The sequence below is a fragment of the Oryzias latipes genome, chromosome 1, assembly GCF_002234675.1.
Source record: "Oryzias latipes chromosome 1, ASM223467v1".
NCBI lineage: Eukaryota > Metazoa > Chordata > Actinopteri > Beloniformes > Adrianichthyidae > Oryzias > Oryzias latipes.
In genome coordinates this window covers 3278014-3417636 of record NC_019859.2, presented here as the reverse complement: position 1 = coordinate 3417636, position 139623 = coordinate 3278014, and the positions used below count along the sequence as shown (strand labels likewise).

Below are 139623 nucleotides of genomic sequence, written 5' to 3'. Positions count from 1 at the left end.
AAAAAAAAAGGTTAAAAAAATGTTTATTAATAATTCCATCCATTTTCTGAACCCATTTCACTGAGTCACGGGGCCGCCGGAGCCGGTCTGTCGCAGGGCCACAATAACGCACACATGCACACACACATTCACACCTAGGGACAAGTCAGAGTTATCAATTCACCTATGAAGCATGTTTTTGGACCGTGGGAGAAAACCCACACATGCACGAGGAGAACACGCAAACTCCTTTTTCTTCAGTTTATCAGTAACATATAATCGTAACAATGCTCCTCCATGAAATGAAATGTTACATGCCTGTTAATCATTTTTTAACATTATGCCACGCTGGTAAGTGACGCACATTTATATTTCATGTGTCCATGAAATTTTAGCAAATTGAACCATTGACTCTTTGGTTGAATAAATTAAGTTTGCAGGAATAAGGTTTTCATTCATTCCTTTATTAATGAGAAACAGGACGTGTTCTTAAAGGTTTATTCACTTGTATGGCCTTTTTTTTTTTAATAATACGGCAACGACAATCTGACTGGATAGTAATAATCTACACTGTTTAAAATTAAAATTAAAAGCTTAATTTGTGGCTTTTTGTGTGTGTGTGTTGTATACCCTGAAGTAACTTTGAATTGATTCTTTTTAAATGAACCAAATGCAATCCAATTAGCCATTTGAAAAATAATTATTTTGACAAATTGAATCTTCTGCAGCGTGTGGAGGAATCGGACGAATTCACAGCAGCCTGGCGTCTCCTTCTCATCTTCATCACCAGCTTGGTCACGCACTGCAGTGGGACGGCATCACATTTTTCAACCATCATTGGTCGCAAAAACACCCAATGTGGCTGTGCTGAACACTCTGGCATAATTGTCACAAGTTTCAAATATTTTAGTTCAGGACTGCTGCTGACGGGTCATTTAAACTTCTCCAGACCCAAATTCTGAAGCTAGTCTCTGGGAAACCTGCTCTGTTGGAGACGCATTGTCTTCCTTCCAGACAGTGGAGGCATGAACTTTCACTGGGTTAGATCTTGAAATCTCTCTAAGTGTAGTAAATGAATTTAAAAATCAAACCAAAATGGCACTTAATTGAAACCCCCCAAAGATGATCGGGTTCATCAAACCCCAAACGCACTTTGTTTAAACAGAATCATTCTGTCTACACACAAAAAATAATACAGAAACTAAAAAAAAGAGTCTTTTATGTTTATGTGTATGGATCTGACAAATGCAAAGAGTGGAGGAATGAAAGGAGGTGTTCATGGGAGGAAGGGGGAGGTGACTGAGGTGGTGGATGTTGCTCCATGGAGGACAGAACAAAGGTAGCCTCCTCTTTATTCTCAAATTAGAGCAGCTGGGATCTTTTCCCTGGAGGAGCCCAATGAATAGATTATTGGACTGCTGTCAGTGAAAGAGACAAAACCCTCCCAAACACAGACCCTACATCCCTCCCCACCCTTCATCCCACCACAACAATGAAGGTACCAACCCCCTCTGCTGCTGTGCTAATGAGACAGATTCCACAACCAACGAATCCTCAAGCTTTTGGGGGATATACACATTCCTTTATATTATATTATTGTTTTTGAATTCCCTTAAATTGCAAAAGTGGCTTTACAGGTTAGATGGAGAATTTTCTCAGTCGCAAAGCAAGAACTAGCATTTGAAAAAGCAAACAAACTCCACAGTCTGATGAAAAGAACTGTTTCGTGGAAACAAAACTAAAAATACATCTCTCCGTATAAAAGAAAAAATATATATATCTACTAATGAACAGACAAGAAAAACTGTGTGGTGCCACAAAATGTTTATCACATTAGATTTACTGGACCTCCTGTCAAAAAAATGACTCTTCAAAATTCACTGTCCAGTGATGTTTAAGGACAGAAAAGGCTTGCATGTTCAAGAACTCTTATTCATCCATCCGTTTTTTCTTCCATTTGTTCTTTCTTCCATCCATCATTTCATGTATTAATCTCTTTATCTGACCATCAATTGATACATCCATCCATCCATCCATTTTTGTGTATTTATCCATTGATTTATTTGTAATCCATGTAGAAGTATATCTATTCATTCATCCATCCATTTATCGATTCCTGTAGTTATTCACCCATCTATTCATGTATAAATCCAACCATCTGTCCATCCATCAATTTTTTCATCCATCCATCCATTTAAGTATTTATCTATACATCCATCCGTTTGTCCGTCCATCCATCCAATTAGAATTCATCCATTCATGAACCGGTATCTTACGTATCTCAGTCTGTTTTTGATCTTATAACCTGCTGCGCTGCTTTCTTCCAGTAATTTATTGAAATTTGGTTGGTTGATCCATCCATTATTCTTTTCTATGTCTATATAGTCTATTTTTCTATTAACACAAAATAGTGTAAAGAAGACAGATACTAGAATACGTTGTTAAAAACGGAATGCCTTGAGGGCTAAATTGTGTAAACAAAAGTAAACCTCTTTTTTTTTTCGATTAACACATTCAGATGTGATGTAAAAAAATAAATGTATCAAATGTATCTAATATCTAATTTTATCTAAAAAAGTTAATAAAATGACAAAGTAACAAAGCAATTATTTTTGAAGAATGTGTTAAAAAACACAGCTGTGTCTGAACAGAAAAGCACACATCCAAAGTTATAGAAATTCTTTTAGAAGCAACTTTTTTCTCTTTGGTACCAGTAAAGTAGCTTCTTATTTTACTGTGGAGGAATTTTGATGAACTCTTTCTAAACTAAACAGTCATTGAGATTTTCTACTGTGGAGGTTTTTACAGCATTTCAATAAATATGTCTGGATAAGTACCACAGAACAAGCACATATTACTGTCACACACTAGATTTGTCAATAATAACTTTAATACGGTAATAATTAAAGGTTTTAATTAACTACTTTTTGTAGACATCTACAGCAAACTGAAAACTCTTCCTGGTGTCAGATTTGGATGAAGTACTTCCTCTTTATTCCGAACTGAAGCATCTTTTCTTCTGGCAGTTATTTACGGACAGACGCCTTACTGTCCTGAGTTTGTTTGAGGGAAATGTAATTAGACAAAGCTGCTCTTTGCCCTGCCAAATGAAAGGCTCCGTAAGCAGCGGCAACCCTTGCATGATTTACCCATGTCAATGTGACGCGAGTTAAAGCTCCAATTGAAACTTCAAATTAAGTGTTTTCGACACAGCTTCAGAGCAGCAGAGACATTTGCACAGGAAGAATCCGACAGCTTCTACCACCAAAAACTATCAGCGTAGGAGTTGATGCCTCTTTAATCGCTCATACCTATTATGATAAATAGCTTCAATCAAATGTTTAAAAACAGTTGCAAGTAATTCACCATGTTCTTGTTGGCCTTCTAAGCTCCTTGAAAGTCCTCAGCAACTCTTTAGGCCCTATTGTAACTGTAACTAACTCCAATTACATTTCAATTCACTTTGCCAAAAATGGACATAATTTCTTTAAAAAAATAAAAAAGATGGTCCCCAGAGAAGTAATTGGCCCATGAAACTATTGTAATATTATTATTCAGCTGAAAACAATAAATATTCCTTGTAATTTGCTCAAACCCCTTTTTATTCTTATTGCAACCACTGCATTGGCCCCGCCCACATTGATTGCTGTTTGTATTTGACACATTTGCAAAATGTTTTGCAAGCTTTCTGTGTTAACACGAGCATTTAATAGAGGTAGTACCTAAGATTGCCCGATTAAGCATATTACTGTAAAAAAATTAGATAAATTAATTCACTTGCTGATAACAAAAGTCTTTCAGTCACTCAAAAGAGCCTCTTTTTGAAAGAAGAGCAATAAAAATCTTTGAAAAGGAGGTAGTCAGAAGCTTATTTAAGCCTACTCCCTTATACCCTGATCAAATTAGAAATGAACTGATCGATTAATCATGATTTATTACTGACTCTGCCATCAGTGCACCAGATTCTGCAGTTGCTCTGAGGTCAACAACAACAATATGGGCTTCTTTAAATGCACAGTATTTTTTTCCAGTCAATTTATAGCTTAATATCTCACCATATTAATTTAATATTATTATTATTATACATAGGAATAGTTTTTTTTTTTTTTTTTTGCTTGAAAAGACCAATGAACCCAACCAAACCAAACAATTGCAGAAGAGTGGTGTATAACTTGTAATCAAGAAGGTTTAATTTCTGTTTTATAAGATTCTTATACTACTTTTAATATTTTGGGTCTCACGTTTCCTCAGAAGCTCACTCTGTCTCAATCAGATGGACATTAAACAATGAAACCTATTTTCCAATCTGTCTAAACATAAAAAAAGAAGAAGAAAAAGGACAGATTGTCAAGTTTTAGCTTTGCTGTTTTAAGCTCCCTGTGTGCCTTTTTTGGAAGAAACAATATTTTTAAGACACAGACATATCAAGAGGACAAGCCCAAAGGTCCCAACAGGACTGTGGAAAACATTACAACAGCTGGAATCAACTGAACCTGCAGCTACACCGAGTTTTCAAGTCACACCAGCTGTTATCAGCCCAAAAAACGTTCAGTGTGGAAACAAAACAACGTCTTCAAGGAGCTTCTTCTTTAAATGCATCAGGAGTTTTGCATGAACGCATTCCTGCTCTGCGATTCAGGTGCTGATGCTGAAAGAAGCACCAGATCTTTGAATAAGCTGCACTGATAACCTTTAGCAGGCAGTCAAAATATGACATTAAAAAATGAATGACTTACAGTAAGTGAGACTGAACTGTGTGCCTCAAAAATGACTCCAAATTCATTTTAAGTAGACTTAAAATCACATTTCTGAGTGTTTCTTTATTCAAATTGGTGTGAATCAGGAGCACATGAAAAAAATGACATTTAAAAAATATTATTTTTGTGATATTTATTATTGACTTATCGTGTCAGTTGGTTTGTGTTTATTTGCATAAATGATTAATGGAAACAGTGTAATTATACACTTTGCAAAGTAAAACTTGCCATATCTAACAAGGTAGATGAGAAGATTTGCTTCGTTTTCCACAAAATCTGGGCTAGCCAGAATAGAGACTGCCCGACAAGTTTACTTCTGGTTCACGCGAGAAATAAAAGTCAGCTTTTAGTAATTTTCTTCATTTTAAACACTTCTTCGTTCGAACTAATTCATATTTCGTGGGAACAATTAAATTTTTCCATGGGAACAAATTATTATTTCCTGGTAATGATTGAATTATTTTTTTACCCATGGCAGGTCACGGGGTCCATAGGATAGCTCCATCATTGCTCGCCATTTTTGTTGCTCTGATATTATTATGTTGGGGGTGTGAGGGGCTGTAAGCTAGAAGGGGGGGGGGGGGGGCAAAGGGATGATGGGAAATCAGGGTAGGCTCACTCCTGCACCAACAGTTCCGCCGACAACATAGAGGTGAATTTTCTGCCACTCTGCAGAAACTGTCTTAGAAATTGACACAGTTTCTTTTGGCTAAAAAAGACATTAATAATTCATCATATAGTAAGTTGGAACCACAGTAAATCTTCTTTATGTGTATTTTCTTTTCCATTCACACTCTCAAAGTTCTCCTGTGCATTGACTGTCAATGGGAATTGGAATGAGCGAGAATGACGTCACTAATTTAAAATGGTTTACTAAAATCAATTCAGTCGTTTTGTTTTTGTTTGTTTTTTTCCAGTATGGACTCCGCCATGTTCGAACCAGAAATCAACAAAAACCTGAATCAACGTTTCTATGGCAACCACTCTTGCCAATCAGGAATTTTCTTGTTGTAATTCCACACCCCAGCCTCTTGAAAGCTGACTCGGGGAAACCGTAAAACGTTTTTTGATGACCGAGGTGGGGGCCAGTGGGAACGACCTACTTTTATTGAGGCATCTGATTGGTCTGTTCATAACTTGAAAAACTTTCACACACAAAAAATCATGAATAATAACTGTTTATTCTGTGGGATTTTGGCTTCATGAAGCCCACAGGCTTTGGAACGCCAGGGGGGAGGAGTCACTCAGTCCAGTTTCATTTACAGTCAATAGTGATATACTTCCACTGCTGTGCAACATGCTCAAAATCCCTCTTTCGCTTCACCAAAAGCACAGTTTTATTGTTTCACTGTACCATAAATAGTCTTGATATATTCGCTGTGAAAAGAAAACAAGAAAGACGCTTTTGTTCTTCAATTGTGCTGTCAGTGTGCAGGCACAGTTCTACCTCCCAGTCTTGACAAATATGATGAATTTAGAAAACTGGAAAGATGTCCAGAGGGATCCCAACTTCCATTCCTTACCTTAACCATCTTTGACAGGCGTAAATGGATTTATGAAGCATGTCCTGAAGGAGATTCAGGTGTGAACGTGCAGGAAGGATTCGTTCCCTCAGATAACCCATATTATAAACACAAAGCAGAATTTGTAGATTATCAGGGCTTTGTCTAGTGTTGGCATGTTTTTGATAGCAATGGTCCATAGATAATAGAGAAGCATCAGTCTTTTAAAGAAAATAAATCAGAGAAAAGTCATGTTTATTGGTGTAAAAGTCTCACAGATCCTGGAGATAAAGTTCCCAATTTGTCATCAGCTGATTCTGGCATTCCCCTTTCCTCCTGAATCTGATCCATGACGGTTTTTGTGGTTCCCACAGACGGCACACACCTTCCTGACTTCTCCAGTATGCTTCAGATGAATAAAAGGATTTAAATCTTAACTTAATAAAAGAGGAGAATTAACCTTCTGTCCTCCCCCAGGATGTGTGTGCTTCCCAGAATTCACTGTGGCTGCAGACACAAGAGCTCCCTCTGTGTCAGCATTCCCAAAATCTGTAATCACATGATGGATGACTGCGTGGGAACTGAGAGCTGCAGACACACCAACGCTTAAATAACCTAAACACAAGACTGTCTAGCTCCGGCTTTCAAAGGCAGCATCGTCAGAATTGTGTAGCCCTCAGCAATTAATGACTTCCTGCATTTTCAGTCAGATATCTAAAAACTTCTCTCAGCTTGTTGGTTTGTTGTTGTTGTTTTTAGATCTCATTATGATGTAATTGAAACCACCATTTGAAGTCTTTAGATTCTACAGATTTGACACGCTTGGAGGTTATTTGAGTTTAGTGAAGTTCATGCAAAAGAGCAAGATCACTGCTATTCGCGTCTTACCTTTTCTGTGGTTTCATGGTAAGTTTACACTTGGATCAGGGTAACAGCACACATCTGTTTGGTTCTTTTGTTTCTCTGGCTGGGCTCCTATTGTTTGTATGAGAATCCTTGTGCAGTTTACTGAAAGTAAACATTATGCAGCATCAACACGGTCCGGCTTTTCCACTAGGTGGCGTACCGCGCTGCAGCATCACTGGTGCTAGCCTCTGTTCTGCCTCGTTGACTCCCACATGGAGTTGGTGGAACTCAATTGTGATGGAAAAATGAGACAGTCGAGGCCGAACCGTGCCCGAGCCCAAGTGGATTAAACCCTACCGGCTCGTGGAAAGACGGCAACACAGTGTGGACGCATATGAACTATCCAGAGAGAGGAAGTGCGATCAAGGACGTGCATTTTAACACTTTAAAGCCTACTACATCTAAGAATTGAAGAAAAATAATCATAATTTTTGGGGGGAATTCAGATGTTCTCTGAACTAGTTAATGAAATCCACAGATGTATCGATCAAAGGGCCAATGTTATGCTTTTCTTAAGCCTTTCAGAGTAAAATCCATCCATGTAAATGATCATTTGTGCTTTTCAAGCACACTGTCTTGTTTCATCTGTCTATTTTAAATTCTTGTGTTTATTTTCATTCGTGTTTGAAATAAAATTGAAAATTGAAATAATAATTGTTTGAATAATGATCAACTTTGACACACTAAAGAACACTTTATTATTAAATATGAGTTATTTTCGCGAGCTCAATTCTACCCGGAAGTAAAACGACTCGATCTCTTAAGCCCCGCCTTTCCCTTTGTGTGGGTGCCGCCCATTTCATGACGTCAACCTAGAGTCGGCCACGGCAGTGTGTCTGCATTTCACCGACGAAAACAAACAACATCCAAACTTTTGCAAAGATGGTTGAGTCATTGTGAATATAAAAACGGTGCTGGCAGTGCAGAACTGATGTAGCAAACACCACTTCCTCCTCCACCATCTCCTCTGGTACTATTAGAATGTATATATTCTCCTTTTAGCAGGAAACTCGTTTGAAGTTCTCCAGAGGCAAACGAGGCTTTGGATCATCTGAAGTGAATTCTACTAATTACCACCAGATGGCTGGCTTCTGATCTGTCTGCATGCATGCATTACAAAACTGTAGGGATGGGAATAGAAGCCCCATGAAGCTTTCCTTGGGGTTCATGTAATTGTGCTGGAAAAATGAACCAACCACTCAGGGCTTTGAAACAACACAGAACAGCGGCATCTGGTGGCGGACTGGACGTGTATCATCTGCTTCAACTAAGCTCCTTGTAACACTTCATTGTGAAAATAATGAAAAAACGTACAACAAAATAATGTTGTTGATGATGATTAAAAAAAAACGTTACACAATAAAACTTGTCGGGAAACGTTTGGGATTCATTTCGTATTTCTAGAGAATAGCGCGCCCAACTGTTCAAACACAAGTGACATCTGAACCGTGGGGTTCGACCAAACGATGCATTTGGCGCTTCATACGTCATCAACCACGTGATCTGCGCTAGTTGACACACGCCCCGAAACATTGTGTCGAACCACTCTGCTTCATGAAGGTGAAACAAGCGGTGAAGCCTCCGTGTCAAACGGGCCATCCCTACAAGACTGTAGGGATCACACAGATATTATAGTGAGTATCACAGGGAGTCTCTTAGAGTGTTCACTTGATCCCTTGTGCTATCTTAGATGACCCCACCCTTACATTGACGTGTTCTCCCTACCATGACAAAGGTGGATAAAGGTGGAAAGATTTCATGTAATCCATGGACACCAGTGAAGATCACAAATCATTGAAGAAAAAAGGTTCAGAGCACTGTCTAGTGGGTCTAGATGACCCAACTCCCAATGTTAAAGTGCCTAGGATAGCACAAGGGTTACGCATGAAAAAAGAGAAATTAGGTTTTAGAATTGCAAGAGATCTACAGCTTTTTGGACCTAAAGTTGGATTTTGACTGAGATCAACTGGTTCAATAAACCAAAACATCTTTGATTTGTGAAAACCTAAACCAGAGGAGGTGGATTTCTAGATAGATAGATAGATAGATAGACAACTTTATTTATCCATTTGGGAGGTTCCCGCATGGAAATTGACAATTCTGCAACACAAGGTGAGATTCATTACTTTGTTGGGACATTTGACTCCGTGCCATACAGTAAAAAATAATTTGCATTAATAAAAAGATTCACGCTTGTCGGTGTTTGTCCATTTCAAAACTCCTCATGGAGTTCAGGATCAAGGAGAAGTTCAGGTGGACATCAGAGCGGTAGTGTTTCCGATGAACTTTCTTTGTTCAAACTGTTTGGTAATTTGGTGTTCTATCAAATCAAGTCATTCTGAAGAACAGGTTGCCCATTTACTCATCAGGTGTTTTCTGTCATTCATTCATCTTCTTCTGTTTGTTCCCTTTCAGAGTCATGGGGCTGCTGGAGCCTATCCTGGCCACTTATGGGCAAAGGCAGTGGACACCCTGAGCAGGTCACCAGTCTGTTTTAGGATCACATTCATACCTATGGACAATTTAGAGTTGCCAATTAACCTATGAAGCATGTTGTTGGACGATGGGAGGAAGCTGGAGAACCCAGAGAGAACCTACGCATACATGTGGAGAACATGCAAACTCCACACAGAAAGGTCCCCCATTTATGTTCTGGTTCAGGTCAGGACTTGAACCAGGGGCCTTCTCGCTGTGAGGCAAGAGCGCTAACCACTGCGCCACCCGGTGTTTACTTTGATTGTCCAAAATAAGAGTTTTGACTCCTTTTCTCTGTGGCATGATCTTCATCAAAACATGTGTCTTGAAACATTTTGGACAAGACGGTAGTCAGTTAACTGGCGGGAATTTGGACGAAGTTTATGATATCATTTGTATTTTTTAAACTTTTTGGATCAGTCCATATTTATCGGTTGATAAAACAAACTCCTGAGTGGGAGGATCAGATTCCAGACCTGATATCAGCTTCTGCCGTCCACACCTGCCAGGAAAGTCATGGCTCCAGTTTCATTTAGTTTTGCCGCCCTTCTCACTCATATCTACTCAACGGTAATCCTAACCAGTTATGCAGCCCTTAAGGACAAACCTGGAAAGATCATGTGAAGCAGAGAAGGATTTTAGAACTCTGTGTGCATAAAAGAGCAAAGAGAGTGCAGCTCAAGTGTTAATTTAGCTCTTTAGTCGACACCATAAAACCCGAGAGGAGTCCACAGCTGTTTCCCACTGCTGGAGCAGCCAGTGGGTTTATTCACACGTGACGTGGGACTCTCTGTTTACATTTTCATTCAAAGTTTACACCCGAAAACTTCAGAGAAAATGTTGACCTTTTGTTCCTCAGTCGGGGCAGAATGAAAAACAAAATGTTGTGTCATCTTCCCATTTTTGGCAATTGCTCATGGGAAAAATGACTCATTCCACCCTGGAATTTGTTTAGAAAAGCAATATTGAAGAACATACAATGGATTTTCTTCTCAAAAATGAACATTAAGTCTTTAAACGCTCCTTTATGTTAACAGAGAGGGACCTTGTCTCAAAAGCACGCCCCAAATTCTGTTCTCCATGTCAGACTGCAACTTTTTATCAATGTTTTTATTTGTGCTTTCAGTCAACATGGTTTGTTTTCTCAATCATCACAGTCTGCAGTCATTCTTAAAACATGGATTGCAGCTGTCAGAAGGTTGGGGGAACCCCACAGTGTACAACAGCTTTAATTGCATGAGATTGCTGCAGGACTTTGGAGCATTCCTGCATGATGGAAACGTGTTAGAAGGCTGGGACAGAGCCCAGCAGTGCAGCCAGATGTTTCGGGCGGGGTGGTGGCGACGGGGAGGGCTGCTGGCTCCAAGCCCAGCAAAACCATTCTTTTTTTTATTTTATTTAATTTAAACATGTCAAATCAACTCAACACTAGTTTCTGAGCCATTTCCACACACAACTTCACACAGCTGCTTTAAGACCAGCTTGAAGGAGCGCCGTCGCTGGTTTATTCAACGTGGTCTTCAGAAAGAGATTTTGAAACTCCGATTCACTTGTGTAGAAAACAGGGAACACAGTGTCAGGTTTGAGCAGTTTTCAAACAACAGGAGGCTGGAAAAGCTTAGACAGAGAACATTATCATAACACTGATCCCTAGAGAAAAGAAAAAGAGACGTTATTGTCTGAGAAAGCTTTTAATTATTCATCAGACTGATCCAAGTCGCTACAAAGGCCCCCTTCTCTGTTCTGTCTCACAGAAGTTTAAAGGCTCCTTTGTGACATCTCTTAATAAAGTTGGGATTGTTGGTTTAAAGTCTGTGCTGGAATATGAAAATTTTCAGATGATAATTCAGAGAAAACTGCAATTATTACTCAAAACAGAAAACTACATCGATCCTGATGGCTTTGCTACTTTGTTTTGTTTTGCCAACGAACTGCGCAGCCTGTTGTCGTTGACCTTCAGGGGTTGCCATGGTGAATCAGCTTTTACTGATTCACACAGGTGGTTTGGCAGAGGGTTTTATGCCAGATATCCGTGCTGGGGACCGGCACAGGCGGACCCAGACTCTGCCCCCTTGTGCTTACATTAGTAGGCAGAAGTGTGAGGATCCACCCTGGATGAAGCTGCCCCCATGAAACAAACCCTGGTGTCCCACCCGCCTGTCCTACACCCGGCAAACCGAGCCATCCAGCCGCGTTCCCGTTAAACAACAATACCCTCTACTTTTTACCTGGACTTGGGACCTGCACCAAAAAGCACCGGCTTGTGCCTCTTTGTGGTTCCAGTCCTCTTAACGTGTTGCCTTACAGTATGAATCCTTTAAATCAGCAGTCTAGAACCTTTTTTTTTTCAATCACGGACAGATCGAATGTCAGACAATATTTTCTAAAACCAGTCTGAAGCAGACTTTCAATTGGGTTTTGTAGCTTCCAGTTTCTCTTAACTTTCGAGGGTAAAGTTTATCTTTAAAGTCCGTAAGAGATCTTCAGCTGCTTTAAACTTTATTTGTACACTAGATTTTGTGTAGTGGGATTAAAGCCGTCACCATATATAAACAGAAAAACAAGAATTACAAAATGGAAACATACAGTATAGGTTATGTGGACACAGGATGCTGAACATGGCAATCAGGTAAAAAAGGCATAGCAGATAAAACTAACTATTCATCCATCCATCTTCATTAAGCTTCAGCTTACTGTTTATCATTTTGTAAGATGTTTAAAATAAATAAACCAATTCATACAGATATATTTATAAATTTAAAAAACAAATATCGTTCAGTCGTTTTCGGAAAAGTCCCGCCCCTTTAACTGTCTCCACCAATCATTCTTGGAGGCTCAATCACACGTCATCAGTCTGACCAATCAGAAGTGGTTAAAGTCTTCACTTCCTTGTTCCGATTCTGCTCATGAAGTCGCTCATTTCCAACAAAAATACCAGCTAAAGCTCGTCTTTGGCGGTGTAGCTAAAGACAAGTGAACAAAATAATGAAGCTCAGAGACGCTAGTCTGTCTGCGTTCGGCGGCTGTTTGCACTACATCTCCCATGATGCATTGGGTTAAAGTGACAGCGTCTCAGCGCACAATGAATCTTCGTCGTTAAACGTCTTGAAACAACAACGAACACCCATCAAACAGTTTTTAAATCTTTTAACTTAACTTTCATTACGTCTTTTAGAAATAACAGCTGCAGATTCCAGCTTTTTCTGCCACAATTATCAAAAAAAGCACGTGAGATTGCAGAGGGACTGCAGGTCAACAAAGACTATGAGTTTCTCCTTTTTTTTAATTTTTGGATGCTGGTGTGCCGCGGGATTTTTGACAAGGTTAAAGTGGGCCGTGGCTCAAAAAAGGTGGAAAACACTGTATTAGAATAATATGAACCTTTCCATGTTTTTCTTTTCTAATATTTGTGTCATGAATGACTGCCTGCTCCACTGGAGTCTTTGCTGCAGAATAGAAAATGTCACCAATCCATCTGGGATCTTCATGTCACGAAAGCAAATCCCTGTTTGGAGAAAGGCCTCACCTTGGAAACCCAGAGATAAGCAGATTACCAGCAACAGACCCCATGAACTGTACAGAAGGACTGGAGTGAGTGAGCGTGACGATAGGAAGTCACTTCAGTCGGCATTTTTTTATGATGCGAACTCCGCCATGTTGAAGCTAGAGATTGTAAGTAAGCAGTGATTGGTCCGAGTCGGTCTCACTGAACATTTTTGTGACTCTCGCCAATCAGGAGTGATACTGTTGGAGGGCGACACCCCCTTCCACTTGAAAGCGGGCTACACAAAATCTGTCAAACGTTTTGAACGATGGAGGCCAGCAGGCTCCACCCACTTTCACAGACGCCTCTGATTGGTCAGTTTATAACTTCAATAACTCAAACTACGGGAAAAAACGTCATGGAGAAAAATAAGGCGGTGGCGCAGCGGTTAGCGCTCTTGCCTCACAGCAAGAAGGTTCAAGTCCCAGCAGGATGTCCGCTGCCGTCACCTTCAAGTGGCCGGGATAGGCTCCAGCAGCCCTGTGACGCCGAAAAAAACAAACAAATTAGAAGATGAATGAATGAATGAATGAATGAATGAATGAATGAATGAATGAATGAATGAATGAATGAAAGAACATGTTAGGAAAAGGTTGCAGAGCAAGAATGGTTATTCTGACAAATTTAATAGGTTGTCCGTTGTAACTCCTTCCAGCTGCCTCCTGCCTGGACGTCTCTGTCACGTCAGAGCAAAACAACCCATTAACAGTGTGCTGCTGAATTTTACAGTCCACTCATAGTGCCCTGAAGCCAACCAGAATGATCACAGCAGACCAGAGGCTTCAAAGAGCTGCCAGGACAACTAGCAATGTAATTATAAAGCTGTGCCGCCTTTAAAGCCTGTTTGATCGCTGCAGAAACCTGATGGCAAAATGAAGGGAAAGATCAGACTGCTGACCTGGCAGTTCTTCAGGACACCTCCGGTATGCAGAGATCTTTCCTGCAACCCCAAGACCTGGAGGACTCTCATTTTATTCAAAAGCAACTTGATGATGTTGGACTCACTTCTATTTCTTTCAATGCAAGTAACTCAGAAAAGGAACCATAACTTTTACTAACCTCAAACCAATGAAGGTTGACATTATTAATTAAATTCTACCAGAAGATTTTTCATTTGTTCTTTCATTTGGAACAAACAAAATAAGGATAATGTGCAGGATTTGGTATTAAGATTAGCACTTCTGATCTGTTTTGGGGTTGAAAATATTCTTCTTCCATTTTGATTTCTGGAAGTTACTTTTATTTTACGATAGGATTTTTTAAAATTTTATTTTTTTTACGGAAAACTGTCGTTGTGACCTTTAACGTGTTTTTTTATTGAGTTATTTGTTGGTGTGATCTGCACGTAACCCTTGTGCTATCCTAGGCACTTTAACATTGGGAATCGGGTCATCTAGACCCACTAGACAGTGCTCTGAACCTTTTTTCTTCAAATATTGTGATCTTCACTGGTGTCCATGGATTACATGAAATCTTTCCACCTTTATCCACCTTTGTCATGGTAGGGAGAACACGTCAATTTAAGGGTGGGGTCATCTAAGATAGCACAAGGGTTAAATGCTGACTAAACTGCTTTTGTTCCCTGCTTAACTAACTAGAAGTCTGGTTGGCAGATGGGGTCATTTGATCAACACTGAAGACTCTCCAGTGCTCACACATCCCAATGGGCAGCAAATGAAAAGCGGCACAAGCAGGTTATTGATCCACGAGGGTCAAATCAACCCTCTAATCCATCAATTATTAATTAAATGAGCCTGTGATCTGATAGCCGCCTGACTCCTTGATCTTTGTTTAGGCTGTGATGCTGTTTGTCGTGGAGCTGCTTCTTCCCGTGTTTTCAGAGCTGCTCTGACTCACTCGCGCCTCCGTTCAGGTGTCTGCAGATAACTGCGGGATGGTGGGAGGACACTCCTCTCCAAGGGAGAACTCTGAGGCAGACGGGTGACTCAGTAGAAGAAAAGCTGCTTCCTGGACTCATAAAGACCTCTAATGAATGTGTAGACCACACCTCCTGCTGTTCTGCTCTCCGTGGTTCTGTCCCATCAGCTCGGCATTTGAAGTTGGGACATTAAATAGTTTGTTTTTTTTATTCATGACAACTAAGGGGGGGAAAAACAACATAATCATTTAAGGAAAATAGGGGTGGGGTTATCTATCAAATAACTATCTATATAGATATACATCTCTTTGCTTGTGTTCTTTAATATTTTTTTCCAAATCCAATTATTTTCCCCCTTTTAGTCCACATCAACTGAGAAGAAACCACAAACTGAATGCAACCCTGGTCCTCTAGAGCCACATCCATCCCTGTTTATCAGTCCTCCAGGACCAGCTTGCTGCTGATTAGCTGACTCAAGTAATTCCACATCCTGATTGACTGAACACATCTGATTTAGGTTTTCAGAACTGGAAAGCAGGGTTGAGGCTCTGGAGGACCAGGGCTGGCTGCAGGAATAGATGCAAGGTAAGTCGGGTGACGTTCTCCTATCCACAATTTACAGCTTATGCCGTAGGATTTTAGTGGCAGTTAACTGCAGAAACTGCTCAGGGCGCCTATTTGAACACATTTCATTTGGATCTGTTACCAGGTTAGTGACGACTCCCCTTAACGGGTTGCACAAAATTGGTTTTGAGGTTTTGCTGAGGAGCAAACAAAGCAGAAGCGCTTCCAAGGTATATTTTTTTTCTGCCCTTAGGTTTCCTGATCCAGCATGAATCATGTCAACCTAGATGCCAAAAAGAAGGCCAGATCTGATACCAAAGAGACAAGAAGATTATCCTTCCTGCCTTTAGGTTTGTGTGACCTTAATCAAATAACAAGCTGCTGTGTTTCAGCTAATTCATTTAGTCTGAGACTCAGGCTGGAAATATTGAGCAGAAACCAGAGATGGGAGAAGAAACGCTTGACTCATTCTCACGAAAATTGTGTTTTTGAGGTTATTAACCTGTTCCTGTAGCCTTTTTCTGATGGAAGAAATGTACATTACCAAAATTAAGCTTAAAGCTGCATTTCTGAGTATTTCTGTATTCAAATTGTGGTGAATCAGGAGCAGACGGTATTTGAAAAAGAGCTTATTTGTTCTCCCTGTTCCGAGCTTTCAGCAACAGCAAGGGGAAAGGGGGCGGGGTTGCTCCACGCCAACAGTCCCGCCCACAACTCAGAGGCAAATGTCATTTCTACTGATCAAATGTTGATCGAAGTTGGATTTTAAACTTCAGGCTACTAATTTATCAAAACAGAAAGATCACAGTTTTGAATCTAAGCACCTTGTGATTTTGTTGTTTTGGATCCACTTTCTCTAAAATCTTAAACATAGAATTAAACTCAACAAAAAAACTATAAACAAACAGTCATATAATTCAGTTTAAAAACTGGGAAAGCTCTCGAGCGTTTCCAAAAAATATGCAGCTTTAAAGTAAATCCAGGATGACAAATGTAGAGCACGACTGACTCAAACCCAAATAATGTCCTCATCCTAAAGGAAATGCCAAATGCGTGAAAAGATAAAAATGCTCTTTTAGATTAAGAATAAACAGTATAGTTAGAAGCAGAGCATCGGCTTAAGGCAGCTAGGTAGATGACAAACTCTGATCCCTTTAAACACCGATGTGTGTGTACTGTTCTACAGGATTATCGCCGTGGTAACCAGCCAGGCTGGTGTGACTGACAGGTGGGAAATGAGCTGTGTTTGTTATCTCGCCCTTTACCATAGAGGTAACGCTTTTTTTCTGAGTGATAGCAGGAAGCAATTTTGCCCGGATTATTGAATGCTTTGGTGCAACGTTAAAAACTTAATTTAGTCGTTCAAAGATCCAAGGTGTGAAATATTTCTGCAGCTGTCGGTTGGGCTTCAGGACAGGTCTCTGCCTCTGTCTAAACCGCTTTAACCAGTCAACCCGAAGGGAGAAGTGTACCGTTTTGATGAGCAGTTCTTCCTGTCACAGCTCATCAGGTTAGAAATTATTTCCAGTTTCTGCTCAATTTCACCCAAAAAGATGAACTGCTTTTCAATTCAATTCATGTTTTTGTTTCCTCATTCTTTCATTTTTGTTCTCTTTTTTTTTATAGATAAACAAATCAGTCTTTAAGACCTTTTTTGAGGAAATAATTCTACTATAAAATAAGCCAAATATAACCTGTTATTTCATGATTGTGCTGATATTTAATTGTAAACTGTATTTTGATATATCAGGAGATTTAGTTGCTTTCTTCCCTGTAAACTGTAAAAAATGGTTTTAAAGGCCTAAGAAGTTTATTTTTTTAGCTTTTATAATCACTTTAAATACAATTTTCTGGGGAAATTTTTTTTATCTTCAAATATTGACATAAAAATGTTTGATGACTGAATTTACTTAAACAAAATATTGTAAAATAAAATTTTAACAAAGAAATAGAGTACACTTCAAAAAACATTTGAACTTTTGCCAACCACAAGTCATTTCCCTGATTCATTTTATTTATTATATTTATCAACTTGAAGGCTAAAAAGCAATCCAACAAAAATAAATAATGAAGGATTTATTTTCTGTTCTTTTTTAAACTTAACTCTATTCATTGTTATTATTAACGTTTATACTTAGATACCTGCCAGTTCTCACTTTATAAATACTTTGTTGCAGTTTAAAAAAATCATAATTAAAATCCATTCAAAATTGTTTTACTTTAGCGCGCTTCTTTTGCTCAGCATGACAGATGCCTTCATGGCTATACTGAGTTTTTCTGCACCAAAAATCTGCTAATTGGTCTGCTTGTCCACTGCACATGTGGATGGCAAAGGCAATGCCAATGTAGGGAGATTGGGTTGTTTTATCTTATTCTTTATTAGTTTGTGACTGATAAGAAGTCAGTTGAACACCCAAATGAAATCTGGGAAGTATTCTTGGCTTAAAAAGGTGGAGGGTTGAAACGTTTACTGCTGCACAAAAAATACTAATGAAATAAAATCTGTTTTACTGCTAATATTAACAACTCCTTAAAAACCACATACGCCTTCTCCACTTTCTATTTCGTTTTTATAATAGTGTAGCGACCTGGGGGTTAGCCCCGCCTTCAGCCCCTAAGGCTCATGGGAAGTGGGGAGCTTAGGTGAAACCTTGAGTCAGAGGGCTGGAAGCTGAAGTGACGCTCCATGCTGTTTGGGCTGTATGTGTGTTGGAATAAATGAGCTAGATGCTCAAAAGGAGACTTTGCCTCTCTTCCTGTTTATTTCTGCTTGAGACTGACCAGGGTCGTGCGGTGTATGGGGTACGGTTAGCTCTCCAACGAAGCCATCTAAATTAGCAGTTGGCTTTAGCTTCCCCGCTTAAGTGACGGTCCGGCTGGATCGTTACATTGGTGTCAGAAGTGGGATGCTTAGCCGCTGCTACACCATGGAGAGCATCGCCATGGAGGGTGAGACAGAGCAGTTGATCCTGGTGGCAGTCTGGGACAAGGGAGGAGTAAGGGCGATAACACCACCCTGATGGATTGAGCACCCACCGTCATCCGCAGCCGGGCCCTGCCCGGCACAAACGTTAGATCATCCGGACCAGACTGTGATGACGGTGCGCAGCCCAGCTGAACCTTCACAACGCAATGGCTCAACAACACTGGAACCACACCTGGCTCAGGTCAACCTGGCGACTGGCCATGGAGGGCTGGACGCCAAAGGGGACTTCTCACACACCCAGGCCTGGCGTTAGAGGGCGCTACACTGCTGGACCTCCCACCTGCGGAGCTGCGAGACCTGTCAGTGCGGACAGCAGAGCTCTGCTTTGGGGAGGAGGGTTCGACGAAACTGATCCGTCAGCAGCTGGAGTCTCGTCGCCGCAGCGATGACCACAAAAGCCTGGGATGCTTGGGGACCGTTTCTGCTGATGTGCAGCTCTTCGCTTGAAGAGAGTCTGCTCCCCCATGGTGATGTGCACCTTGATGGCGGTGACTGATTCTCCTGGCTGGGCACATACTGGCATGGGACTGTGTCAGTAACGGATGTGCTAACCCAGCCAGTTAAGAGGAGGACTGTACACGGTGGAGGACGAAACCCAGGATTGTGCGAAGGAGTCTTCAGCCAGTGTGTTCCTGTGTTTTGCTGTTGTGTTGTGTTGTTCAGTTCTGCAGTTATGTGAGGGTTGTGGGGACACTAATCCTCTTAGGTGGGGGCAGTGTAGCGACCTGGGGGTTAGCCCCGCCTTCAGCCCCTAAGGCTCATGGGAAGTGGGGAGCTTAGGTGAAACCTTGAGTCAGAGGGCTGGAAGCTGAAGTGACCGTCCATGCTGTTTGGGCTGTATGTGTGTTGGAATAAATGGGCTAGATGCTCAAAAGGAGACTTTGCCTCTCTTCCTGTTTATTTCTGCTTGAGACTGACCAGGGTCGTGCGGTGTATGGGGCACGGTTAGCTCTCCAACGAAGCCATCTAAATTAGCAGTTGGCTTTAGCTTCCCTGCTTAAATGATGGTCCGGCTGGATCGTTACAATATTTTCAAAGAAATACAATGGAAAATGAAGAGTTTAAAAACTAAAATGATCGGATTTATGTCACTGACATGAAAATTAAATAAATGTCTCAGTCACACGCACCTGTACAGGTGCTGTGAGTGTTTGGAGTTGTCTGCGCTCGTGGAGGTTCATAGAGAGGAGCCGCTACATTTTAAGGGGATCAAAAGTAGTTCCCTTGTACGGCCACCTCACGGGACGCCATGAACGTGGATGGGATGGAACGTACCAGTGCATGTGGTAAGTGTATCGTGAAGTATGTGTAAGGATAATGGAAGTTAGACGCACTTATGACGTGCAGGTGATGCTGCGGTACGGTTTCCGTACGCACTCTACTCATTAGTAAGGTGCGAGGACGGGCTTCCTATGCTGCATACATGGGGGTTTGCACGTGATACACAAGCCTGTCGGACGCCAATGGATATAATATATTTATATAAGGATACAACAATAGTCGTCTCAATGGCCTTTAAACCAGTATCAAGTATCAGTTGTATCAAAGTATCATGAAGTCATAGAATTCAATGGGTGATGGCTAAACTAAACTAAACTGGGCATTCCTGCCTTTAGACCCTCCTTCTTGTCAAGGAAAAACTTCATTAAAAAACAAAAAAAAACTAGGATCCGGAGAAAAAAAGAACCTCAGGGGTGTACAAGTTTGTCTATTTTTAGCCCAAAGCCACCAGTTGATGGATGGACGGACGGACGGACGGACGGACGGACGGACGGACGGGTGGATGGATGGATGGATGGATGGATGGATGGACAGATGGATAGATGGATAAATGGATGGACGGATGGATGGATGGATGGATGGATGGATGGATGGATGGATGGATGGATGGATGGGTGGACGGACCATTTCACTATCCATTGGAAAATAAAATTGAAGCCATCACCATTTGCAGTGCAAAGACAAAAACTAATGAAATATAATACAAAAAAATATATCAATACATACAAAAGGTACAAAGTGTACAACGGAAGTGTCCAAATATGCAAAATATGAACTGCGCACATACAAAAATGTCCGTATTTGTGTGCAGTTATATGTACACATCAGATGTGCAAAAAAAAGCAGGGAGGTTACTGAGGCAAAAGAAAGTTCCACGCAATCAGGTGACTGTTTAGTTGTGTATTACAGTGTTCATGTTGACCGAGAAGGAATCTGATGGTAACATTTTTGCAGGTCTAAAAACAGAGAGAGGACAGAGAGAGCCATAAACCAGCAGAACCGGGATTGGACAGACTTGTTGTGAACGTAAATGTTTTCAGGTCAAATGTTGGGGGAATGTTGTCAACCTCTGAGAACTAAGAATTAAATTTATTACAGAGAAGACAGGAAAACCTGGGCTTTCCCATGACTGTAAATTTTTAACAACTGCTTATAATGAATACTGACAAAACGGAGCACTCACTTTGTAAGTAACGAAGACACACCCGATTTCCAGGAGGAGCGGCTCTCCTATTAGAACTTTGTTAGGTACTGGAAGTTTCTGCAGAGGAGACGGCCGAAGGGAGGATTTGTGTCATTTGTGTTTGGGCGCAATGGCATGAAAGCGGTCTCCAAGCAGTTAGTGTGGCACAAACACAGCCACATGTGACGAGGTCCAGTCCCACTGGAACCAATCATCCTAAACATCGCAGCTGCGTAAGGAAACGCGTAGGAAGCGCTCCAGTTGAAGGATTCATCTTTGGGCCAGTTTGTTGCTGCACTTGAAGGGTTTACAGTGTGTTTAATGAACTGGGGGAAGAGTCAACTGTTCTCAGAGCTCATAACTCAGAGGTCCCCCCTTTTATTTTCATGCCATCATATAAAAAATAGAAATAGAAATAAAAATACAAACGTGTTTCACTTTGGAGTCCCCTGAGAGGATTTTCCTAAAGAGCGTGTGACTGAGCCATGAAAAGGAAGGAAGTCAGGACATGAGGATCCTGTGAAGTGGAAACATTTCAGTAAAACATTCAGTTTTACTGATTCTGCTGAATCAGCATTTTGTTTTTCAGTTTAAAATAAACTAAAGCCACGAATGTGTTGTATGGCCTCCAGGCGCTACCTGTTCTCGCCATCCCCCTTTTGACCTCACCACTCTGCCCCTGCCACCCTGGCCCGTCCACAGCCTGAATACGACGCCGACGTCTCCTTTGATTGATGATGATGAGCGCTAGTGCCGTGGCAGATAATTGAAAGTATCTGCTGTCAATCAAAAATCCAGTTTTGCGAAATCCAGTTTTCTTTTAACATCTTTAGAATTTCAATAAAGTTATGCGCATATGTGTAATGCTATTGACTGTATCTGAGAACTGCAGTGAGTGAGCGTGACATCACTCATTTGAATTGTTTTATTTTTAGCTTCAGCCAAATGAAGTCAATCCCGTCGCCATTCTCTCTCAATATGAAGGTCGCCATCTTGGAGCTAGATGTTGTTAGTAAAAACTGATTGGTCCGAATGTTGAAATTGTAGAACATGAGGGTCAGCAGGCCCATCCTACTTTTAATTGAATCATCTGATTGGTCAGTTTCTAACTTGAACTACAGAAAAAATACCATTTAAAAAATAAGGATCATCAACCAGATGTTTAAAAAAAGTATCAGAGCAAGAATGCTTATTTTGACCAACAGAAAGGCTCAGTAACAGCTGTTTATTTCTCTTAAGAAGTCTATGGAATTCTGGTTTCCTGGAGCCAGCGTGCACTTCCTGTTTGGAATGCCAAAGGGGAGGGGTCGCTCAGTCCAGTTTTCATCTACAGTCAATATTTAGGACACAGCGGTAAATTACAATTTGATTGGTTTGTTGGTCTGTGGCTGTTCTAAAAATAATCCCTGCATTCATATGCATTATGGGATAAAGTTCAGTCAAGATGAATGTGTTTAAAAATGCTGGACCAATTGACAAATGGTTGATCCAACGAACAAACATAACAACAGAATGCTGAGAAAGTTATTTTCTTTGTGGGCACATGTGTTATGTATTCTTCACTTTTCTTAGAGAAGTCTAACAGATTCTCGCCTTGTTTTACGTGCTGTTTCGTGCTCTAATGAACGGCCTTCCTTGTTTATAGAGTTATGAACAATTATGGCTATAAGAGGAGCTCCATAAAAACAATTATGGTGCTTAAATACATTGTTAAAGTCTTTTCCCAGAGTGCTGAGTTTATTTATGCGTGTCCAGCCTTTTGCTGATTCAACATAAAACAAACGAATCCCCTCTCACAAGAAGACACAGGCTTTTCCTGCAAATACTTTACAAATGTTTTAATTAGGCTGCAGAAATCTGTAATAAACTGTTTTTTTTGTGTGTGTGTAAAGTTATGGGGTGATGGATCAAAGCCACATCAAACCAAGGATCTAACTATGAAACTGTACTTCAAACTGGGATTATTTGAGTTCAACTTTAAAATATGAAAGTTTACTAATGTCTTCTACGTGTGTTTTGCAGTAAATTATTTCCTGACCAGTGACCTTACAGTAACTTGTTCTCCCTACCATGACAAAGGTGGATAAAGGTGGAAAGATTTCATGTAATCCATGGACACCAGTGAAGATCACAAATCATTGAAGAAAAAAGGTTCATAGCTCTGTCTAGTGGGTCTAGATGACCCAACTCCCAATGTTAAAGTGCCTAAGATAGCACAAGGGTTACGTGAAGCACAGATGTGTCTTGCAGTTCCATTAAAGGTTCTTACGGTCACCTAAGGAACATTATGGTAAATGGTAAATGGCGCATACTTATATAGCGCCTTTCTACCTTCTTCGATGGCCCAAAGCGCTTTACAGCCACAGACCCATTCACCCAGTCACACACTGGTGCCAACCTTCCACCTTGGAAGGTCATTCTAAAAAAAAGGAATGTACCATTGTCCCACCTATTTCACCCTTACTCACCCTTACATGTTGTATAAGCATTCGCTAGGACTTGTCCTCTTCAACATGCCCGTAGCAAAAATGTGAATTAACAGTTTTGCTCTATGGGTTCACTGAGCGGTCTACGATCTCAGAATTCAATGCAGACCACCAGCGTGACGGGTTTTCCCATTTATTACCCGTAGACAACCCGCATCCACCTGTAATGGCAGTTGGGGCTAAGGCCTAAAGGCAGTGCCCTGCCTGTTTTCCAGCTCTCCCTGCACTGCTTGATGCTGACAACCCAAATCAGGTGTGTTCAGTCAATCAGGATGTGGCTGGTCAGAGAGGATGGAAAACAGGTGGGGCTGTGGCTCTTGAGGACCAGGGTCAGCCAGCACTGCCTTAGGGGTTTTAGTCCCACATAAGAAAAATGTTTCTGGTCATGTACTGTCCCTCTAATGCTCCTACACTTGGCTGTGGATCCTGTCTCCTGCTTGTCTCGCGCCCCCAGCCGTCCCCCAACTTCATCTGAATGAAGATCATTTGCTGGACTTTAAATATGTAGTTGTAGAGTTAGATGAGCTAATCCTCTCTAAGAGTTCTGGTAAATCGCCTGTCTGTCCTCGGGGAGAATCCCTCCTTCTTGTGGACACCCCTGAGTTTTCTTCGTTTTTTTCCGAATTCCGTTTATTTTTACCGCAAAGTAAGGTCTAAGGACAGGGATGCCAGTTTAGTTTAGTCAGTTTAGTTAAATTTTAGTATTATCCTATTGAATTCTATGCATTTATGATCCTTTTTGATTGTATGTTTACCGTACAAGTACCAATACGAAGCCCATTGAGACGACTGTTGTTGTGAATTTGGGCTATACAAATAAAATTGAATTGAATTGAATTGAACTACTTTTCCAGCAGGCCTTTTATTTTAATATTTTTTTCTTGTGAAGCTGTGGCGCAAATTCAATAAGGAAGATTGACCTCATCTTCAGGTATTCACCACTCCACACATCACTCATCAATTAGTCTTCACTCTGAGCCAATAGCTAAAGAGCTCATTTTCCTAACAGCCAATCACAATCAAATTTCTGCCTTTAAATTCATTTTTATTTATTTTTTAACTCGTCCTGTCCAACAGCTAGGCAGACAGATGAGAGCTGAGGGCCTCTTGTGTTGGACATAGTTTACTTTAACAAGAGGGGTTATTAATCTTCAGACAAACCAAAGGTATGTCTGAATAAACCCCTTTTGTAATTGAGGCCAAACTTTATTAATTTCAATCATGTTTGAAAATCTTTGGTGTTGGACCGGACGGAAAAGGAAAGAGGGGAAGAAGAGAGAGGGACGTCAGAGAGAGGGGGGGTAGGAGGGTGATAATAGGAGGGGAAGGGGGGTAAGACCATGAAGCAGCATAAAGCAACAAGTTTACTGGTTGTTAATCATTATGGTAAGGTTCAAATGCAGTACAAAAAGGGCGGGGCCTATCCACACACACACTCAAATGTTATAAACACACCTGCTAGCTGCAAAAATGTCCACCTGTCGACATGTACACAAAACAGATAGTGTTCACACGCATACTTATGCCTTAAAACCAACTAGTGTGAAATATTTCAGTCATTCAATCATGCAAACTGATAGTGCAAAGGTGAGCTAACACCTGTGCTCAGGTGAGTGTTTATGTTCTTCTAAAATGGATGGTGGAACGTGACAAGAAGGAGGGAGAGTGCCCAGCCATCCCCACCCCAAGACCCCCACCGCAGCAGCAGCGGCAGCCGGAATCCCCCCAACGCCACACGGGAATCGGCAGGGAACAACCGCCGCCCGGGCGACCAAGCCCGCCACCCAGGCCAGGGCCAGCAGGACCGCCGCAAGGCCCCCAGAGCCAGAGAGCAGGGAGGCACGGAGGGAAAGAGAGCGCCGCCCCAGCCCAACCAGGAGAGCAGCCCCCCCGCCGCGCCGGGAGCGCCCAACGCAGGGCCCCACCGGAGAAGGACGCCCACAGCCCCAGACGAGCACCCCACCACCACCCAGGAGTTCCGGGCATCTCCCCGCCCCTACCCCAGGTACGAGCCAGGACCCCCCAAGGGAGACCCGCTCCGCACTCCAGGCAGCCATCCGCCCGGCCCACGGTTGGTCCAGGGAGGAGCAAGGCAGGGGCCCGCCGCCCCCGCCCAGGAGGGGGAACCCCGGGGAAAAAAGAGGGCCCACAAGGGGTGTTGTAAATATGGCCCGACCAGGCTCGGCCACAGTTGGAAATTTGGCGGGGCCCAGCGCTCAAGAGCAGGGACCAGAACCCACCCCCCAGGTAATTGGGATGTATATATTGAGGGGGGAGGGGTGTGTGTACTAAGGGCGGTGCAGTTAAAATTGGCGGGTAGGGCACTAAGGGGACATCTCCTGATTACTCACAGTGACGTCCCCTCACCCTCCCCACCAAGGGGCCCTAAATGTCTAAGGTGCGGTTAAAATTGGCGGGTAGGGTGCTAGGAGGACATCTGCTGCTTGCTGGCAGTGATGTCCAAGCACCCCCCCCTACCAAGGGCCCTACAAGGGCAGTTCTCAATTCATTGAAGTTTGTCGTTCCAGACATTTTGCCGGCCTGTTCTTCTCCTGGCTCTTTGATTCGACGTGGTCTGGCCTTAACCGCCATCGGCGTCTGGGCTCTTCACTCGGTCCGAGGTCATCACAAACGATGTCTACGGCCCAGAGCCCAACCGCCAAAGACCGCTGACTGTCCATGCATCAATATTTTTTTTTTTTTTTTTTTTTTTTTTTTTTTTTTTTTTTTTAACTTGTCCTGTCCAACAGCTAGGCAAACAGATGAGAGCTGAGGGCCTCTTGTGTTGGACATATTTTATTTTAACAAGAGGGGTTATTCATCTTCAGACAAACCAAAGGTATGTCTGAATTAACCCCTTTTGTAATTGAGGCCAAACTTTATTAATTTCAATCATGTTTGAAAATCTTTGGTGTTGGACCGGACGGAAAAGGAAAGAGGGGAAGAAGAGAGAGGGACGTTAGAGAGAGGGGGGGGTAGGAGGGTGATAATAGGAGGGGAAGGGGGGTAAGACCATGAAGCAGCATAGAGCAGGCAGGTTTACTGGTTGTTTATCGTTACGGTACGGTTCAAAATGTAGTACAAAAAGGGCGGGGCCTGTTCACACACACTCAAATATTATCAACACACCTGCTAGCCGCAAAAATGTCCACATGTCAACATGCACACAAAACAGATAGTGTTCACGAACGCATACCTATGCCTTTAAACCAACTAGTGTGAAATCTTTCATTCAATCATGCAAACTATTAGTGCAAAGGTGAGCTAACACCTGTGCTCAGGTGAGTGTTTATGTTCTTCTAAAATGGATGGTGGAATGTGAAAAGAAGGAGGAGGAGCGCCCAGCCACCCCCACACCCATACCCCCGCCGCAGCAGCAGCGGCAGCCGGAGCCCCCCCAACGCCACACGGGAACAGGCAGGGAACAACCGCCACCCGGGCGACCAAGACCGCCACCCAGGCCAGGGCCAGCCGGACCGCCGCGAGGCCCCCAGAGCCAGAGAGCAGGGAGGCGCAGAGGGAAAGAGAGCGCCGCCCCAGCCCAGCCAGGAAAGCAGCCCCCCGCCGCGCCGGAAGAGCCCAACGCAGGGCCCCACCGGAGAGGGACGCCCACAGCCCCAGACGAGCACCCCACCACCACCCAGGAGTTCCGGGCATCCCCCCGCCCCGACCCCAGGTACGAGCCAGGACCCCCCAAGGGAGACCCGCTCCGCACTCCAGGCAGCCACCCACCCGGCCCACGGTTGGTCCAGGTAGGAGCAAGGCAGGGGCCCGCCGCCCCCGCCCAGGAGGGGGGAACCCCGGGGAAAAAAGGGCGGCCCACAAGGGATGTTATAAATATGGCCCGACCAGGCTCGGCCATGTTGGAAGTTTGGCGGGGCCCAGCGTCCAGGGGCAAGGACCAGGACCCACCCCCCAGGGACACGAACACCCCCGGCTCAGGTGTAATATGAACCCCCCCACCGTGCGGAGAGAGCACCGCCGGGCCCAGGGAGCCGGCACCCAAGGGACACGGCCGCCATCGCCAAGAGGCCCGCACCCCCCACCAGGGAAGGGGTAGGGGACAGATGGACCCAGGTCCCACCTTCCTTGTAAAATGTGTGTGCGTGTATGGGTGTTTGAGAGGGTGTTTGTGTGCATGTGTGTGTGTTTATGTTTGAATGTATATATTGAAGGGGGAGGGGTGTGTGTACTAAGGGGGGTGCAGTTAAAATTGGCGAGTAGGGCACTAAGGGGACATCTCCTGATTACTCACAGTGATGTCCCCTCACCCTCCACACCAAGGGGCCCTAAATGTCTAAGGTGCGGTTAAAATTGGCGGGTAGGGTGCCAGGAGGACATCTGCTGCTTGCTTGCAGTGATGTCCAAGCACCCCCCCTACCAAGGACCCTACATGTCTAAGGTGCAAATAAAACCGAAAGAGGGGGGGCCCACTCCATACGGCAACCATAGGAGGGGGGCCACTCCCAAGTAGCCCCCCCCCCAAGGCGCATCGCAGGCTAGACCCCCCACCCCCTCACCCTAATATGAGGTTATATAAGGAAGGGGGTAAGTTGGGGACAGCTGGTAGACTGTCCCCCGGTGGTCAAACAGCCGTCCCCCAGCCCACCCCCAGCAAAGGGGCCAGGGCCACCCAGCCCAGGGGCCCACCCCCGGAGGCGCCGACACCCCAGGCCCGGCACCACCCACCCCACACAGAGAGAGAGGAGCCAGAAAGCGTCGCCCCCCCCCGGAGCAAGCCCAGGCCCCCACCCCCAGACGCCGGCCCTAGAAGAGCTCTGGTCAGGCCTCGACGGGACCGAGGAGGCCAACCGGCCGAGGCAACCACTGATTGCCTCAGCGGAGACCCCGACCCGCTAGCCCCCCCCGACCCGTACTAATAATGGGCCCCCCCTCCCCCCCAGAACGCCCCCCCACAGGACAGGGCCGACAAGCCCCCCACCCCACCCCACCCCAGACCCCGCAGCCGAAGCGGGTGACACCCAGAGCGACCGGGGGCCCCGAGAGGGTTGTCCCGTCCCGTCCCAGAGCCAGGGAAGGGCTGATCCCAGCCCCAGGTGCAGATGGGCAGCCCATCCGGCGCCGCTGGGCCCCCCCCACCCGAGCAGGGCCCCCCGCCAACCCCCCCCAGCACAGGCAAAGGGACCACCCCCCCAAGCCAAGCCAGACCACCACCCCCCCACCACGCACCCCCACACCCAAGCCCAGAGGACCACGCAGCGCCCCAGCCCGCCCCACCCAGGCACCGGACCCGACCCCCCGACCAACGGAGCCCCCCACCGCCCCCGCCAGGCACCGGAAGCCCCGACCCCCACCCCAAACCACGGCAGAAGGGCAAGGAGCAGCGACGACCAAACCCTCCACCCCCTAAGTCATGGAGTCAACCACAGGAGACCAGAGAGACTGAATTCTTTCAAAGTTACTTGAGCTTTGGGCTGACATTTTTTCCAAGCTGATATGATCAAACAGCAGATTTCTGTGTTGACTTATGTTTATATTTTTCTTGTTTTTCCAATTTATTAAAATAGTTTTTTTGGCAATACAAAGAGTTATGAAAATGATAGATGCTAATCCTTCTTCTATATCGATGGCACTCATGTCACCAAGCACACAAAGTGACGGTGAGGCAGTGATTGAAACCTTAAGCCAGACTGATAAATCGGCACATACCTGCTGCCAGAGAGCCTGGACAGGCGTGCAGAACCACAGTGCGTGCATGTAGCTGTCGGGTAGATTATTATCACAGTGCTCGCAAATGTCTGAGTTACTGAGACCCATCTTGAACATCCTCTGTCCAGTGTAGTAAATTCTGTGAAGAGTTTTGAGATGGATTAGCTGCAGATTTGGACTTTTTGTCAGTTTAAAGGTGTTTAGACAAAGTTCTGACCAGAAGCTTTCATCTGTGCTGATGCTCAAGTCTGCATCCCATTTTTTTGTTGGAAGGGCAATATTGTTATCTAAATTACATAAAAGTTTGTAAATTTTGGAGAGAGTTCTATTCATTGAAAAATTAATCAGAGTGGTAACTACATCTGGTAGCTTTAAATCGTCGTCTTTAATTTTATACTTTTTAGTAATACTTGATTTAAGTTGCTGATATTCCAAGAAGTTATTTATTCCATGTTTGTCTTGAAGTTCCTGGGGGGTTATGAATCTTCTATCAATAATTACGTGCTCTAGTTGTTTTATGCCCCCTGCTTGCCAAGCTGGGAAGTGAATCATTTTTTTGTTAATAAGGATGTCCGGGTTGTTCCAGATGGGTGTCATTTTGCACGGTTGAATTGATGATTTTGATATTTTGAGAAATTCCCACCAGGCTGTTAAGGTGGCATTTATATTAATGCTTTTGAAACAATCCTGTTTTTTAACTGTTTGGCTAATAAATGGTAGCTGTGACAGGTTGATCTTTCCACATAACACCTGTTCCAAGTCTAACCATGAGTTGGTTTCTGGATTATTTTTTAACCATTTTAAGATATATTGTAATCTATTTGCAAGAAAGTATTTGTGGAAATTAGGTAGTTCTAATCCTCCACAGCTTTTTGCAGATTTTAAAGTTTTTAGACTAATTCTTGCAGGTTTGTTGTTCCATAAAAAGCTTGATATGGATGAGTCTAATGTTTTGAACCATTTTAATGGCGGTTGTGTGGGAATCATTGAGAAGAGATAATTAACTTTGGGTAAGATTTTCATTTTAACCGTGGCTACCTTGCCCATAAGTGACAAAGGCAGGTTGGTCCAGCGTGTTAGATCGTCCTGTATGCTTTTCAGTAATGGGGTGTGGTTTAGCTGCACCAGTTCTGATAGTTTGGGGGAAAAGTAGATACCCAGATATTTGATATTTCCTGTTTTAACTGGAATTGTGAGTCTTTGTTCCATATTCCTGTTGAGTGGTAATAAAACAGACTTATTCCAATTAATGGAATAGTCTGATATAGAGGAGAATTCATTTATGATCATTGCTGTTTCATTTACAGAATGTAAATTCCTTAAAAACAGTAATATGTCATCCGCATAAAGACTAATTTTATGATGGCTGTGTTTGGTTTTTATTCCTATAATGCTCTCATTCTGTCTTATTGCTGCAGCTAAAGGCTCAATGAATATAGCAAAAAGAGAAGGAGAGAGTGGGCAGCCCTGTCTGGTTCCTCTTCCAAGAAAAAAACTGTTTGAAGTCTGTTTATTAGTTCTAACTGATGCATTGGGGTTGTGATATAATATTTTGATCCAATTGATGAATGCTTCTCCAAAACCAAACTTATGGAGGGCAGCAATAAGGAACTTCCAATTAACTCTGTCAAAGGCTTTTTCAGCATCCAGCGATAGTACCGTCATTTCCTGGTTTTTAATGGTGGCAAAGTCTATTATATTAACTAGTCTACGGACATTATCATCCGAGTGTCTGCCTTTGATGAATCCAGTCTGGTCGAAGTGAATTATGTGAGGAGTGATTTTTTCTATTCTCTGTGCTAGTGCTTTGCAGATAATTTTTACATCTGCATTGATTAGAGAAATAGGGCGATAGCTTGAAGGACTAGTGGGATCTTTGTCTGGTTTTAGAAGAAGAATTATGTTGGCTGAGTTCATGTTAGGTGGCATTGATTGGCTCTCATTAATAGATGTGACAGTTTTATAAAATGTTGGTGCCAGTTGTTCCCAGAATTCTTTATAAAACTCAGCAGGAAAGCCGTCAGGCCCTGGTGCTTTACCATTAGGCATAAGTAACAGAGCTTCATGAAGTTCAGACGGCGAGAGCGGAGAATCTAAGTTTGTGATTTGATCCTCATTTAGCCTGGGTAGGTTTACATTATTAAGAAATGAGTCAATACTTTGCTCTGACGGATTGATCTGCGGTGTGTACAGGTTTTTATAAAAGTTTTCAAATGCGTTATTAATTTCGACCGGGTCATGGGTGACATTTCCTGTTTGGTCCATAATAGAGGTGATTGATGATTTTTCTCTGTTAATTTTAAGCTGATTAGCCAGAAATTTGCCAGATTTATTAGAGTTTTCAAATCTTTCAAGTCGTAGCCTTTGTATTTGAAATTGTGTTTGTTTATTAATGATGTCATTTAACCGCAGCTTTAAATTTTTCAGATCTCCCAGAATGTGTTCCTGTGCAGAAGCAGCATAAGCAGTCTCCAGGGTTTTGATTTTATTTTCTAATTCTAATAAATCTGCTTTCTCTTTGCGTTTTTTGTGCGTTGAATAAGAAATGATTTTCCCTCTCATGACTGCCTTTGCTGTTTCCCAAAGAACGCACGGTGGGATGTCTGGAGTATTGTTGAAGTCTAAGAAGGTTGCCCACTCTTTTTTAAAGAATTCAAGAAATTCCTGGTCCTTTAACAGAGACGTATTAAACCTCCAGGTTGTACCAGAGGGTGTGGATTTTTCCCTAGAAATGTTTACAGAGACTGGTGCATGATCACTGATAATGATTGGATGGATATTGGAGCTTTGAATATTTTTTAAAAGAGAGTTACTGATTAATAAATAGTCTAAACGGGAGTGTGAATAGTGAACTGGAGAAAAAAAGGTGAACCCTTTAGTGTTTGGATGACATGAGCGCCACGCGTCGCAGAGACCCAGATCATTCATGTACTGCTTTAGAATACTTGCAGATCGCCATGTACGCTGGTTTGCTGCTGTGCTGAGTCTGTCAAGTTCAGGGTCCAAAACAAGGTTGAAGTCTCCTCCTATAATGATTGTGGAGTCAGAGTGAACTGAGAGTGAGGTGAAGAATCTGTGAAAGAAGGAAGAGTCGTCAACATTAGGACCATAAATACTCACTATACAATAGTCCTTATTCTGAATGGATATATTAATGATTACAAATCTGCCTTCTGGGTCAGTAACTGTATCCTTATGAGTAAAATTAAGATTTTTATTAATTAAAACAGCAACTCCTCGTTGTTTGGAGTTGTAACTGGCAGAGTATATAACTGGAAATTGTAAGCAGCACATAAGGTGATTCAAAGAATTTGATAAATGGGTCTCCTGCAGTAGAGCTATATCTGCTTTTAGACCATCCAGGTGATTTAACACTTTCAGTCTCTTTGGCTCAGAGCCAAGTCCACGCACATTCCAGCTAACGATGTTAAGACTGTTCATAACTGCTCTGACTGAAAAGGTGTAAAGCTAAGTAGTGCTTGTGTACCGTTCCGTGTGCGCGTGCCCGCATTGAGAAGCGCTGTGCGCGTGAACGTTTTCTGGCTATGTGAGCTGCGTGTCGCGTGCGTCCTATGAGAGCCTGTGTGAGGTGATTGCAGTATGTCGGCGTGTGTGTGCGGGATCGCATGTGCACGCCCCTGTGTGCGCTTGTGTGTGCGCGCGCCCGTTCCGTGCATAAATAAATACTTACCGAGGATGAGTTGCTTCCAGGTGATTTACATATAATGAGGGGGGAGAGGGGGGGGGGAGAGTAAAGGAAAGAAAAAAAGAGATAGAAGGGAAAACGAAAACAACAACAAAACAACAATAGAAACATCAGTGGGACTGAGGTGACGAAGAAGAAAAAAAAGACTGTTTTCCTGCGATCGAGGTGTGGATTATTGATGATCCGGTTTTCCATTCATTGAGGTAAGTTTAGCGGGTTTCTTCTGGGCAGCGCAGATGTTCTCAGCGCGGATCTGAAAGCCTTCAGCACAGCCAGGGGGTGATCTCCGGGTCCCGGAACAGCCGGCCGTCCACGTAAAGTTTGTCAACGGCCACAATCGCTCTCGAACCAGCAGCAAGATGCTTCCTCCTCAGCGGGAACAGGATCTTCCTTCTACGGAGGATTTCTGCCGGGAACTGATCATTAACGCGGTAATGCGTGCCTCTCAGTTCCCGTCCGCGGCCCTTCACCAACTCCTTCTGTTTGAAATGTTCGAATTTAGCCACAATAGGACGCGGGCGCTGGTGGTCGGACCTTCTTCCTCCGAGGCGGTGAACCCTGTGGAAAGAGATCTTCTGCACCTCCTCCTGGGGGAGCTTCAGGTGGACCTGTAAAAAGGATCTCACGGTGGCTTCGGGGTCTTCTCCTGCTTCCTCTGGAACCCCCGCGACCACTAGATTGTCCCTCATGCTCCTCGACTGAAGATCCAGGAGGGTTTCCTTGATGGATCGGTTCTCCTCGGAGAGACGGGCGGTGTCATTGCTCAGGGTCTTCACGGTCTCTCTGAGGGCCTGGTTCTCCGCTGCGAGCTCCCGCACCTGCTGCTGGCTGAATTCCAGAGACTCCCGCAGACCTTGAAATTCTCTATGGAGGATCTCCAGCAGATTGAGGCGGCCATCAAAGCTGGAGAGCTTTTTGTCAATCGAATCCAGGATATCGCTCATTCCGCTGCATCATGCATCAATATTTGATCTTTCAATCACACTTTTAAGATTTGCACACAAAGCTCTCATTTTTCAGCAAATTCTCTGTTTAAGGTTAATTTTATTGAACAAAAAGTTCAAATTGTTGCTTCACTTGGTTGGATGATTTAACTGATTGAATTTAGTAAAAGTTAAACAGAAGATTTTGGTTTGATGACTGAAAGAAAACTAAATGACTGCATTTTTTTCCCATTGTGTGGTTGATCAAACTCTTCCATTTTTTCCTGCCCCTTTAGAAAGAAGTGCTCTGAACCGCCATCTTGGCTCCAGCATTGCTTCCTGCTTCCATTCGGTCGGTTTTCACAGCTCCTGGTCACACAGATCCTCTCCTGCCGCATGTGCCGGACTGACTGCCACTTCATTCATTCCTCTCCTTAATCCCTGCACTCTCGTGAAAAGCCAGTTCATTATTTCAAGAACAATGGCTGACAAACACACCAAGGAGCTCGTGCTCACTGCCAGCTGCAGTTGGACTCAGCTATTTAGCCATCCGCTTTTCTTCCAAAGTGTTGAAGGACTCTCACTGCCGTCTCTCCGCATTGTTTCCTCTCCATCTTCCAAATAAAAACAGTCACTAAAGTCTCATTTGTTGCTCCTTCTTGATGGCAGGCGTGGCGCTGGATGAAGCCCTTGTGTGTGTAGATAAAAGGATTATGAGGGCTTAATTGAGTGTGGTAATTGATGGTAGTGTGAAAGGAGCTGAGGGGCAGATGTGGTGTGAAACCCCTGGTTCTTTGTAAAGAATACAAATTAGCAGCGGAGGGATCTGTTCTCCTCTCTGCATAACACTCAATTATCCCTCTCACATTGTAGGCAGGGGTCCGAGCGAACAGATGGTTGTATGGAAGCCATCATCACTACTCCCAGATCTTTTCTTCACATTAGATCCACCGTGCCGCAACAAGCTATTGTCTGACTATTCAGGGTTCTGGAGGGAACAACTCAAGTAGCCATGAATCGAAATGAGAACAGAAATTTGGGTTTGATGCCGACAAGAAATTCGTTATTAAAAGAAGAAACAGGGGGAAGGAAAACCGCGGAGGGTGTGTTCACCTGGGGAGGAACAGGAGTGGGAGGGCAGTTTGTCAAAGTTCATTAAGGCAAGAACAATGAGGTTCTTGATTCCAGGCTCCCTCAGTGACCCATCCTGTGTGAAGTCTCAAAGCCTGACCCAGGAGAAAAGTTTGTGCCTGAAATTTCCATTTCTACATCTCATTCTCTCACAGAGATGTAATCGGAATCCCTTCCAGAAGAAAACAGACGGCTTTAGAGTCGACTACGATGAGATAAAGCATTGGTTCAGCGCACTGTCTAGTGGGTCTAGATGACCCAACTCCCAATGTTAAAGTGCCTAGGATAGCACAAGGGTTAAAGCGACCGCTTAGTGCTTAAATGCCCGTTTTGGGCTTCCACCTTCAAAACTCTTACATTATTGCTACAAACGTTTCTCTAACTGTTTTGATCTCTACGTACAAAAACACGCCCATTGAGCGTGTGCTGAAAGATAAACCAGGTCAAACTTTGACCAAGCAGGGACTCAGATTTGGTAGTGACAAAGTCTTCCAATCCCACACAAACCTGATCCAGTCTACGAGCTGATTGGAAGTATTTCCGACCAATCAGCATCGACCTTCATGTCTGTGATTGGCTGGCTTTAGGGACACATTTGCTCTGTTTTGAGCACAGGGGAGGGAGAATTTCTCTCGAGTGAAAAATTGTTTAAATTTTAAGTTTCAAGAGTACTATTCTTTTGTTTGTACGCATTGTATGTAAGTTTCTGCTTTTGAGCACACTTTTTTTTTTTTTTACAATTTTACACTCAAAACAGTGAGTTTTGCGCTTGGAATACTGGCACAAAAATTACTCCATACGCCATATTCTAAAGAACTCACATTATGTAGCATTACAGTTTTGTCATATTTAAAGTCGTTTTTTGCTTTTTTTTAAATAAAAAAAAATTATTTCAAAGTGAACTACCATAAATAAACCAAGCTTCAAAACAAAAACGTGAAAAAAAAGTTCTAGTTTAAAAAAAGTAACTAACAGTACAACAAACGTAAAGATTTCTAATAATAATGATGTTGGTAGTAAATTTAACAAACTGTTAAAGCATGGAGGTCTGGTCTCAGGCATTCAGAAATACAGGAAAAATAAAACTCATTTTTAGCGTCTTATTTTAGATTAATTCAAAAAGCCTCATCCAGAAGACCTGAGGATTCTGGGGGGTGGGCTCATAGGGGTTGAAAATGGGGAAAAGGGCTTGACCAAGACCTTGGAGAGGTTTACAAACCAATAAAAACGACTTAAACTCAATTCAAAGGAAAACACGGAACAGCCACTCCGATGCAAAATGAAATCCCATTCTGATCCGGTCAAACGTTGGTGCAGCTCAGCTTTGAGGCTTTTCTGGTTCTGACCTGCTTTTTACCACAAGCTCCATTATTGCAACACGGCCTGCAATGAGGGGAAGGAGGCATGAAGGCTGTGAAAAGCTGCAGCACGGACGACATGAGTGACAGCGGCGTGGTGGTTTTGTAGATGATTAAACCTTTTCTGCTCAAAAATGGATGTTTTAATATCAGATTCTGATCAAAAATGACTCTGGTGGTTCTATCTGAAGAGGCTAGCTGCACACAAGCCTGCATCCACACACACACACACACACACACACACACACACACACACACACACACACACACACACCCACACACACACACACACACACACACACCAAGTCCTTTCAAACGTCCACAACAACTAGACCACAATAAAGAAAAGATGGGGGCTGATGGGAGGTTTGGGGAGTGATGTGGGGCTATAGAGGGTGTATTAGATCATGAATATAAGGCCTGTATTATTGCATCCACCCCCTCACCCCGTGCTGCAATTGTTGGAGGGCCCCCAGCTCTGTCACGGGTTTTTTTTTGTTTTGTTTGTGCTGCAGGGGCTTTGGGGCAAGCTGCACTCTGATGGGATGAATGCCACCTGTCAAAGAGCAGTGGAACGGGATTCAGCCAGCGGAGAGAGAAGTATTTGCCCCCATGTTCTTATTAAATACTGCTAATTGACTTTTAAGGACCTCGGGGGGGGGGGGGGGGGGGGGCAGATGGAAAGAGAGCTTGGATGCTTTGTGGCAGCAAATCTAATCACAGCATAAGTTTTGTCCAGGAATACTAAGTTTTATCCTCACGTCTCACTAGATTGCAACCACATTTATCTTCATTTTACAGACTTTAATTTATTTTATTGGAATTCACATCAAGTTAAAATTTAAGAATTTGAGAAAACTGAACAATGCTTGGAAGATGCTGAGATTTTGCATGTAGTTTTTTTTTCCCCTGGTAATTTCCATGTTATTTTTGGTCACTTTTTAAGTTCTGTTTGTGAATTTCATGATTGATTTCTGTTGATTCAGTCACCTGTCGCCTGGAAAAATAGGTTTGGATAAAATTGGTTTTAAATAAACACAAACATCACCCAATCAGTGATGCGTTTAGTACCTTCCTTTTCAATGTGTTTCAAATTTTAACATTCCATTTTGAGTTGTGGGAATTACTCGTTTCCGAAAATGGTTCATTTTCATTTAATTTTTTTTTAAATTTGTGTGATTTTTTAAAATCAGAATCAGAAATACTTTATTGATCCCACACGTGGGAAATTTGTTTGTCACCATAGCAACTGACAGCAGATGGAAAAAAAGACTTAGAATGAAATTAAAAAAAAAAAAAACAAGAACAAAGAAAATGTAGCATAAATGCAAACATCAAAGTAGTAGTATAATTTAAAAAGCTATTTACAGAACAGTGCAGGTAAAAGGATGTGCAATAGAAATGTGCAAAATAGAAAAAAACGAAATAAATAGATAATAAAAATGTGCAAAGGTTTAATGTAACTATTTAAAAAAAATACTTTTAAGTGTCGTAATCTTTAATGTTTTTTGCTTTGAGTCATTTGTCGGTGTGATTGGCACTCCAGGGCCACCGTATCCAGGTGACGTCTTGAATTGAATCCTGACTTCTTCTTATTAAGTTCGTTTAAATTCTCTTCACTTATTTGGTCCAAACTTTTCCAAAAAACATCTCTGGGGGTTCAGGGAATGGGTGGGATTTTTAAATCTCTCTTGGTCAAGAGTCTCACCTGTAACATCAGATGTGTTATAGGGGGATATGACTAAATAGGTGGTGTGTAACTACAAAACAAAATTATTTATCATTAAAACATTCAATTTCATTGTCATTTCAGAAAGGTTTTTAAGGGGGCATTTCACTGTATTTACAAAACTGTTGTCAATCAGCCACTATGCCATGTTGCACAGATGAAAATTGGTCTTTTGTGAACATATGTGGAAAAAGTGAGAAAAGTTGTTTCTTTACGTGAAATTTTCACAGATTTATCAGAAATGAACCAAGTTAAAACCACTGAAGAAGTCCGATCAAACCACGCAAAGAAAACTCAAATCAACGCAGATCGAAGAATGCCAGATGAATTACATAAATCACGCATGAAAGACTGAAATTACATACAGGGGAAATGGGCAAATTGTAGGCAGTGGCTGAGTGGCATTGCATTACATTAACCCTTGTGCTATCTTAGATGACCCGCCACCCTTACATTGCCGTGTTCTCCCTGTCATGACAAAGGTGGATAAAGGTGGAAAGATTTCATGTAATCCATGGACACCAGTGAAGATCACAAATCATTGTCTAGTGGGTCTAGATGACCCAACTCCCAATGGTAAAGTGCCTAGGATAGCACAAGGGTTAAAGCTAACCCTCCACACACGGTCACAGTACTGTGGTAACAACCCAAAATGTGAGTTTGAGGACCAGTTCTTTCAAATGCACCTTGGGAAAGCAGCCTGTTCAACTTCCATTGAAGGACTCTTCTAGTAAAGATGGTTAAAGAGATTGATTTATAACTATATCACTTCACCTGCTCCAGACATTGATACATGACTTTTTTTTTCTACTGAAACATAATTTACATATATTTTTAACTTTTAATACTTGATTATGCATTTGCTATAAAGATTTCAGAAATGGTGTTATGTCTATTTTTTCTGATATAGTGTTTATTTTAATCATAGTCAAGATTTTTCTAATCCAAATAATCAGCATATATTTTAGATAACTGATCTGCTATGTTGATTACTAAAATAGTTATGTCTATTTTTACATAATTAAGTAATTCATCTTTGTCATGTGCTTTTTTGATACTTCAGGAATCTTAATGAAGTGGATGATAAATTATGTAATAAAATGGTTACAGTAGAACAGGGGTTGGATTTTATAAGTTCACTTCCTTCCACTGATTTTATGTCTAATTATCCAAAGTTTGATACGTCTTTGCATGAATGTAGAACTGCTGATTTTTTTTACATTATTCTTGCTTTGATTAATTGAAATAAAACATTTCAAATGAAAAATCAAATCAAAAGATCAACAATCCATTCATCTGATTTTGTTCTTTTTCTAACATTTTTTGAGGAAATCACCTGGATTTTGTTGATTTCTTCTGCCATCTAGAAAAAACTAAATCCTGATAACTATAATTTAAATTAACCAAACTAACGTTCTGCTCTATTTGAGTAGTAGCAGCAATACAATTCTTGAAACGTGATTTTAAAAAAAAAAAAGCATTTTTGCTAGTTTGGTTTATTTTAAAACTATTTTTGTATACAAAGTCTGTTCACCAGACTCAAACCCTTTTGTCCATAATCTTAATTTGTTGGCTTCCTGTTTTATAATTGCAGATTTTTTATTAAAACCAACATTATTTGGAGCGAAAAGAGAGGTTTTTCACTAAAATTTAAAAGCAAGTAAGAAAAAAATAAGTAACGTAAAGAAGTTTTTAGTCACTGAAATTCTTTGTCTTTATTGTCACACAGCTTTCCTGGTTGTTAGTTTGTGCAAAAAACACGACAAACAAACTAAACGGGAAATAAACGCAATCTGATCAACAATCCATGTTCAATATTTACAACTTTTACACCGTTTAAAGTTTTCAAACTCTGTTTAAAAAGAGAAATTATTAGTTTTGAACATTTAAAAAAATGAAGAATTGAAGTTTGCTATGAAAGGAAATGCACCAAACCGATTATTTGGAGGCAAACTCCAGCTGTGCTGTAAAACACGTCCAACAGCTCCACCAGCAGGCCGAGGTGTTGAGGTGCCGTCTGCTGTGACAGAGGAAAAGGATGCTCCTCTTCCTCCGCTGCCCTGAAACTTCCTGCTCCGCTTTTGCTGAGTGGGGGCTTCAGGAAGCCTTCTTGCCCTGCAGCTCTTTGGGCAGCTTTTTGCGGTCTTTCCCGGCGTTCCTCTTCCTCTTTTTGCTCAAAAACTTGTCAAGTTTGCCGCTCTTCTTCAAATCCTGGTATTTTTCTGCCAGTTCAAGTTTCTTCTTGTCCGCTGAAGATAAAAGAAAGTTACAATTAGTGGCTTCAATTCCTTCCTGATCTCACCAGAACAGGATCCGATAAATTACAGGTGGAAAGCGTGAAACGGGGGGTCAAACGAGTCTAAACAAATTGATATCAGTTAAATGTTTGTGTCAAAATGTTGTTAATGTGCACAATTAGAGTTGGAAAGCCACTTCATCTTACATTTCTTGAGGAAGAACGGGCGGGCTCCCTGGTCGGCTCGCTCCCTCTGCTCCCTCTTGAACTGCAGCTCCCTCTCTCTCTGCTTCTCTCGGTTCTGTCTCGCTCGCTCCTGGTTCTCCTACGGAGGGTCAGAGGGGACACATTTCATGACCGCTCCTGGGCATCCGTGCACGGCAACGTCAGAGTCGGAGAACGTCAAGGGAAACGCAGCGTTCAAGAGGCAGAGGCGTGGAAAAAAGGTGGGGACTCACAATATGCTCAATGCTGTTTGGCGACAGCCATTGCCACGGATACGAAGACTCAGAGCAACTTGGACCAATTACTGTCGACTGGTTTCAACATGGCGGCGCCCATTCAGGAAGCAATGGGGAGGGATTTGGCCTCATTTGGTGAGAGCCGGGGGTAAAGGGGTGACGTCACACCTCCATTCCTCCATTGTTTTTACAGGTCTGTGATGCAAACACGCTTAGACCTGGATTTTAGGGCTTGTGTGTGCGGAGTGTTCGTTATCGTGCGTCCGGTTCAAGTTTTAAGTTTGGTCGCGGGCTCCAATGGTGGCAACTGTGACCAATCAGGGACCCGGATTTGACAGTGACGTGTTGGTCGCGTCCTTATCAAAAACACGGATTTACAAACCATTGCAGACATGGAGACAAGGAGAAATACATAACTGCGGCTTGTGCCAGGCCGGATTAATATGACACCAGGACCGAAATTTAAAGGAACAGAGCTGTGAAAATAAAAATGTGCGAGATTTACACCACTTTGACTTTTCACATCAAGTTTTATCCCACCATCGGTGGCGGGAAAAGCACTAGTAAACAGTAAAAAACCAAAAGAAGAACAATCCAAGAGTCCACTGTGAACAGCGCCGGCTGAATCCACGTTCATGACGCGGGGTGTAGCGCATTCTTGAACGCACCACACTCAGGAGAACAGCTAAACGGCGCCGGACTCCACCCACACTCACCAGCCTCTTGAGCAGGAACTGCAGCTTCTCCTTCTGGTTGTTCTTCTTCGTCTTCTTCAGCTTCTTCTGGATGATCTGCACACAAACATCTTCAAACTCCTCTTTGTGCTCCGGGCGGCACAGACGCTCGCATCTGTACGTTCAGCCGGCAGACGGCGGCCTCACCTCCTTTTCTCTGTGTTTGATGTCGTTGATGAACTTGTACGTTTGCTCATAAATCTCTGGTTTATATTCTCCTGACAGGTCATCGAATCGAGGGTCTCTGACCACCTAAAGCAGAGACAAACCTCACTTCAAACTGGTGAAGATCATGAAGTGACCTCCACAAGTTCTCCTGACTTACTGGTTTTTTGATCGGGACGACCTGCCGCAGGAAAGGTGCCGGCTTCTTGGCCGAGATCTCCATGGGCCTGAAATCACACGGACTCACTGTAACCAAAACACCATAAGAAGCTGAAACAGTCCACAAAATGCTTCACATTAAAGAATATCCTTTTGGTAGGTTGGTTCTCATCTCCACCCTTGAATGCGTCTCCATGGAAACACAGAAACTCCTTCACCTGTTCTTGTTCAGACGCTTCTTCTTGCTGCTCTTCTGACTCTTGCCGCCGCCGCCATCGTAGGCGACCTCGTTGTAAACTTTGGTTCCCACCTTGTTCTGAAGCTTCAGGATTTCCTCAAAAGACATGGTGGACAGTTCTGGTGGGAGAACGAAGAAGGTGGGTTTTAGTTGAGAGGAAAACGATAATATTAAAGCACAAAATACTTAGAACAATTATTCTGACAGCTTACCAAAGCACCAAGTTATTTATTTAATTATAAAACGACAAGAAAGAAGGGCCACATCATTGTCAACCGAAATGATGTTAAAATTGTGTTATGTGTGTTTTCTCTTTTCTTTGTCCAGTAAGACTTAAAAGATTTTTATAAAGTGCTTTGTCATGTTTTCCCTTCATAAATGCTGTTTTCTGCATTTACAAATTGTATACACGCTATAAAAAAAATCAGTGAAAAAGTTTGCATGGATGTTCAACACACAAGATGTAATTCTTAAAATCCTCAAAATAACTTTTTAGGGTAATTTTCTATTATATTTCTCATGTTTTTTTTTTCCTGAGTTCCAACTTTGTTAACCAGCAATGAAATTTTTAAAAGTAGACTTGCCGCTGAAATAAACAGAATTTAAAAGTGATGCCCAGCTAAACATGCAATCATTAAGCCCAAAGCTTTTAATATTAAAACTTAAAACATGGATTTAAAATGATTCATTTAAAACCTTTATGAACACATAGAGCAAAGCAAAAAAAAAAACGTCCCGCTTCTCCAAAAATCACAAACGTCAAGATTTTAAAAAGCCAACGCAGCAAAAAAGACAGAGACAATGGTTGTTTCTGATCCATGACGTAATGTTCCAACTCTATTCTAAACCGGAATGTGTGCGATTTGAAACTGATTTACCAAATGTGACATAAAAAAATCCTTTTGCCATTTTTACGACACTTCCCTAAATACAAGAAAATAAAAATACGGGTGAAATAAAGAAGATTCCAGACTTTCAATTTAGCAAATAACAGTGACATCTGGTGGCCAACTGACGCAACAGCAACCATCAAATTTCCTTATTTGTCAGCAATAAAAGCTCAGACAAAAAGCCGCTGCATCTCCATCTGTTCATGCTGTTCATTAATGTTATGCTTTCATCAACTTTATCATACACTATTGCAAAAAAAAGGCTTCTTCTAAGATAACATTAAGCACCAGAGATTCATTTTTTGTTGAAAAGAGTAAATAAACCTAAACCTACTTTACAAACTCACCAAAAAATGACAGATTATCCATTACAGCATTTTGTAAATTTATATTTACAGTAAATTTACAGTTTTAAGAGAAGACAAATAGCTTGATCACGAGATCTTCTTTGCTGCAGCTTTGAAACAGGTGAGGTTTAAATAAAAACACAGAAATCTACGCCTTAAAAAAATAAAAATAAAGAACATTGTCAAAGAAAAAAGTAAGTCTTGGTCACAGCTTTATCAGCTTAGTACAACACACACACACACACACTCTTTATCGCCACACTGAGCTTGGTTTTGTTAAAACACCAATTCAGCAGAGTGGAAATATGTAAAGCTCAGCTCCAAACGTGATGTCTGCAAAACATTTTTTTCAACAGATCTCAGAAGCTGGAGTTCTGTTCCTGTCTGCATCAGAGAAGTAAAAACACAAAAAGAAAGCCTCTGGTTTTTCTAGGCAGCAACTAAAAAAAAAAGAAAACAAAATGAAACGGCAGAAATGAAGCGACTATTCGCACAGAATTTTCCACATTCGTGTGGCCACACGGACGCTTGGAGCTGCGTTCACGCCCAACGCGATTCACGAGGCAGAGCCGGACAGTTTCTATGTTAAGTCGATGTTTAAGACGGCGTCTGAGGTCCAGCGGTGAAATTTAAGGGACGGGTGTGGCACCAAGGTCTGGCAGCAGCGTCACGCAATTTGGTACCCGTCTGAACCAAACTGTCCAACAGTAGTCGTCCCGCTACACCCTGGACCGTCTGTGGCAGGGCGGATGGAGCTGGAGCGACCCGATCACTGTGCCGGCTCCCGGGAGGCGAGCTGGCGGCCAGACGGAGAGCCGCTGCGTGACGGGGAGCCAGCCTGAACTTATTTTCATGGAGGCAATAATGATTTTACTGATTTTATTCTTGTTTTTATTTTTACCCTCTGTGCTTAATGTGGGACAGCAAGCCTTCAAACTCGGTCAGAGAGACGACACACATGCGGAGGACACAACAACAAAGTCCGGCCTTGGACGCTCTTAAAACACGTGCAGGCCGCGCGGCGATGTGCCATCTGCTCTTCTGCTGCGCCTGAGATGATGTGCACGCTGGACGGGGAAGATCAGGGAGCACGTGCAATGCTGGGCCGCTGTGACATCAGCGATTTAAAATGAAAAATACTTAGAAATGCAAAAATGAAATTATTTTTTTATTACCGTACATTTGTTCTCTTTCGTAAGAAAAAAGACCACAAGTACACGTCTAAGGCCCCCTCCCTCATCGGAGGGGGACTTTAAGCAAAGTCCCCCTCCATCTTCCAAGCTAATGGTGAAAAAAAAACCTGAAGTCAGTCGTTCTGTGAACAAAGTTTCTCTTAGAATTTCAACACCAAGTCTTTCTAAACTTCAATGACCTCAATCATAAACTGAGGCGCCGTAAAGCAGACAAACCAGAGGCAAAGACTTATATTTTTACTTTGTTTAAAAAAAGGTTTACATGTATCACCATCTCATCAACGACTGGGAAAAATGATGAAAATCTACATTCATATTGATCGTTTTTTCTCGCTGTTGTGAGCCAGCGGCGCCACAAGCTGAAACTGTAAATGACCTCACCCTTTCTGACGTCTTCTTTTGTCCGGATCTCACTGCTGCCACCCCCATCACGATCGTCATCATCATCTTCATCATCATCATCATCACTGCCATCTGGACTGTCATCGTCGTCACTCAGGTCCTCCTCAAAGGATTTACCGATTCTACTTTTGTCGACTCCATCGTCCTCCTCTTCTTCACTTTCTGATTCCTTCGCGTCTCCAACTTCTTCTGCACCGTCTTCCTCCTCTTCCTCGGCACGATGGTCACCCTCCTCAATCCCTCCTTGCCCTCCTTGTCTGCGTGTCAGGAGGGCAAAGTTCTTCTCCACGTCAGAGTCTTCATCCTCGCTGCTCGCCACAATCGTCTTCTTTTTCACTTTGTCTCCCATTTTCTGTTAAGTCGTTTTAAAGAATCCTGACAAAACTGCAGAACATAAAAAACAAAGTTTTAATCTGTGTTTTATTTCTGACAGTATTCAGTCAAATTAGTTCCACTAGGATCCTCTTTTGATCCGCTTTCAAAGCGTTCCCACTGGTCTTTTCAGTATGACTGTACAGACTTTAGCCTAAATTTAAAAAAAAGAAAACACGGGGTCGTTTTCTAGGACATAGTTTCTGCAGAGCAGCAGGACTTCAGTGGAAATTCACCTCCGAGTCGAGGGTGGGATTGCTGCAGTGGAGTAAGCCCACTCCCACTTCCCATCATCCACCTGTTTACACTCTCTCCTGCTAGCTTACATCCCTTCACAACCCTAACCTAACAAAAATGGCGAGCAATAACAGAGCCATCCAGCCGTACAGTTTAGGTCCAGGATGCAGCTCAGACGAGGAAAACAGGGACGTTCACGGATCAATTTGTCTAAAAGATGAAGCACCAGAATGGAGCGGAGCAGGAAGCTTGTGGGTCGCCGACTTTAGCTTCTAGGTCAAAATTACGAGCTTTTGAGGGTGGATTATGTTTATGATCATAATAAATATGTTTGAAATTGCCTATAATATTAATAATAATAATAATAACAAAAAAAATAGTAATTTTTTTCTCCATTAATGTTCTCGACCGTTTTGGGGTAACAGGGCTGCTGGAGCCTATCCCAGCCCCTTGTGGGCGAAAGCAGGAGAAAGGTTGCCAGTCTGTCAGAGTGACACAATCACACACCCATGCACACCTTTGGACAATTAATAATAATGATAATAATAATAATAATGATAATAATAATAATAATAATAATAATAATAATAATAGTCCAGTGATAGTTTGGTAACCAGGCGGCAGTTTTAAGCCTGTTTACAAGATTTTAAAAAACAACTAATAATTTAATTTATTTAAAATACATGAATAAAATCTTGATTTTACTCGTGTTTTTTGTTTCTTAACAACATTTAAAACAGGACGTGCTAGAAAAAATAAGTAATGTAGAAATTAACTGATGCATTGGTTATAGCAGTGTTTTTCAACCTTTTCTGAGCCACGGCACACTTTAACCTTAAAAAAAAATCCCGCGGCACACCAGCATCCAAAAATTAAAAAAAGGAGAAACTCATAGTCTGTATTGATCTACAGCCCCTGCACAATCTCACATGCATTTTTGAGATAATTGTTACCGAAAAAGCTGGAAACTGCAGCTGTTTTTTTCTAAAAGATGCAATAAAAGTTAAGTTAGAAGATTTAAAAACAGTTTGATGTGTGTTCGTTAGTTTCAAGACGTTTAACAACAGATCTCCTTTTGCGCTGTCACTCTCACAACCCAATGCATCATGGGAAATATAGTGCATAAAACGGCCGAAGATCGGTTTTCGGAGCTTCGTTGTTTTGTTCACTTGTTCCACGGTCTGATACCGGATTCTGTGGAAAGCTACACCGCTAATACCAGCTTTAGCTGGTATTTCTGTTAGAACTGAGCGACTTTACGAGCTAAATCGGGACAAGGAAGTGAAGACTTTAACCACTTCTGATTGGTCAGACCGATGACATGTGATTAACCCCCCCAACACGGGACTTTTCCAAAATACAGCCGAAGGTGCAGCTGAATCGCGGTACGTCATTCTTATCAAAATGTCTTTAATAAAATAAAATAAACGCAAAGAAAAGGTATTTTACGATCTTTTATATTCCTAACTCCTCAGTGTTTTATCAGGGCCTGTTTGGATGAACAGAGAGCTAAAATCCTGGAGATGGGAAATGTTTTTAGATCAGTTAATGAGGGCAATTTCCCACGGCACACTAGTGTGCCGCGGCACACTGGTTGAAAAACACTGGGTTGTAGAACCTGGTGGTGCTTACTGTTGGTCTATTTGAGCAGAGCAATCAATGGGGTTTTAAACTACATGCAGGCCTTTCAAACCTCCTCAGGATTAGAATTAAGGCATCACCTGCATCCAGCCAGGAGGAGCTCCTTATATTATTTCAATATCTGAGTCCCATATAAACACAAATTCATCCATGATATAATAAGATCGAAGGAACTAGGAAACTCACCGACATATATACATGAATTGCTATTGATTGGGACGGTAAACTTCAAAGGAAACAAACTACGTAAGACTTTCAACACAAGGAAGAAAAAACCTATGCCTATATCCCCAACTCTCCCCAACGTTTAATTTTGTCGATTCCACCATGAAGCTAGCTAACCATATACCACCGGCGATGCTAGCTTGTTTAAGCCCTTTAAAATGACACAGAGCACAAACGTCTTTATTATTATTATTTTTAACACATTAAACTGTAGCATTCTGTGAGAGACATTACGTTAATCCTACCTGACGTGGAACAGTGCTTAAAGTCGAAGTCGGAGCTTCATTTTCCACGTGTGTTTATTTCGCCCCTCAGCGTCACTTTCAGGAAGTCAAACATAGTACTTCCGATTTCAAAATAAAGGCACAAAGTTGTTTTGTTTTTAAGAGAAAAAAAGGCAAAACTTATAGACAACAAGCAAGAGATTTTTTAAGCTTCAATCTGAAATTGGGGGTGGGAATAAGTACGTTTTCTACTACCCACTCCTTTTCCATGCGCTTTATTGTTGTCTTTATGTTTGTTATGTCGAACTATTTTATTTGTTGTTTGTGAAAATCAAATAATTTTAAATCAGGCTAAAAGGTGAATAGATTTGTCATTAATTCATATTAATTTATGTGTTTGAACACATATTCAATTTGATTATTTTGCAAGAAATACAAGGAATCTGGAAAATGTCTCTGGCAATGTTTAGTTCCAGGTATTTAGTCACACTGGTTGAAGTTTAGGCTAAAGATGTCTTCGATCGATTTTAGGTCAGTGAATTGGATTGTTAAAAAATGAACCAACAACAACTTTGAATCGTATTGTCAAACACAAATTATGACATGAATCAAATTATTTATAACATGACATGTAACAGCACTAGAGTATGAGCTATTACGCATAAGGAAAATAAATCAACAAAAAATATCAAAAACAGTAAAACGAGTGTTAATATGATTTGTTACAGTCAGGCAGGTAAAACTTGGAACATTCAAAAAATAAAAAAATATATACTTTCGGAATTGTCGTTGACAACGACTCTTGTTTTCATGCTCTTGTTTTGAAGTAATGCACCGGATGTTGTGCAGCCTCTCTCGAGCGCGGTCTTGTAACGGTCCGGGCACGCGCTCACTCCGCTGGCGGATGCTGTACGGGATTACAGCACAGCGGGGAGCAGCTCCCTCTTTGTGTTTCTGCTCTGTTTATCTATAGAATCATAATTTCAGTGTCTCTGCTCCACTCGGAGCTTCCGTCCGGGACGCTCTGCGGGTTTTACCCCCCCTCCAGTACCGGGCAGCGGAGCGGCGAAGGGCCGCCGGCTGTATGTATCTCTGCAACAGGTCGGTCAGGAGGTGAAATAATCTACGGAGGGAAAAAAAAATCCCTCAAGGCTCTGAGGCGGACATCTAACGGCGGAGGCTGTTGATGACTTTAGCTGCAGTCTGGATGCGGCAGGGAGGAGGCAACATGATGCCGGTGAGTGAACAGCGCTTCATGGATGGATGGGTCTGAAACTGTTGGAGTTTCAGGAGATCCAGCAGAAAGAAGCTGCAGGTTGGAGGATCTCCACGGATCTGACCTTCCTGACTTCATAAAAATGCTGATCTGAAACTCCATCAACATTGTCTGATGGATACATGTGAGCTTTATAGAGAAAACAGAGCTCAGGATTTTTTATTAATAATGAATCATTTAGGTTTATTAAATATTCTAATAAAAACACACTTAAAACATTTTTTATTTAATATTTTATTTTTTAATAATATGACTTTTTGAGCAGGAAACAAGCACACAAGTACACATATGATGAAATTTAGGAAATACAATAAAAGTTCTTCATCTTAGGACTTTTGAGTAAACGCACAGAACAGCAAAACAAACAAAAAAAGCAACTATTTTAATTTAAGTCAATGAGTGATCCTCCTATATTTAGGAGATAAAGAGCCAAATGTCACTCTCAGGTGTGACGGTTTCACAGATAAAGTCACAGCCCCACTTTATTAGGTGTAATAAACAGGCTACCTGCCTAAAATCATTTTCATGTCCTTACAGTTCAAACTCAACTCACAGTGAAATTGGAGCAGCTTTCCCGTTTCTACAAAAGGCTCAGGTCTCCAGAGGAAGTCTTTATGGTTTACGCTGACATTTAAAACAACAGCTGTTCATCATTTTTACTCCAGCGGCAGTCAATGCCATTTACAGGATTCTATTCAGACATTAATACAAATATTAAACTCTGAGAATAAACAGAAAAGGTTTTGGTTATTTTTAAACTCAGCTGATTGACTTTAACTCTGGACAGAAGACATTTAACCAGAAAACAGAAAATACAAACTGTTGTTCACAGCAGCAGGAGGCAATGCTTTAATGCTATGTAATGGATCTTTAATCTGCAAAAGAAAAAGGTGAAAAGATGCCGTATACGATCTGTTTTACAATACGATTTATCTCGAAACTGTTACAGAGACAATATATCACAGTTTCATAAAGAGTGTGACTCTGAAAAAATGTCGTCTGTATTCTAATACACTTTTCAAACGGATAAAATAAAACGCATTTTATTTCATCATCAAAGTATCAACAACGGCAACCGTCTCTCACTTACCCAAGCAAACGCCAAGTGCTTTTATTTTGGTAAACGAAGAAGCAGTTTTTTAAACACTTAGTGTTGTTGGGTTTCCACAAAAAAATATTTTTAAGTGTAATGAAACAATGAAGCTTAAATATGCTTTACCCATAAGGTTCTATTAGTATTTAAGTGGCATTTATTTCTAACACTACTTCAATGCACTTTATGAATTTAGCAAACGGCTAATAGATGAAACGAAGAACAATCTGCTTATTTAAGTTAAAATTAGGGATGGTTGTCATTTGGATTTTTATTCAGGTGCTTAAAAAAAGTTAGTTTTGAATCAGTAAGTAAAGTTAACATTTCTGTCACGTGAGTCGATATTTTAATCATCTTTGGATCCATTTTCAAAGTCTTCCTTTAATTACGATGTTGCCATTTTAAAGCCCAAATGAAACACTTGTGTCGTTTTCTAGGACATCGTTTCTGCAGAGCAGCAGGAGTTCTTTAGAGATTTTCCTGTGAGCTCTGGACAGGACGAGTTTCTAAATCACGATGAATTAGGAGCAGATGAAAAAGTACCGTTTGAGAAAGCTCTCCATTGTGACGTAGAAAGTGAAATGGGCGGAGCTAGAGTCTTCCTGCTCCGCTCCATTCTGATGCATCCTCTGGCGGATACACAAATCCATGAACGTCTTTGTTTTGTGACCTGAACTGCTCGGCCGGATAGCTCCAATTCTGTTGCACCGCTAATGTTAGCTTGAAGGGATGTCCGATTTGAGGGGATGTAAGCTAGCGGGAGAGACTGTAAACAAAGGGATGATGGGATATCAACGGAGGCAACACGAACTCCTGCCGCTCTGCAGAAACTATGTTCTAGAAAAGGTTTTTTGATTTTGCCTGAAAATGGCAAAATCCTAAATAAAAGTCCACTGGGACCACTTTTAAACGACGATGGGAGTGGGACTGAAAAAAATGAAGTACAACAACAAACACTTTAGTACATCAAGGTATATCTAGTTGATAGAAAATCGCAAATTCCTCCTCCAAGTTTAAAAGAAAGGTATAATCTTGATATTGTTATTATTACACCTTTTTTTAACAGTGCAAAGTTATAAAAATGAATCTCAGGGGTCTTAGAAATGGACCTTTTTGACACTTAAGTTCCACTATTGTCAATATTTCAATACAAAAACAGGTTTGAATAGGTTGACCTAAAAGCTGTTTACCTTTTCTATATTTGCACGTTAAAAAGTGGAACTTGATCAAATCACTTTGAGGAAGTTGGGAGTCATTTTAGAGGAATTAGTGACCTTAACTTCCTTTCCCATAATCCCTATTTTAAAGACCTTTTATAGTGTTTCTCAACGACTACTTTGTGTTTTGTACATCCTGATGTGTCTGCTAGGAGGAACTGTTTTGCAGGTCTTCAAAAAAATAGAAATAAACTTGTGTTTTAGGGAGCGAACAAAAATGATAGACTTTTCATTTCTTCCCATCTGGCTGCGTCAGAAGGCAGCACGCCATGATCACTGCGCCACATCGTCAGCACGCGCGGCACGGGGCTCAGTGGAGCTCGCCGTGCTGCTTGGTAACTGTTGCCACAGTGACCACAAAAACACATGCATGCACGCACAGGCACAGCTCAAGGTCACAAGGAAAGACTGACGTTTTGGTAATTCTCAGGTGATGAGGGACTGACCGTCCTTTTAACTTACCTGCTGCTGCTGCTGAAATGCTCATAAACTGTTGTCTTGCTGCAGTGCAACAGAGATGGTTTGATTTCTAGCTGTGGTGCACGTGAAATCGGACGTCCTGTGATGTCAGGATGTCACGGACGCTGTTTGTTTGGGAGATGGAGGTCATTCTGAAGTTTTTTGAACAGGAAAACGGGTCATGTTGGAGCGGAGGAAGACTTTCCTTTATGATGACAACATTTAAAGCATTTACTAAATTTCACACATAGCAAATTCCCCGTGGTTTATGTGAGAAAGAAAACGTGGTGATACATATTTAAAGAATTGTGAAAACGTTCCTGTTTTAACGACACAAACACAGTCTGGCCTCCTAAGCTGGTTTCTATTATAAACATCAGTTATTATTGATTTCTATTTAGTTTAGTTTAGCCCTAAAGTTTGAGTTTTTTTTGGGGGGGGGGGGGGGGACGTTTATGATGTATCGTTGATTTCTAATGCCAAATTGAAAGTGATTGAAGAAAACAGGAATAATTTGACCTAAAAAAATATGCGTTTTTTGTTTTTTGGACTGTAGTTTAGGAGCTGCAGCGCAGTGAAAAACTCAGCTGTGTCACAACAAGCAAAGTAGTTTGGAACGTTAATCCTGAGCCCAGACGGCATTTATCTCATGTTTTTGTCATGGCCACTGAGTGGGATGTGATGGACTCTTCATTATGACGACCTTCCCTCAGTCTAACCCGAAGCTTTTTGTCATTTGAGGAGGGTCAATAAAGTTTATTCAACACCTCAAGCAACATGACCTGTGATGAACAGTCCAAGGCTGTGTCTATGGTTCCTCACCATTTCCCAACCCCTAAAAGACTAGATTGTCTGGGCCCCTTGATTTAATGCAATTCAGACTCATGCTCACATTTTGTTTTTTTTCTTAAATGGCAATTAAGATGTCTCCCAATTGCTAACGTAAATGAATCTAACGAGCATCGATGCTCCCTGTTTTTTTTTTTGTTGTTGCAGATTTTAGACAAAAAAAGGCTCCTTGGACTGATAAACCAAATGTTAGCATTTTTGAAGAGGCGTTTCCCATCACACCTGCTGTGAAGGCATCCCAGCATTCCCCGAAAAAGAACAGTCAGATATTGTGGCGGTAGTTTGATAGTTGTTGCTCTAAAATTTCCCCAGAGAGCCGTGAAAGTTTCAGTGCCACTAACAGCAGATTAGAGTTGTTGCTAAATGTGGCCCAGCCGGGTTTTACTCTCAGGGCCAAACAGATTCTGAGATTTTCTCCGACAGTTACAGACACTTTCTTCTAAATCAATCATTTGTCTTAACATGTGTGAGTATATTTGTTTGACCTGAAGCACTTCCTCACAAAACCATCCCAACTTGATACTGACAGGAGTAAAAAAAAAAATCAGAATTTAAACAATCTATTTAATTCATTGTTTTGTTATCTATATTTCAATGTGGAGAGATTTTAGGAATGTGATTTATTTGTGTCACAGAAAAGCCAATAATGTTTTTGCGTGTTTGGGATGAACTTAGGCCACAGATGGATAAACTCTAGACACTGATGGCGGTTGGAGACCAGACCAGACACCGCAACCCGTTTAAAGGCAAAACATGAGTGTGATTGGCTGAGAAGAAGGCGGGCTATTTAGCTCTTGGTTCACAGTAAAGGTCCAACTATAATAGTTTGTAGGGTCACGTAAAAACCCAGCATACCTGTAAGGGAGGTAGAGCTTTATTAAAATTGCACCAAAGCTTTGCAATAATTTAAATACGCACAGGTCATTTAAAAATAACTCTAAATTAGACGGATAACTTTGAAGGTTTTTTGTGCATAGAAAAGATGTGGATTAGATCAGATCTTTTTGAGAATTCGTCTTTCTAGTACACAGATAATGGGGAAAAAAACACTTGTACCTGAAAATGAGTCTCATGGTTGAACATACAGGCTGCCGGGTTTGGGGGATTAGTCTGGCAGCTTTGGACATAACTCATTGTAGACGGACAGACGAGGCGGCAGCACAGACTTCACCCTAACAAGCTGGACTGATCCAAGCAGAGACTTCCAGCTACCTGACCGTTTAGAACGAATCAGAAGGGTTGAGCAGAAATCTAAATAACCCAATCAGAGAACTGCTCTCAGCAGCCAAGCCTGGCGCGTTTGTGTGAAGCTTTGCTGTAGTTATTTTGAACAGCAGACAGGCTTTAGAGCCGGGAGTTTATCTGTGTGTGTGGCTAATCCAACAGTGGCGTGTCACGTGATGCTCTGGGCCATATGGCTCCAGTCGTCCACGCCGCCTACAAAACGTTTGGGATGTGACCTGCAGCCGTGCCAGCTGCCACCACGTTTCCCCAAAGCAGAAATGAAACCGAGTCGAGCAGCGAAGGAAAACAGAAACCATTTAGTGTGGAGACGTCCTTATTTTTGGAGCTAATATGAAAAAAATACAACAACATACTTCTGTTTTTTGTCAATCTTGGCGTATTTGTGATTTTTCACACATATTTTTGCACTCTCTTTTGAGTTTCAGTGGGGAAAAGTGCGCTCATTTCCTCTTCTTTTCAGGGCAGGAAAGAAACTGATGATTTTCTGATAAGAACTGGAGCTTAAAATGGTGACAAAAGCTGTGTTTTCTATGTCATATCTGGATCTTTGAACTATTCATAAAAGTACTAGCTGTCATGCAGTCCACACAAAAAATTACTGTGACAAAACACTGATTTGGTTACATGTTGCAGCAGGTTTTTTTTATCAGTACTTCCTTAACTTTAGTCACGACTGCCCTTACTGGTGGGGGCTGGCCTCCTTATGTGCTGCCTGACTGTTAGAAATGAGGAAACTAGACAATGTAGTTTGTGTTCCTTGTGTATCCTGTGTACACCTCATGTGTGCAGCATTTGCGAGTGCTAAGTAGGGAGCCAGTACTCGCACCTTACTGACGACTAGAGTGCGGCCTAAGGACACCGTCATCACATGTACATCAGAAGTGCGTGCAACTTCCATGAGCCTAATGAATATTTCCCAATACATTTGCCACAACTACAACAATGGTGCGTTCCATTTTTGTGACGTCCCTCGACGTGGCTGTACGAACCTCAAGAGAACCGCAAAACCCACCTGCGCTCACCTTAAGATGCGGTCGCTCCACTGAGCCGGATAACCCCAAAAGACCTGCAGCCTATGTACGGGCTCATGTGACTAAGGCTTTAATTCTTAGTGAGATTGATTTAAGGCAACAATATGTTCCCCGGCCCTGCGACAGACTGGCGACCTGTCCAGGATGTCCCCTGCCTTCGCCTGCAAGTGGCCGGGATAGGCTCCAGCAACGCCATGACCCAGAAAGGGAACAAACGGATCAGAAGATGAATGAATACTTGGATATATTCCCCCTTACATTGTGTTTTATATAAACATGAAAGCATCAATTAGTGTTGTCTGTTCCTTGATGCAGATCTGCTCTTTTAGCAACTGCATCTCCACGTTTAACCCTTTAATGCCGTAATTCACAATGTATCATTTAATCAAGGATGCCAATCGATTTAGCATCGCCTTGAATGGAAAAAACATTGAAGAAAATATATTTTTTTAATATCATTGCTAGTAAAGCCAGGCGTGAAGAGGTTCATGTCTTCTTCTTTTGATGTTCAGGTGAACTTCAGCAGGTCGTTTTCCACACATCTAAGACACTTCTGAGGGTTTCAGACCTGATACTCATTCAGAAAAGCCTCTCCGCTCCCTGCACAGGGACACAGAGCCTCACCTCCCCAGCCTCTGATTGGCTGATCCATTTCCTGCTTGACCTTGGTGGTGTAGCTGACAAAGTGACCCACTTCTCCTCCACGAACCTAAAGGAGGATGCTCCATTTCTGGGTATGTGGGACAGCTCGCCTGCTGGAGACTCATTTGTCTTTGTCGCAGACTTTCACCGCTCATTTGCAGCCTCTGTCGGATGTTTTGAAAATAAAGGCTTGGAGAATGTGTGCGACTGTTCTGTTGACTGCGACGTTTGTTGCTGACAGTAGCATAAATAAGCCCCCTTGAGACGCCACTTGAAATCTAATTGGCCGGATTTTGCCATTATAGAAACATCTCCTTAAGAGCTGTGGGTCCACTTTGGCAGGCTGCTAACCTTTTAGTTTTGCTGAACTGAGGATATCAAAAATAAACAAACTCCCAGAGTAATTAGGACTTAAAAATGACAGTCTGCTTAACCTGCAGCATCCTCCTCTGGGACCTCAAGGATCTCTGAAAAAAACGCCAGCATGGAGATTTGAATGATTCTATTTAAAGCCTGACAGGCTGTCACTATCTGTCACATTCACTCTTTCACCGCTACCTTCACGCGGTGGAACCACATCAGCTGTTTGTCAGAGCGCTCTAAGGTGTGGAGCAGATGGAGGTCTGTCACTTTTGACTGGATGTGGCAGAAAGAAAGAAATTATCTGTGTAATCTTTCTTTTGGTTGGATTTCAAACGGATTTGTTGTTTTATAGTGGACCTTTTACCTTCTTGTGTGATGCCAACTATTGGTTTTGTTGAATATAGATGTCATACGTCTGTGATTGCAAAGCACAGATTCTGGTGTGATGACCCGGCGAGTGTCAATTCACCTTTACTCGTCTCGTCTGTGTAGAAGTTTCAGCAGTGATTTGTAGAAGCTTAGATCTGTTAAATTCAGTTTAGGAGAATCTCAAAAGGAAGGAACTTCTAAAAATGAAAGATTAGTACTAAATAAAATAAAAGTGACTGGAACCAGATGAGTTCACCAAGTAACCACTGGTTTTCCACGTAGGCAAGTTAGTCAAATTAGTCAGGTGGTTGAGCAGGTCGGCCAATGATCGAAGGATTGGCGGTTCAATCCTCACTGTCCCCAGTCGTTGTGTCCTTGGGCAAGACTCAATGACAGTTCCCTGCCTCCGGCGTGGCCCCACCGCCATGCAAATGCACATGAGCACCCCTGCGATGGTCAGAGGAGGCCACGCCCCTGTCAGTCTGCCCCAGGGCAGCTGTGGCTACATAAGCCCTCAATCACCAAGTGGGAATGAATAATGGCCAGCACTTTAAGCATCTGGAAAACCACAGAAATTATTATTATTAGTTCAATTCAATATGAAACAGTTAAACTTGACAAAAATAATACAAGCACTCAAACTCTGGATTTAAAACATGTTTTTTTGCACAGGAAAGTTACTGGCACAAGTAAACTGGGGGGAATTTTAATAAAGTGTTTTTTGAAAACATTTAAAATGAGATTTGCTTTACACTCTGACACATTTTGATGACATTTCTGTCAAATAATCCACTCTTAAAAAAAAACATACTGGATGCTTAACAACATTATGCCCTTTTGCCCATCTTTCAGAAAGTTAAGGGTTTGATGAGACATTTGGCTAAAATAATGACAACTGGTTTCAAATGGGTTTTGACTGGATCAGACAACTGGACCAACGTTTCTACGGTTTGGACTTATTGGTTGTCCGCATCCCTACCACTACTTGAAATCTGTTATGAACGTTGGACGTGGGGACCAGCAGGCTCCACCTACTTTTATGAAGACATCTGATTGGCCAGTCTATAACTTAAATAACTCTCACTACAGAAAAAATAATATGAAAAACAATGACTATTATCAAGAAAGTGTAAAAAATGTATCAGAGCAAGAATGACAAAGTCATAGCTGTTTATTTCTCTAGAAGTCTATGGGATTTTGGTTTTTTGGAACCAGCTGGTACTTCCTGTTTGGAACGCCATGGGGGAGGAGTCACTAAGTTCAATTCTTATACACTCAGTGATAGAAACACTTGGGTTATTTGACGTCAGGGTCTGTCTACCTCTTTAATATGTCGTTTTTTTGTTAGTAAATACATCTTCATTTTTAGATATTTACAGCCTTCATTCAAATATTCGCAACTTCCTATAAATAAATACTTTTAATGCAGACTTAAATGGTTCGTTGGTCTCTGTAGAGCCAATTTAAAGTCATTTTTTAGCTCTGTGGTCCTAAATATCTTGGGGGGATATGGTCATATCCTACACATATGTTAGAACACACCCAATAAGATCATTGTAGGGCTGAAGATTTAAGGTCATGTGTCAATCAAAAGGCCACACCCCCAGACATGAAACATAAGAATGTTTTGAAAGATGTTGCTCCAGTTTATTTTGTTTTTGAGCAAGCGTTAATATAAAAGACACGTGAAATTCCCCTTAGTCTAAAATACATTTCCATAAATGATTTGCATGTTAGCACATTTCAGTTGGACATTAACTTGATAAAACATCAGACATGCAAATGTCTAATACCCGTACAGCACAATTGACTTTAAAAATATACAAAAACAACTTATAATACAAGTATGTGATTCTAATTTTATTACTCCATTTACTGCATTAAAAAAGAGCATCAGAGAGGCTGACTCTATACTTTAGGATGGAACAAACAGAGCAAAGATGGAGAGAAGAGGGAAAAAAAAACAGCACATCAGGTCAACGTTTGAAATCTTCAGCTCCGAAGAAACTCAGCAGCAAAGCTTGAACCTGTGAGCAAAGTGAATTAGTTCACTGAACAAATAAGGTTGAGAAATGCTGAGTGCTGCTCCGTGCGGGATGACCGTGTGTGGGAGGATGTCTGGCTCTCAGCCTATCAGCAGATACCCTGCTGGCGTAACAGATGGCCAGGTGCATCTTGGGAGTGAAATCCACAAATATCTGTTATTGTTGTAAATAGCCCAGGAAGCTACCAATAGAAAAATAAATGATTTTTGTCGTTTTTAGTTAATTACTTCACAAATCTGTTTATGAATGCAGTTTTTTAAAGAATAATTACAAAAATCTTTGTTTCAACTCCATCCAGTAGACCGCAGAACTGGCTGTTTTTAAAGCTTACTGTCTGATTATTACACCAAAAGTCTAAAGGAGATTGTTTGGGTCAGTTTGATTTATTATTAAATGATTTAGTTTGTTAAAAAAGTGTTTACAAGCTTTAAGTTATTACATTTTACACCAAAAGTGTTTTCTGCCGTGAGTTTATGTTCATATGATCATAAACTGCTGCTTCTTATTTCCATGAAGGTTTGCAGTTTTGGTCATTACAGCTTCTACTCTTTAAAAGAACATCTCTGATTAAGTTTACACATTTCTAGTTTGCATCTGACAAAAAAACTCACATAAGGTTGTGGATGGGTGATGGTTTGGAAGAACCTCGGGGCTTCGGACATAAAACCCCCTCCTGACTCCTGGTTAAAAAAAAACTGGAATTCATTTTTCCCACAGGAAACGGATCCTTGGCACAGCAGTAGATCGCACTTAAAGAGAAAAGAAAGATTTCTGGAATCTAAACATCAACCTTTGACTGAAATGTTGTGAACAACTTTGAGTTGGTCGTTAATAAATGCTGTAAACTTCAATAAACTGATACAGTATAAAAAAAAGATGATGTTTTTTCGCAAACACTGCTTCAATTTAATTATTTTAATCCCACAACGTGCTCCATTTTTCCAATCATTTTTCCAAGTTTTAATAAATTACCTTGATGTTTTTATTTATTTTTACTTTTTTTTAAATCCAGGTAAAGCCTGGAGAGGGGGCATTTTCTTTTATGTCCTCCTACTGCATGAACCTGAAGCATCACGGCTTCATCGTCTCTGTGTGCAGACGTTCCTCACTGTGTTCCTGAGCAACAGCGACCAACACTACAACGAGGTTCCCATCATGCCGGACACCCTGTGCAGAGATGTGGTGGAGCTTTGCAAGGAGCCTGGTGAGGCTGACTGCTACCTGGCTGAGATATGGAGAGGCTCAGGTGAGTTTCTACGGAAGCCTGGAAGGAGCAAAGCTCACCAAATGATCCTCAGAAGAGAATTACCTAGTTTTTTGTTTTTTTTTGGTGATAAAAACTTTCATCTGGTGAGACCAAATGGATGAAAGAGGGTAGACTTGCGGAGTAAGAAAACAAAAATAGAAAATATTCTGTTTTCAACCTATCAGAGCGTATTGTTGGAGAAGGTGAGCGGATGCTGGAAGTGCTGCAGCGATGGGGGCAGCAGGGAGCGGAGATGCGGTACGTCCTGCGTCACCAGAGAGCTCCCGGACGAGAGTCAGGTGGGAAACATTGTTCTTCCTCACAGATTTGTCACATCAGTGCCAGAAATCTTTTCAGGAGACTTGTTTGAGCAATACGTCGTTTTTTTTAAAACATATTTGGGTTTAACTGTTTGCATAAATACCCCACTAATTTTATAAATAAAGACAAAGAAAATAGGTAAATAATTATTAGAACAAACATAAAAATACCTCGTTGTAAGTCAATGTACAGACGCCATCAGATGTCCTGCGGCGAAGGTTGAGCATCAGGTGCGGCGGTCTGACAGCAGCATGTTTCAAAGTGAAAATTCTTAAATGCGGCGCAATGTTTCCAGGGTTCAGATATCTCAAATTTGCATTGCGTCAACCATTCACGTGATGTGACGTGTTGATGATGTGATCAGTGGGTGGAGTCCAAAACCAACATGGAGGACAATATGATCGTTTTCGTCCTGAACTTTAGGATATTTTTCTTATTTTTCTGGAGACAATATTAAAAAAGTTCTCTAATTTTATTCTTAATTTATTTATTTTTGCCTCCTCGGACTAATGCGAGACAGCAAGTCATGGAAATGGGTCACAGAGAGAGTTTCTCCCTCCCACAACGGGATCGTCAGGCTTATGAGCACATTATTATACAAGCATCCAGCAGTAAATTTGGTCCTCCAACTTGCTTAACTCCCCCTTAGTTTTTCTCTCCCCTTTCTCTTCTGTCCTTTTCCCCCACTCTGTTTTTTCTGCTTTTTTTTCTGTCTAGTCGAGCAAACAAATGTTTACAAATTTGATAAATTTGTAAACAAGTTCAGCCTGAAATACAAAAGGAGTTTATACAAATATACACCTCGTGTGTCTGAAGATTCATAACCCCCTTTTAGAACATAGATAGAAGCTTTATTGTCACTTGCATTCATAAAGTGTAATGCAGACTAAGTGAAATAGCATTTCCTGGGACCATGAGAGTAAAGATTAAAAAGAATAATATAAAAGACTCAAACAGAAGATAAGAGACCAAAATACTAGTATAATGCCAATAAATAAGAGAATAAAAGAGCAATAAAAGGTGCCAAAACACATCTGTTCAGCACAAGAGGCCTTCAGCTTGTATCAGTATACTCAGCAACTGGAAAGGACTAGTTCAAAAATAAATAAATAACTAGAAATAAAAACTGCTGTGCATGAAAACAGAGGCGGCAGACGCAAATTGGCTGTTGGTTCGCAGCATCACAGTTAAATGTCTCAGATTGTTATGTTACTCAAAGCTGTCTGTTTGTGAAAAATGCACTTTTTAAATAAAATTATTGTTAATTGAGGGAGAAATAAATTCTCTAACTTGCCTTTTTGTGTAAAAAAAGTACCCCCACTTCTAAATGAATAATAAATCTTTTCAAACAGGAAATAACAGGACCTGTTTGGTGTTTTCATTTCATTTAAAGTGTTTTCCTGCTCGCTTCTTCTTCTCCTGCATGTGATACTGACAGCTAGCTGCAGATCTGAGCTGCACAGTTTAACTACAGTAGATCACGGAGTCTAATCAGCTTATGGCTGAAGGCAATCAAGTGTGGAGCTGCATGAGCGTTTGTCCGGCGTGTGCGCGTTTTCTGAGCTGATAAGCAGTCCAGTTTATCCTGTCTGGATCCTGAGATCATTTTATTCTCCCGAACGGCTGATAGAAAACAAAAAGACAAGGAATACCATGAGAAAAACAACAATGTTTATAAATCTTCATGCTTTCATGTCTTTCTAGCCAACTTCTGACCTTATTTCCATCTCTGGGTTGTAGACAAAACTGTCTTTAACCCTTAAGAACTGATGGTTTTGCTGGGATAAAATCTGCAAAAGTGATTGACATTCGTCCTCCCATCACTGAGTCAGGGCTTCCACACAGATTAGTTAGTCGGATCTTTATTGAATTGTGGCCGTCATACGTTGGAATTCTCTGAGACGAATGAGTGTCTGTTTGTGTCCAGATGCATCCAGAGGTGCAGATCTAACGAAGAAGAAGAAGAAGACTCAGGAGAATGCTTTTGGAGACAGATGTCTGGAGAACGGGGTGAGATCCATCAGTTCTGGACGTAACACGGATTGATGGCTACACTTTGCAACAGAAGAGGAGGAACTGAGTGATGCACCTCTGACGGTGCGAGGTCGTGTGGAGGTGAACTCTGTGTTTGTGTCATGCAGCTGTCGGCTCCTCGTCTGGACGCCACGCTGAATGAGCTGCAGGATCTGGCCTTTCGGCAGCAGCAGCAGATTGACGCCCAGCAGCAGCTCCTGGTCTCAAAGGTATGACCTCCACCCCGCTTGACGCATACTGATTCTGTGCTGCCATTTCACCAACCGCTGGACGCTTTCCTAATGTTTTTCTGCAAACATTTCTTCTGCTTTTCTGCCTAAACAGCAGAGCAGCAGTTGATTCACGGCACGTCTGTGTTTTCTTACAGGAGGAGCAGCTTCGAAACCTGAAGCTGCAGGATCAGCGGCTGCAACATCAGGAGCTTTCTGAACAGGAGCGACTGCAGCAGCTCCGAGAAAACGCTCGCAACCAGGAGGCCAAGCTGCGGCGGGTGCGGGCCCTCAGGGGCCAGGTGGAGCAGAAACGCCTCAGCAACAGCAAACTAGGTCAGGAGGTCATGCAACTTGTTAGTTTTTAAGACTTTTAATGCTGTACAGGATGCAGGAAAACCCATCCATGAGGGTCATCTTTTGAGAGCGTTCCCATGGGTTTTCTAATCATGATTATGCCCTTTTTAGCCAAAATCTAAAAACCTGTGTTGTCTTCTAGAACATAGTTTCTGCAGAGCGGCAGGAGTTTGTTAGAAATCGACCTCTGAGTTGTGGGCATGAAGCAACCCCGCCCCCTTTCCCCTCGCCATTGTTGAGAGCTTGGAGCAAAGAGCTTGTGACCAATTTGAATAAAAATATCCTCAGAAATAGATAGATAGGTACATGACTTTATTAATCCCACAATGGGGAAATTTCATTTATCTGTGGCAGCAACACGACATTCAGAAATAATCTATATAATATAACATCAATAAAGGACATCACAAATGACATTAATTTTAAATAATTAAAAATATTACTAAAATTATTATGAAAAATTATTATCAAAAATGAGATTCTTATTAAATAAAGAAATAAATATTAAATATTAAATAAATACAGCTGCAAAAGCGTAAAAAACATGCAGTCTGCAAAACATGTAAACTGTAAAAAAACATTACAAATATTTTTTCAAAATACAGAAATAACTAATGAAGTTCACACCAAAAACAAAAACAAACAACTGTTCAGGAATAAAAAACAATTTAAAATTGAAAAACAACAACTACAACAAAAGAAAATAAATAAATGACTAAACAGAAAAACACCCCTGGGACCGTGGAGTGTCACTGTAACATGGTGTTGTACAGTCTGATGGCTGTGGGGAGGAATGACCTGCGCTAGCGCTCCTTCTTACACTGAGGGTGCAACAGTCTTGTGCTGAAGGAGCTGGTCAGCGCCTCTACAGTTTGGTGCAGGGGGTGGGAGGGGTTATCCATGATGGATGTCAGCTTAGCTAACATCCTCCTGTCCGCCACCTCCTCGATGGACTCAAGTGTGCAGCCCAGGACAGAGCCGGCCTTCCTAACCAGTTTGTTAAGCCTCTTCATGTCTCTGCCTGCACTGCCCCCCGCCCAGCACACAACTCCATAAAGGACCACTGAGGCCACCACAGTGTCGTAAAAGGTCCTGAGCAGCTGTCTGCACACGCCGAACGACCTCAGTCTCCTCAGCAGGTGAAGGCGACTCTGACCCCTCCTGTACAGAGCATCCGTGTTGTTGGACCAGTCAAGTCTGTTGTTCAGGTGAACACCCAGGTATTTAAATGTGTCCACGACCTCAATGTCTGAACCCTGGATGTTCACCGGTGACTGTGGTGGTGAGGACCTCCTGAAGTCCAGGACCAGCTCCTTAGTCTTGCTGGTGTTAAGCAGCAGGTGGTTAACTTCACACCAGCTAACAAAGTCAGTGATGACCCCCCTGTACTCCTGCTCATCCCCCCCTGATACACAGCCCACAATGGCACTGTCATCTGAGAACTTCTGCAGATGAAGGTGGTGGGAGTCGTAGGTGAAGTCTGATGTGTACAGGGTAAACAGGAATGGGGAGAGCACAGTCCCTTGAGGTGCCCCCGTGCTGCAGACCACCACATCAGACACACAGTCACGCAGCCTCACAAACTGTGGCCTGTCTGTGAGGTAGTTGATGGTCCAAGCAGCCAGATGTTGGTCCACACCTGCAACCTCCAGCTTCCTCTTCAGCAGTGATGGCTGAATTGTGTTGAAAGCACTGGAGAAATCCAAAAACATGACTCTCACAGTGCTCCCAGGGGCCTCCAGGTGAGACAGGGCCCGATGCTGCAGGTAGATGATGGCGTCATCCACCCCGATGCCTGGTCGATATGCAAACTGCAGCGGGTCCAGTGCTGAGCTCACCTGAGTGCGGAGATGGCTGAGGATGATCCTCTCCATAGCCTTCATCAGGTGGGAAGTCAAGGCGACAGGTCTGAAGTGGTTCGGTTCCGTAGGACGAGGTACTTTGGAACCGGAACCAGGCAGGAAGTCCTCCAGAGGACTGGTACCTTCTCCAGTCTGAGGCTCATATTAAATCTGAACAGCATCACCACACAGAGCTGGTCTGCACACTCCCTGAGGAGCCTGGAGGTGATGCTGTCAGGGCCTGTTGCCTTCCTGGCCTTTGTTCTCCTTAACTCCATCCTAACCTGATTCAGGGTGAGGCAGAGGGGGGTTGGAGGGTGGGTGGGCGGTGGCTGGTCTGGTGCTGTGAGTCGTTGGGGGGGTCCTTTTGCTTCTGTTGGAAGAAGGGGGGAGTGGACTGCTTGGTGCTGAGGTGGTAACAGCTGGAGCTGGGAGGAGACGCCTGAGCTGAAAAGGTGTGAAGAGGGGGCCGTGTGGGTGGAGACTGGGGGCTGGGCAGAATCAAATCTGTTAAAGAACAGGTTCAGTTCATTTGCCCAGGCTTGGTCACCTGTGACCTGGCGACCATTTCCAGCCTTTCAGACCTCTCCACACATCACGGATGTTGTTCTGTTCCAGGCGCTGCTCCAGCTTCTTCCTGTAGCAGTCCTTGCACTTCCTGATGTTGTATTTCAGGTCCCTCTGTACTCTGCGTAGCTCCTCCTTGTCCCCAGAGAGAAAAGCCAAATACAATTATGAGCTTCATTTTCTTAAATGATGTCCTTCATTATCAGAAAAATGCTACAAGAACATGTTAAAAACGCCATTTTTGCCTTCCTCTGTCTCTTCTGGTGTCCCCCAAGGTTCTGTCCTTGGTCCCCTTCTTTTCATTACTTATCTCCTACCCCTTGGCAATATCTTCTGCAAATTTAATGTTAATTGTCATTGTTTTGCAGATGACACCCAACTCTATGTATCAAGCAAACCTGACTCCTCTCTTCCACCCTCCTCCCTCCACTCCTGTCTATCTGAAATCAAAAACTGGTTCACCTTAAACTTTCTCAAACTCAATAGTGATACAATCGAGCTACTCCTCATCGGTTCCAAATCCACCCTCTCCAAAGCCACAAGTCCCTCACTGTCCCCTCTGCTTCTATTCTGGTTCACAGTCTGGTCACTTCCTGTCTAGACCACTGTAATTCCCTCCTCTTTGGTCTCCCCCCAAAAACCCTCAATAAGCTTCAACTGAACTCAGCTCCCCGCATCATCTCCAGAACCCCCTCCTTCAGTCATATCACCCCGGTTCTCCGCCAGCTGCACTGGCTCCCCATAAACTCCAGAATCACATTCAAACTCCTACTGTTCACCTTTAAGGCCCTCCATAACCTGGCCCCTCCTTATCTCTCCGACCTCTTCCATATCAAAACCTCCTCTCATTCTCTTCGGTCCTCCTCCTCTGTTCAGCTCTCTGTTCCTCCGGTCCGACTCGTCATCATGGGAAGCAGAGCCTTCAGCTGCTCTGCTCCCAAACTTTGGAATTCCCTCCCTCCTGACCTCCGTAACGTAGACTCTTCCAACTTTCAGATCAAAACTGATCTGTTTATTTCTGCCTTCCCATCCTGATTCACTTTTGATTTTTGTCTTTTATATTTATTGTGCTTTTAATGTCTATTTTTAACCTTTGCTTCTACAGTCTCCTTGGGTTTCATGAAAGGCACTTTACATAAAATGGATTATAATTGTTATTGTTTTTTATCAGAATTGATCTTAAACATAACTGTTGTTGACTGTTGTTCTTAAATCACCACTTTTGAATAAATTATAAAAACACTTAGGTGGCGCCGCTGAGGGTTCTGTTTGTTACAGAACCCTGTAGAGAAATTCTGTGCAAATCAGAGGAACTCCAGTTGAATGGTGAGGTTACAGGGAGCAGAGGTGGAGAGGGTGGAGGACTTTAAGTATTTAGAGGTGAAGAGGTGTGTGTGAGCAGGTTGGAGGAGGTGGAGGAAGGTTGCAGGTGTGGCGTGTGTCATCGAGAATGAAAGGAAAGGTGTAGAAGACTGGTGAGAGCAGCCATGTTGAAGGTTTAGAGACTCTGACGCAGAGCTGGAGGTAGCAGAGATGAAGGTGCTGAGGTTCTCTTTGGACGTGACCAGGATGGATCAGAAATGAATCCATCTGAGGAACAGATCCTGGTAGATGTTCTGGAGATCAATGCAGAGAAGCAGGAGAGGGTTTGGACCCTTTGAGAGGAGGAGCAATGATGATGTTGCTAAAAGGATCCAGAGGTTAGTTTAGAGGAGAGTCAAACAGAAGCAGATGATTCTCAAAAAAGAGAAGAAGCGTAGCTCCTAACTGTAAACCTCAGAGCGTCATCATCCTACCAATTTTTGTTTTTCAGTGGAGGAGATCGAGCAGATGACGGGTCTGTTCCACCAGAAGCAGCGGGAGCTGCTAATGGCTGCAGCCCGGGTGGAAGAGCTGAGCGACCAGCTGGAGGCACTGAGGAGCTACAGGCTTGATCCTCATCTTCCTCCTCACCATCCCAACTCCTCTTCAGCGGCTGAGCTGGAGCGCCTCTATAGAGAGCTGCAGGTGAGACTCAGTCATAACAGTTGTCCGCTGGAGCTTTCCTGTCAGAAAGACCCAGATGATTACATGAAACAGAAAATCACATTTAAGACAGATTTGGAAAAAAGTTGGAATGACTTTGAGCGCTGTTGGTGCCTAAAAAACTCCAAAGTAAATTGAGTGTTCATGGTTTTGAAGCATCCATGTGTTTCTTATTAGTTTGAGGGTCAAAAGCTTAAATTATTTGTCATTATCACCACATTTCCTCCGAGTCAAACTACAGTTCTTTTAAATCTGAAATGAGCTGGAAAGTCGTGGGTTTCACAGGACGAGTCTTGCACAGATGATGTTGTCACCTCCGTCCTCCTAACAGCTGAGGAACAAGCTGAACCAGGACCAGAGCGGCCGGCTGCTGCAGCAGAGAGAGAGCCTGAGCAAGAGGAACCTGGAGGTGGCCGCCATGGACCGGCGGCTGGCCGAGCTCAGACAGAGACTCTGGAAAAAGAAGGCCGCTCTGCAGCAACAAGAGAACCAGCCGGTGAGTTTTCAGAGTAAAAATAAAAAGCTTTCAAAAAGACGTTTTTAACAACGGATCCGGAAGGTTTGGGTTAAACTGTTCTTTTCCCGTTCTTTTAGGTGGCTTCAGAGGGCGTGGCCTCTCAGATCTGTGCAAACTCCAGGGTGGCCGCGGTGGGGCCGTACATCCAGTCATCCTCTACTTCAAGCCCCCAGGGCACCTCAGCCCCCCCCCGACAGGAGGCTCTGGTGAAGCCAGCGTACCCAGACGGCACCGCCACCTTACCCATGCCTGAATCGTCCATGAAGCCCCCACCCCGACCAGCTAAACCTGCCTCTGGTATGAAGTTAACCAGTTCTTTGGTTTGGACGGAAAACTCGTCCCTTCAGGCGAAACACTCATCTAATACCTGCAAATGTATCCAATCACGGCAACTTTAAATGATTTCTCCCATTTTAAAAAAAATGTCAGTAACAACAAACATAAATGTCATCAGTCAAACCAATCATATGTCTGATTTTAACCCCTCCACTTCCTCGTGACGGGAATGCTGACATGGGTGATAACGTCTCTCAATTAGACTGTGCTCAACAGTTTTTAAATATTCTTGATGAAAACAAAAGTGGTGAGTTGATCAGTTGTGGTTGTAGACCTAGAAGTTATGTGAGGATCGCTCAAACTAAAGTTTTTTTCCCCCTTAAGTTGTGCGAAAATGCAAAATTCACACTTGAGTCAAAATGGCTGCCGAACCGTGGGTCCTGGGGCCATCCCATAATACTACTACAACTTCCTTTGGAGACACGTGTGTTTTGCTTCCGTTAGTGGATTTTGAAATATCTTTTTTGAGCCACTTAAAAAGTTTTGGCCCCATTCAATTTTTCTTTTTACGGGTTTTCTCGCTGTGATGTCATCTTTTTTCTTCTGGGGGGGGGGGGATTCACTATGTCCAATATTCATTTTCATCGGGTACTAGGTGCGTGTAAATTTTGGTGAGTTGTTGAGTTTGAAAACAGACCTTTTGTGTCCCTCGCTGTATGTGGACATGTGCAGGTTTTCATGTCAAATGTTATCCTCACAGGATTCAGCACGATGAAAGTGAATCAGAACTCCGACTGGAGCAGCTCGTATTCTGAATCCAGCGGGGGCCACGCCCACGGCCACGCCTCCACCCTACCCCGAGCGTTCAGCCGCAGCTCAGGTCAGTTGGGAGTTTTTTTAGATGTTGTTTGAGGACGATCTCAGCCCTACAACTGTGAGTTTTTAGAAGAAAAAGCCAAGCGTCTTGGTGTTGGATTGTCTTTAGCAGGTGGGGAGACTCTGATGGAGCAGCAGGGACCAGCAGAATCTGACACCCCCCTCTCTGCCCCGGCACGATCCAGTCACACCAAGGAAAACCAGCTCAGGGATACTCAGGTCTGTCATAACTGCATCGAACACCGTGTGTACGATGAGTCAGTTTACAGCGTTGCAGAAACCCCAATAGCATTAAACCGTGAAGAAAATCTGCAGGAGAACAACCTGTTAGCTCACAGGGAAACTGGTTCTGTTCCGTTTCTGTGCAGCATAAAGGCGGCCTCACTCCTTTGGGTTCTTCTACCAGCTGAGCGATTCAGAACCATGGTTAGTTTGTATCCTGTGATAAGATGACAGATTGAAAAACCCAGCAGCAGGACGTTCAGATCAATTCTATATTTAACACCGGAGATGTCGCCGGTTCCAGCTGAATAAATGACGCTCTTTGACAGACCAGCAGTGTCAATCAGCTGATTCTGATGCAAAGGAAAGCTGCTTTTCACAGACACAATCAGCTGATTCAAGATGATTTCTCAGGCTCTTCCCTGTTGTGTAGTGATGCATATCATAGCAAGGCTGCTTTTCTCCCCTTTGGAATCCACCACAATCACGTTAATCGAGAAGGTGGAAGAATTACAGCAGCCGAAAGAACGTAAACGCTGTGGCTGAGAGAACAGCAGTGATGTTTTGGGTCCTCTTGGTTCTGAACGAGCTGCAGCTCGGTGAAGAGGCACGAATCAGCTTCTCTGAATCCTGTCTGCATGTGATCCTTGTGATTCATCCAGAATATGATCCCAGATGGGGGAAAAAACTGCCTCCATCTTCACTCTGATGCATCAGATCGCATCACAGCTGCCCTTCAGTAGAACTCACTCTATTCTTAATCCACATTTTTTAACAGTTTTGATTTGATTTGAAATGGTTTATTTCAAGCAATCAAGTAAGAAGAATACATAAAACATATCAAACTTAGGATAATTAGACTTAAAATAAATATTGCTTGACAGGAAGGAAGGGAATTTATATAATCCCACCCCTGTTATACCGTAACCATTTTATACATGATTTATCATCATCCAGTTCATAACTTTTATCAGACAGAATTAAGAATCGTTAGGTATCAATAAATCACATGACAAAGATGAATTACTTAATTATTATGTAAAAATAGACATAACTATTTTAGAAATCAATATAGCAAATGCAGATCAGTGAACTAAAATATATGCAGATTATGTTCATTAGAAAAATCATGTACATTATTAAAAATATTTCTATATCAGAAAAAAAGACATAACACTGTTTCAAAAATCTACATAGAAAATAGTTATCAAGTTTCAAACGTTAAAAAAAAGTTTGATTTCACTTTACTGCTCAGACTCTTTATTTTCATGGTATCTTCATGCAGGAGTTTTACTCAGGCATAAGAAAACTAGAAAGTGAAGAATCACATTCCAGTGGATCATTTTCTATGCTGTCTGCTGTTAAAAAGACGGAACATCCTGCAGTTTTATATAACAGTAGATACACTGTTTATCCGCGCTTCTAAAATTACACTGAGTTTAGGAGCTTTTGGAACCCATTTTTGCAGTAATTCTTTGAATGTGTTCATTTGTAAATCTTGAGGAAACTTGACAGGCAATTTAATAAAAACTGAAACCAAAAACCAACAGTAGAAATTGTGTTTTACTGTAGTTCAGTCCAACTTCTTTATCATCTAAAAAAGTCTGCTTTAGTCCAGGTTCTGTGGTTTTTTTGTGCAAAGAAAATCAACAAACCAATTTTTATATGAGCTCATTTCCAATCCTGAACACGCATGAAACTGGTTGATAATATTCTTCACGTAGATCACGTAGACTCAGAGAAATATGGAGTCCTATACTGTTCATAAATAAATAAATAAATAAATATTTAAATAAATAAATAGATATGGCCTCATGCAAATACACAATAAACCAATAAATCTCTCATAAATATATAAAAAGATCATGAAATTGTGAAAAACCTGCACACTGATTTTATATAAGCCATTATATTATTCAATATATTTCATTTTGCTTTAAAAATCTGTTCATTATTTTAAAACAGCATTTTAAAATATTCATTTTTAATCATGTGGAATATTATTATAATTCTGTCTTTTTTCAGAAGCTTGGATTTCAAAATCAATCTTTTCCAAAGTAGCTTTGTTTTTATTTCATGTTGCTGTTTTTCACAATGGCTGATTTATTTCATGAAGAGCTTTTTCAGGAGAATGAGTCTGTCAATCAGTGAAAGTGGGCGGGATCTAAACGCTCATTGGCTCATCCATGGAAATCGACTCATATTCCTCGATACCCGCTCAGCGGTGTGCCAGTCAGAGAGATGACATATTTCAGCGATATCTGCACGGCTTTGCTGACATTAGAGGTCAAATAGAGTCAAAAAATCTGTCTGCTGCAGAAGAAGCAAACATGGACGACTCTGTTTTTGTAGTTTGAGGGTTTGTGTGGACCAAACCACAGAGGAGCTCCGGTCATCCACATCTTGACTGCAGGACCTGAAGCAGAGACTCTCTGGGATAATGTCATGAACTCAAACATGGAAACATTGTTATCATGTGAAACTATTCAAAATAAATAAACCTGATCTTTTAACACTCCATGTGCATTGCGCATCCATGCATTGTTACTGAGATAAGCAAAGGCAACCGCTCCATGTGGCTATATCAGGCTAAAAACATTAGCTGGTAGCCCATCCCACATGCGGCATGTTGCGTTCATGGAACTCCAGTTCATAGAAGTTTTGTGGAACTCTAAAAACCACCCAGCCTAACTTAGACCACTACTAGATGTTAATGAGAATATGAAAATTGCCGAACCGACCACAAAACCACCTGAATTATGCACACTCGCCCAAAGCCACTTTTATCCGCAAATTTAGAACAAAAACTGCCCAATTTCGTGTAACACTGTGGATGTGTTGAGGTGCATACTCCCCCTAGTGTGTAGGGGTGTGCATTGCGCCGTCACGTTTGGTGAAGCATCTTCGATCGATGTAGTCAGGGTGCTGCTGCTCATGTCTGAGTAAAGGAAAAGCCAATCACAAAAGTGTCTCCGCCTTGTCTAGTTTGATTGACAGACAGAGACATTCTCCTGAAAAAGCTCTTCATGAAATAAATACGCCATTGTGAAAAACAGACGTAGAATTATAATAATATTCCACATGATTAAAATGAATATTTTAAAGTGCTGTTTTAAAATAATGAACAGGTTTTTAAAGCAAAATTAAATATATTGAATAATATAATGGCTAATTTAAAAGGTTTTTCACAATTTCATCATCTTTTTATATATCTATAAGAGATTTATTGGTTGATTGTGTATTTGCATGAGTTCATATTTATTTATTTAATTAAATATTTATTTATTTAATTATGAACAGTATAGGACTCCATAGAGAAGGTGACCCTTTTCCCTCCCAGCGGAGGATGAAAGTACGAGTAAAAACAGTAAGAAAACACAAAAAACCTTCCTGTGGGAATGAACATTTAATAAATTACAATTCCCTATTTCTTACATTTCCATGTGTCTAAGAACTGCCCTCATGGGGTGGGTACAGGCCCACCTGCAGGGGGAAAAATGGGCAAACCTGTACGGGACCCACAGATTGGCTGCAGGAAAAATCGAGGTCAATGTCTAATCGGAAATGAGCAAATTTGTTCATGTGCCTTTTTTTTCTCCTATGGCCATACAGGTTGTAGCGAACACTGTAACCCTTGTGCTATCCTAGGTACTTTAACGTTTGGAGTGGGGTCATCTGGACCTACCGTACAGGTGGGACTATACCTTTAACAGTTTAAACCTCTCTGTATTTCACATACAGGCTTCAGCTAAAGGACCGTCCAAGATGGCAGGACCACCTCCAGTTCCAACTAAACCTAAACCATCCTTCTCAGCTGGACCGCCAACCTTCTCCAAGCCCAGCTACAGCACCGGGACCTTCCCCGGTAAGGTCAGGCCAGTTGGAGGCAACCTGAAAGCTCAGAGAGTCCCCTCCAGCCACAGCAACACCCTCCCGCTGCCCAATAAGCAGGAGAATCCACCAGCTGTAGCTGTTCGACCCTACACGCCTGAGCTCTCAGATGGTCCACCATCTGTGCTGCAGAAGCCTCAGACTCTGGCGGCTTCTTCCATCTTCTCCATGTACACCCAACAGGCAACTCCCGGGAAGAGCTACCAGAGCAGCAATTATGGAACCCTACCACGCAGCCGACCTCGAGGTGAAGCTCCAGCGATTACGGTTAACTTGGTGACAACTTTGTAGTAAAGCTGTCTTTTTAGAACAAAAAAAAACCTTATCATAACCATAACTGATGGATATTTGAAGGTCTCTTTTGTTGAGCGTTTCTTTACTTTTGGTCTTTATTGTCACGTTTTCCTCAGTTTATGGACCAAAGCCAGCCCTCCAATCCAGCGGGGGGCAGAAGTCTCTCGGCTCAGACAAAGCACCCCCGCATTCTGGCGATTGTGGACCTGACAGAAGCGATGCTGGGAAAAATGTCCCAAGTGTTTGTGAGGGTGTTGAAGGAGAAACTACTGATAATGCTACGCCCCGTCCACTCAGCCCCACCAAGCTCCTCCCCTTCCAGTCAAACCCACACAGGAACCCCAGTGACACCGACCTGGAGGCCCTCCGCCGCCGGCTGCACAACGCCCCCCGGCCCCTCAAGAAGCGCAACTCTATTACAGAACCTGAAGGTCCCGGTGGACCCAACATTCAGAAACTTCTCTACCAAAAGACCACTCTGGCTGCCATGGAAACCATCCCCATGGAGACGGTCAGTTCATCAGGGTCATACGCGGAGCCTTCTGGTCCTGAGGGCAGGACGTGCGGGGATGCACCTCCCAAATCTGACAGAGTCAGGGAAATTGGCACAAACCAAAAATCTGGCCAAAGCTCCAAGAAGAACCCGACTCCGCCCCCTCTGCCTCCCCGCTCCCCCATCATTGATCCCATCTCCCCACATTCCCTGCCCCCCCCACTGGAGGAGAAAGAAGAGGAGGAATGTTCACGCACCTCAGCACATCAAGACCGTGTCCTGGATGAGTTCCCGCCATACCCACCGCCGCCGTACCCCAGCAGCGGGGAGGCGGAGCACGGCGAAGACAACCTGAGCTTTCAGCCTCCAGAGATCACAGGGCAGGCCTCTCTGCCCCCCGTGAGTGACACTCGATTACAATCAAAAACCAACCACAGGAGTCTTTCACAGCCGTCATCCTCCTCTGTCTGTCAGGGTAAGAAGCCGATCCTCCGCAAGGCCGGATCAGACCGGATTGACCACAAGGTGCGGGTCAAGTTCAACGCTCTGGCCCTGCTGCTGGACGCATCTCTAGAGGGGGAGTACGACCTCGTCCAGAGGGTCATCTACGACGTGAGTCACTCTGGTCCTTATCTTGTGTAGATGTGAAATTTGGTCAAAATCTGTTGGAAACTTTGTGTTTGGAACACAAAAATGAAACATAGAGGAGCAGGAACCTTTGCTGTAACCTAAATCAACAATGTTCTAAAAAGTGAGAAAGTGGGCGTGGCATTGTAAAGATGGAGGCTTTTTAAAGAAGTTTTAACATGTTCTTGAAGCTTTTTCTTCTGTTGGTGGAGGACAAATCTTAAGAAACTGAAGGTCAAAACTGCATGTTTGAGTATTTATTTATTCAAATAGTTGTGAATCAGGAGCAGAAGGAAAAATGCTGTTTGAAAAAGATTGCATTTGTTAGGGAGAAAACCTGCGGGCACGGCCACAAGCTCCATTCTGATGCAACAACTTTTAGGGGGTGGCGTAGCCCTGCGCCAACTCAGTGGTAAATTTCTGATGAACTCCTGCTGCTCTGCAGAAACTATGTCCTTAAAAACAACACCGTTTTTTTTTTTTACTTTGGCAAAAAAAACAACTGCATAACAATTATAATATAATAATATAATATAATTATAATTATTAAAAGACCACTGGAAACACTTTAAAACTAGAAGGAGCTGCATTTCCAGGAGAAAATGCAGGGTTGAACGCTATACTGCTGAATGAAAATTAAACTTGAATGGTAATAATTGGCAAAACAATAAAGAAAGAAATGATCAAAGTTGACCACGAATAAAGTGAAAACAGCACAATAACAAAAATACATTTTTGTAAAAAAGGCCAGAGCCGGGTATCGAACCAGCGAGCTTCTGCACCAAGGATTCCCCATGGATTTCAATGGAGGCAGAAATCCTGGCAAATCTTGAAAAGTTCAAGGATTTGTCATAGCTGGAAAGAGCTGAACGTTTTAATAGTTGAACGGTTAAAATAAATGAAAAATTGTAGAAGGGATTAGGCGGCAAAAAATGGCGGAAGATGCTAGAAGAAAGAAAGAAAAAGAGAAACAGGAAAACGATGGGTTGAAGGCTTTATAGCGTTCAACCAAGTGGATCAAAACATGATGATAGTAGGTCTTTCCGTCCACCGGTTGGAACTGCAACGTTTGTACTTAAGGGTTTCCTTCAAGCATGGAACGGCTTGGCTCGGCCTGTCCTACTGTTCCCTTTCCTATTGAAACAACGAAAAACTTGAGGGCAGAAGCGAGTTTCTCCTGATGTGACAGCTCTGATGTTTACTCTGAAGGTGGAAGACCCCAGCATGCCCAACGACGAGGGCATCACGGCGCTGCACAACGCCGTCTGCGCCGGCCACACGGAGATCGTGAAGTTCTTGGTTCAGTTTGGCGTGAATGTTAACGCTGCCGACAGCGACGGCTGGTGAGTTCAGTTCAACCGGCTCCACGGCGGCGACTCACAAACCTCTGACCCCGACGCGCGGCGTGTCCGTCTGCAGGACTCCCCTTCACTGCGCCGCCTCCTGCAACAACGTTCAGGTCTGCAAGTTCCTGGTGGAGTCGGGCGCCGCCGTGTTCGCCACCACGTACAGCGACATGCAGACCGCTGCTGACAAGTGTGAGGAGATGGAGGAAGGTTACGCTCAATGCTCCCAGTTCCTCTACGGTGAGGCGTCACTCACAGCAGATTCTACTGACTGCAGGTTCACTGTCATGATTTTTACGGAATGGAAAGATTGACACAAGTTTGTTTGATTTTGAAATTGGAAAGAAGAAGAAAAAAGTTTTTCCTAGTCCTGTCCAGCAGTTTTGAAAACAGTTTTTAACTCAAAAGTACTCATTGTAAACTTGAAAGCATTATTAAAAATTTGAAAATAGATTAAATTGGATTAAAAAAACTTTCAATGTGTCACCCTTGTGCTATCCTAGGCACTTTAACATTGGGAGTTGGGTCACATAGACCCACTAGTCAGTGCTCTGAACCTTTTTTCTTCAATGATTTGTGATCTTCACTGGTGTCCATGGATTACATGAAATCTTTCCACCTTTATCCACCTTTGTCATGGTAGAACACACCAATGTAAGGGGGGGGTCATCTAAGATAGCATAATGTGAAGAAATGCTGAAAACTTTAGTTAAAAAAAGAAAGAAAACTGTTGCTGTGTTGTATTTACTTTTAGTCCTCAATTTACAGTTTAATTAGGAATTTTTAATTTTTGCAGTTGAGCCTAATTTTACATGGGGGCGGGGCTTTCACCCAATGATTGACATTGGGTGACAGACTACTGCACACCAACCACATCAGAGGAGAGAGCGAAAATAACATCATCAAATGTCAATCATGTCCCAGTAGCCAATGGGCTATAGGCTTGCATCATCACTGTAAATTATCACTCTTTTTATTCCAGCAGCCAATCAGAATCGAGTATTTACCTGGACCATGTTATAAATGTTGTTATTGTCACCTTAGTAATCGATTACATTTAGGTTACGGTAATACCCAAAGGTGAAACCGACGCTTTGATCTCCGTGGAGTTAAGGTTTCGTTTCTGCGTCTTCAGGCGTCCAGGAGAAGATGGGCGTGATGAACCGGGGCGTGGTTTACGCCCTGTGGGACTACGACTCCCAGAACCAAGACGAGCTGGCCTTCAGTGAGGGAGACTGCATGACGGTGCTGAGGCGGGAGGACGAGGTGGAGACGGAGTGGTGGTGGGCGCGATGCGGCGACTACGAGGGCTACATTCCCCGCAATCTACTGGGGGTGAGAATGACCACATTTCTGAAAAAAAAATGTTTTTTTACTCGGCCAGTGTCCGTCATTTTAGTCATTTGTCCTCAAATGGAATTTGTTGGAAGGCGTCTTGCATAAAAAGTGATATTTCATGTTATCTTAATGAGGTTTTAATGAGAACCCTTCTTCTCTTTGGGTCTCAGCTCTATCTGAGGATCAAACAGCGGCAGAGGAGCCTGGCTTAGCCTTCAGCAGACCTGCAACAACAAGAGAATTAATGCGAGCCCGCAAGCAGCAGAACAAACCAGAAATTCCTTTTTTTTCTTATTATTTGGATTGATTTTACCGCAGGATTTTGTTCTCTCCCACCTAATCAGGTTGTGGAACGTGAGAGACGTCAAAGACAGTATGCTTTCCATTTCCCCCTGATTGGACTTTTTACATTTATATCATTTTAGTTCTTTCTGTCTTTCTGTCTTTTCAACTAATTCGGCACCAAGATTGTGGTTTTATTTTGAAAAGATGAGCAAAAAAGTCAAACTTGAGTTCAGGATTTAAGGATAAAAACATTTGTTCTAACAGAATTTAAAGTATTAAAGTTCATTTGTTTTATGTTCTGCGTTAACACTTCCTGTGCCAAAAACAAACAGCTGTGCTGAATTTTGATTTTTTATTTCTTTTGGTTTATCACTTTTTCCCTTTGAAGGATCTTCATTTTTTTTTCTTTTTGGTTTTAAGTGAAGAATCAGATTTTTGGGACTTTTACCCCCCGTCTTGGTTTCATTGTTTAATACACTCAATCAGTTTTATTTTCGTGAACCGATAAATTATTAAAGCGTAAATGTCATCAACTTCATGAATCTGTGGTGTGATTAGAAAATGATCTTTCCTTAAACTCCATCATGTTACTCATCACTACACTGCTAAATGTCACCTTTAAACTGATTTTTAAAGTTTGCTATGCTTAATTACGATTTCATATCCCTTCTTTTAGCTTAAAAAACAAAATGTTAAAGTTTTCCAAACAAATTGCTATTCAGAATCCACTAGAGAAGATCAGAGATTCTCCGTTCAGTGGGAATAAATCTACAGGTTAACTAAAAATGGAAAGACTCAGAAAAAAAAGACATTAAATGTGCTTTTTTCTTTCATTTCATTAGTTTATTTAAGACGTGAAAGGACGCACAGGAAAAGCAAACTTGCGCTTCAGCTGCAGGATTTTCTGGAGGTTGTCTGACGCTGACCTCTTTTATTTTTTCTGCACACATCAGAGACCACAGCTCTCCAACAAACATGCAGACGCAGAGAACAAAGTGCAAAGAAACTCCGTTTGATCGGTAATCTGCACGGGATCAAGGAAGATACATTCAAGATTTTCTTTTACTATTGCACAGAAAGAAAGAAAAATAAAGATCCTATCGCTTCAGAGCGTTGCAGTGGGACGGTCAAAGAGCATGCAGGTCAGGTTGTGCCGCACAAAAAAAAAACGTTTTATTTTTTAAAAAAATCTTAGGAAACGTGAAAGAAAAACTGGAAGAAATTCATTTACTAAATACAGGTATGATTTTTTTTTAAGCTGCATTATCATTTCACTGAACTGAATGTAAGGCTGTAGAGAGAAAACACTATATGTTCAACACAGTACAAGTTTACAGGATGATTCGTTAACCAGAGGCTGCTTCATGCAAAGATTAGGACCAGAAGAAAACTATCATTCATTATGTATAGATAAATATAAATAAAACCACCTAAATTATCATCTAAATCTGTAGAACATTGTTTTGTCTCAGAAAAATCTGACTTTAAACACAATAAGAAAAGAGTTTGGTTGAAAACGTGCAGGATTCACCACTGAAGCTCACAGAAATGTCGTCACAGAGGAGCAGCACTGCAATCCATCCAAAAATAGTCTTTAAGATGTTTTCTGTGCTTCTACGAAACAACGTCTGAAACATCTGCACGCTCTGGAACGGGTACGTCTCAAATTGCCGTGAACAGTCTCTTACTTCTAAAAGATAAAAAAAAAAAGATTTGTCCAAACTATTCCACAAATGGATCTTAAAAAAAACATCGTGAAGCTGCTGATGTGTCCAACGTAACAAAAAAGGATGGAAATGAAGAGCTGCGGTTAAAAAAATCAACAACTAAACGTCGAAAATTCCATGAATATTCAAGATATTAGGACTGTAAAAAATGTAGCATGAAGCTTCTGGGACTTTGGCTCCTTGGAGCCGGCGGGTACTTCCTGTTTGGAACGTGAAGGGGGGAGGAGTCACTCAGTCCAGTTCTTGTATACAGTTGACACTTTTCAGACAGAACCATGAGACAGCAAAACTTGGGGTCAAACAGCATGTGACCTTCAAGTTAACTCTCTGGCAGAAATCTGCAGCTGAGACGTCCCTAAAGCACAAACCCTGAAAGCGAAAACGTCCTGCAGATGCTCGGCTAACGCTGGACTCCTCAGTGACTTTTTCTGTTTGTGCAAAATAAGGTGAGACATCCTCTGTTAAAACCTGTGCTTAGAGGATGACGAGGAACTGTGTGACTCTCTGAAGTTTAGCACATATTAATCTACCAAAATAAAAGCATAAATGATTTTAAAAGTGCGGGAAGTGTTTTGAAAACACCTTCAGAGTTTCTCCGTGGAAAATATTCATGAACGGGAAGCTGGAGGGCGAACACATTTAAAAAGACTGGTCTGCAAATTTGACAGCAAAAGATCAACCACGAGAGCAATCTACCTCAGATTAAGAAGCAGAAGCATCATCGAAGCATCATCTCCCTCTGAAGATAATCTGCAAACTGTTTCCACTCCTCGGCAGAAGACAAGCCGGCGCTGTGCTGCCTCGAAGTCTTTAATCCCTTAAAGTGATCCAGCTGTCTTCTCACGACAGCTGCAGCCATAAACAAGAAGCTTCTTCCATCAGTCTGTGGCACAACATCAGATTAAGCCTCGCAGTTCAGCTCCAGCAGGTCATCCAGCTTTGACTTGAGACACAAGCGCCTGTTGGGGGGGGAGGAGGATGATGATGATGATGATGGACTTACTGGACCCTGCAGGCATGAATGTGGATGGAAGCAAAGATCCAGGAAAGGCGGATTAGGACGCTGGCAGGATGCAGGAAGATAAACCCAATCAGATCGACGTCCTCCTGAAGATCTGCTTCAGCCGGGAAGCTTCTTCAGTACTCCTGCAGGTTCTGGTCGCGGTTCTGGTTCTGGTCGTGGTTCTGGGAGGGGGGCAGCAGGCGCGCGACGTGGCCGATGCCTTTGGTGACGCCCTCCCGGAACAGCAGCTTGGCTCCGAGCCGCAGGTACTCGGGGTGCTTGATGAAGCGGAACTGGACGACGGCCCTCTCGCCCGTCCGCAGCTCCTCCTGCGGCCGCACACGCCAGGTCACGCTCGGCGCTCGCGCCACAAACCCAAGAGGAATCTGACCGCTACACCCACCTTTCCGTGGAGCCGCTCCACGATGGCCGTCTGTCTGACGTTCCCGACGTGCACCGTGACCTGCGACCCCCGCCGGAAGGTCTTAGCGTGGAAGAGCAGGACGATGGCGGCTTCGAACTGACAGCAGATGGTTGGGTTCATCTTGGGGCTGACCATGACCATGCCCTGCAACCACCAAAAACAAAACCTTCAACCTGATGGGAGAGCTTCATGTTTCCAGAATTTTGTAAAAGAAAGTCGTAAAAACGCCATCAAGCTGCCAAAATGTCAGTTTTTACAACATAAGAAAACTTTTTTAGCGCTTTTTTTAAGATAAGGACAACAATTGTGATTCTATTTTAAGGTTTAGTGTCAGACAACTTTCTTTATGGACCGGTCTGTACGAGGCTGAGTTTGGTCGGCCTTAACTTTTCAGGGTAAAGTTTATTTCCCTCCTCTGTAAAATATCTGCAGCCGCTTTAAGCTCCGGTTGCATGGAGTGATATTTATGCCACCACCATGACGGCAGCTTTGTCACGCTAAACTGAAACTTATGTGAGCAAAATCAAGGATGGGAAAAAAGCAAACCATGCCAAAACATTTGTTTTGCAAACGAAAAAATTGTTTTTTAAAGAAAAAAAACATTCAAAACAATAAAACATGCTGCTTTAAATCATCCAGAAGAGAGGTGGCCAGACCTCTTCAGCATGCATACTACAAACTAGTTATCTATACATGCACTGTAGATACAGTATCCTTGTTTATTACAGGAGTTTGGTTCTAAAAATAACCTGCGATGGGATTACGGAACCGCTCAATCCAAACTTTACACACTTTTAAACCTTCATAGAAAAATTTGTCCAGTTTTATAGTAAAAAAGGAAAAATCTGAAGCAGCGTCTGTAGGAGACGCAGGACAGACTGATTGACTTAATCGACAGCCAATCCGGACGCAGAACACAGAGTGCTGTTTAAAAGAATAAAAGCATGCAAAGTTGGGCTGAAAACGATCTGTGGAACGGAAAGAATGTGAAAGGTGAACCGTAATATAATGAGGGAACACTTTATACGATCTTTTTGGTTATTCATTAGATGGCCCACGATCGACCCATCGATCGCAATCGATATATTAGGCACCCCTGATCTCGACGCTTTTCTTTCTTTGAATAGCGTTCCACGTGTTTGGTCAGGTGACCTCTGACCTTACGCAGCAGTGAGCGGTCAAAGTTCCCCAGAGCCAGAGTGGCAGCCTGTCCCGCCCTCAGGAGCCTGCAGGCCGAGCGGTTCCTCTGGATGCTGCCCACCTTCAGACGCAGGAAACGGCCCTCGTCCGTTGGACCCACCACCAGGCGCTCGCCCTCCCGACACACGCCACTGAAACACACAACACGCATGTGTTCCCGAGCGGGCAAATCATGTGTAGAGACCAGACTTTTACCTGTCGGGGCAAATGTGCACGGAATTATCCGGCATCCGTGTTTGGACCACCACTTAAATCTGTTTAAATCTGGATTTGACTTTGATTTGAACAGAAAATGTCGATGCTTTTGTTATCCACACATCTCTGCCGTACCTTCTGTGCCTTTTCCAAAGACAAACAAAGGTTTTTCTCACCTGTACAGAGTTCCTCCAACCACGGTCCCGACATCAGGAACCGAGTAGATCTCATCCACCTCCAAACACACAAACAGTGGAGAACTCAACAACTCAACTAAGTACTAGTTATTCTGTCCCGCAGCAGTGCCAGACTGAAGGAGCAGGTTGTTGTTTTCACCAATCGTCTTTCTTACGGTGGCTTTGAGCGAAATTCCATCCCACCACATCCTCAAAAACTCACCAGTATTTGCTAGAATACACGGAAAACGATGACATCACAGCAGGAAAAAAAGGAATGGGGCCACAATCTCTTATGCATCTCAAAAGGTATTTCAAAGCCATCTAGCAAAACAAATGTGTTGGGGATACATTTAAATACATTGTTAGGGCAAAAAAATGTTCCGATGAAATGCATTGTGGTCTATATTCGCCAATCTAGTGAGCATCTGTGTACACTGGTTTTTAGCAAAGACTTCTGGGAAATTTCTAGGGCACTGGATTTTGTAATTGCAGATTCAGACAGCACTACAAAATGGAGAACGCACAATATAGTGCACTATGTCGTGAGTAGGGAAGAAAATCAGACACAACCGTCATTTTGGGCTATTTTCGCATTTTAATTAAATAGGGGGGAGGAAATAGGAAACTTTTGTTCAAGTCTACAACCACAACTGAAGTTTTGTTGACCTTTGACCTCGGCATGAAGACGCCATCTTGAATTTTAAAAAATAAAAATTTCCCTTTGATCTACGGCCTTCTAACTCCTCGAGCATCATTAAGAAGCTTTTAGGGAACAAGTGTTGATTTAAAAGTTTGTCAATTTTGAACCGCCATTACCGTGGCGAGCTCGCAAATGTGGCGTTTCCCTGTTGTTCACAAATTTCTTACTAGAATTCTGTGAAAATTTAAGACGCCAATCTTTGGCTGAAGCTGAACAAGACCATGTGACCATGTGGTTAATAAAAATCCCCTGTTGCCAAGGAAATCCTGAAGTTTATGTTTGCCGATTCTTCTAAAAATGACACAGACCTGTTCGTCACCGCTAGGTGACCAAAACATAAAATAGTTGCTATAGAGATAAAACTAACAGAAAAGCTACCACTTTGAAAAAAAAGTTGTTTTCTTTTAGATAATTTTGTCACCTGCAGCTCTGACCAGCGTGACGGGCAGAGGGGGAGAGTGAGCAGCAGCCGTTAAGCCAGCGAGGTCGGATTAGCAACCGTGGGGCAAAAATATACCATAATTAACATAACTGTGAGCTGCCAGTTCAAGTCCAGGTTTTGTTCCGGTCCGCCTGCCTCGAGGAAGGACTTTTATGTTACCCAGTTTAGTTTTCCTTTAAAACCTTTATCACAGGAAGAAACTTTAGGCTCTTCCATTAAATTACATTATTTATGAAATATATTACCCTAAACATTTTCTGAAGAAATAAAAAAAATCCCTTTTGGCACCAAACACCGAAGAAGGCGTTTTCTGTTTCATACCTTTGGGCCTACTCTTCCTTATGTTTTTCCGTGGCGCGGCGCAGGACAACGGGACTTTGTGTGAGTGTTTCTGGTGTACCTGGAACTCCGTGAGCTGCTGCATCAGCTCCTCTTGCTCCTTGCTGTTGCTGAGTGGAGGGAGGATGTTCAGGAAAACCTTCAGAAGGTCCAGGTTTTCTCCAGAAACGCTGGACAGGGTGAAGATGGGCGTGACGCTGCTCAGACACAAACAAGGGAAGTTTACGTAGAACCGAGTGTTGAAAACGTGTTTTTGAAACGGCGGAGAGCTCCTTCTGAGCGCCCTCACCACGTGGACTGGGTGAACTGCTGAGCTGCAGTCACAGCGTCGTCGGGGTTCGACACCACCATCGGGACCTTGTTGCAGCCGGGCTGCTTCAGAACCCGCTCCAGCTGCCGGACCGCTCGCTCCACCGTGCCGTGAGAACAAAGGTCCACTTTGCTGACCACGATAAAGATGGGAAGTTTCAGCGCCATGGCTAGACCAAGGTGCTCCCGAGTGGTACCGGCTGGAGAGGAAAGACGAGGAACTTTAACATCAGACGCTGAAATCCACACAAGACTCAACATTTAACTCAGCTGTCTTTTGTTTGATTTAACAAATAATCGTGGATTGAATACTTTTGATATCTGACGTTTCCACTGAGGCCTTTGTAGTTAACTGCTATAATATAAATAAACTGAAGATACGGTCAATTTCCTACTTGAATTTAAAGCTTCTCTGTTAGGTTTTCTTTGTGCATCACAACAATTGTTGCTAAAACATTTTCAAACAAAAAAAAAATCACCTTCACAAATTGAAAAAAACTATAAATTATTTTTCAGATCTGCTTTTCAAATCAGATCCAATGAATAAACAAACACAGAACTGTTCTGTGTTACTTTACAAACTACAGCAGGTCAAACAGACAGGACCAATAACTTACTTACAGACACATACGAGTCAGACTAATATGCACATTTGGATAGAAAACACTAAAAAATTCAATTTTAGATATGTTTACTATGGAACAGGCAAAATAAAATACGTTTAGAGGAAACAAAAGCATTAAAAAAAATCAATGCTATCCAAAACATGGAAATAAAATAGGCAGGTTACGTCTGCCCCCTAGTGGTCGCTTTGAGTCTTTTTTTTAGTCAAACTTCCCAGAAAAATTGTTTACCGTACATCAAAATAAAACATAAAAGAAACTAAATATACTTAAGCTTTAATGCTAAATGTGAAAAATGTTTTTCTTTATTATTAGTTTCAGGATAGAAGGATTCAATAACTGCAGCTGCAGTGTTCACTAAATAAAAGCTCTTTGTTTGGGAGACATTTTTATTACAACACAATTTCCATCATATAAATAACTTTAAAAAAATAAAAAACAGAAATACACATTTCCTCCTCAGTTGGTGCAGACGATGTGTGGGTGGGCGGGTGCAGCTCACCGACGCCGGTATTGGCGCTCACTACCAGCATGGCGAAGTCCGGGCAGTAGCTGGTGAGTCCAAAAATGGTGGTCTTCAGGTATTTGTGGTGTCCCGCCAGGTCGATGAAAGTGATCATCTTGGAGGAGCTCTCGCAGATCTCCTCGGCGGTGCGTGACTCGCTGTAGTTCACCACCTGGATGTGGATGGAAAAGGCGTCTTAAAAAGACGCCGTAAACACAGAGAACGGACGACCTGACCTCATCTCCCCTTTTAGATCAAAATATCTCTTTGACTTAAAGACAATCAAAGTGGTTTGGAGTTTATCAGCGGCTGTGCTCTAAGCAGTGCACACAGTGTTCAAACAGCTGATTCTAATGCAGCTGCAGGTCTCTGTAGAATCAGTGGAAACCTTCTTATGGGGCTTTATCGATTTTATTTAACCTTTATTTACCCAGGAAATGTCCCATTGAGATTAAGAATCTCCTTTTCAAGAGAGTCCTGGCTAGGAGGAAACAATAAATTACTTTGACACTAAAAATGTAAACGTTTAAAACATAAAATAAATAAAAATGAGAGCTTGTGCAAAACAGGTACAGTTCAAAGTGACTTTCTCCTCCATCTTCAGTGTGAGGAAACTGTTCATTCCAAATAGGACTGTAAATAGGAATATTTAGGTTTGTACCCACAGCTTCCTGCACACAAAAATGAATTAATAATGACTCAGAGACAATACTTATCTTTTTGGAAGTTTTACTCCGTACAAGCTGCACAAATGAGGTTGTACGAAGGGTTACAGACCAAGTGAACAGAATGCATTCAAAGTCTGAACACCGAGGCTCAGGACGATGGGCTTGGTATAAGAACCCTGCATTTGCATATTCAGAAGATCACACACTGAACAATGGTGTGAAAATCACACCCAAAGGTTATTACTGGAGAGGCACTTCAAGGCTAAAATAGCGACTCGTCACATTTCGGGCAGACACTCAGCAGAATTACAGGTTACACCCCTTGGGCGGGTCAGTTAATTAACCCACCTGTTTAGTGTCCTATTTAAGTCAGGTGTAGTCAGGTGTTCATTCTCTCTTCCCTTCAGCGCTCATTCTTTGCCCCTCCCTCCTCCCCAGCTTCCACCTGTGGGCTCCGTTACGGGGGTTGTTACCCGAAAGTGTATGGAAAAAAATAATTGTCTCAAGGAATTGAACGGAGCCTTGTGCCAAAACGAAGTTGTGAATCAAAAATTGAATGTCAACTTAAGATGTTGTGAAATAAATATTCTTCTGCAAGAGTTGTTTGACTGAAATGAAGATAACTCTGAGGCCCTCATGGATGCTTAGCAGATCACACATGCACAGAAAAAAGGGAGTGTGGGAAGAGAAAATAGTTTACTATGCCGTCTTCAAATGTGATATAATTTTGAGATGATGATACGTGCTTAATGAATTAAGTTTGAACTATTAGTGTAACAAAAAAGTTAAAGGCAGTTTCTAACTATTCTTATCACTCCGCCTGTATTTAAACATATTCAGATAAATGGTGTTTCCATGTGGAGGGGGCAGAAAAGACAAAAGCTTTTTTTTCTCAGCTCTGAACGGGCAAATGGAACAGCGAGCAACGACGATGACTGGAACGCGATGATTCTACCGACAGGGGACGATTGCACCACTCAGAGTCCAAACGGCTAAGGTGCAACCCACCCACCCACCCAAAAAGACACAGCCCACATGCCCCAAACTCTCATAAAAATCAGACACTTCCCACCCTCTGTGGATGCCTCATCACATGAGCGTACCTCTCCTTTGCTGTTGAAGCCCAGGATCTCAAAGCTGATGCTGGAGGTGCGCCCCGTCTGGATTTCATGCAGGTGTCTGAACAGGTTGAGCCGCGCACGGCCTCGCCCGTTATCCAGCTCGCCCTGCGTCAGGACGCCCAGCAGGGTGGACTTCCCAGAGTCCACGTTCCCCAGGACCGCCACCCGCAGGTCCAGGAACTGTTGATGAACACAAACAGCTCGGCTCAGGACCGAGGAAGACTCTCCACCAGATTGAGGTTCTGCTGCTTTTTTTTTTGTCAACCATGGAGAAAAATCTGTTTATGTTCTATTGGGTCTTTGGCTGCCAAGTACTTTATTGTATTTTAGGAGATCTAAAAGCAGCTATTCTGGCATCAGAGAAGCCAAAATGTAAAAGAACTAAAGCCCCGACTTTTCGTAGACATAAAGAACCCATTTCCAAACCCAAAGATCTCCTGACTCTCCAGTTTCTCACCTGCTGATCATCTGGAACTTTCCGGACCAGCACTTCGGCGATTCTTCTAGTATTCCTGTCCAGGTCGTAGTCCACCTCCCGCTCTCGCAGGAGAGTGATGTCGGCCCCAACCCTGAAGAAAAAGGGAAGAAAATCCCAAAACATTTGCACCACAAATTAAGTTAGCTGTCATTATTTGGGATTGCCTCTGTTGCCATTTAACTCAAACATATTTAAGTTGGAAGCAACTAACCTGCTGAGTCTTAAGGTTGCTTTGAGTCGGCAGCCTTTTGCCTGTGTTTAACTTGCAGAGCAGCAGACAAATAAAACATAAAACCTTTCTGAACGTCTGCTTTTAAAGGATTATGCTTCAAAAACTAAGCTAATCCACAAAAATGGATGTAAACTGAAAGGTTGGGATGAAATGTTGAGATCTCTTTACAAGAAATGGCTGAATATCCGCATAAAGCTTTAGGTTTGTCCCAGTTTCTTTGTTTTTTTATGATTTACTCTTCCAAGTTCAGGGACAAAGCAAAGAAAACTGTGAATGTAACCCTGTTCCAGTCACACAACAACAGCTGCACAACTGTTTGTTAGCCCTCAACCATTGAGATTATTGGTCCTTTCTTTCTCTAAACCTCATGTTGCCACCATATCTGCACCTTAAAAACTGCTGACCCTTTCCCTGTTAGGAATCACTTTGTAGTTCATTCTAGACATAAAATTACACCAAAAAAGAAAAAAAAGAAAATCCAAGTAGCAATTTTTCTATCTTTTTATACTATGAAAATCAAAAAATGTTTAGATGTTTTTGTTAAAAAAAAAACTATGTATATAAATGCAACCTTTTACATTAATTGGAGCAAATGTCTTGGTTGTTTTGTACTTCAGTTCCTAAAATAAAAAACCTTTGTGCCGACCCCAAAAAAAAACTTTTTTTAGCCGAACACACGTGACGACATCACAAGCCTGTTCAAATTCTGCCCAACAACAAGGCTGCTCACAGCTTTAATTATAACGATGCAGGAATGTTTTAGTTGTTTCATTTTTTTTTTTTATTATTATTTATATTCACTACGCGGATGCTTGGAAAAGCTATTGCTAGTATTTCCTGAAACAAATCAGATCTGTGGCAGCAAACGCGCAGAAAAACTGGTGAAACAAAAACAGTAACACCACATCTGTGTAAACTGTTTTAAAGCATTTTTCTGATGATGGAGGACTTATAGATAAGGAAAATTAAGATGAACAAGAAGGAGCTGCATTTCCGGAAGAAAGTGCAGGGTTGAATGCTAAAATGCTGAATGAAAATGAAACTTAAAGGGTAAGAATTGGAAAAAATAATAATACTAATAATAAAGAAATGATCAAAGTTGACCTTAAAAAAACCACAATAACAGGAAAGATGTTTTTGTTAAAAATGCCAGCGCCGGGTATCGAACCAGCGATTTCTGCACCATTGATTGTGTATTTCAATGGAGGCAAAAATCCTTGAAATCCTGGAATATCTGGAAAAGTTCAGGGATTTGAAGGACCAAAAGTCACAGCTGGAAAAAGCTGAAAGAGATGAACGTTTTAATAGTTGAATGGTTACAATAAATTCAACCAATTCAGATTTTGGTGTACTTCTTAATTGAAATCGTTGTGAATCAGGAGCAAACGAAAAAAAAAGCAGTTTGAAAAGGCCTGCAGTAGTGATGTAGGTGCTACAGACCACAGGGAACGCTTTCAAAATGGCGTTCAGAGTGAGACTGGAAAAGTCTGTAGAACTTTTTAGAAAAGTTTGACCTACTTCTCTGCCATCCTCCTTAAGGTCTTGAGGGAGGCCTTCATGTCAGCCTCGGTCAGGCCGACCAGCAGGCCGTTGTCTTCCACTCCGATCTGGTAGACGGCCTCGCCGCGACCTTCCTGCAGACGCCATTTCAGCTGAGTGGCCAGATGCTCAAAGCGGTACTGAGTGGGGTTGACCAACTTCAACTGAGGATGACGGCAGAAACACGAGGAAAGCAGATGGTCAAGACTTCAGCTTTACCAATTTGATGAGTTTATTTCAATTATTTTATAAACCAACAATTATTTATAATCCAGATTTAGTTACTGTCTACCCTCCCCACTGTTTTCTCTAAATCAATGTCAGTAAATACAAAAAAAAGATATATTTATCTAAGTTTGTTTATTTAAAAGTTATTTTTGCAAAGTAAACAACATATAAGTGATTTAAACTTGATTTTTTTTAATATAATTTTAGTTTATTGGACAGAAAGGAATTATCTACAGCTCTATAGAAATTCTCATTTACAGTCATTCTTCACGGTTATCTTTGGTTGTAATCTGAAGCTTTATTAGAAAAAAATGAACAGAATTGCAGAAACTGTGTAAAAAAATGTAAATGTGCTTCAGGAAGAAGCTTAAGCAGCTGCTCTCCATGATTGTTTTTGACCTTTTATAGGAAAGTCTGTTAAATATTGTTGTTTTTTTTCTATTTGTGTAAACATGGAAGGAAAAGGTGAAATGATTTGATTGGCAGTGACCTCCTCTGACAACCTTTCTCTATTTTAAAGTTTGATTTCAGTGTAGAAGATTCAAATAATTAAAAAATGAAGAGTTACCTTATATTCAATGTTTCCTTCTTCAGCCTGGAAGCAAAAGGATGAAAGACAACATTTATTAGAAGCAAAGAGATTTTCAAAGAAGTCTCAGCTGACCTTAAGACAAACAAAAATTAATGTTTTGCTTTTTAATAAGAAACTAACCAATCCTTTAGGAAGAACCGGAGCAAAGAGAGTGAAGAAAACCACGAACGCATCATCATTACTGCTGTTGATATTATTAGGCAGGTAATAGTATTTAAAAAACTACTACAGTACTAAAAATAAAAGGTTCTCTGTAGGAAACTACTCAGATACTGAATAACACTTTCAATAAATCTGAAACTAAAACTTATAGAATCATGGAAACATATCGAAATACATCTAAGTTGAATTAAATGTTTGCCGTCTTTTACCTATGACCTTTGAACTGATGTATAATGTCAGACTTTTACCGTCACCACAGCAACTATTAATTAAACTTTTCAATACAGCAGCTGTGCAGACGCATTATTGTGGTTTATGGTCAAAACTAAAATAAGACATTAGCAGAAACCTTTAAAGTGGATGGAAATGACCATTTTTATTCATTTCTCTGCCAACAATGACACTGGTCTTATGCTGAAAATAAATGGTAGCAGCATTGCAGAGAAAAAAAAGGGGAACAAGAATAAAATAAAAAGTCATAAGTAGATTCATTTTAAATGTAAATATAATGTAGTTAGGTAACATTTACCATGCAGCTACCTACTTTCTAAAGTAATCAACAAGCTATTCATCATTGTTATTGATAGTTTAATACAAATGGATGTGTTAAATGATCTGAAGTTGGACTAGTAAAGTATAAATAACCTTAAAAAGAATTTAGCAATTATGAAAACTATGTAAATAAAATAGACAAATACAAAAAAGGTGGGATTATATCCATTTTCTTAATCGAACTAATTTAAGAAAGTAATTAAACTTTTTTTAAGAAACATTTACATTTAGTGGATTCAATGTCTTATCCACTTTATGATGTTTAAATACGGATGTGGATGTGTACATAGAAGTGTATCTTCTTTTACTTTTTATTTGCTTCTTTAGACCATATTATTCTGTTTGATCAAGTTTAATTTTGTTTTTTTTAGTAAATAATAAACCAAGTCCTCTAGCATTTATGCTGCTTAGAGTTGTAGACGTCAGAAAATCTCACATATGTGCAAATAAAGTGGTGGGAATTTAAAATTAACATGTATTAAAGCCAGAACTCAAATTTATTTTTATTTACGCCCTTTGTGTCGCATTATAAAGACGTCATTAAGCTAATTATAGAGACACCAAGCACCTATACTTTGAATGCAAAGGAGCGAATACTATTTACAGTTATAAAGATAAATATTTACCTTATTTTAGGTACAAATCGGACACAAAGTGTGTCAACAAACGGAGCCTAACCTAGCATAGCCGGCTAGCTTAGTCAGATTTCGCGGTTAATCCTCAAGCTAACACGGGATAGCTACCTCCGGCGGTAAAAACGGCGGCGGGGTTTTGTTGTTTCGGTTCTTTTTACTCCGCCGTCTTCTGCCTCGTTTGCCTCGTTTCGTTCGTGACTTTTTGGACGTTTTCCTTCCGTTGTTGCTCGAGCCGGAGTGTCTGCTGCGTCCCGGCGAGACGACAGTCCCTTCGGACAAATCCACCATATTCTGGGCTCAGCGTGTCATAAGTACCGCAGGAACCGGAGGATTTGCGGAGATAGAATAAGAGCTATTTCAAAATATGGTGGGATGTGTTTGTTTCCTCTAGCATTCTACCAAAACACACGGCCTGTGCGCGGAGGAGGATGCTCTCTCCTCAGCATCACAGGAGATGTTGGGGTTTCCACTCCACTTCCGCCTCAACCCTTCAAAATAAAAGGTATCGAAACAAAAACAAAAAGTGAAGACGTGATGCAATAAGAGTATAGAGTTTTTACTTTCTCATACCTGGACTTTAAAGACTCACTCCAATGAAAATTGTGTTTTTGGTGTTTATAACATGTTTTTGTAGCATTATTCTGGTGATGGAGGACAAAAAAATAAAAGCTTTATTCAAATATTTGTGAATCACAAGCAGACAAAAAAAATGCTGTTTGAAAAAGCTTGTAGTTGTGACGTAGAAGCTACATTTAGAGGGCCACAGGCTTCTTCCCAGCTAGCTTACAGCCGTCACACTTCCACAGGCTTGGAAGTGTGACGGCTGTAAGCTAGCAGGAAAGAGAATAAACAGCTCTCAGCAATGGAGAGGGGAAGGTGGGTGGGGTTGGTGGTCCTGCCCACAACTCAGAGGAGAATTTATAATGAACTCTACACTCTACAGAAACTATGTTCTAGAAAACCACTAGTTTTCGATTTTGTGTAAAAAAAAAAAACCCTGCACATTCGTATATAAAAGACCATTGAGAATGTTTATACAAAAGATCTGACAATATTCAAAGCTGGTCTTTTAAAGTGAAACACGCCAAAGAACTGGCCCAAGCTTGATTTTCACTTTTGATTTTCACCCCGTTATCATTCTGTGATCCAGGTCTGGTTCATCTCTTCCAGTTAAAAGACAGATCAATTATTTTATCTTAAAGTAAAGCCTGCCTCATTAGTTTGTTTGTCCAGTAACTCCAATCATGATTAAAAACTTCTCAATTTATTTTTCAACTTCCAAATAGGACATTTGTTAACCATCATCTCACTTCACAAGTGCAGAGTTAGCATGTCTGCATCCAGACTGATGCCTACAGACAAACTGCTGCAGCTTTCTCTGATCTGCCTCAAATTGCCTTTCATCCTCTCACTTAATCCATCTTCAAGAGGAGAAAGTAATGCTGGAAAAGCTCTACCAAGGACTTGTGTGTTGGAACAAATGGGAAATATTCTAGGAGGTACAGATGGACTGAGCTGTCCCATCTACTGCCCATCAAATTTCAGGGAACCTCTTCAAGTTATTGAACCCGAGGAGGTTCCTGCACAGAAACTTTTGGTCTTGATGTTGCGCCATTAGGACTTAGAGCATCTCATTTACTTAATGTTGACATCTAACAGAGGTGTTCTAGGCATGTCACACTGGGTGGGGGCCCCGGGGAAGACCCAGGACACGCTGGAGAGACTACATCTCTCAGTTAGCCTGGGAACACCTCGGGGTCCCGGAGACTGCTGTCCCCGCGACCCGGATCAACGCAAGGAGGATGGATGGATCTTACGTAAGAAGTCATACAATTCACATAAAAATATACTGGAGTGCAAAAAAGAAAAATTAGTAGGAAACATGAATATAAGTTTAAAGCAATCTGGTTCATGTATCAATAAGAAAATACAAAAAAAACAATTCACAATAAAATGTTCAATGAGCGGATCAGGAGTTCTGCAGATGTTTTGTTGGATCTTAAAAGAGCCATTGTGTTGCTTTTCTTTGAAAAAACTGTTCAAACACAATGCATTGTGGTCCATATTCACCAGTCTAGTTTGCATCACTGTTTTTTTCGCAGGGACTCTCGATTTTGGAATTATAGATTCGGACAGCACCACAAAAAGGCGAACACACTACGTATACACACAGTGCGCTACGTAGTGAGTTACAGTAGTGAAGGATCTTGGACACAACTATGGTGTATTTACACTTTAAAGCCCTCCCTCCGAACCAGAACAACTTTTGGGCAGACAATTTGGAAGTTCAAGACTCAAAGTGTTTATTGGCATAATAAAGAAGCAACGTTCTCAGTGCATTCAAATTCTTACTTTGTAATCAGATAGAACACAACACATGGAAAAAATACCTACAATAAAACAGCAAGTAACCAGCCTGAAAGCAAAACATGTTTAGAGCAGAAATTTTATAAATTAAGTCATCTGGTTCAAGTATTAAAACATATTTAAATACAGGTGAAGTTAATGCAAAATGGATATCTATAGAACAATGAATGAAACAAGAGCTACCCAGAGTTCATCATACAATAAATTAGCTTGTGCATCCAATTGAGAAATTCAAGATTCAAAGTGTTTGTCATATGAAACAGGGAAGTCATGGCATCAGAGCAATATAATTCTCTATGCTGTTATAAAAAAACAAATAAAAGCATTAAACATGATGCAATATAAGATTAAAGCAAAACTGCAACTCGTAATCTAGTTCATGTGAAAAACAAAGATATTAATATGTTGTGTGAGTGGATCAGGAACTCTGCAGATGTTTTGTTGGCTCTTAAAAGAGCCGTTGTGTTGCTTTGAGTTAGGGGGTGTTTAAGCTCTCTCCCCACGGATGCGGCGGGCCAGCTGGATGTCTTTGGGCATGATGGTGACCCTCTTGGCGTGGATGGCGCACAGGTTGGTGTCCTCGAAGAGCCCCACCAGGTAAGCCTCGCTTGCCTCCTGCAGAGCCATGACAGCAGAGCTCTGGAAGCGCAGGTCGGTCTTGAAGTCCTGAGCGATTTCTCTCACCAGCCGCTGGAAGGGCAGCTTGCGGATCAGCAGCTCGGTGGATTTCTGGTAACGACGGATCTCACGGAGAGCCACGGTACCGGGACGGTAACGGTGAGGCTTCTTCACTCCTCCGGTGGCCGGGGCGCTCTTACGGGCAGCCTTGGTGGCCAGCTGCTTCCTCGGAGCTTTGCCTCCAGTAGATTTACGGGCGGTCTGCTTTGTTCTGGCCATTTTACTGACTCGTCTGTCTTTACAGAATTATCTGCTACAGCAGCGGAGTCTCGCTGCTCTTAAAGCCGCCGAGAAACTGACGCAGCTTCCCAGCTCCGGGTCCTGATTGGACAGCGGCTCTTCCTGCAGCTCAACGAGACGCCTCGCGCCCGAATGAAAGCCGCTGATTGGACCCAGATCTGTTCGAAAAGACCGCTTATTTTCAGAGCGGACTCCTCCCGCTGCTCTGCTGGAAGCCTGTCCTCTGATTGGTCTGGCAGGAAACCGACCTACGCTCGCGACCATTTAAAGGAGGCAGAGCGACTCTGCAGCTCACTTTCTCTTCTGTGTAGAACCTGAAAAGAACTTAAAACATGTCTGGACGTGGAAAGACCGGCGGAAAAGCCCGTGCTAAGGCAAAGACTCGCTCCTCCCGCGCTGGGCTGCAGTTCCCCGTGGGTCGTGTCCACAGACTGTTGCGCAAAGGCAACTATGCGGAGCGTGTGGGAGCCGGAGCCCCCGTGTACCTGGCCGCCGTGCTGGAGTATCTGACCGCTGAGATCCTGGAGCTGGCCGGAAACGCCGCCCGCGACAACAAGAAGACCAGGATCATCCCCCGTCACCTGCAGCTGGCTGTCCGCAACGACGAGGAGCTCAACAAGCTGCTGGGCGGAGTCACCATCGCTCAGGGCGGCGTGCTGCCCAACATCCAGGCGGTGCTGCTGCCCAAGAAGACCGAGAAGCCCGCCAAGACCAAGTAGATCCTTAATGATCCACCAACAACACAACGGCTCTTTTAAGAGCCACACACGTCTCTCAAAGCATCATCCTCTACATCAAACGTTCATGTCACTGGAAATATAAGTATTGAATACTAGTTCTTTCATGTATTCCAAATCGGATAAAACCACATTCTGTACATTGTTATCTCTTTAGCCTGTGGGTATTCAGAATGCACCTTTTGAAGGGTGGAAACAGGATGAACCAACGCAAGGAGTTGGGATGTCAGATAAAAGAGCAGCTATGATCACATCGGTTGGGGTGGACGGTACTGAGAAAACGGCCATCAATCAAGTCGGTTGCGACAATAGTTTTTAGTGAAAATGGTGAAAGTGTCAACTCCACAGCTTTAATACATCAATGCGAGATTTAATCAATGCTTATAGTTAAACATCATGCAAGAATCTCACAAAAATCGTTACTTAAAGTAGTTTATTACACACAAAAGGCCCCGTGTGACTGTCAGTTCTTTGACAAGCATTAAACTAAAGACGTGGGCTGTGTCCGAATTACCGCCCTAAACCCTATATAGTGCACTATATAGTGCGGTCGCCATTTTGTAGTGCTGTCCGAATCTACAGTTCAAAAATCATGTGCACTAGAAATTTCCCAGAATTCTCTACGAAAAACCAGTGTGGATCGATGCTCACTCGATCGGTGAATATTGCCCAGAATGCACTGCGTTCATACCAGAATGCATTGCGTGTGACCCACAATACACTGCGTTTGAATTATTCAAAGATGGCGGACGGTTGCGCTAGAAAGAGGACTTAAAAATGTAAGTATATTTAAAAGTATCTTGTATATGTTGTAAAATATATTTGTAAATACGTGAGATGACTTGTTTAATATGTTGTATTCCTCAATCGACTATCTACATTGTTTTGAAGCTCATCAATTTCGGTAATGCTAAAGCTAACGCTAGCGCGAATTAGCATTGAAGGCTAAAAACAAACGCTGTTGATATTACATCAAAAAGCAGTGAGTTCTAACCGTAGTTATTAACACATTTTTAAAATGTGTTTATATATGTAGGGACAGACGAGGATGAGGAAAATCTGATCCATCTGTGGTGGAGAAAGATAGCCTGTTTGTTATCAGGCAAGCTCGTGCCGGATGGGAGTAGAGAGACACTTGATCAGATTTGTATTTATTTATCATTAAACTGTAATCGTTGTCATGTTGGGGTAAAGGTTGTTGTTGAAAGAGGAGAGGAGGAAAGAGCACGAAGGGACAAAGAGTGACAGGAGAGTCTGTTAAGCTTACCTGAGTTTAAGTATTGTTCGCAAAATGTAACGTCGTCGTTGTTTTGCAATTTGTTTAATAAATGCATGAACAAAAATGAATTATTTACATGTATTATTTAAATCTGAGCCATTTTTAACAATCTCAAAAGGATTTTCATATAAATATCAAATGTACATATTTACATTTTCGTTTTATATGTTAACATTTATTTTTATACATCTTAACAATAATCCTGGTCTTCTAGAGTCATGTGTGTCACAGTTGGAGCTAAAAGGAAAGCAGAGATCTGTCCTCGCAGACGGACGCCACTTTACCCGTCCTACTGGTTCCTGGTGTGGCTCAACATCTGTGGCTCCCAGCAGTCCCCTTTGCTGATGCACAGATTGTGCAGAACTGAACTGCAGGCAATGATTTTCATTGCAAAGGTTGGTTTTACTTCCAGTGCCCCCAGAAGTATTGCTCTCCTCCTCATCTTCATAATGCCAAATCCTCTCTCCACCACAGAGCATGTCTTGGCGTGGTGCTGGTTGTAACGGGCCTGAACCACATTCCTCATGGGTTCCCTGTAGGGTGTCAGCAGCATGATGGGATGTGCAATGAGGGATACCCACCATCACCCAAAAGGATCCTTCAGGTGGGTAATGTTTGATTTACATAAATTGGGCTTTTACGTAGAACCTGTGAACTGTGGACTGATCCTTGATTCCCAACAAAAATATCTCTAAATTTGGCATTAGTCACATACAGCCTGCAGTTGAATGGAATAAAAAAGCTTCCTGTTAAAATAACAAGCTGCATTTTCTTTTAGGGCCTTTATTCTTATGTGGCAGCCATCGATGCTCCCCACGACCTTTTGGAAGGTGGAAGACCAAGCAAGCTGCTATAAAACCAGAGGCGACTTATGGTAGTTCATTCCCACTGGATGCTGGGTGACCCTGCTCATCAGCTGGAGGATGCGGTCTGTGGACAACGTCACTTACAGTGGACCGTGGCATGTCAAAAGCTCTGGTTACCACACTGTATGATGTGCCACACGCCAGCCAGAAAAGAAACACCAGGACCTCAGTCTCCTGTGCCCCCCCCAGAGTGTGAGGAACCCGAAGCTGCTCCACCAGATGCTCAATGGTCCTGCGGGTCAACTGATCTGCAGGTCTGCCGGTCTGGTTTTGTGTCGGACTGACCGTCAGCGTGAAGGGCCACGACAGACACCTTTATGTTGGCAAAGCAGTAGAGACGTGGAAGACCCTGTAAAATAGAAAAATAATTATTTCATTGAGAAAATTAAATCTGATTTTTTTGAATGTTTCACTTTATTCTGATGTCTTACATTTTAGTTTATGACGTATTTATAAATGCTGGAAAATCTCATGGTTTTTTTGGCTGGGTTTTTGGATTTTTATATAAATATTTAAAAATTAAAGTATTTTTGTTTAAAACAAGTGATATGGTTTGACTCTGAATAAAAAATACTAAACTTTGATCCCACAAGTGTTTCATGTAGTTAGACTATACAGTTCATAGTCCAGTGTTGAAAAATAATGTTAAGTCTTACCCAGCAGACTGTGTAACCTTGAGCACAATTAGTAACAAATGCTTAAATTGAACTAATAAAAAAACTTTAAGTTTAACTCACAGGTTGTTCATGTCTGGCCAGGGCATCCAGAGTAAATCTGAGACGTCTGCTTCTCCTTGCCGTCCTGTGATGCTGCATATCTGCTCGTTTTTGGTTTGATCCCATGAAAAACGGTTGAATTATTGCCAGGAACACGGACAGATTCATATATAAAGCTATTTTCAGTAAGGTAGAGGAGAAAACTACAGGAAAAAATGCCTCCTCGCAAGAGCCCGTAAATCGTTCAGCGGCACAAAAATAAATATTGCCATGGAGTAATAACATGGGGGGTTATTTATCAACAAATACATAAAATCACCACCAATGTGTTTATAATTTTATTATTTATAAATCAGCCACATTTTCCATGATCAGAACACAGCAGATTCATAAATAGTCTTCATAAAATGTTCATATTTATTATATTTTTAATTTGACAAATGGGTGTCATTCTCCGCGTTAAATAGAAGTAGTTCCCCTCCAGACCAGGTGGTGGCGGTAATGCGCCACTTTGTTTTCGTGCCGAGCGCCTTTTGAAAACACCCGAAAGAGAAAACTAGTGAGCACGGGTGTCCGAATAGACCTTTTTCACACTTCCGCATTTTTTGACCGGAAATACGTCAATGACGTGTAAAACAACTTCCTGTTAGCATAGCGGCACATATGAAGAATGGCAGAGTCGAAGAGTTGCAGTCTCTGTTGCGTTCCAGGCTGTTCGTCTTCCAACCAAAAACAGCCTGGCCTCTCATATCATTATTTTCCTGTGGATCCAAACCTGAAACCCAAATGGATATAGGCGATCTGAAGAGAGGAAGGGCATAGTTTTAATGTAAACACAGGTAGCACCCTCTGCTGCCGGCACTTACTAACTTCGCTCCGGATGTGTGGTGCGGCTGCGTCGTTCGTCGCCTGAAGAGTGGTGTCGTCCCGAGTATTTTCCCTTGGAAAAACTTTACTGCTCCTTTGAGAAGGGAGTCAGTATATGACAGAACCTCAAACGTCAGTCTATGCAGCTATGCTGTGAAGATAGCGACATGGTGGCTAAGCTAAGACAGTAAAGATGGATCACGACTACGTGACACACCCACCTGCAGGTAAGGTTGTTCATAATGTGTTTGGTTAACGTTAGTCAACTATGTGTACCGTTATTGGATAAATGCATTTCTACCTGAAAAAATTAATGTATATAATAAAAGCTGTTCACGCTCTCACCTATTTTAATTACATGTATTTAATTAATTTTGGGTATTTTGTCATTAACCAAAATAAATGAAATGTATTTGTAATTAAATACTTAACATACTTTTCAAAACATGATTACTGTGTTGTGTTGAAAGGTAGAATAAATATATCAAGACTGATTTTTAATTTCTTTATCTTCACAGGTGCTCTGGATGAGGCTTTGGATTACATCCATGACTTAGAAGCCAAGTTCCTTTGCTGCAGCCAGGAGACGATGTCATGGCGGACAAAAGTTCCTCATTGAAGACCTCCTTACTGACAATGGATCTGAGATCATGATTCCACCTTTTAAGCTTTCAGCTCCATCAGCAAGGAGGAAATAGAACAAACCCAAGCCATTACCCGCCTCAGAATTTCAACTGAAGCAAATAATTAAGTTGGATCAATGTAAAAAGTTTATTTTTCCAACATCCATATGTGGTCTTATCACCCTGTCACGGTGGAAAAAGTATTATCTGAGCTTCTTCATCCACTAAATCATCTTCAAATGGACACGTCATGCTGCTTCACCTCTCTGTAAACAAACTAACCTTCAACTAAACCTGCTCCAGACCAGGTTATGTTCAGAGCATGAGTTGCTGGCAACTTGATATACCTCCGTTTTTTAAACCGAAAGCTGAGGTTATGAATTTCCTTAGCCTCAAGCTTACCGTGGTAACTAGGAATACCCCCCTGATGTAACCGACTGTCTTCCACGCTAAAACCTGCCAATCTTTAGGTTAATCTCCTACAGAAGCAACGCTTGTATGTATTCATTTGGGGTTTAATAGTTTTGATTTGATTTGATTTATTTAAGTGTCATGCACTAATGTGCCCAGCCCACACGGGCTTATATGACACTGAAAAACAAAATACACAATACATAAAGATACATCCCCATCACTAAAAAAAAATCCAATAACCCCCCTAATCAGAGTCTAACAGAATACAAAGTGTGCATTCTTATTGTCCATGCCTCTGACACAAAATTTGCCAAACAAAAGATTTCATTTTCAAAAAGCCAACGTAAAATTTTGTCTTCAGATAACCAAAACAAATGAGGACATTTCTTTTCTATGACGTCATACATACAAAGTCTCTGTTTTTCATACAAAGGACAATAAAACCGAAAAATGAAATTCATCCTCCACCACTTGCAGCTCACAGACCTCACAGAGTCTTTCCTCCTCAGGAATGTAGTTTCACTTGTTTGGAAGGATTTGCTGATTGTTGTTTGTTTTGTGTTTTTTACTCAGAATAGCAAGATAAAAGTTCAGTGAGGACATTCTCACTAAATAATTAAAAAATTATGGCTTGGTAAAGTTAAATGCTTCACTTCAACTAAGTTCATTAATTTCTAGATTTAAGTGACAGTGATAGAAAGGGAAATGTTCTGATCTTCATGGTACTAAATGAATTTAAAAAGGTTTAAAATCTAATTTTTCTACTCTTTAAAATAATAATAAGTTACAGCTTTATTATTTGTATGGAAGATCAATTATCTCTTGTGGGCATAAACATCTTAATATTGAAATAGAAGTGATGTACTATATAAACTGGAGTTCATATTTCCTCTCAGATCTGATCATCTCTAGCTTTGCATTCAGGTTAAAAACCAACTACATTGAAAATCCTGTTTTTAACATGTTCTTGTGGCATTTATCTCCGCTCCATTCTGATACATCCCCTTGCAGACAAACAGATCTAACCTGCCTTCTGGCTCAAAACTGTAGCTCCAGTATTTTGTTGTAATGTGAGCAGCTAGAAGTTAGCAGTAGAACGTGTAAACAAAGAAATGATGGGACATAAGCAGAGGCTTCCGTCTGTCGACAGTCCCACCCATAACTTTATATATTGTCTGAAAATGGCATAATCATAATTAAAAGACCACTGGAAATGCTTTAAAAATTCAGTTTGGTTGGAGTGAGACTTTAATCACTAAATTAAATTTAAGGCTTTAAGACTTTTGTATGTCATTGCAGTCGTTGACATCTCTTCATGTCAACAACAATGATTTTTATGAAGTTCATCGTATACTGTGACACATCTGTGGTAACACACACCATAAAGAAATCAATGAATCAATTAAACTTTATTGTCCTGTGAGGGAAATTTGTCTTGCGCTGAGGAGCCCACAGCTACAGCATAGAGAAAAACAGAATAAACATACACAATACAACAACACCCACAAAACAACTATGTCTGATGGAACAAACAAGCTTTTATATCTGTTGGTTTTATATCTGTGGCTGCCCTGAAGAGTCATCCGGAAGGTAATAGTTCAAAGTCAAAAAGCAGAATGAGGTGGATCACTGTTGATTTTATGAGCTAAACGCAACACAGAACACTCAAATTTGCTGCATAGATGGACATTTGTGAGGACCTTTGATCTTCTTAGCTGTTTTGAGCATGATACCGATCTTGTTTTTGCTTTGAACAGACAAACCAGACCGTAACAGATAATACTTTCAAAACAGATGTATAAAAGGTCCACATTATTTTGCTACTGACACCAAAGAGCCTCAGCCATAAGACGTGCATCCTTTGGACCAATCGGGCAATGTTAGCGTTCCATAAAAAAATAAAAATTCGCAGAACTTCAGTATGCAATTATTAGGCTCATTACTCCTATAGTTGTTCGTGTACAATGAAATGGGGAAACCAACACAGCACTGAATTATACCTGTTCTACAGTTTATTATGGAGAGATATAGTTTCATTTGATTTGTTCATGTGAAGCTCATCTATGTGCATGAAACAACAGTAGCACCTAATTGCACCATGTCTTAAGGTCTTGATAGTGTAAATTACATTTTTATTATTTGTCATTGTGTATATTGGCTAAATTCATTTAGCAGTCAGTTTAACAGAAGGAAATACCAAACTCTTCAGATCAGGTGTGTGGCTCTGAAAAGAGCCGTTGGTTTGTGTGGATCACATCGGTCCGTTTACTTGGAGCTGGTGTACTTGGTGACGGCCTTGGTGCCCTCGGACACGGCGTGCTTGGCCAGCTCCCCGGGCAGCAGGAGGCGCACGGCGGTCTGGATCTCCCTGGAGGTGATGGTGGAGCGCTTGTTGTAGTGAGCCAGACGAGACGCCTCGGAGGCGATGCGCTCGAAGATGTCGTTGACGAACGAGTTCATGATGCTCATGGCCTTGGAGGAGATGCCGGTGTCGGGGTGGACCTGCTTCAGCACCTTGTACACGTAGATGGCGTAGCTCTCCTTCCTGGTCTTTCTCTTCTTCTTGCCTCCTTTGCCGGCGGTCTTGGTCACGGCTTTCTTGGAGCCCTTCTTGGGCGCAGACTTGGCGGGTTCAGGCATGATTCCACTTCAGACTATGAACGAGAATATGACCACGACGAGAACAGAGGCTGATTATATACAAACTGTGTGTAAATTATACTGTGTCGTTTCCCATTTATGATTGGCTGAACTGTTATGCTGTTACAGCGTGATACAGAGGTCTCCATGTTTCACTAACACAGGAGTTTTTAATCAAATGTGTTAATCGCGCGAGTTTACAGTGATTATAAAATCACGGGGGGGAAAAAAATATTGATTTTTAAAATATATATCTTTTTAAATGGTTTGTCCATGTAGTATTGGACTGACCTCTTAAATGGAGGCTTATTGGACCTCAAAACTGGAACTGATTCCCCAAAAAGAAGGGGGAAAAATAGCAATGACATTTCAGACATCACAGACATGCTCAGCTTATTTCACTTATGACGCTCAGACACATAGGTTAGAGGAGCTGCTGTGCAACTTTCTTTATTGAAGGTTTAACTCTGAATCCTCTTTTGATGAACGATGGGTAATCTTTTTATTGTTATGATAAACCTTTTATTCTCCAAGTTAATAAAATTGTGATGTACAGACTGTAGTCATAGAAACTGGAACATTTGGAAAACAGTTTCTTAACTTGAGTCCAACATAGTATATGCGGGGTTTGCTAATTTTACTTAATATATATTGAAAAATATGTTGATTGCCCCAATTAACTTTTACAATACTCCAGATTTTCCTAGAAAGGAATTTGCTCAACATTTTTTGCTACCTTCTGAATGTAATACTGATCAAGCTGTAATACTAGTCGACGCTGCCCACTTTACATACTTCTGATAATGTTGATGCAAAGAAAATTCTGTTCTTCAGAATAATTGATGGCCCTTAAAAGGGCCTTTAAGTCGCAAACAGCGGAATGTTAGTTTCAACCGCCGAAGCCGTACAGTGTGCGTCCCTGCCTCTTCAGAGCGTAGACCACATCCATGGCGGTGACGGTCTTCCTCTTGGCGTGTTCGGTGTAGGTGACGGCATCACGGATCACGTTCTCTAGGAAAACCTTCAACACACCACGGGTCTCCTCGTAGATCAGACCGGAGATACGCTTTACTCCGCCACGACGAGCCAGACGGCGGATCGCTGGTTTGGTGATGCCCTGGATGTTATCACGGAGGACTTTCCGGTGCCGCTTAGCACCCCCTTTACCGAGTCCTTTCCCGCCCTTTCCTCTTCCACTCATTGTACAGTCGTTTAAATCAAGGTCCCGAAAGGCTCTCTATCCCATGTACAATGAAGTATATCTTTCAATTGAGGACGTGTTAGAAGGCAAATGTCCGACTTCTTCTTCGACGTTGTTTTTTTCAGGCTCCCGTTTTCGGCACGTTTGCGCCTCCAGGTGGCTAACACGAGAACAACCGCAAAGAACAAACTGGACTCATTCATTTGTCATTTTGAGCTCTGTTGTACAATAATGTCTTAAAGTTCAACAAAAACAAAACAAAGCCTTTAAGCTTTCCTCCCTTCAAAAGTTTTGGCTGGCGAATTTCTAGGAAGTAAGAACTTAATTATATTTTTTGACATCTACTTTTGTTTTAAAGCGAATCTTAAAAAGTCAAAAGTCCATGATGAAATAAGGTAATAAAACCAATGTAACTTTTTTCCCTTTTTCTGTTTCTTTGAATCTTCGATATTTTGAAAAACAAAAAAAGTGTGTCAAGTATTAATTGGTATCTTTACCCAACATTCTCACAATGTATTTCCTTTTAAAAGTGGACCCCAATATGAATTATCTTTACATTATTAAAGACCAGTGTGAATCCTTAAATAAAAGATAAACTAACAGCCAGGAAAAAAGAATTATTAAAACCTAATTCTCTGAAATTGAAGGAAGTTTCATTGTAAGTTTGTTTGCCTTTGGTTGTTTTTTGTAGCTCCATCAACTCTATTACCTGGCGTAACCTCTACATATGTCAGTTAAAATATAGACCAAAAAGGCAAATGAGCCAGAAATCCAGCTGCCTGTCTGGGTCCTGTAAATACAGGATGGTTTAGGGGAGGACATTGATCCTAATCTCGTTACTTATTAATAACTGATATAATGTTGGTTTTTGTGTTCAGTGGTTTCTAAAATCAGAGGAATGAGCCGCTGACAGGAGAAGTGTTGGCTCTTAGAAGAGCCTTTGGTTCTACAGAATTCTGAGGATGTTTCTTCACTTCTTCTTGGCTGCTGTCTTCTTGACTTTGGGCTTGGCTGCCTTCTTAGCGGGAGCTTTCTTGGCTGCGGGGGCTTTCTTCACCACCTTCTTGGGGCTCTTTTTGGGGCTCTTGGTGGCCTTCTTGGGGGTCATGGCTGCTTTCTTGGGCGCTGCTGCGGGCTTCTTGACCTTCTTGGGAGACTTCTTAGCAGCTGCGGGCTTCTTGGCTGCTGCCTTGGGCTTCTTGGCCGCTGCGGGTTTCTTGGCGGCGGGCTTCTTGGCTTTAGGAGCGGCTTTCTTAGCTGCAGGCTTCGTGCTTTCGGTCGTCTTGCTCACCTTGAAGGAGCCGGCAGCGCCGGTGCCCTTGGTGTGGACCAGAGTCCCCTTGGTCAGCAGGCTCTTGATGGCGGTGTTGACGCGGGCTTTGTTTTTGTCCACATCGTAGCCCCCGGCCGCCAGAGCCTTCTTCAGGGCGGCGGCAGACACGCCGCTGCGCTCCTTGGAAGCGGCCACTGATTTGACGATCAGCTCGCTGAGGCTGGGACCGGCCTTCTTCGGCTTGGAAGTCTTCTTCTTGGGGGCTTTGGCCGGAGCGGCGGCGGGAGCTGGAGCTACTTCTGCCATGTTTGTTTTACTGTCTGGTTTGTCGCAAATTAACGATCCTGACTCAGATTGAAGAAGTCTGAGCGCTGACGCTGAACTTAAACACACCATGAGAACCGTGGAGACTCAAGCAGAGGCGGCTCGCACGCGCGTGCAGGCGGAATGGCGGAACTTGTGTTTTCTTCCTCGATTTAAAAGACGAAATAATCTGTTTTGGAGCAACACCAAAAACTCCGGATGAACAAACCGACAGCGGACAAGAGTCTCTTGAGTTTCAGCTCATGTCCAGCTCTGAATCCACCTGTAGTTTCCTAATGGAGCCTTCAAAAGTCACCCAAACCTCCGAAAGCTGAGCGCTGCTGAGCGACTTTAGCTACTATTTTATGTCCTTAATTGTTTTAGAAAACACATAAACTTGGTAAAAATGATGTTTATAATTAGTCAACATGTTCTAAGTCCTGTTTAAAGTGAAAGCAGAGATTAACTGTTTGTCATTTTGTAATAAAATAGAGTTAATGTGACGACAACTAACACAAAGATGGCAGCTGATTGCAGGAATAAATGAGGTCTCCAATAAAACAATAAAAATATATTTTATTGTATTAACTAAAATCCCCAAAAGAAAAATTCACTTTAATTTTAAGAACAAAGAGTTTTGAAGGATTTAATGAACTAGACCAGTCTTTTTCTCTCGTGTTCACAGACATGGAGCAGCTGCTTAAAGGACAGCTGGGTCTCAAATGCATTTATCCATTCTTTTTCTTTTTTAATTTGGTGGTAAAATGTTTGTGATCAAGTCGTTACCTTCAGTCTAACTCATAGGAAAAATTTTTTGTTTGTTATTTAGTTCTTGAGGAACCACAAAAATAGCTTCTAATAATAGCAAAAAAGAGACTGAATATTTAACACGTTTTACATAAACAGAGATTGTGGTTTAACTTTTTTTTTATTATTATATTAAATTGTCTTAGTTCAAGTGTGAAGTAGTCTGACCAATGTGAAATTTCTTGATTTTTTTTTTTAAAGTAAACACAATCATCTTCTTTATGCATTGTTTTAGGTTTAGTTTTATTTAAAACGATCTATATGACATTCAAAGTGGGATAAACTTATTTGTGTATTTGCGATGACTTAAATTTTAGTGAGAAGTGTGGGCTTTTTTTGATCGATTTGATTGGATTGTTAATGTTTATGAGAAATTAAATAAAAAATTTGACTTAAATGATTGAAAATGATGCAATCTTCTTGACAGTGTAGTTATTCTTAATGACATGTCACATAAGATTTTATATAATCTTATCCCCATTTAGTTTTTTCTTTTAAATATATATATAAACTCAGAAAATATTCTCGTTTCAGTAAACAATAATGTGGATCACACTTTATTTAATTGATTATCAACAGAATACATCATTTTGATGTTTATGATCAAGGACAGAAAATTGATAGCCTATTGATTATCATCAGAAAAACTGTCAAATAATTTTAGTAAATAGTGATATAGATAAACCACATGTGTGTTGATTGTCATCAGATCACAATAATTCACTAATCATCACCACAGATTGGTTATTAAAGGGTTAAACTGTACAGAAAACTGTACAAGTGCTCACCAGATGAAGAAAATACTTAAACTTCTGTTTTTTGCAATGATTTATGAAATAACTTTCAGGTAGAGTTTTAATTTATTAACTTTTTTAAAGTGCATGACTGAAAATGTCCCTTTGATTTCCTGTTCACACGCTCTTCCTCTTTCCATGCTTTACGTCCTTCTTCAAAAACACTCACCTACGTACTCGCAGTATTTGTTTTGTTAGTTTATATGAAACACAGAATGTCGGAAGAACTGGAAGCTCAGTCTGACGTCAAGAAGAAGGTTCAGTTTGATCTGGACTACAAGGAAAGCATCGTGGACATCTATATGAGCACAGAAAGCCTGAGGGTGCACGATCGCCCCTGGGTGGAGGCGACTCCACCAACCCCACCAAGACACCCAGACTCTCCCCCATCTGGTAGGAGTTCAAAGAAATACTTCTGCTTGGTGTCTAAGTGGATTATATCTTATAATGTTCACATTCTTTTGAATTATATCAAACAATCCTTTTTTCAGTGTCATTTGGGGGTGAAAATAGTAGAAGGAGTCCTGTCCAAGTATTTTTGGCTGTAATGTGTCTTATTCTGACCATTTGGATAATCATCCTGACTGTCCAAGGTACCTTATTGTCAAATTGTGGCAAACAATATCCATATTTTGTTAACTAAGATATCTCATCGTGTTATGTGTGCAAACCTGTGTCTGTTTTGCAGAACATGTAGACCGAAACAATTTGGAAAGGGTGAACCGTTTACTGTCAAACCTCACAGAAATTTGGACATCAAGTAATGAAGCAAAGTGACTCACATAATGGCGTGCAAGAGACTGAGAAAACAATCTAAGGTGAGCAGTTTTAAAATTCAAACGTCTCCCACTGAGAGCTCCAAATGTTCATAGCCTTAGTTGATCCCTAAATATTTAACATGTTTGTGTTTTGACCGATTTGAGACACAAAAAACACAAAAAAGATGAAGAGATTCATAGCAAAAATAGATTATCCAAAAAAAAAATATATCAAACATAACATACCTGGAAGTAAAAGTAGGAAGTAAAGTGCAATAAGTTCTCCTTTATGGATCTCACCCCACAAAAAGCTTTTCTCTGGACAGAAGAGAGAAAAACAGTTTCCTTTATTGTAGGAACGTAGAGGAAATCAGGGTTAGTGTGGGCGCAGGTTTACATGTGTTCACACCTGTGTATACTTGTAGTCCGAACCCTTTTTGTCCATTTTCTGAAGTGGTTCAGAAGTCGAAAGTGACTGTTGTTGACTGTTGCCTATTTCTATTCTCCATGGGGCAGTATGTTGATTTCCTGTTACAGGCTGGTTAGAAAAGTAAATGAAGCCAGTTTAGCTCACTAGACTTGGGGGTTTATGACATGAGAACGATTTCATATTTAGTTTATACAGTTTTTCACTCAGCTGTAAAAAAAATGAAAAAGAAATTAAAGACTGTAAGAAAATTAAATTTAAATCAGGTGTTTTGGTTGTTTCAAGTATTGTTAATGTTCTTTCTGTTTGAAACTTTAACAATTTTAAGGATAAATGTAAATATCTAATGACGTTGAAATGTCTTCTTTTTTGCAGGTATAGCGATGTATCATCACATTCAAAAAGATAAAGAATCCACTTTTACTCTTTTTTATTCTTTTGCTTAAAAAAAGAAAAAAGAAAACACTAAATGTGCAATGCCACAATGTTCCTGTATTATTATTTCCATGAAAACGTTGATTGTTCCTGCAAACTATTTGTACCTTCATGTACTATGGTAATCTTGATTGTTGCTGTTTTTATTTGTTTTCATATGTTCCTGTTTTCTTCCATTTAGTTAGAAAACCTGAACATCTGGATTAGTAACAGGAAATCACCGAAGATAAATGATTTGGACGATTGTGTGACACAAATATTTGTTGGAATTCAATTATTGGTGTTTCTGTCTCTTGTAGTTTTGGCACTTTGCACTTCATATAATTAACACCAAATGTTGTAAATCAGGTCAAATCTTCTTGCAGTGACTTCAGTTTTTATTCGAATTATTATTTTTATTTACAATTATTATAAATTCTATTATTTTCACACTTTTAACATGTCTTTCAAGTTTAGGATTTGTACTTTCAAGGTTTTTTTTTCTTCCAAAATATACAATCTGTAATTTAATTCACTTTTTTGACCTTATAGTTGTATATACTGTTTCAGAAATGTCACTTTAAAAATAAATTTTACTGTGTCCAAAATAATTTATTTTGCGCGTTTGTTCTATTTTTTTCATTCTTTTATCTTTTGAGAACAGTTTTTAGAATGTTTACGTGGGAAAATATTTCTTTCCTTTGATCTTTTATTTAGTTTCTAAATAGTTCTCAAGGAATACTATCTATTTAAATTGAAACGTTAAAGTGTGTGGTCATCTGCTTTTAAGAAATGACAGAAACGTATAAAATTGCTGTAGAAAAAATATGAGGAAAATAATGAGAAAATTTGACATGTCTGCTGGTTTGTATAGAATGTGATCAGCCCTGAGTTTATTGTTAACAAAAATCATAAAAATGCAGAGTAATGAATCATGTTAGTTTAATTTGTAACTTGAAAAAATCACTGAACTGAAGACCAGACTAGGAGGATCTATGCATCTGCTTAGGTCAGGATTTCCATCCATCTTCTAAAGCTGCTTGATCCCTAGGGTCACATGGTTGCTGGAGCCTATCCTAGCTACTAGTGGGTGAACCAAATAAATCGCTTTTTTGAATTTTGAAAACGAACACTGGCACAGGTCAATCTTGGATGAAGCCCATAAAGTGTGTTAAGGAAAATTGTTCAAGAGATTACTACAAATTTGAGCTCTAATACCATAATAGTAATTTCTTCATGGAAAAATTATGGCTGGTTTAGAGCATTTAGGCAAACACACTGGACAATCTCCACAGTCCCCTACTAAACTGCACTGCAAAAATGATGCCTCTACTTTTGACCCACCCTTCACACACCTTGTCATATGCCCTAAACATAAACAACTGTATAAGTCAGAATTTAAGTGAGTTATAGACCCACTCTGATGAAAATGAAATACTGTTCATAAAGAAAATCAGGCTCAAAATTAAATTTCTAATTATATCTTTATAAAAATTGTTGTGAATAAGGCGCAAATGAAAAAATGCTGTTGCCAAAAAACCTTGCTCCGCTCAAACAGAGAGCTCTCAGAAAGAGGGAGAGGAAGGGGGAGCGGACTTACTCTGTTCCAACAGTCCCGCCCACAACTCAGAGGTAAATTTCTAATCTTAAGAAGATCCCAGTGGGACTTTAAGGTCCTAGGTTTTTTGTGGAGATTTACTCACTTCTGCAACCAGCCTCTTGTGGTATATAGAGGAACTGCAACATTGGAAATTCCTGATTTAGATATCAAGATTTAAACAAATATTATGAATAGAAATGGAAAGGAAAAAGTTTGATTTTACACAAAAATGTGTACACTCAATTAAGTTTCATAGTTCCTTTGTAGAATCCAGCAAGTTATATAACAGATGATCATTCAGTGTGTACATGAATGCATAACAATTTGGGCCTTTTTGTTTCAGCTCTGAATGAACCAGTAGCCTGATGAAGTGTTTCCCTGCTTTGGGCCAAACTTAAAAACATTCCTCTTTGGACACTTCATTTTTATTATTATTTTAATTAATCCTTTCTTTTACTAAACCTATTTTTGTATTCATTGTATTTATCTTTGTTATCATTATGAATACTGTCAAACTTTTTGCATCTCCCTTAAATATTTTGTTTATAAACCAAATTAAATTGTGTTGCCTTATCTGTCAAAAGAAATATGTCAGTATTGTTGTTTTTGTACAAATAAATGAACGTCTTCGTGCATTTGCGTTATTCTGCAAAATAGTACCAAAAGCAGTGCGGCGGCGTGCGGCGCATTGATACAAGGGTTATTCGCCCAGCACGACCTCACTTCCGCCTTTCAGAACGGGCTCCAACCGGCATTTTCTTTCACGGACCCGGCGACCATCTCAAGCTGTGCATTTTCACTGAGCCGTGTTAGCCGTTCAAAGACATCCTTTTTCGACGATAGTTGGACTAAAAATGCCTGGGTTTGCAGACAGAGACCGCGGCAGAGACCGAGGGTAAGCCGTTAATCTGTTTTCCTCCGCCGTTGCTCAGCTTCAGACGACGACAATCAATGGCGTATCTAAAATTAATTAAATAAATAGAACCCCTACCAGAAGAAAACACCGAGTTGATTTCACATTCTTTGTTTTAAAAAATAGTTATGGGTAAACTTGATCATTGCTGAAACATTACAATCGATGAATTGGTTGTTTTTGTTTGCGCGCAGACCTAGAAAAAATGGCAGCAGTTGACTCGTGGCCTACTTTTTTATTCGGGCCTCATGACGCAGCGTGTCTCCTTTAAATCTGTTACAACTGTTCATTCTAAACCGCAGTCTTTAATCTGTAGATTATTAAACTCCATAACCGCTGCATCGCATCATCATATCTGCACTAAAAGCCGCTTCACACATTTGGTTGTTTTCTTCCGTGTTGTTCTGTTGTGACCCACATAATTACGTTTGTGTGTCTCCGCTGCTGCTGTTTGTGTGTTTAGTTTTAATTTTTTTTGTATTTGTCTTTCTGATAGTGGTTTGCAAAGGTAACTTTAACAACAAAATTCGAACTTGAAAAAAAAATATTATAAAAAATAAATAGTTACCTAAACTTCGCCACATTACGGTTACGCAAGTGTGCGATGCTAACAGTAGATAAATGCCTTATTTGTAGATTTTTAAGTCATCTATTAAGATAATAATGGTTAAACAGGCATGCAAACAACCAGTAACTATGAAAGATTGATTTATTTTATTTATTATCATTTTTTGTGGAAGAGTACAATTTCGCCAATAAAATATTCTAAATGGAATTTGATCATCATCATTATCGGCATAATATTTGTCTAGATAAATCTAGTTTTGTTTTCAAGCAAAACAAAAAGTCTAGCTGACATTTGATAAGTTTTGAAAATAGATCAATTTGTAGAAAGAACAGAGAAATTAATTTGGCGCCATGGTGCAAAAAACAACTAATAATAAAGCAGTTAACAGGAGAAATATCACCAAAATACAATGTTTATCCATACAGCAGATTATAAGCAGTTAGCTTGACTTTACAGGTTATGGTTAGATTAACTTGCAGCTATCCGTCATTAACCAGAAAGACCAGAAACACTAGAAGTACCGTATTTTCCGGACTATAAGTCGCACTTTTTTTCATAGTTTGGCAAGGGGTGCGACTTATACTCCGCTGCGACTTATATTAGAAATAAATTGAAATAAAAACATTGTTAACCCTCCTGTTATGTTCATTTGTGAGGAACAGAGATGATGTTTCTGGGTCAATTTGATGTATGAGGTATGTTAAGTGTTAAGAGGATGTTGAGTGACTCAGAGAATCAGCAAACTTTTTTATACAGTAAGATCTTGAAGGCTAACAACATAATATTCTATTTTCCAATGATTTCATAGATGCAGAAATGCAATAAAAATGACAACTGTTTCTACAAATACAGGATGAAAACAGAGTATTAGTTAGCCAATAATGCTTCATGAAAAGAATAAATAAATACGTTTGAGAAAAAATTACTGTGAAATTATTAGATAAACAGTCTGCTATGATTGTGTCATATAAGGTTGTGAAACTTAAAATGCGACTTATATTCCAGTGCGACTTATCTGTGTTTTTTTCTACTTTATAATGCATTTTTGGGCTGGTGCGACTTATACTCCGGTGCGACTTATAGTCCGGAAAATACAGTATTTCAATCTCAGGCATTTTTGACACGTTGCCTAACTCTGCACTGCCAAAAATTGTAAAATAAAACATAAAACAACAAAAAAGTATGTTTATAATGATGTCAGATAAGGTGTGTGACATTTGATGGGACATGTCTTTTTTTTTATATGTATATTAGGTATGGTGGACCCCCTCGTTTTGGAGGTGGCGGCGGAGGTGGAGGCGGCGGCAACAGAGGTGGACCTTCTGGGAAGTTCGGTAACCCCGGTGAGAGGCTGAGAAAGAAGCACTGGAACCTTGACGAGCTTCCAAAGTTTCAGAAGAATTTCTACCAAGAACACCCAGATGTCACGCACAGATCACCTGTAAGATTTAGAATTTACTTTGTTAATAATTCTGTTAACGCAAAACCCATTTCCTTAAAGAAACTTCTTGTGTTTTTCTCACGTTTCAGCAAGAGATTGAACAATACAGAAGAAGCAAAGAAGTGACGGTCAAAGGCAGGGATTGCCCCAAACCAATGATAAAATTCAACGAAGCTTCATTTCCAAGTGAGTCCAAGACAAATATTTTTGCTCCCAAATGAATGGCACTAGTTCTGCTTTCATCAATTTCTAGTTTTCTTAAAATAATAGACCCTCATCGGTAAAACGTTGTGGCTTCCTTCTTCAGGCTACGTCATGGACATGATTGTGAAGCAGAATTTCACCGATCCGACTCCCATCCAGTCTCAGGGGTGGCCAGTCGCTCTCAGCGGGAAAGACATGGTCGGCATCGCTCAGACCGGGTCAGGGAAAACCCTCGCAGTAGGTGTCCTCCCCCATTTGTAATCTTCATTCCGGCGCTAACTATAATTATGAGATTTTGGAAAAGCCTCGCCCAAATTAACATCAGATTTCTCGTCTATCTTGCTCTTTTGTTCTAGTACCTGCTGCCTGCCATAGTGCATATTCAGCATCAGCCTTTCTTGGAGCACGGAGATGGACCTATTGTAAGTTTTTATTCCTTTGAAATGGTTTCCTTTTTAATTACTTAATTAATACTTTAATGACGGGTACTTTTCCTGTTCATCTGAGTTTTTATCTTTATAGGGGGGAAAAATCCCCCAAAAACTTTTTTTAATAGATTTCTTTTTTTTTTGCATGACCTGAATTAGTATAATTATTAGTAGTTAATTAATAATATTTTATAATAATTATTTGCTAAATCATTTATGTAAAAATCCCAAATTGTTCTCTTTCAGTGTTTGGTTCTGGCACCAACTCGCGAGTTGGCTCAGCAGGTGCAACAAGTGGCCGCCGAGTACGGCAGGGCGTCTCGCCTCAAGAGCACCTGCATCTACGGCGGGGCCCCCAAGGGACCGCAAATCAGGGACCTTGAGAGGGGTATGCTTGGCTGTGCTTTTTCTGTTCTTACAAATATGTTTCCAGGGCTCCAGACTAACTTTTTTCACTAGGAGCACAGTGGCCCCTAACTGAAAATTTTAGGGGCACAACCAGAAAATTTAGGGGCGCATACCGTAAATCAACATTCTAACCAAATCTACTCATTTCCACTGTATTACTAATAAATACTTTAATAATAGATGCAGAAATTACAATGTGCTGTTTCTCATTCAGTGTCACATTTTATTCTTCACTTTTGAAAATGCAACAACAAGGTAAACTGACAGCACCATCGCTGTCATGACAGTACAAATAGTTAAAAAAACTGATGGAAATTTATCTTTGTGACACCAAATAGGTGCAGCCAAGATGCACAATAAGCGTGTTTGAGATCACCCAGGTGAACTCAACGCTGCGCAGATCACCTGGTGTGAGACATATATTTTTGTTTTTGCTCCAACATCACCTGTCAATCATCACAAAAATATCACGAGAAAGGGGTGGGAGCAAGGATCAAACCTACCCGGACACAGCTGGAAACTGAACTGACTGAAAGCTGCCCTACAGACTACAAAACAATGCATTATGGGACATGTGTCCTGATGGTTTTTGTAGTTGAGTGATTAAAATAATTTAAAATACCAATTCATTAAAAAAAGGCTACATACATCACAAAACATTAAAATAATCATAAAATATATAATAACACAGATCACACTAAGGGGGAGAGGAATATTAAAACTAAATTGAATGTTAAGGACAACTCCAATTTCCTGTTCTCCTTCAGTCTTGCTGCAGATTTGCTTTCATCTCACAGCCCCCCCGCCTGGTGTCCCCAACGATCCAGGCGAGGTGCTGGTTCATCTCAAACACGTCTATCGCTGCATTATCCACACGTATTTTCAGTGTGTCTAAAACTAATGTTGTTTTTGCTCGAGCGTGTTTAAAGTTCAAGCCCCGTTAGCTGTCACGCATGTAGGTGTGGGACATTTATTCTCCTCAGCTGACCCGACTCCCGCGGGACGGGGGCGGTGTGCTGCCGTAACCCGTTTGATGCGCCGCCGTAACCGTAACCAAAACCTAAACCTTCCTCCGGGTCTGTGCGGCCCAGAGAAAAGTTCAGCACGGACTGCATGTATTTAGAAAATTACAAGCGAAAAGATACGTTCTAAAGGAAAGTAAGGAACTCCTTCATGTGGTCCGGGGAGGGGGCTGTCAGGTGTCCTGCTTTCAAACCCTGTCATTGTCACGCCCCCAAGAGTCATATACCCCACTGTGATTGGTTGGTCAGCTTCGCGAGTGTGTGCTCGCGTTTCATGAGTATGTGCGCGAGTGTGTGTGTCTGCCTGCGTGCGTGTGCGCTCGCGTCTCATTGATTATGTCATTGATCATTGACGTGCCCCTTCCACGTTTAATGTATAAAAAATACGGAGGGTGGGGGAGGCAAATTTACTGGTCGCGCATGTGCGACTGGATGTAAAATTCAGTCGCACACTCTCAAATTGTGGTCGCAAAATGCGAGCAATTGCTCGCAGTCTGGAGCCCTGGTTTCACTTGGAAGTATTTCATGATTTACTGTTTACACTTTTTGAAGGTGTTGAAATTTGCATCGCTACTCCGGGCCGCCTCATTGACTTCCTGGAGTGTAACAAAACTAATTTGCGCCGTTGCACCTACCTGGTGCTGGACGAAGCCGACCGGATGCTGGATATGGGATTCGAACCTCAGATCCGCAAGATAGTGGACCAGATTCGGGTAGGTTGTAATGTCTGACTTTTAATAATGTGCTGAAATGTATTTTCCTGCTGTTTTTTCACCACTTTAATAAGAACTCAAGATGAAATTCAACCAGTTTTTTTTAAGTAGAACCTGCATATATACTTTTTTTTGTCAGCCGGATCGTCAGACGCTGATGTGGAGCGCCACCTGGCCCAAGGAGGTTCGTCAGCTGGCTGAGGACTTCCTGAAGGACTACGTTCAGATCAACATCGGAGCGCTGCAGCTCAGTGCTAACCACAACATCCTGCAGATCGTTGATGTTTGCAACGACATGGAGAAAGAGGACAAGTGAGTCGTCATGGTAGCTAACCAAGCAGGTCGTCTTTATGATGACGGCTGATGATAACTTTGCTTCTTTAGGATTTACGTTTTATATTTAAAGCATCTTTTTAAGTCTGGTTTCTGCTCTTTTAGACTTATCCGCTTGCTGGAGGAAATAATGAGTGAAAAAGAGAACAAGACCATTATTTTTGTGGAGACCAAAAGACGTTGCGATGAGCTCACCAGGAGGATGAGACGAGATGGGTAAGGGCCCCTTTAATGTTATAATTTTATAAATACCAAAATAAGGGTGTCAGAAGTTCTAAATATAAATTCTTCTTGCTCGTGAATGGTCAGAGGGGATAAGTACAGAGGCTTCGGTCCTGTTAGAGTCCTGCAATGCCTGACGGGTTTTTTTTACGTCTTTAATGAAATTATAACAAAATCTTCCACAACTTAAGTTGAAAATTTTACAGATGTAGTCCGGTGCGTCTTCTGCACACGACGTCACATAATGGATCACAAGATTTTCACGATATTATAATTGCACATCCATTATATTTTTTATTCAGATTGTCAGCTATATTTAAAACAAAATTGTTTCTCTGAACCTTTTTCACTGACACTTTATTTTGAAGGGTTATTTACTCGCTGTGACGGTAGCACATTCATTTTGTTTAGTTTATATACCTAAAATCCAACTTTATGCAGCAGTTCTAGAGCCTTAATTAAATCACCTAAAGTCTATTTTTTACTCTACTATATTTATAAAGATTGCAAATCAGCGATCTTGGATGTCACAAAAATCAGCTCTCAGAATTTTGGTAACAGATCCCAAATATTTGTGGATTGTCATTACAGCCCTTTTGTTTAAACCTTAATGTGTTCACCTGATAAGGAGTAAAGAAATCCAGCATTGAACACAGCATTCGCTCCCATCACAGAGCTAAAACCAGTGTCTGTGTTTGTCATAGGTGGCCTGCAATGGGAATCCATGGAGACAAGAGCCAACAGGAGAGGGACTGGGTCCTTAATGGTAACAAGTGCAGGAATTCACCATGAATCGTTGTGATGAGCCTTTTTGCTCATTGGTTAATTACGTTTTTAACTTTCCCCCCCAGAATTCCGATATGGCAAAGCTCCTATTCTCATCGCCACCGATGTGGCGTCTCGTGGTTTAGGTCAGTATGCCACTCGTCAGTAGCTCCTGTTTATCAGTGTCACACTTATTTTAAAGAAAGTGTTTTGCTTTCTTTAACTTCTCTATGCATTTTCTGAGTTTCTCCTCACCTTAAGGTGGAGTCTTTGTGGCAGGCACTAGGCATGACAGTCCCAGGCCTCGAGAGGGAGAAGGAGGACATATTGGAAGTGCTCCACTGGCTTGCCACCCAGTGGGCCTAGAGAGGTGAAAGCGCTTGTGTGCCAGTGATCTTCAAAAGGCTGTGTGGCTAAGCCTTTGTCTCTGATATGCTGTTGAAATGCACACCTGTTCTCTGTCCACGGATTTCACCCGACAACTGCCATCCAGCTGAATCCAACTCAAACTTTTTAAAAACGGGGGACGCTTGGCGCTGTGAGTTTGGCCGTGCGTGCTGTTGTGTTAGAGCGATGTAGGGCAGCGGGCCGAAACCAAAGCGTTGCCATTGGGAGCCCGTGTTTCGTGGCACGGGTGTCGGTTTGTCAAAGCTCCAGTTCCTTTCATGTCAAAAGGTTGGATTCCTGAAATGGAGAGAGCAGGTTGAGACATTTTTTTCTCAGAAAATTGATGAGACCTGGCACATGTGTTTAAAGGATAGTGGGGAACGTGTAGTGCGAAGAAAAACGTAAAGAGACAGCTCAATCCAAAGTTCCTCCCTCGCCTGCGTTTTAAAGTCATGTCGAGACCTGCCTAGAGACATTTTCTCAAGTGAACACTGGCTTCTTGGAAGATCTTGCCTCGATGAAACTGATGAAGGGATGTGGGTGGCATTCTGTTCTGCTTGCTTCGGCGTCCCACAGGGTTTAATAACGGGACTTGTTTCGGTTTTGTTTTTTTTTCTCGAAAGGGTCCCGCTTCAAATTAGTACTTGGTCTATTTTGTCTTGGCAAGACGTGCAGTGCGGCCTTAAATATCGAGCTTCTTTTGAGTGTGTACTGGGAAAAACCTGGAATCACAAAAATACTCCACTCACTGGTCCTATATTGGCACGAGGAGGCCCCAGTGCATATCGTGGCCGAACTGCGCAGAAGCTCCTGGATGTCACTTGACAATTTGTGGGGGATTTCGCTGCATTGGGAAAGGACTAGTGAATGCATACTCCTTTATGGTAAGACGTAAACCCATCTTTTTCTCCCTTGGTAACAAAAGGGAGAATAGGTTTGGATGTTTGTCATTATGGTAAGCAAGTGGAGTGTGCATCGTTTCTCTCTTCCCACAGTAGTATTCCCATGGAGTATATAAATGTACAGTCTTACTGTGTCTTTAATGTTTTCTTTCCGCAGCACATTAACCCCCTTTTTACCCCCCAGCTCTCAGTTGCTAACTTTTCCCTTTGATCTGGCTGTTGTGGTGTGCAAACTCCTGTGTGGCCTCCATGTTTTGTTTTGCCACACTGCAACACTTTCACAGATGTGGAGGATGTGAAATTTGTCATCAATTATGACTACCCTAACTCCTCCGAGGATTATATCCACCGCATTGGACGCACAGCCCGAAGTCAAAAAACGGGCACGGCCTACACCTTTTTTACCCCCAACAACATGAAACAAGCCGGGGACCTGATCTCTGTGCTCCGTGAGGCCAACCAGGCCATTAATCCCAAGCTGATCCAAATGGCAGAGGACAGAGGAGGTAAGATGTGTGCCCGCCAGACCCATCCCAACAGTAGGAATACAGTTTAAATCCATCGAAAAAGTTTCTATAAACCTTTGCTCCAAAGGGAAAATTGTAAAGCATCTCTGAAAGAAAGCACATTTAAAATTCAACACATCTTTGCTTGACTTGCTGCTGCACAATTTAAGACCAACACTAAGAGGTCCACCTACATATTTACATTGGACAGTGTTATATATAACATTGTAGACATTTTGAAAATCCAGAAGCACTGGTGCATTGCAATCATCTTGGAGTGAGGTCATCTCTGTAGGGGTTCTTGTTTGGACTGCATCGTCTTTTTGGTTCAGCTTTTGCATATTTCTGTAAAAAAAACGAAGAGATCTAATGATACAATTATTCATTGTTCATTTGTGAAACATTCATTGCTTGAATCAAACTATAAATCATTGAGTTGCCTTATATACTGTATTAAAAAAGGAAATATTATTTTACTGTTTAAACATTTAAGTTATGGATCGGTTTGGATCCATAACTTTGGATATGAGGACTGGACCGAGTCACCCCTCCGCACGGCGTTCCAAACAGGAAATGCGCCTGGTCTACAAGAACCCAAGAGACCGAGACCTTTTTTAATGTTCTTGAAAATCCTCTTTTTTATATTTAATGTGGTCCAAGTTATATAAGTTACTAACTGAACAATCAGACGCCATAATAAAAGCGTGCCGTAAAATGTTGAAAATTTTTGAGTAGCCCACGTTCAAGTGGTACGCCGTCCTTCCAACAAGCCAACTCCTGATTGGCTAAATGGTTGCCATAGAAACCTTGGCTCAGGCCAACTTGAACCAATCGCTTTTACTATTTGTGGCTCCAAAAATGTATCTGTATTGACTTTATTTGGTTGGAACCAGAAGAGACACGTTTTCTAAGGGGGATGTCACGCTGACCCAGTCCAGTTCTCATATACAGTCAACAGTTGGAATGTCATCAAACCAAATGTGTCATATGTGAAAGTAACATTTATGTTATTGGTGATAAGATTTATTTGGCACATTTCTGCTTTTGAATCTGCATTCATGCCATAGTTAAACACTTTTAATAGAGCTGAAGTTTTTTTTTTTTTAATGGTGAACCAGAGTTCACTGGTTTCGTTTGCACCAGAATTCCGACAAACTTAACAGATGAGGAAGACTATCTGAGGAAGCAGACCTTGATGTACGACTTGTGACACCAACCTATAGCTGAACCAATGTACTAAGAGAACAACCAGAAAAAAACGCTTTTGCATCATAACAGTTATAACCAACTCCCTTCTAACTTTTTTTTGTCCCCTCTCTTTTATGCAGGCCGTGGACGGGGGGGAAGAGGTGGCTACAAGGATGACCGTCGGGATAGGTATGGAGGTGGCAGGGGTAACTTTGGTGGGAGTGGTTACAGGGACACTGATAGAGGGTTTGGTGGTGGGCCCAAAACCGCCTTCGGTGGCAGTAAGGCTCAAAATAGTGGCAACTACGTAGGAAACAGTGGTAACTCCAGTGGTAGCTATGGCAACAATTACAACAGCAATGGACAGGGCAGCTTTGGAGCCCCAAACCAGGGGGGCTTTGGGAACCAAAGCTTCCAGGCCCCTCCCCAGTTCGGCGGCATGCAGAGACCTGCTCAGAATGGCATGAGCCATGCGCCATTCCCGTTCAACTCTCAGCCTCCCCCGCCGCCACAGACCCAACAGCCACCACCCCCGCCGCCGATGGTTCCCTACCCTATGCCACCACCTTTCCAACAGTAGACATGGTCCACGCAGAATATGGAACAAACATGATCTTTTTCTTTCTTTCTTTTTGTCTTGCAGTCCGACAGTCTGATATATTATTCTTTGTACTGTTTAACTTTGTTTTACAGCTGGGTTGGAATGACTCGGTAAACCCAAAGCAGTAGATGGTGTCACAGACACGTCTCCTATAGTGCGTTCATGATTACTGCACTTTTTTGACAGTTTTTGTTACATTCCTCTGTAATTTATTTTTTTTCTTAATAATCCAGTGTTTTCAGTTTGTGATATGTTGAAAGTGATGTTATGATGATCCTATTAAAGGGAGCCTGCAGCCCTTTTCAAATAAAAAAGAAGAAAACGCCAAGTGTGTCCTGTGTTTCTATAAAACATTGTTGGTTTATTTCTTTCTAAATGATTTTTAAAACAATAATTTGTCAGTTTTCCGTTATTTTAATTTTCTTTTAATCAAATATTGTAAAAGTCAAAGTGGAACTTGTTTTTGAGTAAAATGTTTCGATTCTTGCCTAGTATGTTGCTAACTTGGAAACAAAAAAGGTAAAATGAATGAAAAATGTTCACATTCATTGTTTTAATATTCAAACAGTGGAGTGAAATGTGGAAAAAAGGGGGGAATTATTACGGTTTCAATATTTAAACTCTTAAAAATACCAATAAAATAACAGATGGTTTCTGCAAAGCTAAAGATCAGTTATAGTTTAAATTAACTATAATGCATATGTTAACAGTTTTCTTAGATTTGCACCATAAAATAATGTGATGTATCCAGAGGATTTAGTGGTTTTCAGCCCCAGCAGCTTTCAAATGACTTCCTGTTATGGTTTTAAAAATGATTTTTTTATGGAATGCTAATAAAACTGCTCTGCTCGTCCTCCGTACTAAGGCTGATGTGAATTTTCCTACTTTCAAAACTGGGCTTGATGTCTGTCATAAACTTAAATATCTTGGATGTTTTGATAACGATGAAAATGACATCTGTAGACAACGTTCTCTACTAAATGCTCAGGCACACAGGTTTTATTCATGTTCAATTTTTTTAGGATACTTCTATTCAAATCTTACTGGGCTGCTTTGTACACTGCCTTTTGCATTTAAGCATTCAAACGTTACACGTTGCTTTTAATGATGCCTTGAAGATTTTATTTTTAAAAAACAGTGGTGTAGTGAGTTGATATTTGGTTCTGGAGTTCACACTCTTCAGGCTCTTTTGAGACATTTTATCTATGGTTCTATACATCTTATTTCCTTGAAGAATTAAATTAGAAAGGACAGCTTTATTAAATATCAGTCCCCAGTTTGGAGGATTACTTTAGGTGATCCATCCCCTATCTACCTGCTACTGTTGCTTATAAGCAAATAAGCAAAATAAATACATGAAAAAAAAATCAAACTGGAAGCCTAAGATGTATTTTTCTCTAGTTCTATAGTGTTTTTACTCAGGTTTACAGCAGCCAATAGATGTGCTCCTTGTTGAGAATTTGGCACCGCCTTCAAAGATTTTTCCCTTCCTTGGGAAAATGTACTACTTTATTTTTTTTCTTCAGAAACTCAAAAATCCCCAATACATGTTAATAAATAATGCACTGATTCTTGCAAAATTTTATATTCATAAATGTACATATCATACATCATATTTTGCTCAATTCTTTCATGTTTTTTGTTTTGTTTGTTTACATAGCATCAATATCACACTACATCAACAGAAAGGCACATGTACATGTTTAAAAGGAAACTGAAATTGTTATTATTGTCAACATACTGTGAAAATGCTGCTCCAACCGAAACCATCTATTAACGTGTTTGTGATTTCTTTCTGTCTGTTGACACTTATATGGCCACACGCCAGAGTTTATGTTGTTCAAATTCATTGTCCCTATTGTCTAACACTTTCCACTATATTACCATCATTTCTCGCATTCTATTAGTATATTTTATTTATGAAATTATTTTCTTTTCTTTTCCTTCCGCCACTTATCTTTTGTATTTTTATGCTTGTCTAAAATGCTGGACCCCTAATAATAAGCAGCTGCTTCTGGGATGTCCATTTTTTCCACATTCTGTATTGTGAGATTTGTTGCTTTCGCCGCATTGTGGAAAAAAAATAAATAAATAAATAAAATAAAAATAAAAAAGGCTCTCAAAACTATTGATATGTGTGAATCTCATGTCTGCATGTTTGTTATTATCATTATTTTACACTGTATACCACCATGGTTTCTCTTGCTGTCTACTTGCACTCTTTTCAATAAAGTTTATCTTTGAAGAACTTTATTGAACACAATACAGGACAACAGCATAACACGTTCATAAAAATCACAAAATATGGCGGATACAAGTAGTAAGAATACTGAAATTTCAAAGGAAGCAAAAAAACAAGAAAAAGAGAAAAAATAAAATTAAAGTTGGCATCGCATCACCGTAGGTTGACCGGATGTGGAAGATTCCCGTCCGGTTCACACGCAGTATCACCGCACGCGCGTTTGTTTACATCCATTGACAGTCCGCCGACCGTGGTGTCGGCGTTAATGGTTTGTGTCGTACAGCCAGAACTTAAAACCGATGTTTGGCTTCTCGAAGCAAAGATAGTTGGTTGGATATGAAACATGGATAGGTCGAAATCATGATTACTGGCGGGAGTTTGCACTCCCTGAGCTGACTTACATCCGGGCTCTTCTCCTTCGCATGATGATGATGTGGGCTCGGTGTGTTCGGCGCGTGCCGTCGCGCTTCTCCTCATTGAGCCGCAGAGGCTGCAGCTCCGCGCCCACAGACGGTTTGGACCGACTGCGGTCGCTGCTGCAGCTCTGCGTGGACAGACACTACGTCTCTCCCGGCGAAACGAACGCAGATCTGTTCCAGCGAGGCTTGAGCTGCAGCTACGGACCTCTGGGCACGGAGCTGAGGAGGAACCTGCTGGAGCAGTGGTGGCACTCCGTGACCACAGGCAGAGCCAGAGGCCAAGTGCTTGGGATCAGCACTCTGTACGTCAGTCAGGAGGAGCGAGCAGCTGACGGACTGCGGCTTGTTGAGTGTGAGCATATAAAGCAGATACTGGATCGACAGGAGAGCAAAGAGGAGATCATCCAGGAGATAAAAATGCTGCTGGAAAGATCCCCAGAAGTGAGGACAAATCTACTGACAGGTAAACTCCAAACCCTTCACTTCCTCCTCTAGATGTAATGTTCAGATGTGTAAACAGGTTTTTGAAACCTGTTCTATATCAAAAGGTATTTAGTTTTGATTTCAGTCATTTGAAATGACAGGACTTATCTAAATAAGTAAACATAACCTGGGAGTAGACAATAAAGATGCAAACACAAATACCGGTACAGTACTTATCAGATAGGAATTAATACAGTGTTTGAAAATCATCAACCTCCCTCCACCGTGCTTGACAGTTTGCCCACAACTCAGAGGCAATTTTCTAACAAATTCCTGCCGCTCGCAGAAACTATGTCCTCAAACCTCCAACCCGGTTGTTTGGTGTTTTCCTCAGGTGCCTTGCAGCAGTTGGTCCCGTCGTTGGAGCTGGTCAACAGAAAGCTCCCGTTCGGCCTGGCAGAGACGGGTTTGTGCTTCCAGCCTTCAGCTGGTTCTGGTTGGTGAGGCCTCCTCTTCCTCTGTGATTGTCTCTCTGCAGTTTGGCTTTATGAACATGGAAACATCACTCTGACTTGATCATAAACTCCAGACAAACACAGGATTTTATGACTGATTTTCACAACTCCTGTTGATTGGGGTTTATGTTTTTGTTTGCTTGTTTGACCCCACAGCTCGGCTGAAATCACGCAAACGTCTCTGGTTTGGTTCTGTTCTCCTCGCACTTCTTCTCAGTGGCTGGACCACTGGACACGACAACGACTGAAGTGGTGGAAGAAGGTGAGTGAAAGCTTCAAACAAACTGTGGATGGGGAAAAATACAGGCAGAGTAAAGGAAATTTAGCATAGCAATTACACTGAAATTAAAATACTGTACTCTAGTTGTTTTTACAAAAATATCTCAAATAGGAGACTTTTATTTAGTGAATTTTTCCACCAAATGTTTTGGCGTCTGACAAATAGCTCTATTTAAAATTTACAGGTGAAAGTCTTCTCTTTCCATATATATTTATTGTCCTATCCATCTTTCAAACTGTATAGAAACTACACAATAGTTCTAATAATAAAAAAAAAAAGGTTTATAAAACACGTTCCTATTCTTTTGCAAACAATGTTTTGATTACAACGTTACGAATTTATGCTTTTAATTTGAAATTCAGTAACTTCCGCCTTGAATAAAAGAAGTGTTTCTGTGTTGTGCCATATCTGTGCACTGGCTAAATGAGAAGAGGGCCGAGCCATATAGTTTTTTTTTATTGTCTGTAAGGATGGATAAGTGAGCTACTGAGCCCTTTCAGTGTTGAAAGTCCCGCTCTGAGCACCTTTTAATCTATTTCAAAATGTTCCCAGTGGTCTTTCCATTATGATGATGCCGTTTTTAGCCAAAATAAGAAGGAAAAAACGGTCATTTTCTACAACAGTTTCTGCAGAGCGGCAGGAGTTCATTTTTTCCTCTCAGTTGTGGGCGGCAGTGAGAGCCATCCAGCCATAAAGTTTAGATCCAGATTCCAGCTCAGATTAGGAAAATAAAGACGTTCATAGATCCATTTGTCTACAAAGATGCATCAGAATGAAGCGGAGCAGGGAGCTCTGTTCTTTCTACACCACAAATATATATGCCAATATTTCATCTGCTCCTGATTGACAACAATTACAATAAAGAAAGACTCAGAAATTCTGTTTCGATCTTAATTTTCTTCACATTTTTCCTCCATCATCAAAAAAAATGCCACAAGAACACGTTAAAAACACCAAAAAAGTTTTTTTTTTAACAGTGTGTCTCTTTTCATCCATGAAGTTAATTTTGACTTTAATATTAAGACGAAACCAAAGAAGGTTTACCTGAAATATACAAAAAAAACTTTGCTCAGCAAATGCTTGTATTTCAATATTTTGTCAGTTTCATTTCAAATGTCGTCCACTTTCCCGTTTGTAGTTCGCTCTTTCCCCGTCGGACTTCAGCAGCAGTGAAGTCCCCGAGCAGGAGCTGGAAGGCGCAGCTTCTCGCGGCGTGAGGATCTTGTACAATTTTCCGTGGGGAAGTGAGACTCTGGAGACGCTGTGGAGCCGAGGGAATGCTGAACTCCTGCACGTGCATAAAGGAGCACGCTCCAAACTGCAGGTTTTTTTTACATTCAAGACTCTTTAACTCCACCACAGCAGACTCATTTTGTTACATTTTCAGGTCCTGGTAATGTTTAAAGTTGTGTGTCTTTTACCTAAAAAGCATCCAATGTCTTTTATGTGCTTTAGTGTCGAGACGGCCAAAAGTCTGTCCCTCACGTTGTCTGGATAAGCGGGAACATGGATCGCGGCGTGACGGCTTTTCTGTTTAACTCACTCCAGCAGCTGAAGAGGGAGGAGGGCCGGCAGAAGCTGCAGCAGAGAAAGGTCAGGGTGCCCAGTGTTTCCCCTGATGGCCGCCGCTCTGGTGTCTGAGCGTCCGTCTGTTTCCAGGTTCTGAAGCTGCATCCGGTGTTGGCTCCAGTCAAAGTGGCTCTAAACATCGGAAGGGGGGCCACCATGGAACTTAGACAGGTAATGGGAGGTTTTATTTGTAAATATTTGTGGAGGATTTTTATTTTTTTGTGTACATAATAGTTAAAGTTGCTGAAACATGATTTTTCAGGTTTGTGGAGGCCTTCTGCAGGAGTTTCTGGAAGCTAAGATCTTCACGTGGCCTGGATATCTTGAAACCGTGCCGACGTCAGCAGAGCAGCAAATTGCCAAGTAAATGTTCTTTTAAAAAAAAACATGAACACGTTTAATTTAATGAACAATTACATTTTGTGCAAAATGGTTGGTGGTTCTCTTGATTCCAAATTGCCCTTCTGTTTGTTTTTTACAGATATGATGAGATGGGAGTTCTGTTCTCTGTGGTGATCAGTGACAACACACTGGAGAACGGCCTCGTTCAGGTCCGCAGCAGAGACACAACCATCAGGGAGACCATGCACATTTCAGAGATCCGGAAGTTTCTGTCCAGATACATTTCGGCAGCTGAAAACATCTGAATAAAACCTACAATTGGAGTTTTAAAAAAGTTTAACCCCTTTATCCAAATTTTTCTTTTTTTTTTTCAGAATAAAAGGGACTTTTTGTGGTTTTGTTCCAGACTACTTTCTAGTTTTTTACTATTTATATTTGTTCCTTTTGTCAGTATTAGATACTATGCAAAGTAAGTTTGTAATTGTACTTTTTTAAATAAACGTTATTTATATACGTGACAAGTTTTTATTACCCTTTTTTGCCCTAGCACACAAAATACTACCGGTAAATGCTTTTGGGCTAGATTTACAAATTCATGATACAGTTTGCTTAAATATCAACCAAATTTTTCACATTTCCAACTGATTTGTTTAACTGAAGTAACAAAGAGGAAACTTTCATGAATAAAAGGCTAATTTTCTGCGTCAATAACATAGAATCATGTATGTTATTTATTGGATTTGTGAAAGCGTAATTTTAAATTGTTCCAAATTATTTCCAGTTACAGTTTACGTTACAATAACTTATAAGGTATTTAGTTTACAAAAACTTAATAAATCCACTCAGAGATAAATAACATCTGTTTTTGTGCCGCTTTATTGCGCGTTTTGGATTTAATTCCATTCATTTCTAAAGTTCTCTGCTCAGACGAGATCCAGCGAGAGTTCGTCGGCAAATATCGCGATATTGTCCCTCTTACTACCTCCTGCTACTATTGGTCCGCTTCTCTCGAGCATGTGTGCAACGCTCCACCGTTAGCCTGTAGAGATGGCCGCAGACAAACCAAACGAAGCTAAAGTCTCCGTCGGGGAAGAAAATAAGGAAAATCTCCCGGATAGCGGACTTGGTCTTGAGAGTATCCTTTACCACAGAATATTTTTTTAAATTAAACTTTTAGTTCTGCTATTTCGAGTTACGTTAAAAAGCAGATGTTAGCATACTAGCTAAAGGGTAACCTTAGCAGCGTCTTTAGGCTACGTGTCATTACAAGTCTTAGCTCCGACGGTTAAAAGAAAAAAACGTTTAAATAAAGACAGATATAAAGTTAATAGATGTAAACTTGTGGGACATAACCGATATTTTTAACCACTGCTTTTGCCTTTTTGTCTCATCTATTGCCACCGACCAAGTCTCACTGGCCTTCGGAACAGTGAATGACACATTTAAGTCCTCATTTTCTATCTTTATATTTGTTGTTGTTGCTACTGTTCTACGTTTCCTTAACATAGAACTTCAGTCTTGCAAATCATCAAGGAGTCCCAGCAGCAGCATGGCCTCAGACACGGAGACTACCAGAGATACAGGTTAGCCTTCGACCTCTAGCCATCTTTTATACCTTAAATTCATATTTCTATTCTTTGCTTTGATATGTATTTTTAGTTTGTAGTGAAATCAAGAGCCAAGTATCAGACACTTTAAAACCCTCAGTGAGGTATGGGTTTACATCAGAAGCTGACATTGTTCCTGGATTTGTAAACCAGGGTTGTGTAATTTGTTGGTTCAGTGCTTTCACACTGAAGCAGAGCTGCTTAAAGTACTGTTGTTTCTTTTTGTGTAATTTTTTTCCAGGGGCTACTGCTCCCGCAGGCTGCGTCGGCTACGCAAGACTCTTGGATTCAGGATGGGCAACCGGCATAAGTTTGTTGGGAAGAAAATCACAGAGGAAATGCTGACTGACAGCAGGTCAGAGAAGGATTGGCTCTCATTTATTTACTACATTGATTTTATCTGGAATCAAGTGTTGTTTTCCTTAAACATAAGTTTATATTATATTTTTCTATTTTGGATTTCTTCTTAAAAAATCTAGTTTCGAATGTTTTTTTTCTTCATTGGTTGTCCAAGAATATTCCTTAAGAGCAGTGGACCCTCATCCTTTGGCTGCTGATTCATACCGGTCCATGAGACGGTTGGTACCGTCATGGAGAGAAAAAATATATGTAGCCAACTTTTTTTCTGTTTTATCTCTAATCTTTTTCTGAAGGAAGTTTTATTTTGGAATTCTGCTGGATTCTTTCCACCACATCCGCCTTCTTCTTGACGCATGTCAAGTCACTCGATCACGTGTTGAGAATCCATCCGCTACCTTCTCAAAGCGGCTGGACCGACTCCTAAATCGAAACCCCATTCTTGTAAAGTTCACAAAAGTCTAACGTATTTTGAAAGTTTGGAGTTTTTTCTTTTTGACATATGAGTCCTCTCTATTTTAGCAAGACATAGAAGAACCTTCAACTTAAAATAAAACAAAGCTACTATTTAACAGACAAAAACCAAGAGTTTTTTACTCCAAATATGAATTAATCGCTACATTTACACACCGTAGCTAAAAGTCCCATCAACTGTCTGTTCTCCGCATCTGACCCATCCTCTGGGGGAGCGGCGAGCTGCAGACACAGCCGTGTTCAGGAACCTCCATAGCCAAGGATTTGAACTCGCAACCTTCTAGTCTCAGAGTGGACACTTTACCACAAGGTCACTAAGCTGATTGATAATAATGCATATTCCGCAACTGACAGTCTTTTGTTATGAAGATGCTGCTATTAAAGTTGTTAAAACAGCAGATTCATGCTCAGTATTACATTTAGAAAATACCAGTTTAAGTAGCCGTCTTTAATTTTTTTGTATTTGTATTTCCCACCTTGACAGATGTGGCTTAAAGGAAAATCTATTTCACTTTAATGGTTCCTAAATAAAATGTAGGAGACAAATAAAGTTGCAGATGCTTAACAGAGAATGAAGTTAAACTTAAAAATCAGACTCTGACCTCAGCCTCGTACAGACGGTTCTGTGAAAGTTTAGTCTGTAATTATGCAGAAAGCTTGAATGATTTTCCCTCTTCGTGTTCTCAGATATCTGTTGCTGGTTTTGATGGAGGCAGAGCGTGCTTGGAGTTACGCCATGCAGCTGAAACAGGAGGCCAACACAGAACCGCGGAAGCGCTTCCACCTGCTCGCACGCCTCCGGAAGGCCGCCAAGCACAGCGAGCGGCTGGAGAAGCTCTGCGAGAGTCACCGTGTCGATGCGAAGACCAAACTGGAGGCGCAGGTACGCAAACGTTTCCCCACCCGTCCTCGAGAGGCACCCAGAGACGGCTGCTACGGCTGTTTACTCCTCCCACGATGAAGCAAACAGATTATTAGCTTGAATTGGTCAAAACCATTTTTTTTTTCTCGAACAACCACAAAGTGTCAGCTAATGGTTTTTATTCCAGGCCTACACTGCATACCTGACTGGGATGGTGGAGTTTGAGCTGCAGGAGTGGAAACGCGCCATGGAAGCCTTCAACAAGTGCAAGTAGGTTTGACGCCAGCTTTCTTTCTCTGGTAATCAGATGCAGACAAAGATGAACCCGTTTTCTATCCGTCAGAACCATCTATGAGAAACTGGCCAGTGCGTTCACCGAGGAGATGGCGGCTTTGTATCGTCAGCGCGTGGACGAGATCTCCCCCAACATCCGCTACTGTGCTTACAACATCGGTGAGCGTCACTTCAGTTTCCCACGGCTTCTTTGTGGTTCAGGAGGTTTTTATATCAGACTCCAACTGCTTTGAAATGGGTCAACAGGAGACCAGAATGCAATCAACGACCTGATGCAGATGCGGCTGACAGGTGGAGGCGGAGGCATGATGGCAGAGAAACTGGAGGTGTGTGGCTTTGGCGCTCTTTAAGGGACGTTATGTAGGAGTTTTACGGATGTTGAAAGTGGGAAAGGAAAATATTTCAGCAACTGGAAACCTTTTTTAAATTTGTTAGCCTTAATGACATAAAGATCAGTTTTAAAATGCATTCCTGCATTCCTTCCAGACGCTGATCACTCAGGCAAGAACCAAGCAGGCAGCTACCATGAGTGAGGTGGAGTGGCGAGGGCGGAGCGTTCCCGTGAAGGTCGACAAGGCTCGCATTTTCCTGTTGGGTCTGGCAGACAACGAGGCCGCCATTGCTCAGGTCAGAACCACCCCCCCCCCCCCCCCCCCCCCCCCGAGTGGAGTTTGTACGATTTTAGATGAAAGATTTTTAATATTCTATAAAGTAATAATGGATCCAAAATTTGCTGTTATTTGTTTAAAAAAAATCATCACTTTAGGTTGTTATAGAAAACGATAAATAGTAAAAAACAAAACAAAAAAAACACTTGCGGTTTTATTGTTTTTTTTTTGTTTTTTTTCCTCCAAAGCAAAATCTGTTTTCAAACATTTTACTAAACAAATGTGTATCCGAGTTCATCTGAAGCTGCTGCATCAGAAGGAAAAGCTGTTGTAGAATCACAGCTTATAGATGTGACTTAATACGACCATTATGACCAGAGAAATCCATAAAACAGAGACTCCGCCCACCAAAAAGACTAATTTAACAAGCTGATTGGTTGAGAATATTACAGGATATTAAAGGTTTCACTATGATGTGAATTCACTCAAATATGTAGATTTGTAAGGAATCTTTTGGTACTTTAACATTTTATAAACATCAAATTCTGTTACTGCAGCAGCCGTCCGCTAGAGTTAAAGAGTCACTGGCCTCAAGTTTTGTCGGACGTCCTGAGAATTTGTCGCTCCGCATATCTGATAAATGATGAGCGATCGAGAGCAGAAAGAGTTTAGCCTGAAAACAGTCATGGTTGCTTCATTGCATTTGTCGACAGCGACACCTGTGGGCGGGAAGAAGTACTGCAGTGCAGCAGAAACCGGTTGCTGTGACGTTGAAGTTGGTTCTTAGCATCAACAGGCTTTACTGAAAACTTTCAATTTATTTTCTGTTGGCGATCAAAAACTACCCTTTTTTTTCCTAAACAGAAATTTTCAACAGAATTCCTAAAGTTCTCTCTGATTATGAAAAACAAAGTCAGTTGTAACCCTCTTTGGCCATTCTACAACCATGGTGCTGCTCAGGATGAGTTCAGCTCTTTCAACATAAAAGGCAAATGTTTACCTGTTTTTTTTTTCTTTTTTTTCTTTTTTTGCAGGCAGCAAACGAGGAGACCAAAGAGCATCTTTATGAGACCCTGCTGGCCGAATGTAGAGACACCATCCAGGCTGTGAGAGAGGAGCTGAAGAGTGAGGCGGTGAGAAACTCCCGTTCAAATGTTCGGTGGGACGTTTCAAAAGCTTTCGGGGATTCGTAGGTCATTGTCCTTTGGTCAATTTTGTAGAAACTGCGAGAAAGGAGCTCAGACAGCGATGGAGGGAAAGTTTCCAACCTTCAGTTCCTGCACAGGTAAGAATATAAAAAATATAGAGACTTTTGTTTTAGTCTAGTCGCAGAGGAAGTTCATGCTTTGACATTGGTTTTAGTAAACCAACCGTGAAGATGTTTCCTCAAACAGACAGAAGCAGCAAACTCAGAATGAAACCGAGGCTGATGTGTTCCTTGTAGACATGAGAAGCTCTCAGGTTTGACCTGCTGTTTGGTTTTTCTGCGGCAGCTATCTGACCTACATCAAGCTGTGCACGCTGGTGAAGAGGAACGAGAGCATGGCTCACACCCTGCAGGTTCAGCTGAAGGAGACGGGGGCCGACGACAGCAAGAGGGGCCCCCGGCCTCAGGACCTGATCCGCCTCTATGACATCATCCTGCAGGTAGAGTTCAGCCCTTAAATGTCCTGTGAGGAAGAAGATGAGGCAGAACGAGAAGATGTTGATTTTTTCTCATGTTTAACAAATAAGAGTTTGTCCTCACATCCTCCTCCTCTTCTCAGAGTCTGGCTGAACTGTCCACCCTGCCGGGTTTGGAGGACGACCACGCCTTCCAGAAAGAGGTGTCCCTCAAGACGCTGATCTACAAAGCTTACAGGTCACCTTCTCTGCTCTGTTTTTTTATATTGTGCCCTTAAACTTAATTGGACACACTGCTGTCCATATTAACAGAGCTGCGTCTCTTTTCCACCTGATAAATAATCCAGCAAATGGATTTCACAGCAACGTCTGTCCTGCTTCATTAATCAGAATAAAAATGTACTTTTCTCTTTTTCCCGCTGGCAGGTGTTTCTTTATAGCTCAGTCTTATGTCCTGGTGAAGAAGTGGAGCGAGGCGCTGGTTCTGTATGAGAGGGTGCTGAAGTACGCCAAGGAGGTCCAGTCCAAAGCCAAGAGTCTTAACAGCAGCCTCAAGGTTTGTTTCAACCCGTGAAGTTTTAGCAGCTCCATGTTTTAAAAACCAAACCGTTCCGTTTGTGCTCTTCCTCACTGAACCGTCTGCAGGATCTTCCTGACGTTCAGGAGCTCATCGCTGAGGTGAACGCTGAGAAATATTCACTTCAAGCTGCTGCCATTTTAGGTGAGAGCCCCTCCATGGAAGAAATGCACTAAATTTAACATCCACAGATTTATCTGAAGTCACGATGAAATGTGTTTCAGACAAGGACGAGACTGCAGAAGTTTCTGTTCCTCATCAGCAGAAAGACAACACGGTAAGAGGAAACAGTCAGGAGAAACCAGGTAGTCTGAGATATTAGTTAGGATTGAATTCCTTCAATAGTAGGGCTGGGTGTTAAATTTACACATTTAGACATTTTTGTATAGGAATACATTAATGTTTTAAGTTTTCATGTTACTCTAATACATCTCACATACTGTAAAATGTATTAGTGAAAAATTAAACCAATGGTTGATGGATGAACACCACACAGTGTTAAACGGTTTTTCAGAGAAGCTCCAACAAAAATGTGCAGATTGTGAAACCTGCGTCTCAGTTTGGCCACTAGGTGGAGCTCACGCTATAGTATTACATTTTATTCCAAAAGATTTCAGCAAAACTTTAAAAAAAATGTAAAAAAAAAAAAAATTAAATTAAGAGTTTGGAGAATTCATGCCTGTGAGTATATAAATAAGTATATAAATAATGTGAGTATATAAATTAACACTTATATAATTATAACATATGTTGCTGCAAATTTTGTCAGCAATGTCTTTAGGTCAACCGAGAGTTAGCATTAGCCATCCTATGGGAAATTCCATTGTACGTCAGCATCAAGCTAGCAGACTTTGGTTTTATTCCCGTCATTGTTCAAATTAAACTAGATGTATCAGAGTATATTAGTAATGTTCATGAACCTTCCTTTTGGATTTTGTAAACTGTTTTACAGTTGGACACCATGATTGATTCAAAGCTGGATCTCCCCAAATCTTAGCCTTAGGTCACCAGAACAGGAAAGACATTAAAAGCTTGAGCTCTACTTTTATGAATCAATTATTGATTTATGAAGCTTGGATCGGTTCAGATCGAATAATCAATTTTACGAACCCAGTCCTATTCAGTAGTCAGCTCTTTGAAACCATGGAGGAAGGAAGATGCTTGGTGTGAGGCGTGTCTAAACCAAAAAACGGGTATTAAAAATAGGCAAGATCCTTTTTTATTCAACACTTTATGTACAAATGACTTTAATCAAAATTAACATGTTTAACGATCCAGATAACACGAGAAAAATAAATGTCTATATCCCTGTTCCCATTCCTGGATGTTCACGATGCTGAAATATGAGCTCCTTGAACTATAGTGCTAATGTGGGAGGGGCACATGCTGCCAAAGTTGAGTAAAGACAAAATAGTTTAGAGCCTCTTTAGTTAATAATTTACACACAAAAAAGATTCGTTATTACTTTAGTCACTCGTTGAGTCTAATATATCACACAACATAATGGTGGAAAATGAGGATGCATAGGAAATAATGTTTATAAACTAATCTCACAGAGGTGGTGGATGTGTGGCCCATTAAGTTCTATAGTCTCAACATGAACATAAATTCAGCTGCTATGGATCCTTCTTTTTCAGTCATGTTAAACTCCTTTTTCTTCATCACTCTCATTCTCGCTCCTCCTCTTCCTCTTCAGCCGCTCTGCGAGCATCTGGAAACTTTCCGCATCGACTCGACTCTGGTCGGCAAACATCCCAACCTGGTCCCCTTCCCGCCAGACTTCCAGCCAATCCCCTGCAAGCCTCTGTTCTTTGACCTGGCTCTCAACCACGTGACTTTCCCGCCGCTGGACGACAAGGTGGAGCAGAAGGGCAAGGGCGGCCTGACGGGCTACATCAAGGGCATCTTCGGCTTTGGCAGCTAAGCTGAAGAACCTCCATGCGAGCACACGGAGACTCGGAGCGAGTCACCAAAGGCTGGAATGAGTTCAGAGAAATCATGTCTCTCTCTGCTCGTTTTTCTTTCTGCCTGTGCGGTTAAATCTCACATGCTGAGGGAGACCTGAGGTCAGCACTCCTTCCTTTATTACCGGCAGAGAAAACATACCTGCAGCTTAACAGGTTACCTCGGTCTTTAGTTTTAACTAACCTCTGAATAATAACCATAAATGAACTTTTTGTTTCCTGTTCCTTTCCTTTAGTTTTTTGATGAGACATTTGCTTTCAAATGAAGTTTTCTCACTTTCTGCTTTGTAATCGTCAACATGTCACTGCATTAAACTTACAATTCCAAATCTGACTGTTTAGACACTTTCTGTGTTGCCGTAGCAACCACAGCACCTGCTGACAGTGAGAAAAACAAAAGCAACACAATCTGTTAGTGGCAGCGGAGGAAAATAAACGTGTTAAAAGTTCATTCTCATTCAGAAAAGATGCCAGGAGTCACAGACGTGGGGAAAACCACCATCAAGCACATCTTCAACACTGTAAATGAGAACTGGACTGAGTGACACCCCCCGGTGTTTCGAACAGAAAGTGGCTCCATGAAGCTAAAATCTCAGACTTCTATAGAGAAACAAACGCCTCTCACTCATTCTTCATTCTATTAGTTAGAATAAACATTCTGGCTCTGCTGCCTTTTTTTTTACTTTATAGTCTAAATATTTTTTCTGTAGTTCAAGTTATTCAAGTGATAAACTGACCAATCCAATCCCTCTAAAGTATGTAGTCTCACATGCAATGTTCAGAACCTTTGACACATTTCCTGCAGGGGTGTGGCCCTCCACCAAGCTCAGTCCTGATTGATGAGTGGTTGCCATAGAAACAATAATTCAGACTTATCACTGCCTACTGATCACATCTGGCTCCAACATGGCGGAGTCCACAAAACGAAAAAATGGTGATTAAATTACTTCATTTTGTCTGTGCTGATGGTAAACAGTTTTCTGTGGTTGACGTCTCACTCTTCTTCATGGTTCTCAAAGTGTGCAGGTTGACTGTTCCATGTTGATCTGCTTCTGCCCTGATTCAGTTTCCTCAGCATTTATTAGAATGACATTTTGTTATTAGAATGACATTTGTCATTCTAATTTTTTCTTTGCATTTAGAATTGGTTTGGCACCACTAAATGTGCATCCAACATGCAGGCAATATACTGTATTCAATTCTTCAGCAGCAAAAATAATACATTCACAAATGTATTAATAGAGAGATCTCATTTATATTGCAACAGCAGTTGCGTTTTGTTGGTGCTGCTGATCAGTTAGAGGACCCACGAATTAAAGTTCGCTTAGGGCCCCCGGAAGACCAGGGCCGGCCCTGCCTACTGATATACAGGTCGAGACCCTGATTTTGCTGAGTTCTGCCTTTCTTCTTTGACTAATGGTTCTGACTGTCCTTCGTCATCTTCCTCCTTCTCACTATACCTCTGTTGCTCCCCTACCATCTCTTTCACGCCTTATGCTGTACTTTTTTTCTTAAAATAAGAATAAATGTTGGTAGATTTTCTCTTCATTCTCTGAAAATTTATATAGCATACACGAGCATCAACTGATGACTTTAGATAACTATGTCGAAACAGGTCAAAAACACATCAAAAGGCTGCGGTAAAAAAAACACACCTGTCCTCAAATAATGCCATAAAATGCCAGGGGGCGCATGTTTGGTCATTAAAAGACACCACAGAAAATATTTGACAGGTGTAAAAAAGAAAGGTTGTGGTGTATGTGTGTGTGTAGGTGTGTGTGTGTGCATGTGCGTGTGTGTGTGTGCGTGAGTGTGTGTGCGTGCGTGTGTGCACTAAAACAGGTTTGTCTCAGCTCGCGCGGTGCAGGAAGGAGGGGGAAGAGCGCATATGAGGGTGTGGAGCGCATCCATGCGTGGTCAATCTCCGTTTTTGGAGTTAAGAAAAAAGTAATAAAGAAAGGTCTTAAAGAACTGAGCCCGATTCTTTTGTTTCACCCGCTCTGGAGGCTTTAATGGTCCAAACGGGGAAGTGAACCCCAAAGGAAGATCCGCCTTATCCTCTTATTTTTTTCAGCATTTCAAAATGAAGTAAGTGCAGTCACACCACCGAGAAAAGTCCTGTGTGCTACATTTGTCATCTGACCGGAGTCTATTCCAACTTTTTTAATCGAGTTTTTAGAACATATTAACATACAGAGCATGTTTTCAAAAAGGTAAACGTGTTTAAACGACAATACAGCTGTGTTTCTCCATATCCCTCCCCCCCCCGAACACAGAACATTCCCATTTCCAGGTCATGCATATACACACTCGCACACATACACATACACACAGGACATAATAGAGATCCAGTCTCTACGTATGTGCACATAAACAAGAACGCACACACACACACACACAAAAAAATAAAGGGGGTCAATCAGTTTCTGCCTCTGGGAGTAATGTAAGTGTATCTAGCAGTGATAAAAATTGATGCCATGTCTCTTTAAACTTACTTAGAGATCCTTTGAGTGAGAACCTCAGCTTTTCAAGTTTCACCTCCTTTAGTCATGTGAGGGGGGGTCAGAGAGCTTCCATCTAAGCAGAATCAATCGTCTGGCCAACAAGGTAGTGAATGCTAGAGCGCGTGTGCAAGGTCCAGAGAGATTCATATCAACCGCAAAACCAAAGATAGCGGACACTGGATTAGGCAGTAGCCTTGTTCCATATGCCTGGCTGAGAGTGTTAAAAACATGTGTCCGGAAACGTCTTAATTTAGAACAGGCCCAAAACATATGGGTATGGTTTGCTGGCGAGTGTCCACAACGGTTGCACTTATCAGAGACAGACGTGTAGATTCTGGATAGTTTTGCATTTGTGTAATGTATCCTGTAAAATACTTTGAACTGGATCAAGGCATGTCGGGCACATATAGAGGACAAATGTATTAACTTTAAGGCTGTATCCCATTGTTCTTCAGATAAAGTCGTATGTAATTCACTTTCCCAGGTGGTTTTCACGAAGGAAATTGACCTACTGACTATTGTGTCAATCATTCCAGTTAGAACTGAAATACAGTGCTTTTGCTGTGGGTCCACCTCCAGCAAGGTATCTAAAAAAGTTTTGGGGGGGTGGTTAGGGTAATGAGGGAATTGTTTCTTCACGAAATTTCTTGCCTGGAGGAAACGGAAAAAAATGTGAGTTAGGTAAGTTATATCTGGCTGAGAGATTAGCAAAGGTTGAGAAGATATTGTTGGTATATAGGTCCTTGACTTTTTTAAGTCCTTTGCTATGCCAAATTTTAAAAACCGCATCAGTGACGGAGGAAGCGAAATTACAATTATTTAGTAGGGGGGGTAGTATTGAAGGACCATGCAGACCGAAATATTTTCTGAATTGTCTCCAGTTGGTGACTGTTTCCTTTACAATGATATTGTCTCTAACAAGAGATAATGTCAATGGAAATTGCGAGCAAAGAACTGAGGACAGTGAGTAGGGACCAGATCCCTTCTCCATTTGCACCCAGACAGGCAGGGAAGTATCATTATCATTCATCCAGTATAGGAGCTTCTGTATATTTGCTGCCCAGTAATATTGTCTAAAGTTGGGGAGGCCAAGACCTCCTTTGTTCTTAGGTGACTATAATACAGATTTGCGGACTCTAGGTGTTTTCCCGCTCCATAGGAAGTGAGAAATCCGTTTTTCCAGTTTGTCGAAAAAAGCTTTGTTAATAAGTATAGGGATGTGCTGGAAGAGATACAAGAATTTAGGAAGGAAGGTCATTTTGATGATTCACCCGCCCAATCAGTGACAGAGGTAAAACTGACCAACAATCAAAGTCTTCCCCAATGCTCTCCAGCAGGGATTCAAAGTTGCGTTTTTTTCATTTCGGAAGTAGAGGAAGATATAAATATACCTAAATATTTAAAGCCAGTTTCCACTTGTTTAAAGGGGGCTATTGAATGAGGCATCTCTCTGGCTCTCACTTTTCTGGTAATTAACCTTATAACCTGAAAATGATCCGAATTGATCCAAAATGTCCAATAGTATGGGCAGAGAGTTCAGTGGGTCAGAAATATAAAGGAATCTAAAGAGGAATATACAGTTTATCAAGTCTCTGTGACAGTGATGCTGCCACCAATTAGCTAAATCTGAGACACATTTGCTTAAATTGTGACCACAGTAGAAGCATTAAACACATAATCATTTTTGGAACTTGGTCTTTACCCTTTCTAATGTTTGGGTAAATGCTTCATACTTTTGTTAATATTGGACCACAAGTTAACATTGACCATCTCCATGTAGAGTGGACTCTTTCTTTTTTTGTCCTGTCCAACAGCTGGGAAGACAGATGAGAGCTGAAAGCTTCTTGTGTTGAACATATTTTACTGTTACAACAAAATTATCTCAAAATCATCTCTGCACAACGCAACTGGAATTTTTTTCAGCATTGATTTAGTTCTTTTATCTTTTCTCCTTCAATATTAAAAAAATCCCTTAGAGATTACTCCCATGGTCGAGAACGTGTACTCAAAGCATAAACCCAAAATTATTCATGAGGTGTACGAGGTTCTAAAACAGCTGGTAAGAAAAAATGTTTTGGATAAAAATACCTAGTTTGAAAGTGAATGAGTGGGTTTTTTTATTATTTCTTTTCACATTTTTTTTTCTTTCAGGACAGTGACTCTCTGGAGGCATCACATAATCCTATTTTGGATGAAAATACAAGATCCACGAGCAAGACAGTACCATCTGTGAGCCTCTGCAAGAGGAGCAAAGAGAGGGAAATTTCACTTCAGAGACCGATGACACTTACACGTCTACCATAATCACCATCTTCAATCCAGAAACGGGTAAAGAAATGTCTTCCCATGAAGCCTACACGCAGGGCGTCATTGATCATTCGCAGTACTTGAATCTGCTGGAGTTAGAGTCCGACTGGAAGGAAATAACCTCCGTGGGACCTGATGGTGAGACATCTGTGCTGCAAGATCGCAAGAGTGGAAAACAGTATCCCAATTAAAGACGCCATTAAAGAGGGAAAGATAACAGAGTACGATCTGCAACAGTACAAAAAAGGCAAAATTCCCATT

General features: G+C 41.5%; 11 protein-coding genes and 2 long non-coding RNA genes across 15 annotated transcripts; 7 read left to right on the top strand and 6 right to left on the bottom strand.

The window, feature by feature from the left end:
* Positions 1-39745: 39745 nt before the first annotated feature.
* Positions 39746-47708, bottom strand: rrp36 (ribosomal RNA processing 36). The gene is made up of 8 exons (XM_004065525.4): positions 47605-47708; positions 44864-45268; positions 42033-42171; positions 41816-41882; positions 41638-41742; positions 41473-41547; positions 40503-40620; positions 39746-40308 (listed from the first exon to the last, which is right to left on the bottom strand). Exons 2-8 carry the CDS (start codon positions 45231-45233, stop codon positions 40157-40159), a joined length of 1026 nt encoding a protein of 341 aa, XP_004065573.1. The 5' UTR covers positions 45234-45268; positions 47605-47708; the 3' UTR covers positions 39746-40156.
* A 738-nt stretch (positions 47709-48446) lies between these two features.
* On the top strand, positions 48447-77475 carry LOC101168840 (apoptosis-stimulating of p53 protein 2). 2 transcript variants are annotated; one of them, XM_023954275.1, is made up of 18 exons: positions 48447-48820; positions 59271-59418; positions 59604-59717; positions 61667-61749; positions 61881-61982; positions 62141-62318; positions 66561-66754; positions 67104-67268; positions 67367-67586; positions 68326-68445; positions 68554-68660; positions 72405-72801; positions 72965-73740; positions 73816-73953; positions 75178-75311; positions 75388-75554; positions 76450-76649; positions 76823-77475. In XM_023954275.1, exons 1-18 carry the CDS (start codon positions 48770-48772, stop codon positions 76862-76864), a joined length of 3336 nt encoding a protein of 1111 aa, XP_023810043.1. In that variant the 5' UTR covers positions 48447-48769; the 3' UTR covers positions 76865-77475. The 2 variants fall into 2 exon arrangements, with proteins under 2 accessions (XP_023810043.1, XP_023810037.1); XM_023954269.1 differs by having other exon boundaries at positions 68551-68660.
* A 278-nt stretch (positions 77476-77753) lies between these two features.
* On the bottom strand, positions 77754-91271 carry LOC101168595 (GTP-binding protein 2). 2 transcript variants are annotated; one of them, XM_011479385.3, is made up of 12 exons: positions 90899-91271; positions 89418-89444; positions 88601-88785; positions 86830-86941; positions 86355-86552; positions 84581-84755; positions 83436-83655; positions 83208-83343; positions 81663-81721; positions 81353-81422; positions 80071-80235; positions 77754-79996 (listed from the first exon to the last, which is right to left on the bottom strand). In XM_011479385.3, exons 1-12 carry the CDS (start codon positions 91076-91078, stop codon positions 79802-79804), a joined length of 1722 nt encoding a protein of 573 aa, XP_011477687.1. In that variant the 5' UTR covers positions 91079-91271; the 3' UTR covers positions 77754-79801. The 2 variants fall into 2 exon arrangements, with proteins under 2 accessions (XP_011477687.1, XP_011477647.1); XM_011479345.3 differs by having other exon boundaries at positions 81251-81422; positions 90899-91270.
* A 2361-nt stretch (positions 91272-93632) lies between these two features.
* On the bottom strand, positions 93633-94084 carry LOC101168343 (histone H3). The gene has a single exon (XM_023954394.1). The coding sequence runs from the start codon at positions 94052-94054 to the stop codon at positions 93644-93646; it is 411 nt and encodes a 136-aa protein (XP_023810162.1). The 5' UTR covers positions 94055-94084; the 3' UTR covers positions 93633-93643.
* A 289-nt stretch (positions 94085-94373) lies between these two features.
* LOC101169170 (histone H2A-like) lies at positions 94374-94843 on the top strand. Its single transcript, XM_004065524.3, has one exon. It carries the CDS (start codon positions 94408-94410, stop codon positions 94792-94794), a length of 387 nt encoding a protein of 128 aa, XP_004065572.1. The 5' UTR covers positions 94374-94407; the 3' UTR covers positions 94795-94843.
* A 1808-nt stretch (positions 94844-96651) lies between these two features.
* LOC111947385 lies at positions 96652-97113 on the top strand. The gene is made up of 2 exons (XR_002873194.1): positions 96652-96695; positions 96870-97113. It is a non-coding gene; the product is annotated as an uncharacterized LOC111947385 (long non-coding RNA).
* A 4646-nt stretch (positions 97114-101759) lies between these two features.
* Positions 101760-102242, bottom strand: LOC101168428 (histone H2B 1/2). Its single transcript, XM_011479125.3, has one exon. The coding sequence runs from the start codon at positions 102215-102217 to the stop codon at positions 101843-101845; it is 375 nt and encodes a 124-aa protein (XP_011477427.1). The 5' UTR covers positions 102218-102242; the 3' UTR covers positions 101760-101842.
* Positions 102243-102641: 399 nt separating this feature from the next.
* Positions 102642-103754, bottom strand: LOC101168675 (histone H4). Its single transcript, XM_004065522.4, has one exon. It carries the CDS (start codon positions 103416-103418, stop codon positions 103107-103109), a length of 312 nt encoding a protein of 103 aa, XP_004065570.1. The 5' UTR covers positions 103419-103754; the 3' UTR covers positions 102642-103106.
* A 513-nt stretch (positions 103755-104267) lies between these two features.
* Positions 104268-105046, bottom strand: LOC105353535 (histone H1-like). The gene has a single exon (XM_011478969.3). The coding sequence runs from the start codon at positions 104995-104997 to the stop codon at positions 104389-104391; it is 609 nt and encodes a 202-aa protein (XP_011477271.3). The 5' UTR covers positions 104998-105046; the 3' UTR covers positions 104268-104388.
* Positions 105047-106294: 1248 nt separating this feature from the next.
* On the top strand, positions 106295-110429 carry LOC105354695. Its single transcript, XR_909262.3, has 4 exons — positions 106295-106988; positions 107087-107188; positions 107284-107413; positions 108156-110429. It is a non-coding gene; the product is annotated as an uncharacterized LOC105354695 (long non-coding RNA).
* A 55-nt stretch (positions 110430-110484) lies between these two features.
* On the top strand, positions 110485-120723 carry LOC101167926 (probable ATP-dependent RNA helicase DDX5). Its single transcript, XM_023954239.1, has 13 exons — positions 110485-110689; positions 112530-112716; positions 112806-112902; positions 113024-113157; positions 113277-113342; positions 113595-113736; positions 115331-115491; positions 115631-115803; positions 115930-116040; positions 116751-116812; positions 116898-116957; positions 118385-118606; positions 119935-120723. Exons 1-13 carry the CDS (start codon positions 110649-110651, stop codon positions 120372-120374), a joined length of 1896 nt encoding a protein of 631 aa, XP_023810007.1. The 5' UTR covers positions 110485-110648; the 3' UTR covers positions 120375-120723.
* A 2091-nt stretch (positions 120724-122814) lies between these two features.
* polg2 (DNA polymerase gamma 2, accessory subunit) lies at positions 122815-126703 on the top strand. The gene is made up of 8 exons (XM_004065520.4): positions 122815-123519; positions 123874-123979; positions 124151-124256; positions 125413-125598; positions 125730-125867; positions 125934-126014; positions 126106-126206; positions 126325-126703. Exons 1-8 carry the CDS (start codon positions 123060-123062, stop codon positions 126488-126490), a joined length of 1344 nt encoding a protein of 447 aa, XP_004065568.1. The 5' UTR covers positions 122815-123059; the 3' UTR covers positions 126491-126703.
* A 471-nt stretch (positions 126704-127174) lies between these two features.
* Positions 127175-134885, top strand: srp68 (signal recognition particle 68). Its single transcript, XM_023954241.1, has 16 exons — positions 127175-127320; positions 127702-127768; positions 128034-128147; positions 129311-129506; positions 129673-129755; positions 129829-129938; positions 130026-130105; positions 130266-130406; positions 131422-131520; positions 131608-131672; positions 131881-132034; positions 132154-132248; positions 132437-132566; positions 132656-132731; positions 132812-132864; positions 134284-134885. Exons 1-16 carry the CDS (start codon positions 127233-127235, stop codon positions 134509-134511), a joined length of 1779 nt encoding a protein of 592 aa, XP_023810009.1. The 5' UTR covers positions 127175-127232; the 3' UTR covers positions 134512-134885.
* Positions 134886-139623: the final 4738 nt, after the last annotated feature.

Coding starts and splice junctions, on each gene's coding strand:
- srp68 (XM_023954241.1), top strand. CDS start 127,233: ATGGCCGCAGACAAACCAAACGAAGCTAAAGTCTCCGTCGGGGAAGAA. Junction 132,249..132,436: donor CTGATCTACAAAGCTTACAG/GTCACCTTCTCT, acceptor TCCCGCTGGCAG/GTGTTTCTTTATAGCTCAGT. Junction 132,732..132,811: donor TCAAGCTGCTGCCATTTTAG/GTGAGAGCCCCT, acceptor AATGTGTTTCAG/ACAAGGACGAGACTGCAGAA.
- LOC101168428 (XM_011479125.3), bottom strand. CDS start 102,217: ATGCCTGAACCCGCCAAGTCTGCGCCCAAGAAGGGCTCCAAGAAAGCC.
- LOC101168840 (XM_023954269.1), top strand. CDS start 48,770: ATGACTTTAGCTGCAGTCTGGATGCGGCAGGGAGGAGGCAACATGATG. Junction 73,954..75,177: donor TCCAGAGGGTCATCTACGAC/GTGAGTCACTCT, acceptor TTTACTCTGAAG/GTGGAAGACCCCAGCATGCC. Junction 75,312..75,387: donor GCTGCCGACAGCGACGGCTG/GTGAGTTCAGTT, acceptor GTCCGTCTGCAG/GACTCCCCTTCACTGCGCCG.
- LOC101169170 (XM_004065524.3), top strand. CDS start 94,408: ATGTCTGGACGTGGAAAGACCGGCGGAAAAGCCCGTGCTAAGGCAAAG.
- LOC101168343 (XM_023954394.1), bottom strand. CDS start 94,054: ATGGCCAGAACAAAGCAGACCGCCCGTAAATCTACTGGAGGCAAAGCT.
- polg2 (XM_004065520.4), top strand. CDS start 123,060: ATGATGATGATGTGGGCTCGGTGTGTTCGGCGCGTGCCGTCGCGCTTC. Junction 125,868..125,933: donor AGAAGCTGCAGCAGAGAAAG/GTCAGGGTGCCC, acceptor GTCTGTTTCCAG/GTTCTGAAGCTGCATCCGGT. Junction 126,207..126,324: donor GCAGAGCAGCAAATTGCCAA/GTAAATGTTCTT, acceptor TGTTTTTTACAG/ATATGATGAGATGGGAGTTC.
- LOC101168675 (XM_004065522.4), bottom strand. CDS start 103,418: ATGAGTGGAAGAGGAAAGGGCGGGAAAGGACTCGGTAAAGGGGGTGCT.
- LOC101167926 (XM_023954239.1), top strand. CDS start 110,649: ATGCCTGGGTTTGCAGACAGAGACCGCGGCAGAGACCGAGG. Junction 112,903..113,023: donor CAACGAAGCTTCATTTCCAA/GTGAGTCCAAGA, acceptor TTCCTTCTTCAG/GCTACGTCATGGACATGATT. Junction 116,958..118,384: donor TGTGGCGTCTCGTGGTTTAG/GTCAGTATGCCA, acceptor ACACTTTCACAG/ATGTGGAGGATGTGAAATTT.
- LOC101168595 (XM_011479345.3), bottom strand. CDS start 91,078: ATGGTGGATTTGTCCGAAGGGACTGTCGTCTCGCCGGGACGCAGCAGA. Junction 88,786..89,417: donor AAGGAAACATTGAATATAAG/GTAACTCTTCAT, acceptor CGTCATCCTCAG/TTGAAGTTGGTCAACCCCAC. Junction 81,722..83,207: donor AGCAGCTCACGGAGTTCCAG/GTACACCAGAAA, acceptor GTGTGTTTGGAG/GTGGATGAGATCTACTCGGT.
- LOC105353535 (XM_011478969.3), bottom strand. CDS start 104,997: ATGGCAGAAGTAGCTCCAGCTCCCGCCGCCGCTCCGGCCAAAGCCCCC.
- rrp36 (XM_004065525.4), bottom strand. CDS start 45,233: ATGGGAGACAAAGTGAAAAAGAAGACGATTGTGGCGAGCAGCGAGGAT. Junction 41,548..41,637: donor TCAAACACAGAGAAAAGGAG/GTGAGGCCGCCG, acceptor GTTTGTGTGCAG/ATCATCCAGAAGAAGCTGAA. Junction 40,621..41,472: donor AGTTCCTGCTCAAGAGGCTG/GTGAGTGTGGGT, acceptor GACCCTCCGTAG/GAGAACCAGGAGCGAGCGAG.